The sequence below is a fragment of the Heterodontus francisci genome, chromosome 1 (genome assembly GCF_036365525.1).
Source record: "Heterodontus francisci isolate sHetFra1 chromosome 1, sHetFra1.hap1, whole genome shotgun sequence".
NCBI classification, from domain to species: domain Eukaryota; kingdom Metazoa; phylum Chordata; class Chondrichthyes; order Heterodontiformes; family Heterodontidae; genus Heterodontus; species Heterodontus francisci.
In genome coordinates this window covers 285365735-285487630 of record NC_090371.1, presented here as the reverse complement: position 1 = coordinate 285487630, position 121896 = coordinate 285365735, and the positions used below count along the sequence as shown (strand labels likewise).

At 43.3% G+C, this 121896-nt stretch overlaps 2 protein-coding genes across 9 annotated transcripts in view; one reads left to right on the top strand and one right to left on the bottom strand.

Moving 5' to 3' along the window:
* Nucleotides 1-1349: 1349 nt before the first annotated feature.
* On the top strand, nucleotides 1350-91207 carry manba (mannosidase, beta A, lysosomal). 3 transcript variants are annotated; one of them, XM_068047193.1, is made up of 18 exons: nucleotides 1350-1659; nucleotides 15093-15187; nucleotides 16401-16506; nucleotides 18731-18901; nucleotides 26234-26357; nucleotides 30976-31154; nucleotides 33595-33705; nucleotides 35078-35229; nucleotides 37699-37816; nucleotides 40484-40570; nucleotides 45615-45782; nucleotides 55155-55373; nucleotides 61031-61195; nucleotides 63804-63948; nucleotides 68743-68885; nucleotides 78110-78364; nucleotides 90193-90268; nucleotides 90441-90525. In XM_068047193.1, exons 1-17 carry the CDS (start codon nucleotides 1435-1437, stop codon nucleotides 90238-90240), a joined length of 2511 nt encoding a protein of 836 aa, XP_067903294.1. In that variant the 5' UTR covers nucleotides 1350-1434; the 3' UTR covers nucleotides 90241-90268; nucleotides 90441-90525. The 3 variants fall into 3 exon arrangements, with proteins under 3 accessions (XP_067903294.1, XP_067903284.1, XP_067903276.1); XM_068047183.1 differs by lacking the exon at nucleotides 90193-90268 and having other exon boundaries at nucleotides 63804-63891; nucleotides 90441-91207; XM_068047175.1 differs by lacking the exon at nucleotides 90193-90268 and having other exon boundaries at nucleotides 90441-91207.
* Nucleotides 91208-98178: 6971 nt separating this feature from the next.
* LOC137377480 (nuclear factor NF-kappa-B p105 subunit-like) overlaps nucleotides 98179-121896 on the bottom strand; it is a 113099-nt gene continuing 89381 nt past the window's right edge. For 5 of the 6 annotated variants that reach the window (XM_068047151.1, XM_068047116.1, XM_068047161.1 and 2 more), the window contains 11 exons: nucleotides 121825-121896; nucleotides 119659-119800; nucleotides 117428-117542; nucleotides 113919-114126; nucleotides 111704-111873; nucleotides 108959-109061; nucleotides 107861-107976; nucleotides 106558-106624; nucleotides 104048-104220; nucleotides 102963-103116; nucleotides 98179-99181 (listed from right to left, as the gene is read on the bottom strand). The exon at nucleotides 121825-121896 is cut by the window's right edge and continues 93 nt beyond it. In XM_068047151.1, the coding sequence (XP_067903252.1) occupies nucleotides 99048-99181; nucleotides 102963-103116; nucleotides 104048-104220; nucleotides 106558-106624; nucleotides 107861-107976; nucleotides 108959-109061; nucleotides 111704-111873; nucleotides 113919-114126; nucleotides 117428-117542; nucleotides 119659-119800; nucleotides 121825-121896 (1454 nt within the window). In that variant the 3' untranslated portion in view covers nucleotides 98179-99047. The remainder of the gene's footprint in view (nucleotides 99182-102962; nucleotides 103117-104047; nucleotides 104221-106557; nucleotides 106625-107860; nucleotides 107977-108958; nucleotides 109062-111703; nucleotides 111874-113918; nucleotides 114127-117427; nucleotides 117543-119658; nucleotides 119801-121824) is intronic. The other variant, XM_068047125.1, reaches the window with a different exon arrangement.

Genomic DNA, 121896 nt, shown 5'->3' with positions numbered 1-121896 from the left:
GGGCTCTTTCACCCCCCCCCCCCCCCCCCGGGCTCTTTCACCACCCCCCCCCCTGGGCTCTTTCACCCCCCCCCCCCCGGGCTCTTTCACCCCCCACCCCCCCCGGGCTCTTTCACCACCCCCCCCCCCGGGCTCTTTCACCACCCCCCCCCCCTGGGCTCTTTCACCCCCCCCCCCCGGGCTCTTTCACCCCCCCCCCCCCCGGGCTCTTTCACCCCCCACCCCCCCCGGGCTCTTTCACCACCCCCCCCCCCCCCCGGGGCTCTTTTCCCCCCCCCCCAGGCTCTTTCCCCCCCGGGCTCTTCTCCCCCCCCCCCCGGGCTCTTTCCCCCCCCGGGCTCTTTCACCCCCCCCCCCCGGGCTATTTCATCCCCCCCCGGGCTCTTTCACCACCCCCCCCGCCTGGGCTCTCACCCCCCCCCCCGCCCCGCCACGCCCGGGCTCTTTCACCCCCCCCCCCGGGCTCTTTCACACCCCCCCCCCCCCCGGCTCTTTCACACCCCCCCCGGGCTCTTTCACCCCCCCCCCCCCGGGCTCTTTCACCCCCCCCCCGGGCTCTTTCACCACCCACCCCCCCCCCCGGGCTCTTTCACCACCCCCCCCCCCCCCCCCCCCCCCCCGGGCTCTTTCACCACCCCCCCCCCCCCCCCCCCCCCGGGCTCTTTCACCACCCCCCCCCCCCCCCCCCCGGGCTCTTTCACCCCCCCCGGGCTCTTTCACCACCCCCCCCCCCCCCCCCCCGGGCTCTTTCACCACCCCCCGGGCTCTTTCACCATCCCCCCCCCCCCCCCCCCCCCGGGCTCTTTCACCACCCACCCCCCCCCGGGCTCTTTCACCACCCCCCCCCCCCCCCCCCGGGCTCTTTCACCACCCCCCCCCGGGCTCTTTCACCACCCACCCCCCCCCCGGGCTCTTTCACCACCCACCCCCCCCCCCGGGCTCTTTCACCACCCCCCCCCCGGGCTCTTTCACCACCCCCCCCCCCCGGGCTCTTTCACCACCCACCCCCCCCCCCCCCCCGGGGCTCTTTCACCACCCACCCCCCAGGGCTCTTTCACCACCCACCCCCCCCCCCCCCGGGGCTCTTTCACCACCCACCCCCCCCGGGCTCTTTCACCACCCACCCCCCCCGGGCTCTTTCACCACCCGGGCTCTTTCACCCCCCCCCCCCCCCCCCGGGCTCTTTCACCCCCCCCCCCCCCCCCGGGCTCTTTCACCCCCCCCCCCCCCCCCCGGGCTCTTTCACCACCCACCCCCCCCCCCCCCCCGGGCTCTTTCACCACCCCCCCCCCGGGCTCTTTCACCACCCCCCGGGCTCCGGGTGGGCAGTTTGTGCGCAGGCGCAGTTCCCGGCCCCGGCCAGTGTCACGGGGTCAGGGGTCAGGGGTTGCAGCCTAGCGGTCAAGGCGCCGTTTACCCGGCGGCTCTGAGGCGATGGCAGCGGCTCCACCTCCGGCCTTGTCCGTGACCCCGGGCTGGCTCTGCCCGCTCTTGCTGCTGGCCTATGTGCGGGGCGAGGCCCACCTCGGACCCCGGGCGGAAGTTCACAGTTTGCGGGGAAACAACTGGAGAATCTGCAACGGGAATGGCAGCGTCCGGGCGGCGGCCGCGGTGCCGGGGACCGTTCACAGCGCCCTGCTGACCGGGGGAGTCATCCAGGTGAGGCCGGGGGCTGCTGTGGCACGGCCCTCAGGCCTGACACAGGTTGGCAGGCTGTGACTACTGGGGTACCGCGAGGATCAGCGCTTAGGCCCCAACTGTTCACAATCTACATCAATGATCTGGCTGTGGGCATTAAATATAACATTTGCAGATGGCATCAAACTAATTGGCAGTGTGAGTTGTGAGGAGGATGTAAAGATGCTTCCGGGGGATTTGGAGAGGATAAATGAGTGAGGTTATCCACTTTGGTAGGAGAGACAGAAATAGAGTATTTCTGAAATGGTGAGATGCTGGGAAGTGTTTAATTTCAAAGGGATCCGGGCGTCCTTGTTCATGAGCCACTGAAAGCTGTCATGCTGGTACAACAAGCAATTAAAGCAAATGGTATGTTGGCCGTCATTACAAGAGGATTTGAGTATAGGAGTAAAGATGTCTTACTGCAATTATATAGAGCCTTGGTGAGACTGCACCTTAAACACCTGCTCAGGTATGCAACTGAAACCTGATCCGACCTGGGCCCCGAGTCCTTTGATTTTTTTTTTTCCCGTGCCCGACCCGACCACCGGATTATATCAAAGAGGTTATGCGCTACCTTGTCCAAGTGTTTTGATCCTCCATTCCGGCAACAGGCTATTCCTGCAGATACAGGCAGACTAGTGCGGAGTCTGGATGCACGTTTCCCGCCTTGACGTTCCAGCTGTTCAATTTTGAAGCTTACTTCCCTCCCCCCTCTCGAGCAAAAGGCAGCACTGTGTCCAATTCGGTCCGGCCCGACCCAAGCCGGAATGCCAGATCCGGAAGAGTGACCCGACCTGAACCCAACACCTGTCATTGGGTCTGGTCGGGTTTTGGTCAGGTAGCCATGCTCCACTGCAGCTGGAGTATTATGTGCAGTTTTGGTCTCCTTACAAAGGAAAGATATACTTGCCATAGAGGGAGTGCAACAAAGATTCACCAAACTAATTCCTGGAATGGAGGGATTGTCCTTTGAGGAATTATTAAATAGACTGGGCCTTCATTCTCTGGAGTTTAGAAGAATGAGATGTGATCTCATTCAAACATACAAAATTCTTACAGGGCTCGTCAGGGTTGGTGCAGGAAGGATGTTTCCCGTGGCTGGGGAGTCCAGAACCAGAGGACACAGTCTCAGAATAAGGGGCAGGGCATTTAGGACTGAGATAAGGAGCAATTTCTTCACTCAGAGTGTGGTGAATCTTTGAAATTCTCTGTCCCAGAGGGCTGTGGAGGCTCAATCATGGATTGTGTTCAAGACAGAGATCGATAGATTTCTACATATTAAAAACATCAAGGGATATGGGGATAGTACAGGAAGATGGGGTTGAAGTAGAAATTCAGCAATGATCTCATTAAATGGCGAAACGGGCTCGAAGGGCTGAATGGCCTTCTCTTGCTCCTATTTGTTATGTCCTTATGTTGAGTCAGTTACTTGAGGCTTAAGCCCCCCTGTAAGACTTGAGCGCAATCTAGGCTGATTTCTGAGTGCAGTACTGAAGTGCTGAGGTAAAAAGAACAGCACAGGAACAGGCCATTCGGCCCTCCAAGCCTGCGCCGATCATGATGCCTGTCTAAACTAAAAACTTCTGCACTTCCGGGGTCCGTATCCCTCTATTCCCATCCTAATCATGTATTTGTCAAGATGCCTCTTAAACGTTGCTATCGTACCTGCTTCCACCACCTCCCCTGGCAGCAAGTTCCAGGCATTTACCACCCTCTGTGTAAAAAAAACTTGCCTCGCACATCCCCTCTAAACTTTGCCCCTTGCACATCCCCTCTAAACTTTGCCCCTCGCACCTTAAACCTATGTCCCCTAGTAACTGACTCTTCCACCCTGGGAAAAAGCTTCTGACTATCCACTCTGTCCATGCCACTCATAACTTTGTAAGCCTCTATCATGTCGCCCCTCCACCTCCGTCGTTCCAGTGAAAACAATCAGAGTTTATCCAACCTCTCCTCATAGCTAATACCCTCCAGAACAGGCAACATCCTGGTAAACCTCTTCTGTACCCTCTCCAAAGCCTCCACATCCTTCTGGTAGTGTGGCAACCAGAATTGCACAATATTACAAGTGTGGCCTAACTAAGGTTCTGTACAGCTGCAGCATGACTTGCCAGTTTTTAATACTCTGTGCCCTGACCGATGAAGGCAAGCATGCCGTATGCCGCCTTGACTACCTTATCCACCTGCGTTGCCACATTCAGTGATCTGTGGACCTGTACGCTCAGATCTCTCTGCCTGTCAATACTCCTAAGGATTCTGCCATTTACTGTATACTTCCCACCTGTATTAGACCTTCCAAAATGCATTACCTCACATTTGTCCGGATTAAACTCCATCTGCCATTTCTCCACCCAAGTCTCCAACCGATCTATATCCTCTGACAATCCTTATCACTAACCGCAACTCCACTGACCTTTGTGTCGTCCGCAAACTTACTCAACAGACCAGCTACATTTTCCTCCAAATCATTTATATATACTACAAACAGCAAAGGTCCCAGCACTGATCCCTGCGGAACACCACTAGTCACAGCCCTCCATTCAGAAAAGCACCCTTCCACTGCTACCCTCTGTCTTCTATGACCGAGCCAGTTCTGTATCCATCTTGCCAGCTCACCTCTGATCCCGTGTGACTTCACCTTTTGTACCAGTCTGCCATGAGGGACCTTGTCAAAAGCTTTACTGAAGTCCATGTAGACAACATCCACTGCCCTTCCTTCATAAATCATCTTCGTCACTTTCTCAAAAAACTAGATAATGTTAGTGAGACACGACCTCCCCTTCACAAAACCATGCTGCCTCTCGCTAATAAGTCCATTTGTTTCCAAGTGGGAGTGAATACTGTCCCGAAGAATCCTCTCCAATAATTTCCCTACCACTGACGTAAGGCTCACCAGCCTGTAATTTCCTGGATTATCCTTGCCACCCTTCTTAAACAAAGGAACAAAATTGGCTATTCTTCAATCCTCTGGGACCTCACCTGTAGCCAATGAGGATACAAAGATTTCTGTCAAGGCCCCAGCAATTTCCTCCCTTTCCTCCCCCAGTATTCTGGGGTAGATCCCATCAGGCCCTGGGGACTTATCTACCTTAATGTTTTTCAAGGCACCCAACACCTCCTCCTCTTTGATGTCGACATGACCCAGACTATCTACACTCCCTTCCCTAGACTCATCATCCATCAAGTCCTTCTCTTTGGTGAATACTGATGCAAAGTACTCATTTAGTACCTCGCCCATTTCCTCTGGCTCCACACATAGATTCCCTTCTCTGTCCTTGAGTGGGCCAACCCTTTCCCTGGCTACCCTCTTGCTCTTTATATACGTATAAAAAGTCTTGGGATTCTCCTTAATCCTGTTTGCCAATGACTTTTCGTGACCCCTTTTAGCCCTCCTGACTCTTTGCTTAAGTTCCTTCCTACTTTCTTTATATTCCTCAAGGGCTTTGTCTGTTCCCAGCCGTCTAGCCCTTCCGAATGCTTCCTTTTTCTTTTTGACTAGGCTCACAATATCCCTCGTTATCCAAGGTTCCCGAAACTTGCCAAACTTATCCTTCATCCTAACAGGAACATGCCGGTCCTGGATACTAATCAACTGACGTTAGAAAGACTCCCACATGTCAGATATTGATTTACCCTCAAACAGCCGCCCCCAATCTAAATTCTTCAGTTCCTGCCTAATATTGTTATAATTGGCCTTTCCCCAATTTAGCACCTTCACCAATTTAGCACCTTCACCAATTTAGCACCTTCACCCGAGGACTTCTTTGGCCTCCTTATCTCGAGAGATATTGGGTAAGCACCTGGAGGTGGTCAGTGGTGTGTGGAGCAGCGCCTGGAGTGGCTATAAAGGCCAATTCTAGAGTGACAGGCTCTTCCACAGGTGCTGCAGAAAAATTTGTTTGTCGGGGCGATTACACAGTTGGCTCTCTCCTTGCGCTTCTGTCTTTTTTCCTGCCAACTGCTAAGTCTCTTTGACTCGCCACACTTTAGCCCCGCCTTTATCGCTGCCCGCCAGCTTTGGCGAACGCTGGCAACTGACTCCCACGACTTGTGATCAATGTCACAGGACTTCATGTCGCGTTTGCAGACGTCTTTAAAGCGGAGACATGGACGGCCGGTGGGTTTGATACCAGTGGTGAGCTCGCTGTACAATGTGTCTTTGGGGATCCTGCCATCTTCCATGCGGCTCACATGGCCAAGCCATCTCAAGCGCTGCTGATTCAGTAGTGTGTATAAGTTGGGGATGTTGGCTGCCTCGAGGACTTCTGTGTTGGAGATACGGTCCTGCCATCTGATGCCAAGTATTCTCTGGAGGCAGCGAAGATGGAATGAATTGAGACGTCGCTCTTGGCTGACATACGTTGTCCAGGCCTCGCTGCCATAGAGCAAGGTACTGAGGACACAGGCTTGATACAGACTTTTGTGTTCCGTGTCAGTGCGCCATTTTCCCACACTCTCTTGGCCAGTCTGGACATAGCAGTGGAAGCCTTTCCCATGCGCTTGTTGATTTCTGCATCTAGAGATGCATCAGGTTACTGGTGATAGTTGAGCCTAGGTAGGTGAACTCTTGAACCACTTCCAGAGCGTGGTCGCCAATATTGATGGATGGAGCATTTCTGACGTCCTGCCCCATGATGTTCGTTTTCTTGAGGCTGATGGTTAGGCCAAATTCATTGCAGGCAGCCGCAGACTCTGCAGACACTCTTCAGTGTGAGATGTTAAAGCAGCATCGTCAGCAAAGAGGAGTTCCCTGATGAGGACTTTCCGTACTTTGGACTTCGCTCTTAGACAGGCAAGGTTTAACAACCTGCCCCCTGATCTTGTGTGGAGGAAAATTCCTTCTTCTGAAGACTTGAACGCATGTGAGAGCAGCAGGGAGAAAAAAATTCCCAAAGAGTGTGGGTGCGAGAACACAGCCCTGTTTCACGCCCCTCAGGATAGGAAAGGGGTCTGATGAGGTGCCGCTATGTTGAATTGTGCCTTTCATATTGTCATGGAATGAGGTGATGATACTTAGTAGCTTTGGTGGACATCCAATCTTTTCTAGTAGTCTGAAGAGACCACGTCTGCTGACGAGGTCAAAGGTTTTGGACTACTCTTATCCTTATCCACAAGTACCTTGAAACTTATGGAATTATGGTCACTTCCCGAAATGCTCCCCTACTGAAACTTCGACCACCTGGCCGGGCTCATTCCCCAATACCAGGTCCAGTAGGGTCCCTTCCCTAGTTGGACTATCTACATATTGTTTCAAGAAGCCCTCCTGGATGCTCCTTACAAATTCTGCCACATCCAAGCCCCTAGCACTAAGTGAGTCCCAGTCAATATAGTTGAAGTAAAAATCACCCACAACAACCCTGTTGCTTTTACATCTTGCCAAAATCTGTCTACATATCTGCTCCTCTATCTCCCGCTGGCTGTTGGGAGGCCTGTAGTAAACCCCCAACATCGTGACTGTACCCTTCCTATTCCTGAGCTCTACCCATATTGCCTCGCTGCATGACCCCTCCGAGGTGTCCTCCCGCAGTACAGCTGTGATATCCTCCTTAATCAGCAATGCAACTCCCCACCCCTTTTACGTCCCCCTCTATCCCGCCTGAAGCATCTAAATCCCGGAACATTTAGCTGCCAATCCTGTCCTTCCCTCAACCAAGTACTTGTAATAGCAACAACATCATAGTTCCAAGTACTAATCCAAGCTCTAAGTTCATCTGCCTTACCTATTATACTTCTCGCATTGAAACAAATGCACTTCAGACCACCAGTCCCGCTGTGCTCAGCAACATCTCCCTGCGTGCTCTTCCTCTCAGTCTTACTGGCCTTATTCACTACTTTCCCCCTCAGTTATTTCACCTGCTGACCTACTGCTCTGGTTCCCATCCCCCTGCCACACTAGTTTAAACCTCCCGAGTGACGCTAGCAAACCTCTCAGCCAGGATATTTGTGCCCCTCCACAGGTCGTGCTGTGTTGTCTTTCGAAGACACTTTAAACCAAGGTTCCGTCGGCATTCTCAGGAGAATGTAAAAGATCCCATGGTCACTATTGGAAGAAGAGCAGGGGAGTTCTCTCTGGTATCCTGAGAAATATTTATCCCTCAACCAACATCTCTAAAAACAGATTATATGGTATTTATCACATACCTGTTTGTGAGAGCTTGCTATGCGCATACTGGCTGCTTTGCTCTACATTACAACAGTGACTACACTTCAAAAATAATTAATTTGCTGTAAAGTATTTGGGGACATCTTGAGAACGTGAAAGGTCCAAATAAGTGCAAGCTTGTTCTTCCTTTAAAGTTCATGTAATTGGTACATGATTCCACACCCTCTATCACAAGGATTAAATTTCACTCTCAAAATTTTCAGCATGTTGCCTGATTGTTAGATTAAACAAATGGTTGTGGACCCAAGTGCACATGGCACCTGAATACTTTGACAAATGATGGGAGGGCAGCAAGACATTGTGTGTGAAAAATGGCTTTATATGCTCCAGGTACTTTTCTGCAAGGGAGGTGATATAAAAGTTTAAAGGGAATTATGTGCAGCAATTTATTTTGCAAAGAAGTGGCCAGGCGGGTCAGTAACCAGAGGGCAGAGATTTAAGGTTATTGACAAAAGAATCAGGGCGAGATGAAGAGAATTTTATTTTACACAGAGAGTTAAGGTTAGGAATGCGCTGCTTGAGAGGGAAGTGAAAACAGATTCAGTAATAACTTTTAAAATATAATTGATAAATACTTGAAGGGAAACATTTGCAGGCCTACAGGGGAGTGGGACTAATTGGATAGCTCTTTCACAGAGCCAGCACAGACATGATGGACCAAATGGCCACCTGCACTGTAAACGAACATATGAATTAGGAGCAGGAGTAGGCCCATCGAGCCTGCTCCACCATTCAATAAGTTGAACATATTAATTCACATTTCCACCTACCCCTGATAACCTTTCACCCCCTTGCTTATCAAGAATCTATCTACCTCTGCCTTAAAAATATTCAAAGACTCTGCTTCCACCGCCTTTTGAGGAAGAGAATTCCAAAGACTCACGACCCTCTGAGAGAAAAAAATTCTCCACATCTCTGTCTTAAATGGGCGACCCCTTATTTTTAAACAGTGACCCCTAGTTCTAAATTCTCCCACAAGGGGAAACATCCTTTCCACATCCACCCTGTCAAGACCCCTCAGGATCTTATATGTTTCAATCAAGTCACCTGTTACTCTTCTAAATTCCAGCGGATACAAGCCTAGCCTGTTCAATCTTTCCTCGTAAGAAAGCCCGCCCATTCCAGGTATTAGTCTAGTAAACCTTCTCTGTACTGCCTCCAACGCATTTACATCCTTCCTTAAATAAGGAGACATCCTAGGGGTTACCATTGACCAGAAACTGAACTGGAGTAGCCATATAAATACCGTGGCTACAAGAGCAGGTCAGAGGCTAGGAATCCTGAGGCGAGTAACTCACCTCCTGACTCCCCAAAGCCTGACCACCATCTACAAGGCACAAGTCAGGAGTGTGATGGAATACTCTCCACTTGCCTGGATGGGTGCAGCTCCAACAACATTCAAGAAGCTCGACACCATCCAGGACAAAGCAGCCCACTTGATTGGCACCCCATCTACAAACATTCACTCCCTCCACCACCGACGCACAGTGGCAGCAGTGTGTACCATCTACAAGATGCACTGCAGCAATGCACCAAGGCTCCTTAGACAGCACCTTCCAAACCCGCGACCTCTACCAACTAGAAGGACAAGGGCAGCAAATACATGGGAACACCACCACCTGCAAGTTCCCCTCCAAGTCACACACCATCCTGACTTGGAACTATATCGCCGTTCGTTCACTGTCGCTGGGTCAAAATTCTGGAACTCCCTTCCTAACAGCACTGTGGGTGTACCTACCCCACATGGACTGCAGCGGTTCAAGAAGGCAGCTCACCACCACCTTCTCAAGGGCAGTTAGGGATGGGCAATAAATGCTCACCTAGTCAGCGACACCCACATCCCATGAATGAATAAAAAAAAAAGACCAGTACTGTACACAGTACGCCGGCTGTGTATAGCTGAAGCATAACCTCCCTACTTTTGTATTCAGTTCCTCTTGTGATTAACGATAACATTCTATTAGTTTTCCTAATTACGTGCTGTACTTCCATACTAACCTTTTGCAATTCATGCACTAGAACACCCAGATCCCTTTGCATCTCAGAGCTCTCACCATTTAGATAATATGCTTTTTTTATTCTTCCTGCCCAAATGGACAATTTTACACTTTCCCACATTATGCACCATTTTTCAGGTCTTTGCCTACTCACTTAAGCTATCTATATCCCTTTGTAGCCCCCTGTTGTCTTCTTCACAAGTTATTTTCCTACCTATCTTTGTGTCATCGGCAAATTTAGCAACCATATCTTCGGTCCCTTCATCTTAAGAGATTTATATAAATTGTAAAAAGTTGAGGCCCCAGCACTGATTCCTGTGGCACACCACTCATTACATCTTGCCAATCAGAAAATGACCTATTTATGCCTACTCTCTGTTTCCTGTTAGCTAGCCAATCTTCTATCCATGCCAATATGTTACCCCCTACACCATGAGCTGTTATTTTCTGTAATAATCTTTGATGTGACACCTTATCAAATGTATTCTGGAAATCTAAGTACAATATATCCACCGATTTCCCCTTTATCCGCAGCACATGTAACTCCCTCAAAGAACTCCAATAAATTGGTTAAACGTGATTTCCCTTTCACAAAACCATGTTGACTCTGCCTGATTACCTTGAAATTTTCTAAATGCCCTGCTCTAACGAATTTAATAATAGCTTCTAACATTTTCCCTAAGACAGATGTTAAACTAACTGGCCTGTAGTTTCCTGCTTTCTGTCTCCCTTTTTGGAAAAAGGAGTTACATTCGCTACTTTCCAATCTAATGGAACCTTCCCTGAATCTAGGGAATTTTGGAAAATTAAAACTAACACATCAACTATTTCACTAGCCACTTCTTTTAACATCCTATCATTCTATAAAGTGAAATGCATCCTTATACATTCATAGAATCGAAGTTTGAAAGCAAATTGCGGTTCTAGATTACTTTTCACCCGACTGGTGTTATGGTCCTTCCGTGCCTTTCGCTATACTGTTGGCTGCCTGCGAAATGGGGTAAACTAGATGTGTGTGAGAGTGCACCTGACTATCACAACCAACCTGCAAACGATGGCATCACAAGGTAGCAGTTCAGATTTAGTTTGGTTGAACTTGGAGCAGTAGTTTTATTTAACACATGGTGGATAGAGTTTTAAATTCCGGGTACTGCCTGTGTGGAGTTTGCAAGTTCTCCCTGTGTCTGCGTGGGTTTTCTCCGGGTGCTCCGGTTTCCTCCCACAAGCCAAAAGACTTGCAGATTGGTAGGTAAATTGGCCATTATAAATTGCCCCTAGTATAGGTAGGTGGTAGGGAAATATAGGGATAGGTGGGGATGTGGTAGGAATGTGGGATTAGTGTAGGATTAGTATAAATGGGCCACCGGCCGTCCATGTCTCCGTTATAAAGACGTCTGCAAACGCGACATGAAATCGTGTGACATTGATCACAAGTCGTGGGAGTCAGTTGCCAGCATTCGCCAGAGCTGGCGGGCAGCCATAAAGACAGGGCTAAATTGTGGCGAGTCGAAGAGACTTAGTAGTTGGCAGGAAAAAAGACAGAGGCGCAAGGGGAGAGCCAACTGTGCAACAGCCCCAACAAACAAATTTCTCTGCAGCACCTGTGGAAGAGCCTGTCACTCCAGAATTGGCCTTTATAGCCACTCCAGGCGCTGCTTCACAAACCACTGACCACCTCCAGGCGCGTATCCATTGTCTCTCGAGATAAGGAGGCCCAAAAGAAAGTATAAATGGGTGGTTGATGGTCGGCACAGACTCGGTGGGCCGAAGGGCCTGTTTCAGTGTTGTATCTCTAAAACTAAAAACCTCATCCCCTTTCCGCGGCACCTTCCCATGCAATCGCAGGAGGTGTAATGCCTGCCCTTCTACCTCCCCTCTCCTCACTATCCAAGGCCCCAAACACTCCTTTCAGGTGACGCAGCGATTTACTTGTACTTCTTTCAATTTAGTATACTCTATTCGCTGCTCACAATGCGGTCTCCTCTACATTGGGGAGACCAAACGCAGACTGGGTGACCGCTTTGCGGAATGCCTCTGCTCGATCCAAAAACATGACCCCGAGCTTCCTGTCACTTGCCATTTCAACACCACCCCCTGCCCTCATGCCCACATCTCTGTCCTGGGATTGCTGCAGTGTTTCAGTGAACATCAATGCAAGCTTGAGGAACAGCACCTCATTTTCCGATTAGGCACACTTCATCCTGCCGGACTGAACATTGAGTTCAATAATTTCAGAGCATGACTGCACCCCCTTTTTTCAGTTTTACTTTGTATTTTTTTTTTTATTTCTTTTTATTTCATTTTATTTTAGTTTGTTTCATCTTTGTTTTAACCATGTGCCTACCCGCTTTTTTTTTTCCTGTTTTGCTTTTGGCTTGGGTTTTCATTATTCTTTCATTTTACACCCTCTCTGCACTAACGCTTTGTATTTCACCACACCATTAACACACTCTTTGTCTTTGCCCCATGACCTCCTTGTCAGTTACTCTCTGTGACCCTCTGTCCTATCAACACCTTCCCATTTATTCTCTTTTGCCCCACCCCCATTTTATTTGCTTAAAACCTACTGTATTTCTAACCTTTGCCAGTTCTGATGAAAGGTCATTGACCTGAAACGTTAACTCTGCTTCTCTCTCCACAGATACTGCCAGACCAACTTGAATTTATAGATACCTTTAAAGTAATAAAACACCCAAAGACGCTTCACAGGAGTGTTATTCGACCAAATTTGATACAAAGCCACTTGAGATATTAGGGTAGGTGACCAAAAGCTTGGTCAAACAGGTTGGTTTTAGGGAGCATCTTAAAGGAGCAAAGAGGTGGAGAGGTTTAGGGAGCGAATTCCAGAAGCTTAGGGCTCAGACAGCTGAACTCACGGTCACCAGTGCTGGGGCAGTTAAAATCAGGAATGCTCATGAGGCCAGAATTAGAAGATTGCAGATATCTTGGAGCGTTGTAGGACTGGTGGAGATTATAGAGATAGGGAGGGGTGAGGCCATGGGGGGATTTGAAAACCAAGATGGACATTTTAACATCGGGGCATTGCTTAACCTGGATCCAACATAGGTCAGCGAGCACAGGATGGTGGGTGAACGGGACTTGGTGTGAGTTAGGACACAGGCAGCAGAGAGCTCAATGACCTCAAGTTTACAGATAGTAGAACATGGGAAGCTGGCCAGGAGTGCGTTGGAATAGTCAAGTGTAGACATAACAAAGACATGGATGAGCATTTCAGCAGCAGATCCGCAGAGGTATACTGGAGGTCAAAATAGGTGGTCTTGTTGATGGCACACATAAGTGGTGGAAGCTCATTTCAGGGTCAAGTATGAAAACAAGATTGCGAACAGTCTGGTTCAGCCTCAGACAGTTGCCAATTGAAGACATTGGCTTCGGTCTGCCCAATATTTAATTGGAGGACATTTCTGTTCATCCAGTACTGGATGTTGGATAAGCAGTATGACAGTTTAGAGACAGTGGAAAGGTTGAGAGAGTTGTTGAGGTAGGGCTGGGTGTCATCAGTGTGCATGTGGAAGCTGAAACTGTGTTTTTGGATTACGGCACCAAGGGGTGACATGAGAAATGGGGAGGCCAAGGATAGATCCTTGGGGGTCATCAGAGGTAACAGAGTGGGAAGAGAAGCCATTTCAGGTGATTCTCTGGCTATGATTAGATAAGAACGGAACCAGGTGAGAGCAGTCCCGTATAATAAAAGCAAAATACTGCGGATGCTGGAAATCTGAAATTAAAACAAAAAGTGCTGGAAATAACTCGTAGGTTTGGCAGCACCTGTGGAGAGAGAAGCAGAGTTAACATTTCAGAACTGCAGTCCCACCCCGCTGGACTACAGTGGAGAGGCGTTGGAGGAGGATGGTGTGCTCAACCATGTTAAAGATGACCTTCAGGTTGAGAAGGACGAGGAGGGATAGCTTGCCTTTAGGCACCTAGGATGCCAGTTGTGACTTTGATAAGAGCTGTTTTGGCATTGTGGCATAGGCAGAGACCAGATTGGTGGGATTCACACATGGAGCTCCGGGAAAGATGGGCACAAGTTTGGAAGGCGACAACATATTTAAGGACTTTGGAGAGGAAAGGGAGGTTGGAGATGGAGCGATTTGCAAGGTTGCAGGGGGACAGGGTTATTTTAGGAGAGGGGTGATGATGGCAGATTTGAAGGAGTGAGGAACAGACCCTGAGGATAGAGAACTGTTAACAAAATCAACTTATCTGAGAGCCAAGGAGGAAAGGTTGGGTGGTCAGCAGTTTAGTGGGAATACTGTTGAGAGAGCAGGTTGTGGGTCTTATGGACAAGATGAGCTTGGAGTGGGAATGCGGGGAGATAGGAGGGAAACTGGAAAATGATGAGATCAAAGCTAGGGCAGGAGTGAACCTTAGAGGAAATTTGGCCCGGTGACAAGGGGAAGTGATTTGATTCTAACACTCTTTGACTCTAAGTCGTATGGGAAGGCTTATTTATCCCTGCAATTTATGATCAGCTGTTTACCAGATAAAAGAAGAACATGATTTTAAAAAGGTCTATAGAAAAAGAAATGCCACTTAACTATTAATCATCAGTCAAGGTAACTTAATTAGGCTCCTTCAAAATTAGTTTTTAGCAATTATCTTTATCTTCTGGTATTGTAATTTCATTGTCCAGTCAACTGAATTTAAAAAAAAGTGACCTGAACAATTTCTTGGCAAGTTTAACATGTTTAAGCGGTTATGCATTGAGGATGCTAAACCTTGTTTCAAGTGGTTTCTGGTTTGCCTTAATTTTAGTACACAGTATGTTGCGTGTGAGAGGATGTTTTTGTTTCGAACTGAAGAATATCGCATGCATTTGTTGTCATTGTTTGGTGTTACAATATATGTGAAAATCACTGATAAATCCAATAGGGAATTCAGGAAAAACTCACTGGTGAGAATGTGGAACTCGCTACCACAGGTTGAGGTGAATAGTATAGATATATTTAAGAGGAAGCTAGATAAACTTGAGGCGTAAAGGATATGGTGATAGGTAAGATGAAGTAGGATGGGAGGAGCCTTATATGGAACATAAGCGCCAGCTTAGAACCATTGGGCCGAATGGCCTGTTTATGTGCTGTAAATTCTATGGAGGTATTTTTAATTGTCATTGTTTTCTTTGAATCCTTTTTTTTAAACAAACTTGCATTTGTGAAGAATAACCATTAGGAGACCAAAAGAGGTCTTAGGAAAGTATCTCATGTAAATCTAACTCTTGTTTTTAATTATAGGATCCGTACTATAGGTTTAATGATGATGCCTATAGATGGATAGCATTGGATAACTGGACATATAGTCGGACATTCACACTGCCATCTGATGTCAGGTTAGTACAAATGTTGCTAGAGGATTGTTGGGAGAGTGGTCTATGGGATTGAAAAGCTGCGTGTATTCTGCTCCCTATCCATTGGCAGTGGGATACGCCCTTTGAGTGGGAGAAGGGGTAAGCTGCCTCACTGGGACTCGACTCCATTGTCATGCCATCTCTTGGAACATTATGATCTGTTCATTTACAATTAAATTCTTGTACATAGCTCACATCTGCAGGTTGTTATACCCCAAAAGTCTACGTTAATTTTGTGAAGCTTGATGTTCTGAGCGTACCTAAGACTTTATGTGGAGTGGTTTCTGTAATGTTCTAACCCCTCCCTGACCTTTCTGCTCTTGGACCCCGATCCATCCGCTTTCCTCATTTCTTCATTGTCTTTGCTTTGTCAACCTGCTTGTATGACGCCCAACTTTGGATGAGCTCCAATTTACTCCAGTTAAACATTGGGAAGAGCTTTGAACCTGCCGCAAACTCCATTCCCCAGCCAGCGAGTCCATTAACTGCCCCAGACAGCGTCTCAAGCTGAAGCAGACTGTTTGGAACCTCAGAGTCTTATTCGACCCAGACCTGAGCTCCTTAAAATAGATGTGTTAATGCTGGTATTTTTTCTTCTTTGGCCTCCTTGTGTCGGGAGACAATGGGTAAGCTCCTGGAGGTGGTCAGTGCTTTGCGGAGCAGCGCCTGGAGTGGCTATAAAGGCCAATATTAGAGTGACAGACTCTTCCACAAGTGCTGCAGAAGAAATTGGTTGTCGGGGCTGTTACACAGTTGTGCTTCTGTCTTTTTTCCTGCCAACTGCTAAGTCTCTTCGACTCGCCGCACTTTAGCCCCGCCTTTATGGCTGCCCGCCAGCTCTGGCGATCACTGGCAACTGACTCCCATGACTTATGCTGGTATTTACACTGAGTAGAATCATAGAAATGAAAGCAAATAAGGAGGCCACTGTATATTTGCACTTTTGCAGATGCTGGTTCTCTATCTGATGCGATCGCTTCTAATCTCATTTCCCTGCCCTTTCCCCATGCTATTATTCAGATCCAGCATGAAATGCAGATGTGTGGGTGACATTTGATTTGCCAAACAAGCATCAAAAAATTGTGGAATTGTTTAATATGTTTGAAACCTGGTTCAAGTCGGGTGCAGACTTTCCTTTAATTCTGGAGCAAATAGGATTTTATTTTTTAATATCTGGATCATTTTCTTTTAACAGTAAATGGAAGAGAATAAATCTGGTTTGTGATGGACTGGACACTGTTGCAACAATCCTTATCAATAATATCACAGTTGGGACATCAAACAACATGTTTAGTCAATATGTGAGTTAAACCTTAAAAAACTCAGCTTGCTTATTTTCTGGCAGTAATTTAAAAATATTGTCTCTGATATATTGTTAGCATTCATGCATATTCTGTGTGGGCACTTTCCCTATTTCATACCTTAATAGAAGAAAAGTTTGAAAATCATGCCAGTCTGACTTTGTATTTTCTGACCATGTCTCTCTGATGTTTATCAAAGTGTTGTCCCAGTATATATATATATCTGGTGATCTGAGGATAGCCTTCATTCACAAAGAGCTCTCCAGAACCAAAATGTACTGTGGCTACAAGAGCGGGTAAGAGGCTGGGAATTCTGTGGTGACTATCCCACCTCCTGACTCCCCAAACCCTGTCAACCATCTACAAGGCACAAGTCAGGAGTGTGATGGAATACACTCCATTTGCCAGGATGGGTGCTGCTCCAACAACACTCAGGAAACTTGACACCATCCAGGACAAAGCAGCCCGCTTGATCAGCATCCCCCCACCATCTTCAACATTCACTCACTCCACCCACCAACGCACAGTGGGCAGCAGTGTGTACTACCTACAAGATGCACTGCAGCAACTCACCAAGACTACTTTGACAGCACCTTCCAAAACCGTGAACCCTTCCACCTAGAAGGACAAGGGCAGCAGATGCATGGGAACATGACCACCCGCAGGTTCCTCTCCAAGCCACACACCATCCTGACTTGGACAATTTTTTGCCGTTCCTTCACTGTCGCCGGATCAAAATCCAGGAACACTCTCCCTAACGACGCCTGATGGACTGCAGTAGTTCAAGAAGGCAGTTCACCACCACCTTCTCAAGATTAACTAGGCATGGGAAACAAATGCTAGCTTTGCCAGCAACACCCACATCCCATGAAACAAATAAAGGAAAGCACATCTCTTGACAGTTTGTACAGAATGTTGGCAGATTCGCATTGATGACTTCATATCTTTATTATCATCTCCCCATGCTTTGTGCAGTTCCCCAGCTGATATGGGGAATACCTATAATCAGCTGTCAGTTGGTGCACAAGAGCAGCTGGATTTCACTCATCCTGAATTTAAATTCCATCTTCCCCCATCCAGTGGAAAATAATTAAACTTTACTCAACATTTCTTTTGACAAGCTTCTCGATATTAAGCATGAGACGGAAGGGGTCTATATGTATATCAATTCCGATGAAGGGTCACTGACCCGAAACGTTAACTCTGCTTCTCTTTCCACAGATGCTGCCAGACCTGCTGAGTGATTCCAGCATTTCTTGTTTTTATTTCAGATTTCCAGCATCCGCAGTATTTTGCTTTTATTTTATGTATATCAATTCTGCTACCTCTTCCTCTAAAGCATTTAAAAATAATTGAATTTAAATTCCCCCGGCTGCCATGGTGGAATTTGAACTTGTGTCTCCAGAGCATTAGTCCAGGCCTCTGGCTCACTTGTCCCTTACCATACCGAAGGTGGTTCATTTTGGGGATGTTAAAAATCAGCCACGGTTACTGTCCCTGACTACTCTAGAGACCTCCTTCTGGAGGTTTGCATACGTGGGTGTCAGGTGAAGATCTCAGGTTTGCTGTAACACTATCCCAGATCAACAGTGGCTGTCCAGGTTCTCAATGAGAGTCACTGGGGCAAAGCACCATAACGCTACTGTCACAATTGGACCTGAAGTAACAGGATCTCTGCTTCTCTTTCTCATATAGTTTCTTGCTTTGCTAACATTTAGTTTAGTTTAGAGATACAGCACTGAAACAGGCCCTTCGGCCCACCGAGTCTGTGCCGACCATCAACCACCCATTTATACTAATCCTACACTAATTCCATATTCCTACCACATCCCCACCTGTCCCTACATTTCCCTACCACCTACCTATACTAGGGGCAATTGCTAATGACCAATTTACCTATCAACCTGCAAGTCTTTGGCATGTGGGAGGAAACCGGAGCACCCGGAGGAAACCCACGCAGACACAGGGAGAAGTTGCAAATTCCACACAGGCAGTACACAGAATTGAACCCGGGTCGCTGGAGCTGTGAGGCTGCGGTGCTAACCACTGCGTCACTGTGCCGCAGTGTCAGTAATTTAAAGAGAATAATTTGTATATATTGCTGACAAAAATATCTGCCTTTTTAAAAAATAAAACTGTAATGCCTGGTCTGTTTGTGAAATGTCAGCTGTAACATTCAGACATTGTCACAAGTCTTTGATTTTCCTGTTTTTAATCATTTAAGACTTTTGATTCTACTGACGTGATCAAAGAAAGAAACTTGATCGAGGTCCGCTTTTTATCTGCAGTCTCGTATGCAGCACAGCAGAGTGCTCGACATAGCAAGTACCCAGTACCTCCTGAATGTCCTCCATTTCGGCAAAGAGGAGAATGTCATGTCAACTTCATCAGAAAGGTATGCCAGAAAAAACTGTCAACTGAGAGCTTTTTATTTTTGGCCTGAATGTTGTGGTAGTAGTGACGGTGAAACTATCAGCATTCATCATCGTTACTCCTCTGAAACTGACAGCAACTCCTGGAGTCTGCACATGCTCAGTTAAATGCAAAAATCCAGATGTTGCTGTCAATGATTCTACACTTCCTTATAGGATGTGCTGTTGAAGTCCCCACGGACTGCAATCAATTAGAGATCACTGAACTGACGAGATTTTGCCCTTTTGCAGTTCGCTGTAAAACCCTTGAAAGGTTGCACCTTGTTGAATGAGGTGTAACTGGGATTTTAAGTGTACTAAGTTCATAATTACTGCTGAAAAACCTTTCAGGCCTCGGGAAACCAATTTTCTATTTGTGTAATGCCAAATTTCTCTGTTATGATAAATTCTATAATTTTTTTTTAAAGTTTGTTATTTCAGCTTCTACCTTAATCTAATGTGTATGTCCCAATTATTTATTTCACTCTTTGTAAAATTAAATTAAAAATGAAGGATAATCAGTGTATTTTACTTCCTGGTTTGCTGTCTGTGAGAATAATTCAGTGTGATTGGCTGCTTATCCTGCTTGATGGCCATCAGGAAAGGGAAAATCCACAGAGATCAGTAGGTCTTTGTGAGCAGCTTTCTTCATGGTCAGCAGTGACCGCTGTTACTTCACTGCTGACCATGAAATCCAGGCCATTGTGTTTTAGGTTTCCGGAGTTTTCATTTCAAAACTAAACAAAAATCTCTATGCCAGACAGGTTTTTGTTCCACGTTTGTGTTGTGTGGCATTATCTGATCTTTTCCTCCAAATCCTTTACAGTCCCTTCTCCAATACCCACATATATATGGAAGTTTATAAATTAGTGATATGTAATTCCTTTCTTATGCAGATTGAACCTTGATGGAAGGTTAGTTATAAAAATACACTTTTGTACAGTTTTTAATGTTGGGAGGAATATGAGAGAAGGTAAGAGGAGTAAAAGAGGTATTTTCCTGAGCTGTTGTTGCTGTAGCATGGAGTATGGTTTAGATGTACTTCTTTCAGTACCTCTTGGTACCCCTGTGCTTGCTGACTGACATTGACTTCTGGTCCAGCAACACCTTGATTTTAAAATACTTGTCCTTGTTTTCAAATCCCTCCATGGCTCTACCCCTCCTATATCTGTAATCTCCTCTAGACCGACAACCCCACCCCCCCACCAAACCCCAACCAAGATATCTGTTCTCCAATTCTGGGCTCTGGTGCATCCCCGATTTTAGACGTTGCACCATGATGACCATGCCTTCAGCTGGCTGGGCCCTAAAATCTGGAATTCCCTCCTGAAACCTCCCTGCCTCTCTCAGTCTCTCTCCTCTTTTAAGTCACTCTTTAAAACTTATTTAAAATCATAGAATGGTTACAGCACAGAAAGAGGCCATTTCACCTGTTGAGTCTGTGCCGGCTCTCTGCAAGAGCAATTTAGCTAGTCCCACTCTCTTTCCCCATAACCCTGTAATCTGTTTTCCCTGTAGGTACTTCTTTGACCAAGCTTTTGGTCATCTGTCCCAATATCTCCTTTTGTGGCTCGTTGTCAAGTTTGTGAAGCACCTTGAGATATTTTGCTACATAAATGCTATACAGTGCAAGTTGTTGTTGTCTGGATTGATTGTATCAAGTTTCATAATAAGCATTTTGAGAACGGTTTCTGAATGTTGAGGTTAAAATTTCCTTTGCAATTGAGTGGCTGTTAAAGACTGTTTGCCTGCTTGATCAGATATAATTGGCTAAGCAAAGGCACTTACCACGTCTATGAATTCTTGGTACAGCTTTGTGGTATCAGATGCTTGGAACATATAATACACACTTCCTGGAAATGCAGCACTTTACTTTTAGCGTCACTTTTTCAGTCATGTTTTGACGGGTTCAAAATAATACATATGCGAAGATACACTGTATTGTAGGTAAAGAACAAATCAAAAAAGGCAAGAAAACTACCAGTAAAAACTTAAGGAAACAACTAACCATAATGATCAGTTAGGATGCTCAATAAAAGAAAACTGGAAAATCAACCAATTTGCTCAAGACGTTATTTGTGTTTTTTCCTGCCTGCCTTTTTTGTAGCTGACTATGGGCTAAAAGCAAAACAGTAGAATTAATTTTAATGGGACAAAAATTATGGGCTGGCAAGTACAGAATTGGACTATTGCATGATTTCTAATATAACAAAATATTGGAGTAGATTTTGCTGGAGCTGGGCATCTCATGGTGTGCCCCACTGGGATAAAGTTTTTCCCACATCCTTCAACTCAAATAATTTTTGTCCTGTACCTTGCTAGAGATGCGAGCTGATAATGGCGCAGCAAAGGCAACAGCGCGTCTAGGACCCTAGTGATCGATGGAACCAACAGTCTATCTCAATTTAAATTTAATTTTTTTTTAAATCTCTAAGAATTTGCCACCTACAGGAATGAAACTCCACTGTTCAAATATTTCCCTTTCTGGGCCCGAGAGATTGATTGGTATTTCACCAACAATTTTCACATTACAAGGGTGCTTATTCTGTTACCTACAAGCCTTACCTTTCTGTGGTGAGTGTAATCTATTTAATGTGCAAATCTAGCAAATTCTTAAAGTAATGGGAAGACGAAGGGTGAGATGCATTGGTGCGAAACGAATGGTGGAACGGCGTAAATTGACCAACAAGTTCTGGTGAATAACATCTCACAGCATATCTCTTAATCTCCTAAACATGCTGGCTGATCTGTGCATTAATAATGCATCATTAACATGCCATTATTTTCCCAGGATTTTCGGCCATTGTGTATTTCAGAAAGGCACGATTAAGATTATCTTTAACATTGTTTTTGTATTTTTGAGTAGCTTCATTAAATATTTTATATGAAGTACTTTACCTCTCTCAAAAGGCTAGGCTTGGAGTTGATTTTTGATTAACAAGTATTACAGCGTTAACTTCAGAGCAATGGTATAGTCTGAGTATATGTAGAATTGTCCATCGTGCATTAGTAGGATTCTGTTGGGGTGAATGACATGCTGGCTCAAAACCGGAGGAAATCAATCTCCTTACTAGATAGTTTATGAATTGTTAGATTTTGAGTTCAGAGAGATAGCATACATCACAAACCATGTGAGGGACTGTGAGATTATGTCTTTCCTCATCTTGATTTGAGTTGTTTTCCCAGAGTAAATGAATTTGCGAACTTTTCTAGCAAACACAAAGGCATTGATCATCATCAGCTGTGATTTGTTGATAGAAAATGTGCACATTCTAATTAATGCTGGCTGTATGAGAGGGCATAGAAGGGTCTTTCGCATAATTTGTGCCTTAATACTACATTTGCCACCTTTATGTGTGCATAAACTTGGCAAAAACAGTGCAAATGCAAAGGCTATTTTAATCTAAGCTAATGGTCTAGAGTACAGCATGTGGGGTGGGGAGAAGGATATCTGACAGTTAGAGTGGCAGGATAGGCAAAGATGGTGGTGGGACATTCCCCTGGACCTACTATCAATCTCTTCCTCCCTCTCCAGCTCCCATACTGTCTCCTTGACTTAAGAACCTTCTCCACCTGCTTCCAGATCCTGTCTCACAGTCTCAATCGACTTCAGTACTGCTCAATGCTACAACATTCTGGAATTCTTTCCCCTCCCCCACCATTTTCCCAGATGACAGGAACCTCTCTCCCAATGTCTTTAAAAAAAATTCTTATATGGGATGTGAGCGTCGCTGGCAAGGCCAGCATTTATTGCTCGTCCCTAATTGCCCTTGAGAATATGGTGGTGATCTGTCGCCTTGAACCGCTGCAGTCCATGTGGGGTAGGTACACCCACAGTGCTGTTAGGAAGGGAGTTCCAATTTTTTGACCCACCGACTGTAAAGGAACGGCGATATATTTCCAAGGCAGGATAGCGTGGGACTTGGAGAGCAACTTGCATGTGGTGGTGTTTCGATGTGTATGCTGCCCTTGTCCTTCTAAATGGTAGAGGCCAAGGGTTTGGAAGGCGCTGTCGAAGGAGGCTTGGCGAGTTGCTGCACTGCATCTTGAAGGTACACACTGCTGCCACTGTGTACCGGTGGTGGAGGGAGTGAATGTTGAAGGTGGTGGGTGGGTTGCTGATCAAGCAGACTGCTTTGTCCTGGATGGTGTTGAACTTCCTGAGTGTTGTTGGAGCTGCACTCATCCAGGCAAGTGGCGACTATTCCATCACACTCCTGACTTGTGCCTTGTAGATGGTAGACAGGCTTTGGGGAGTCAGGAGATGAGTTACTCGCCGCAGAACTACCAGTCTCTGACCTGCTCTTGTAGCCATGGTATTTATGTGGCTGGTCCAGTTAAGTTTATGGTCAATGGTAACCCCCAGAATGCTGTTGGTGGGGGATCTAGCGATGGTAATGCAGTTGAATGTCAAAGGGAGATGGTCAGATTCTCTCTTGTTGGAAATGGTCATTCCCTTGCGTGAATGTCATTCAAGAGGAAGTTAGATAAACACATGAGGGAGAATGGAATAGAAGGATATGTTGATGGAGGTGAGATGCAGTAGGGTGGGTGGATGCTCATGTGGAGTATGCACACTAACGTAGAAGAGTTAGGCTGAATGTCATGTTTCTGTGTAACTATGTAACTATATCTACCTCCAAACTGGAGTGAGTCAGAGGTTCAGGACTGGAATGGCAGCGGGAAGGTTTGGTCTCGTGGGCAAGCAGAAAGTGGAACAGGAAACTGAAGGAATGGCTTCCCTTTTGGTGACTAAGAAATCCAAGACATCATTGTATTTACATGAGATCAAGAAGAATGTTTTAAAGGGAAAATCAGTCTGAATTTATCTTTGCCTTTAAGGTCTTGGAGTAGTGGATAGTTTTGATTGAAGAGAGAGAGAGCAAGGTTCAGTTGATATTGATGTGGTCAAACCAGACCGGTTCATAGATTATGAAGCCAGTTGTGTTTCAGGTATACTCAAGCTTGCACCTAAGACATTGAAAATGTTTAAATTAGAAAACTTCAAAGGGATCGGTTAGTAAGGTGGAATTAATCAAATAACTTTGACAGAGATCCAGCCCGAGCACAATGAACCAAACGACCCCTATTCTGAATTCTAAAGTTAAATGATTCTGTTTTAAACCATTTTTAAAAATAATGTGCCTGTTATTTCAGTTGGAGACCTAAACCAAAGGTAATGAACTTTTCAAATATATTTGGCAACATTAAATAACTTGGGATGGGGGGATTGCCCTATGAGGAGAGATTGAGTAGACTAGGCCCGATGTCATATTTTGTTTCATAATGCTCCTGTGAAGCGGCTTTGGGACGTTTATTAAGTATTTTGCTATGTAAATATAGTTGTTGGTGTATATTTCCTGGAGTTTAGAAGAATGAGTGGTGATTTCATTGAAACATATCAAATTCTTAAGGGGCTTGACAGGGTAAATGCTGAGAGGATGTTTGCCCTAGAGTCGAGAACTAGGGGGTCACACTCTCAAGATAAGGGGTCAGCCATTTAGAAGTGAGATGAGGAGAAATTGCTTCACTCAGAGGATTGTGAACCTCTCTACCCCAGAGGGCTGTGTATGCTCAGTCATTGAGTATATTCAAGACTGAGACTGATAGATTTTTGGATACTAAGGGAATCAAGGGTATAGTACAGGAAGGCATAGCTGAGGTAGAAGATCAGCCATGATTTTAATGAGTGATTTTGCGGTATGAGGGGCTGAATGGCCTACTCCTCCTATTTCTTGTGTCCTTATGTAATAGTTTGCTTCATTTTTGTACATAACAATAAGCTACTAAAGGAGCAGGAACTTGAAAACTTTAAATCCTGCTTACTGTGCGTCTTGCATCTCACCCCAGACCCTTCACAATTCTAAGCAGTCTTTACACATCAAAGATGTTTGATGGGTGGTGACTACTGAACAGGGCAAGGCTGATGATTCTATTTATAGAGGCATAACTGGAAGTGCTTATAAGGGTCTTGGGAATTCTCTTACAGCTAGGTATAGAGGCTCTAAGCTTCTTGGAAAATTCCAGTCGTATTTCTGTGTGGAAAGCAATATGATCCCTAATATGCAGTCATAGGGCAACTATGGAATGAGTTTCATTCCCTGTCACTAGTTTAAAGTTGTTTAGTGTTTGCTGTTGGAGCTAACATAGGACCACATCTCCCACTTGTATGTGAAAGAATGTACGTTTATATAACGTCTCATCAAGTCTCTCAGAAACATCCCAAGGAAATTTGCGTGCAATTCGTTGGTTTGAAGTCCAGTCACAATTGTTATATAGGCGAAACCCAGTAGCCAGTTTGCATATTTTCACAAACACAGAGGAATCTGACTAGTTAATCTAGTTTTGGTGATGGAGGAAAGGATATCAGCCAGGGCACAGAGAATGCCCTGCACTTCTTCAGATAGTGCCATAAGATCTTCTCTATCCACCAGAAGACGCAGTATTCAAAAGACAGCACCTCCGACAAAGCAACACTCCGCTCAGTGCTGCACTGAAGTGTCAACCTAGATTACATACTCAAGACCTGGATTCAGCCTTCATCTCACAGCTGCCTTCTGACTCAGAACCTGTTAACATTTGAGGCAAGCGGCACCAATGGGTAAATCTTGTGCTTGTGTTGCCCGGTCAATACCTCCCCCGACCCTGGCCCCTGGCTCAGACAGCTCCCCGACAGTTTTATCAGGGAGCAGTCCCCCCGCCCCCCTCCACCCCCCCAACTCCGAACCCGGGCTTGTAATTGTCACTTTGTCCCAGCCTGTCAGTGAATGGGCAGTTGCTTTTAGTTCATATTCTCCTCCTGAAGGGTGGCCTGGTTGTGTGTGGGTTTTTGAGGGCTGTGGATGGGGGGTGGTTCGGTGCACCAAATGACTCTCTAAGAATGGCACCCAGACTGCCTGGTACCTCCAGTTCCCAGCGGAGGCTAAACATTACGTTCTATGGATTGGGGTAATTCAGTGTTGTCCTATAGAAATTACTGAACAGTACCAGGTGTGGTTGCAGTGACACCATTTTAGCAACAGGCACTAATTTACCCAATGCATGTAAATGTACATTTGCTTACTTACTGAATGGTGGGAAATATTTGAGAGTGAAGCAGTTGCTATAATCAAAAACACTCGCACACTCAGTTTTTCATCTTACCATTTTACGATAAGCACACAAAACGTTTAAAGTACAAATAGCTTGTTTCTGTGCTGTAGACGCTTGTGTAATTCACATGCACCGAACGAATATGATTATTAAGATCACAGTCAATAAATGCAATAAGGTTAATTCCCTTGATTTTTGTAACATCCTTATGCATTAAATTTTAGGAGCAGTGCTCTTTCAGTTGGGACTGGGGTCCATCCTTTCCTACACAGGGCATTTGGAAGGATATAAGGATTGAGATGTATGACATCTGCCACCTGACATATCTCACAGCAACCACTATTTATGGTATGAGCATTGCTATTTTGTTATGAAGTCTGAACACATTTTATTTTACTTGTGTTTAGTATCATTTAAAGAGTCTTTATATTTTTCTATCGTTCTTAAAGTTTGATGGAAATCATTTTTTTCCCCTGGATAAAACTTGCCTTTTCATGATTATTTAATTGTCTTTTAGAAATATTTTAGATGTTGAAATCTGCAAGTTAGTTAATGGAATCTGCTTGTTGAGTGCTTTATGAGCCCTAACGTTGAATAAGTCTTTAACTCATTGCCAACTGTTGGTTATTGTTTAGTGTAATGTGCAGAAACAGCAAATCTTTCCACTTTTTCTTTATTGTGTGTGGTACAAATAGCACAATGGAGGTCAAATAGCAATAAAACTGACATTTCATTTTCAAGTTCGTGACTTTTAGGCAGTAAAAGGACGTGGAGCCGAGGTGGGTGGACGGAATAAAAATACTGATCAGCCATGATCTCGTTGAATGGCAGAACAGGCTTGAGGGGCTGCAAGGCCTCCTCATGTTCCTGTCTATTTAAAATTCATTGTGTATATAATTTATTTCTTGACAATTAAAGATTCAATAACGTAACAGTGTTTACAGAAACAACAACTTGCATTTATATAGTGTCTTTAGAGTGATCAAGCATTCCAAGCCGCTGTACAGGAGCATTAGTTGGACAGAATTTATCAACTGAGCCACATAAAGGGATATTAGGAGAGATGACCAAAAGCTTGGTCCAAGAGAGAGGTTTTAAGGAACGTCTTAAAGAAGGAGGGAGAGGAGGAGAGGTTTAGGGCAAGAATTCCGGAGCTTGGGGTCTCGACAATGGAAGGCACAGCCTTAGATAATTATATGCACTTAGGATAAAAATTTAATTCTGATATACAGTTTTTAAGTTTTTAAAAAGTAAGTTACAAAAGGGAAAGTTGCCAAAAAAGACTAAATGAAACCTGTGTGTAAATATCAATTTCAGTGAGTTTGCTTTTATAAATGAGAAATGAAATGTTACTGTCTAGGAGGCATCTGGTGGGATCTGGTATTGGCAGATTAGAGGCACAATCCGCACAATTTCCTGATGTGTACTTCAGGTGGGCAAAGCATCTGTCAGTGGTGTGCGCCCGTAAATTAGCCTTTGTGCTCACAACATACTGTATACTAACAATGTACTGCGCGAGTATTAAGCACACTGGCAAGGCTGAGAGGTGCTGTGTCTGAAGGGATTAATACAGAGTACGGGCTGACTGTGGCTCTGCAGGGATGCAAGCACGGATTAGTTAGTGGTTTGTGGTGGGGTTGTACTGTTTTATTGCTGCTCTTTTATGGATGGCTGTTGAGTCTTTCTCCCATCCGTGTTTCACGAGTCGGCCAAAGGTAGTAGCTGCTTTCTCCATGCGTGTATTGAGCTCTGCACCAATAGACAGATTGTCTGTCACCGAGGACCCAAGGTAGCAGAATTTGGGCACCACTTCCAGTGGGTTGTTATTTAGTGTGATATGGGGTGGAGATGCATGGGATAACACCAAGCTGACCCTTAGGACTAAGCTGATGGTTTATAAGGCCTGTGTTCTCAGCACCTTGTTGTATGGCTGTGAAACACGGGCGACTTGCAACTACCAGGAAAAAGTTCAATCATTTCCATCTTCGCTGTCTGCTGCACATTATATCCTGGCAGGACAAAATCACAAATGCAGCAGTGCTGTTGTAGGCAGAGATCCCAAGTGTGTCGGCAGTAATCAAACAGAGGTGGCTTCGGTGGATTGGAGCTTCTGTATAGTGAGGTAGCTGGAGCCAGGCGACCAGTGGGGTGCCCAAGCATGCTTGCAAGTGTGACATGAAAGCCCTAAATGTCAACTGTTGCACCTGGGAGTCACTAGCTGATGAAAGAGAGAAATGGTGATACATCCTGTGGACTGATGTGTACTACCACGATGACCAGTTGCTGCAGCAGCTGCCAACATCAAAAACAACAACTCACAGCGTCACTTGGCAGCTTCACGTGCAACACTTGTGGCAGAACCTGCCTCTCAAAGATTGGCCTTCACAGCCATCAGCAAAGGTGTATCAAGAGAAGACAGCCCGCCTAAATGATTGTTTGCTGCATGTCATGTTTAACCAATTTATTGGAGTTCTTTGAAGAAGTAATGTGCTGTGGATAAAGGGGAACTGGTGGATGTATTGTACTTAGATTTCCAGAAGGCATTTGATAAGGTGCCACATCAAAGGTTATTGTAGAAAATAAAAGCTCATGGTATTGGCATGGATAGAAGATTGGCTAGCTAATAGGAAACTGAGAGTAGGCATAAATAGATCATTTTCTGATTAGCAAGATGTAACGAGTGGTGTGCCACAGGGACCTGTGTTGGGGCCTCAACTTTTTGCAATTTATATAAACGACTTGGATGAACGGACCGAAGGTATAGTTGCTAAATTTGCTAATGACACAAAGATAGGAAAGTAAATTGTGGAGAGGTCATAAGGAGGCTACAAAGGGATTATAGTTAGGTTAAGTGAGTGGGCAAAGATCTGGCAAATGGAATATAATGTGGGAAAATGTGAAATTGTCCACTTTGACAGGAAGAATAAAAAAGATGCTTATTATCTAAATAATGAGAGATTGCTGAGCTCTAAGATGCAGAGGGATCTGGGCGTCCTAGTGCAATCACAAAAGGTTAGAATGCAGGTTCAGCAAGTAATTAGGAAAGCTAATAGAATGTTATAATTTATTGCGAGGGGAATTGCATACAAAAGTAGAGAGGTTATGCTTCAGTTATACAGGGCATTGGTGAGACCACATCTGGAGTACTGTGTACGCTATTGGTCTCCTTATTAAAGGAAGGATGTAAATGTGTTGGAAGTAATTCAGAGAAGGTTCACTAGACTAATACCTGGAATGAATGGGTTGTCTTATGAGGGAAGGTTGGACAGGCTAGGCTTGTATTCACTGGAGTTTAAAAGAGTAAGCTGCAACTTGATTGAAACATATAAGATCCTGAGGAGTCTTGACAGGACGGATGTGGAAAGGATCTTTCCCCTTGTGGGAGAATCTAGAACTACGGGGTTACTGTTTAAAAATAAGGGGTCACCCATTTAAGACAGAGATGAGGAGAAGTTTTTTCTCTGAGGGTCGTTAGTCTTTGGAATTCTCTTTCTCAAAAGGCAGTGGAAGTAGAGTCTTTAAATAATTTCCTGGCAGAGGTAGATAGATTCTTGTTAAGCAAGGGGGCGAAAGGGATAGGTGGGAATGTGGAGTTGAGGTTACAATCAGATCAGCCATGGTTTTGTTGAATGGCAGAGCAGGCTCAAGTGGCCTACTGCTGCTCCTAATTCGTATGTGTCCATCATCCTTCATAGATGGAAGGATGCCAACCCATGAGTCTTTCTAAGGATGATTGTGCAGGTTAGATCTCTGGGCAGCACAGGTTGCCTGCCATTTTCCCAGTTTCAGGTGGAGGTTATACACGGGTGTTTGCATAATTTTGCAATGACTCCAGACCAGTTTACAGTGCTTTTTACTGCTCTACTGACTACATTAAGAGCCATAACTTAATATCGAGCATGACCTCTTACCTAACCAAGTGGGAAAGTGAAGTGGCTGAGTTCCAAACTAGTGCCATTTTGATTGTAGTATGTTTCACTCACAACATTGTATGTCCAGAGGAGTGAACAAAATTTAAACATTGAAAGTCCTGTCACACTACTTTTTCTCATTTCAAATGAAAGTTGTAAATGACAGCGCTGTGCCTTCTAGCGGGTGTGAATTATCTGTGAACCCAGCACTGGTAGTTTTGAGAAAGCTACAGTAACCAGCTAGTTAGTACCAACAATATGTGCTCTGCCGATTGACACTTGAACTAGGGCATATGTTGTAATTTAAATGCTGAGGCTGTGTTTGCAACCAGTACTTTTAAACAGTCAGACATTGAAGCTAAGCAGAGTGTGAGCTGTTCTGATGCTGGAGTCAACTGGCTGACATAGAAGAATGTTCAAGAAGCTGAGATCAGTGGGGTTAGACCCTATATACATTTCAAAACATGACCTACCAATGCACCAGATGTGAAATCCATGGGATTTAATGAGCTATAATTCAGTCAGTTGATACTATTTGCTTTTATATGCCAAGAACATAGAGGGAGACAATCTTCCAAGTAAAATCAATTTGTCTAACCTCTTCATTCATTTGCTGATCTTGCAGTTATGCCTTCTGGTACTGACTGATCACCTACAGAAAGAATTTTTCACTGTCTTATCAAAACCATTACATTTTGAGCACCTTCAGATGTGTCTATAATTTAAAATACTGAATATGCAGCATACTTGCATAGTCCAACTGCTTCATTGGTTCATTTATAATTAAAGGTTGTCAGTTATACAAGTTTTATCTGTTGTGCAATATTTCTGCATCAGAAAACTTAGAGGGCAGTGAAAACTGAGCCTTACAGTCTCTGATCTAAAGGGATGTGCCTCACCCATGGGGAGCCCGACACATCCAGTGAAATGGAAAAGGTGTTCAAAAGATGAATTAGAACAAGGGCATCATCATGAATATTCAAATACCATTGAATTATTGGTAAGTTGATAGAACTCTTGTTCCTAACGTAAAGAGTATTTCTTTTCATCTGTAGATGAGAAAGCACAGAAGTGGTCTGTGGAAGCAGAGACTTTTTATCGTGTTGTTTTCTCTAAGCCAATTGAAGGTGAGCTGACACTTAACATTCCATCTTTACGGACACGACAAACTTACAAAATAGTTCTTGAGGACAGAGAAGATATCAGAAGTAAAGTCAGAATGGACATTAATCAGGTGAGATGTCTTTTTATTATTAGATGTGTGACTCTTAGAAAAGTAAACCTTTCTGTTAAATGACATAACCATCATTGATAAGCCTCTGAATGATTGGTTATAGGATGATGGAGCTTGGAAATTGTGAGTTTGCATGGCCCTATCCGTCATGAATTATTTTCCATCCAATGCGGCTTAAAAGAAGGCAAAAAAAATAATTCAAATAAAGAAAATGATTTCCTTATTACTTCACCCTGCATATACAAATTGGACATTCCTGTCATCCCACAACTGGCGGATTCCGAGAGAATTCTGTCCTCTATACTGATGTTTTTTCCTTGTAGTTTTCTCCCTTCCATTCTTGAAGGTGGTGTCAGAGCAATCTCTATTATACACTTTTCTTTCTTTCTTTCTTTCTTTCTTTTGGGCCTCCTTATCTCGAGAGACAATGGATACGCGCCTGGAGGTGGTCAGTGGTTTGTGAAGCAGCGCCTGGAGTGGCTATAAAGGCCAATTCTGGAGTGACAGGCTCTTCCACAGGTGCTGCAGAGAAATTTGTTTGTTGGGGCTGTTGCACAGTTGGCTCTCCCCTTGCGCCTCTGTCTTTTTTCCTGCCAACTACTAAGTCTCTTCGACTCGCCACAATTTAGCCCTGTCTTTATGGCTGCCCGCCAGCTTACTAAAACCTTTTATGGTTGACTATATTCTTGCTCCAAGATATTTAGCCTTGACTGAAGAACTTATTAGATGTTGGACTTGTAGCAGAACTCTGAACGTTTTGGAGTATTCCCACTATATTCCTTAGTCACTGGATTAGTGATGTTTCCACTAAAACACTAATAGGGTTGACACATCTTTCAAAGTGGATTACAGTGCACCGACCATTAGTCCAGCACATTATGGATGTTGCTGATAACTTCCATTGATGCTGTAAGGTTGCACATATGGCATTGATGTCTCTTAATCATCCTTAATTTGAAGGTGAGCTCTACCAGTTAAGTCACTGGGTCTGAGACAGTGGTGATTCTGGTATTTCCATATTCAGTGAGTGGCCATTTATGGAAATGCAGGCTGATTCTGTCTCCATGTTGATGCCCGGTACAGTAATGGTTGTTGCTCTAGTGTCTTCTGGTGGCTTTTGTGATGCAACTGTGATCTGGAATCTGGACTATTTAAGTTGTTTCGCAGAGAGGACACAAGGGTACACATTATGCAGTATATGGCAGTCTGTGGCATTGCTCGTTATGCCTGTACTGCAAGGTCACAAAAATGATCCAAACTGTTCTTTGTGCAGACTGCAATAATTACTGCCTTGAAGAAAATAAGATGTTGGGAAAGAAACTGAAGAGACCAGCAATTCCATGCATTTTCTTTTTTGCGTGGTTTTGATACTTCAGTCTCTAGTAGTCAACCGCCTATGGCACTGTGCAGCTGACTATTAATATAGCCCTTGCCTTGATTTGTTTTCTCCCTGGCCTGCTATGTTATGCAGCTTTTGAAAGGAGTAGCCTGGCCAAGCAGGACCTCCTGCAGTTGGAACATTCTAGAGAATCATTTCAAGCTCTGAAACTCTCCAAAATCAAGAGTTGTTCATCTGGGAAGGTGTGGGGAAGAGGGGGTTTTGCTTGACCATCCAAACATGGTCCAGTTTCTGTGAGAGTTTGTGTTGGTAGCGAGGCTGCCTTGGATAACTTGCACCTGCTCAGAGGGGCATCCCTAGACTAGGATGTTGCAACAAAGTCTTATTTATTACTGTCAGTCACTGATTTTTCACACGGTAACCGATCACTGAACATAATAATTTCTTTACATAAAGGTGAATTTACATCTATAGTACTCCTTCCTGATAGGAGCACAATTCCTACAATTGTTTGCCATTTAGAATTATACATGGACACAGAGAAAATGTTTCCACTTGGGGGGAGTTCAATTCTAGAGGGCCAAAAATATAGAATAGTTTAATAAATCCAATAGGGAATTAAGGAGAAACTTCTGTACCCAGAGAGTGATGAGAATGTGGAACTCACTACCACATGGAGTGCTTGGAATGAATAGCATAGATGCATTTAAGGTGAAGCTAAGTAAGTACATGAGGGAGAAAGGAATAGAAGGATATGTTGATGGGATCAAATGAAGAGGGATGGGAGGAGGCTCATGTGGGGCATAAACACTGGCATAGACTAGTAGGGCCGAATGACCTGTTTCTGTGCTATACTCTGTGATGCAGGTCGTGCTCTAGATCCCAGTTATATACCCTTGGTTCTTGAAGCTTTGTACCAGGAGTACTCGAGATAAACATTTACCCCATCATTCCTTCTCTGCATTGTTGTTGAAATGTTTGCTTAATTGTGATTTTAGTAAGTGTTAGATTTATGTTGTGATGTTGTGCATTAATCTTCGCACAGAACTACTGTATAAACACTGGAAACAATAGGCCACTTATTGCGACTTTATTTTGCAGGATGCTTCTGTTGATCTTTGGTGGCCCAGTGGTCACGGCAATCAGACTGGTTACAACATGACTGTTACTTTCACAATCAGTGGAGAATACCACATTGAAAAGTCTATTATGGTCAGTCTATTTTAAGTTTATTTTAAAAATCCACATTATCAACTGGGTGACCCGTTGTGGAAAGTTGCAAACTTTCTAATCAGTGTTTTTTCCCCCCCAGGGTGAAAACCATTTTAAGATTCCATTTTTGGTCACTGATAATTATTCTTTAAAAGAAAATTTGTTTCAACTTTTTAATTCCCTTGCCTTCAAGAAGACAAGGAAACAATTCCCATTTGTTGGGCGGCACAGTGGCGCAGTGGTTAGTGGCGCAGTGGTTAGCACCGCAGCCTCACAGCTCCAGCGACCCGGGTTCAATTCTGGGTACTGCCTGTGTGGAGTTTGCAAGTTCTCCCTGTGTCTGCGTGGGTTTCCTCCGGGTGCTCCGGTTTCCTCCCACATGCCAAAGACTTGCTGGTTGATAGGTAAATTAGCTGTTATAAATTGTCACTAGTATAGGTAGGTGGTAGGGAAATATAGGGACAGGTGGGGATGTGGTAGGAATATGGAATTAGTGTAGGATTAGTATAACATGGGTGGTTGATGGTCGGCACAGACTCGGTGGGCCGAAGGGCCTGTTTCAGTGCTGTATCTCTAAACTAAACTAATTAATGTTGTCTTACCTCAGCTGAGAGAGTTAGAGTCTAAGAGTTAAACTAGGCATCAATAATTTGCTTCATACAGGGGTCGGCAGCATAGTGATTATGTTTCTGGACTAGCAATCCAGGAGGATGGATTAATGATGCAGAGACATGAGTTCAAATCCCACAACAGCAGCTGGAGAATTTAAATTCAATTAATTAAATAAATCTAGAGTGAAAAGCTAGTATCAGTAATAGTGTCCTTGAAACCACCAGCTATTGTTGTCCAAATCCATCTGGTCCTTTAGAGAAGGAAATCTCCCATTCTTACCCAGTCTGGCTGACTTGTGACTCCAGACCCACAGCAATGAGGTTGACTCTTAAGTGCCTTCTGAAATGGCCTAGCAAGCTATTCAGTTGTATTTAAGATAGCAGCTCATCACCATCTTCTCAAGGGCATTTAGGGATGGGCAATAAATGCTGGCCTTGCCTGCGACGCCCACATCCTATGGTAAAGGAGTGTGCTTTAATGGCTACTTGCTTACAATTTTTACCATCAAGGGGGTCAACTTCTAACAGTCCTCTTTGTGAATAAGTAGAGTACAATCATATTCCAGTGACTTGTGGCTAGGATTTAAATTTTAACTCTCCGGAGGTTCAGGATCCTTTATTGTATCTGATGGGCATATAAAACATCAATCTTGAAATCATAAGATATATAATATATATTCATTCTAATACTTTGATTATAGGTTATATTATTCCTCTTACCCTAGCAGTTCCAAATTTTTGCAAACTCACATTTTCAATAGGTCTATTTCAGAACAGTGGAGCTGATACAAGAGCCAGTACCAGGGTCTCCTGGACTAAGCTTTTACTTTAAGATAAATGGCCTTCCAATATTCCTCAAGGGTTCAAACTGGATTCCTGCAGACGCCTTTCTGGACAGAGTAACAGTTGATGTGTAAGTTTTGAAAGTTTCACGATGTACATTAACTGTAGTGGCTGCATCTAATTTGTGTATCGCAAAGTCAATACACAAGGTAATTAAGTCCAGAAAGCTGTAACATAAACTTTTATTACCACACGTTGAATTAGAATTGTGAAGGTGTTGCAGGACTGCTTTCTGACATTTCTGATCTGTATTTGATCACAATAAGAACATAAGAAATTGGAGCAGGAGTAGGCCATTCAGCCCCTCGAGCCTGCTCCCCGCCATTCAATAAGATCATCACTGATCTGATTGTGGCCTCAACTCCACTTTCCTGCCTGTGCCCCATAATCCTTGACTCCCTTGTAGATCAAAAATCTGTCAAACTCAACCTTGAACAGATTCAATTACTCAATGACTCAGCCTCCACTGCTCCCTGAGGAAGAGAATTCCAAAGATTACCAGTCCTCTGAGAGAAGAAATTCATCCTCATCTCCGACTTAAATGGAAAACCCTTTATTTTTAAACTGTGCCCCCAGTTCTAGATTATTACATGAAGGGAAACATCCTCTCAGCATCTACCCTGTCAATCCTCCTCAGAATCTTATACGTTTCAATAAGATCACCTCTTGTTCTTCTAAACTTCAATGAGTACAGGCCCAACCAGCTCAGCCTTTCCTCATAAGACAAGTCCTTTATCCCAAGAATCAGCCTGGTGAACCTTCTCTGAACTGCTTCCAGTGCAAGTATATCCCTCCTTAAGGAGACCAAAATGGTACACAATACTCCAGGTGTAGTCTCGCCAATGCCCTGTACAGTTGTAGCAAAACTTCCCTACTTTTGTATGCCATCCCCCTTGCAATAAATGCCAACATTCCATTTGCCTTCGTTATTACTTGCTGCACCTGCATGCTAACTTTTTGCGATTCCTGTACAAGGACACCCAGATCCCTCTGTACTGTAGCATTCTGCAGTCTCTCTCCATGTAAATAATATGCTTTTCTATTCTTTCCACCTAAGTGTACCCTCAAATTTTCCCACATTATACTCCATCTGCCAAATTTTTGCCCGCTCACTTAACCTATCTATATCCCTTTGCAGACACTTTGTGCCCTCACAATTTGCTTTCCTACCTATCTTTGTATCATCAGCAAATTTGACTACAATACACTCAGTCCCTTCATCCAAGTCATTAATGCAGATCATAAATAGTTGAGGCTCCAGCACTGATCCCAGTGGCACTTCACTAGTTACAGTTTGCCAACCTGAAAATGTATTCAAACTCTTTGTTTCCTGTTAGTTAGCCAATTCTCTATCCATTGTAATATATTACCCTCAATACCATGAGCTCTTATCTTGTGTAGTAACCTTTTATTTGGGACCTTATTGAATGCCTTTTGGAAATCCAAATACATTACATCTACTGGTTCCCCTTTATTTACCCTGCTTGTTAAATCCTCAAATAATTCTAATAAATTTGTCAAACCATTTCCTTTTCGTTAAACAACGTTGGCTCTGTCTGATTGTATTATGATATTCTAAATGTCCTATTACTACTTCCTTAATATTGGATTTTAGCATTTTCTCAATGACTGATATTGTGCTAACTGTCCTATAGTTTCCTGCTTTCTGTCTCCTCCTTTTCTTGAATAGAGGTGTTACATTTGCAGTTTTCCAATCCGCTGGGACCTTTCCAGAAGCTAGGGAGTTTTGGAAAGTTGCAACCAGTGCATCCACAATCTCTGCAGCTACGTCTTTTAAGACCCTAGAATGCAGGTCCCATTAGTTTTCGTAGTACTTTTTTCTCCAGTGATAATTGTGTTAAGTTCCTCCCTCCCTTTTGCCTCTTGATTTTCTGCTATTCTTGGGATGCTGTTTGTGTCTTCTATTGTGGAGACATATACAAAATATTTGTTCAAAGTCTCTGCCATTTTCTTATTTCTCATTATTAATTTCCCAGTCTTATCCTCTAAGGGACCAATGCTTACTTTAGCTACTCTTTTCCTTTTTATATACTTGTAGAAGCTTTTACTGTCTTTTTATATTGCTTGCTAGTTTACTCTCATACTCTAATTTCTCCCTCTTTTTGGCCATCCTTTGCTGGTTTCTAAACTGTTCCTAATCTTCTGGCCTACCACTAATCTCTTCAGCATTGTATGCCTTTTCTTTCAATTTGAAGCCATCCTTAACTTCCTTAGTTAGTCACGGATGGTGCATTCTTCTCATAGAGCCTTTCTTTCTCAATGGTGTTTGCCACAGATGAAGTACCTCATCACCACCAGTTCTTGGAAACTTTACTGTTGGAGTATCATTGTGTTCGATGTTGAGGATTTAATGACCAGGCAGTAACAATAGATCATGCAGAAATCTAAACTTGCAGAATTATTCATGATAGCTGATGTTAAGAATCTAGTATTTTTTTTTCTTAGATTTGCACCACAGTTCTATTTATGGTCCATCACTTACCACTCGCTAATACTTTCTTTCTTGTGTAATTAACAGATTGCAAAACTTGTTGCAGTCAACAGTTGATGCCAATATGAATGCGTTAAGGGTATGGGGCGGAGGAGTGTATGAACAAGATGAATTTTATAATCTGTGTGATGAATTGGGGATTATGGTAAGAAATTAAAAAGCAGAAAGCTGATGGGTTTTGTTTATATATAAAATCCTCGCAACAATCTCCAGGCAACAACTCACTAGAATCATACAGCCCACCGTGCCTGTGCCAGTTCTTTGAAAGAGCTATCCAATTAGTCCCACTCCCCTCTCTTTCCCCATAACCATGCAAATATTTCCTTTTCAAGAAATTATCCAATTCCCTTTTTGAAAGTTACTATTGAATCTGTTTCCACTTCCCTTTCAGGCAGTGCATTACAAATCATCATTTCCTGCTGCTTAAAAAAAAATCTCATCTCCCCACTGCAGTTTTTGCCAATTGTCTTAAAAATCATTTAAGCAGTTCTCCACTCACCATGGTTTGAGAGCTGCTTGGTGGGAACTCTCATTCTACTAGAACAACAACGGTGTCATAACTTAGGTTAAACTTGATCTGTAAGGCAACAGCGTAGAGCAATCCTGTCACTTTTGGCAAATATTATATGGAAAAGGGCCGTTTGACCCAAACAGTCTGTCTTGGTGTTTGTTTTCCACAAGAGCAGCATTAGTAAATCCAAGTGTCTGACTTAATCTCATCCCTTAATTCCCCCACCCCCATTTTTTTCAACCACCAGTCTAACCTTAAATGCTGACCGAGTATCTGCTTCAGACATAAATTCCAATAGTGTATCTTAAATCTTTTTTTCAAAAGGTTTCTCTTTGTCTCTGTCCTGAATGTCTTCCATTTTAGCTTAAATGTCCTCTTGTACTAGACCCCTCAATCACTAAAGGCAGTCTCTCTCTATCCACCCTTCTTACTTTTAAACATCTCTGTCAAACTGCCTTGTAATCGCTGAAGTTCAGCACCAATTTTACAAGTCTTTGCAGCTGTATTTCCTCAATCATTTCCCCACTTGCAGCTGTATCTAGAAATTCACCATTGCATCTTGACTTTTATATTCTATACTTCTTGCCGTAAAACTCAGTAATCCATCAGCTTTACTTATCCACGAGGGGAGTTTCATGTCTTTTGAGCCAGAACCTCACTCAGCCATCCCCCATTCAACGCATCATTCTTACTTTTATTTTACCAAAATGTACCACCTTGCATTTACTGGCATTGAATTACATCTGCCACTTTTTGCCCTTTCCACCATCCTGCCAATACCCCATGTAACTTCCTTTGGTTTTCAGAATGAGTTCCTCTTGCTCCTATTTTAATACCATCTACAAACCTGGGTGCCACTACTTCTAGCCCTGTTTCCAGGCCATTACTATACACATTGAGCAGCAGTAGTCCCAGAGCAGACCCTCATGGGACACCATTGCCCATTTCCAAACATTCTGAGAAACTGCCCTCAACTCCTCTCTCTTTAATCCCTTCCAACCAATTTTTAATCCAATTAGCTCCCTTTCTATCTTCTAATACCATAGCCCTTAAGTCTTCTCCTATAGTTTGCAATCTGGTCGATTGTCAGAGCTATTCCGAAAGTCCATGTGCATCATACTCACTACATTTCCCATATTCACCATAACTCTCAACTCCTCAAACAGCTCACTCAGGTTTATCAAGCACTGTCTCACTGAAACATATAAAATTCTTAGAGGGCTTGATAGGTTAGATGCTGAGAGGCATGATTTTACTGAATGGTGGAGCAGGAGTGAGGGGCTGTGTTTCTACTCCCACTCCTATTTCTTATGTCTTCCTTTATAGGATTATTCATGCCAGCCTTGCTCAATTGTCAGCATTCTCCCTCTGAGACTGTAAGGCGTGGGTTTAAGTTCCATTTCAAGACTTGAGCACAGTATCCAAACTGACAAGCAAGTGCAATAGCTAGGGAGCACTAAATCCCAGACATGTTCCTCTTCAAATGAGGTCTGCTTCTTCAGTTGGTTCAGGAAGGTATTAAAAGATCACCTGGCATTTCAAAGAGCCAGCAAAGGCACGATTTGCTGAATGGCCTCCTTCAGTGCTGTAAGTTTTTATGATTCAATGGTTCGTTATTTGAGGAAGAGCAGTGGAAGTTCTTCTGATCTAGCCAATATTTCTCCCTGAACAACCAACATCAAAAAGGAATTAACCAGTCACTCATCTTATTGGTGCCTGTGGGATCATGCTGTGCAACAGTGCCTACTCTCATAAAAGCATCTGCACTTCAAAATAATTTATGTTTGAGAAATTTCTGAGAGATATCAGATCCTATGTAAGTGGAAATCTTTCCATTCTCAAGAGGTTGAATTTATAAAGCAGGCTATAAAATCAGATTACAAATCACCCATTTCTAATTTTGAACTTTTGGGACATTTCTGCTGTGTATGAAGGATATGCAAATCAGGAAGATTGATTCATTACCTTTGATGCGATCTTTCCTCGTTCTTTAATTGAAGCTTATGATCCACTAATTCTCTTTTATCTGGGATGTTTTGAACTAATAATGAATATTAATGCTCCTCCTAGCAAACTATTAATAGGTGTTTTATATTTGCCCATTACCTAACCATTATGTAATACTCCCAGTGCTACATCCTCGGCAAAGCGACTGCAAAATTGTTGATTTAGTGACAAAATTGTGTTACTGCAACGCATTAATGGAGCTGTGTTTGACCACAAAAGATGATAAAGATGAACATTTATCAGTAGTTGGCTACTTGCTAATTGAATACCTTCTTGCATGTCCTCATTTTTCAGATTTGGCAAGATTTCATGTTTGCCTGTGCTCTTTATCCGACTGACCAAAGCTTTGTGAATTCAGTGAAGGCAGAAATTACTCATCAGGTAGGTAGATTCAAATTGAGATGAGAAATCCATTATCATTCTAATTTAATGCATTTTTAAAAGCATGCAATGATTTTAGTGTACTTCTAGGTTTTACTACAGTGTATAACGTTCACAGAGCTTAGTGAGGAGAAAGCCGCTTTACCATGTACCAAATATAGTGATGGACAGGTTGAAGGAAGTAACCGAGGGCCACAGAAAACAAAGCAATTTGTTAATAGGGTGAAGTTTATGTAATGTGTGAACATTGCCTGAACCCTTAAATTATTTTAGCATCTTCAGCTTCTTTTCAACTCTAATTTTGATAATACAATAAATTCCATAAGCTTTAAGAACTTGATACAATCTCCCAATATATTAATCACTCTTATATAGTCTCAGAGCTTTGGTTTATAAACCAATGCATGCTGGGGCAACATTTGCACGAGGGATTGATTTTCAGAGTATGCACTGCCATTGGAGAGGGTGATTTCCCAAATGTGCGTGCAGTGGCCGACTAATTGATCTTCTAAATTCTATACTTCTCTTTGATTCCATTTATTATTATATGACGACCTGTTTAGTTGCTATTTCATGTATTATCGCACTTATGATCCACAAATTGAGCTCATAGCTCAGGCGAGGGCTGGGAAGATGTGTTTGGTATGGGCATCATGCTGGAGGTGGCAGAAATGGCAGAGGATGAGCTGCTGAATACAGAGGCTGGTGTGGTGGAAGGTGAGGACAAGGGGAACCCTCTCATCGTTGTGGGAGGGAGGGGAAAGAGTGAGAGCAGAAGTGCGGGAAATGGAATGGACATGGTCGAGGGCCTTGTCAACCATGTTAGGGGGAAGTCCTTGGTTGAGGCTTTACTGCCTCCCTTCTATACATTAAATCACTCATCATATAATAGGAACAAGATCTCACTGTTTCCCAAACCAGTCTCCTAACAACCCTCATGCAGTCCCCATGCAATGAACCCATAAACATAAGGTAACCATAGAAGAAGAAACGTATCCCGACATAGATGTACAATGACTGTTATGCAAACTGCTGACGATAACAACTTTGAATTTAAAGACCTATTCTCCTGAAAAGCTTATGAGACATACTTTTCGTAGAATAAAGTCTCTCTATACCCGGCCTGTAGACATGGTTTTTACTTCACTGTAATCTTAGCGTGTTTTTCAACTCCCCTATCCTCTCCATCACAAGGATCACTTCCTTTCACCTCTCTGAAATTGCCCACCTCAGCCCATCACGAAATCTTTATTTGTGCCTTTTTTTCCCTCCAGGCTATTATTCCATTGCTCTCCTATCCAGTTTCTCATCCTTCACCCTCCATAAATTTCAGCTCATCCAAAGCTGCGCTGCCCGTATCCTATCCCACACCAAGTCTGACTAATCCATCACCTCATCCTCACTGACCCACATTAACTCAGAGTCATCCAGCACTTCAAACTTAAAATTATCTCTTCTCCGCTGGTCCAGTCTCTTCCCACCTACATCCGTGACTCTTCTGACGCCCTACGTCATTTTGACAATTTCCAGTTTCCTGGTCCCAACCGCCTCCTCTTCACTATGGACGTCCAATCGCTCTACACCTCCATCCCCCACCAGGATGGTTTGAGGGCTCTCTGCTTCTTCCTGGAACAGAGGCCCAAACCAGTCCCCATCCACCACCACCCTCCTCCGCCTGGCTGAACTTGTTCTCACATTGAACAACTTCTCCTTCAACTCCATGCACTTCCTTCAAGTAAAAGGTGTCGCTATGGGTACCCACATGGGTCCTAGTTATGCTTGTCTTTTTGTGGGATATGTCGAGCATTCTTTGTTCCAGTCCTACTCAGGCCCCCTCCCCCAACTCTTTTTCCGGTACATTGATGACTGTATCGGTGCCGTTTCCTGCTCCCGCCCCGAACTGGAAAACTTTATCAACTTTGCTTCCAATTTCCACCCTTCTCTCACCTTTACATGGTCCATCTCTGACACTTCCCTTCCCTTCCTCGACTTCTCTGTCTCCATCTCTGGGAATAGGTTGTCTACTAATATCCATTATAAGCCCACCGACTCCCACAGCTATCTCGACTACACTTCTTTGCACCCTACCTCCTGTAAGGACTCCATTCCATTCTCCCAGTTTCTCAGTCTCCGACGCATCTGCTCTGATAATGCTACCTTCTATGACGGTGCTTCTGATATGACCTCCTTTTTCCTCAACCGAGGATTTCCCCCCACTGTGGTTGACAGGGCCCTCAACCGTGTCCGACCCATTCCCCGCACCTCTACCCTCACCCCTTCCCCTCCCTCCCAGAACCGTGACAGGGTTCCCCTTGTCCTCACTTTTCACCCCACCAGCCTCCATATCCAAAGGATCATCCTCCGCCATTTCCGCCACCTCCAGCTTGATGCCACTACCAGTCGCATCTTCCCCTCCCTTCCCCTGTCAGCATTCCGAAGGGATCGTTCCCTCCACAACACCCTGGTCCACTCCTCCATTACCCCCACCACCTTGTCCCCGTCCCAGGGCACCTTCCCCTGCAATCGCAGGAGGTGTAATACCTGCCCATTTACCTCCTCTCTCCTCACTATCCCAGGCCCCAAACACTCCTTTCAGGTGAAGCAGCGATTTACTTGTACTTCTTTCAATGTAGTATACTGTATTCGCTGCTCACAGTGTGGTCTCCTGTACATTGGGGAGACGAAGCGCAGACTGGGTGACTGCTTTGCGGAACATCTCCGCTCAGTCCGCAAGCAGGACCCTGAGCTTCCGGTTGCTTGCCATTTCAACACTCCCCCCTGCTCTCATGCTCACATCTCTGTCCTGGGATTGCTGCAGTGTTCCAGTGAACATCAACGCAAGCTCGAGGAACAGCATCTCATTTACCGATTAGGCACACTACAGCCTGCCGGACTGAACATTGAGTTCAATAATTTCAGAGCATGACAGCCCCCCATTTTACTTTCATTTTTAGTTATTTTTTCTTCCTTTTTTTTAACATTCTTTTTTACATTTTTTACAATCTTTTTTTTGCATTTATTTCATTTCATCTTTGTTTGTTCAGTTTGCTTACCCACTGTTTTTTTCAGATTTGCACTTGCTGTTCAATATTCAGTGTATTTACACCTAATCTGTACTAATGCTTTGCCTTTCAACACACCATTAACATATTGTTTGCCTTTGCTCCGTGACCTTTTGGTCAGCTATGTGGCCTGGTCCAATCTAGACCTCCTTTGTTATCTCTTGCCCCACCCCCACCTCACTTGCTTATAACCTGTGACTTTTCTAATATTTGTCAGTTCCGATGAAGGGTCACTGACCTGAAACGTTAACTCTGCTTCTCTTTCCACAGATGCTGCCAGAACTGCTGAGTGATTCCAGCATTTCTTGTTTTTATTTCAGATTTCCAGCATCCGCAGTATTTTGCTTTTATTAAAATTATCACTATTGTGTTTAATTTCTCCTCCCTATCTCTTCACGAGATATCTCTGTAACTTCCTCCAGTACCCCTTAAGCGCTCTCTTTCTCTGTCTTCAGCGATGGGGGCATAGCCCTCTCCCTTTGCCCCACCAATATCGGCTGTGTTATTTTACTTTGTCCACATCCTCTGGAATTCCCTCCCTAAACCCCACCACCTCTTTCTCCTCTGACATCCTTGTAACCCACCTCTGACGTAGCTTTTGGTCACCAACCCCCACCCCCACCCCCGCCCCCATCTCTTTCTTGGCTTGGCATCCAGTTATTTTCCTTTATGCTTCAGTGAAATGCTATGTGAGATTCTTCTATGTTAAAGGCACCCCTTTGTGTTTGTGTTACGTATGTTGCCAAGGAAATTCTGTGTCTAAATGACTGATGTGTTCTGCCAACTGAAAAGTAAAAATAGACTTAACGATACATTTTATGAATGTGTATCTCCAGTGCAGAATCCTTCCTGCACGGAATGCATAACTGGAAATCATGGAGTGACAATCTTGGGGAGCACGCCCATGATTAATCCATACCATTGAAGGAGCAAATCTGCTTCAACAGCAGTTGCAAAGTGTATTGCTGTGCATTGACATGTGATTCTTGAGTTTTAAATATGGTATAAGCTACACTGTGTGTTCTTATTTATTGTGGCACATGGCAGTATGGTCAGTGTTTTAGTACTGTACAGGTTTCCATCTTACTGATAGCATCTCTTGATCCATCTGCTTAAATTGTGACCTAATATGTTTCGACAGTTTATATTAGCTTCCTCTGCCAAGTGTCAGTGGTATTTTGATTTTGTATCACTTTATCAGCTTTCTCACCATTACCTCTTGAAGTTAGTCTGGGTTCATTTCCATGGGTGTCAGCAGCCCTCGGGTATAACTTCAGCCATTATTCAATAAATGCCAGCAGACACTTGGACTGTAGAACATCAGAGCCACCCTATACCTTCACCCAACTTCCAACAGGAATCACAGGAGCAGAAGCTATGGCCAATTTCTTCTCCACATTTTATTTAAAAGAGTTGGTAATTCTTTTTATTGTAGTTCTTAATTTCATCTGTGCCCTTTACATTCTTTGCCTGCACTAGTTTGCTTGTTATACCGATTCTAAATTCTGCTTCTTTCCACCTTGTTGGTATTATTTGTTCCCCCAAAACCTTTGCCCTTGGTTCAGATTAAACAGATATGTCCATCTTAAATTCTTCATGAACATACTGAGGCTAAAGTTTGTGTTACTTTGAAAATCGTCAAGCAAAGGCCATCTTTCAGAAGACCACTATCTTCAATAATGGTTTAGTCTTTTATTGCAGCCATGATTATTCCATTCATACATTGCAATGCGCTTCTCTAACATAAGATTCAATAATCTCTTCACTCCTCTGCAGGGACCGTGCTTTGCCTTCCGACTAAATATCTGAAGCCACCAAGAATGGATCTTCCAGTTAGTTGAATGTTCTTGTTGGTCTTTACCCTTGCAATCATTTCTTTGTATCTGCTACATTTGCAGTCCAGTAATTCTTTCAGGCATCAGTCTTCATAAATGTCTTTAGCTAAATGGGTTTAAGTAAGTTTTGCTTATTTTTGTCTTCAGATCCGCCGTCTAAAATCTCATCCGTCCATCATAATCTGGAGTGGAAACAATGAAAATGAGGCTGCACTTGCGTTAAACTGGTTCCATATTCCATCATCAAATGCCACGCTGTACTTGAGTGACTATGTGCAACTCTATGTTAATAATATTAGAGAAATAGTACTTGAGGTAAGCAACCAGTTTAGGTATGAAATAAAAAGAGCAAAATACTGCGGATGCTGGAACTCTGAAATAAGAACAGTAAGTGCTGGAAATACTTAGCAGGTCTGGCATTATCTGTGGAGAGAGAAACAGAGTTAATGTTTCAGGTCTGTGTTCTGATGAAGGGTCACAGACCTGAAACGTTAACTCTCTTTCTCTCTCCGCATATGCTGCCAGACCTGCTCGGTATGAAATAAGTTTGGACAAAAACTAATTTCCAACATGCTTAGCATTGTCTGGAAACTTGACAATTGTTTAAAAAAAAAGCAATGACGTCTGTAGATTCATTATTACATAGAATTTACAGCCCTGAATAGGCCATTTGGTCCAACAGGTTCATGCTGGTCTTAATGCTTCACACACATCTCCTCCCTACTTCATCTAACGCCATCAACATATCCTCTATTCCTTTCTCCCTCGTGTTTATCTTGCTTTCCCTTAAATGCATCTGTGCTAGATGTAACCGATCATATAATCTATAAAACACATTTCTGAAGATCGGAAAATAAGAGGGAGAAGTGGTGTGTCGATGAAGACTTTTATATTTAACAGTTTAAGAAAGCATGTTGTTTTCTGGATAATATGTTCAGAATGTTTTAGGCATAGACATGAGGGTAGATGTTATGAATTTGCAATGTCACCAGAACACATCAGGAATTGGGTGAGTAGGTGAGTGGAGTTGCCTCTCCCAGAAATTTCTGTCCATTAAGTGCAAAATAGCAAAATCTATCCTATAGTGTTTAAACTGACTTGTATGCCTTGTTTATTTAAACTCAGTCAAAGAGCATCTTAAGGAAGACGTGTGGAGAAGGTTTAGGGAGGGAATTCTGGAGCTTCAGGCCTTGGCAACTGAAGGCAAGGCCACCAATAGTGGAGTAAATAAAGTTAGGGGTGTGCAGAAGGCCAGAATTGGAGGATCATTGAGATCTCAGAGGGTTGTAGGATTGGAGGAGGTTACAGAAATAACAGTCTAACATGCTTTTCTCATGGTGAGACTATTCTCTACTAATGCAGAACTTTTCACAGTCATTTGACCTTTTTCCTGTTTTTTGCTGCTCCCAATTTTCTTTGCTGCCAATCCAGATGCTCGGTGTTATATTTTCTTTGTGTTTTCTGCTCCCCAATCCAGCTCCCTGTATCCCCTCCTCGCTGTTCCTCTCCCAGCTTGCCATTGATTACATATTGCTGCTCATGTCTAATTTCATTCCTTACTTTTCTCTTCACCAGACCATTAATTATGGCTGCATGGAACGTCAATGTTTTTCAAATGTCTTCTGCCTTCAGATGCCCACAAGTCAGCACGGATTGTCCAAGGAGCAGTGGCTCAGATCGAAAACTAAGTATTAGAAAGAAGTTTACTTCCATGATTAGCACTGACAATTTCACTGTAGCCAGCTGGGTTTTTGATGAATTAGTGCATGACACAGAAGTTACAAGCAGAAACAAATTAGTTGTTGCTGCTTAAGAATCCGCCAGACTATAAAAGCAACAGCGGAACCATTCAACTCCAAACTGTGAACCTAATTCAGAAAAATGAAACTCAACAGAATTGAGCAGGCAACTTGAGAATGAATGGAGAGAGTTCCACTTTGTTATAAAGATTTTAATGTAATATCTTGTTTCACAGCTGTTGGGATCTGTTTATAAGCAGGCGTCTGAAATTTCAGCTAACTTTATTTGTATTATTGGTTGGTTTCACTAGAATGGATTGGATGTATCTGGACTTCCTTAGCCATTCAGTGTTTTTAACAATATGTGTAACATCTTACATTTCGGAATGAAAGCTATCACTGCCCCTCTATTATTAACTCACCACGCTAGTTCCTCCCTATGCATTTAAGGGGAATCTAGGTAAGTACATGAGGGAGAAAGGAATAGAAGGTTATGCTGATAGAATTAGCTATATTGTAGGGTGGGAGGAGCCTCATGTGAAGCATCAACACCAGTTGGGCTGAATGGCCTGTTTTTGTGCTGAACATTCTATGTAATTCTTTTTAATAAATGTAAAATAATGCAGCACCATTATTTTAGTAAACTTTGGTTACTTTAATTCAACGCTTGCCAAAAGTACTTTAACCCAGTGTATTCTAGAATGAATCTTATGCTATGCAATTTTCTATATGCCAACCGGCATATTAACATGAAGCACCTTTGGGAATCAAAGCAAAACAAGTATTATTCAGGAAAGCAGGTTATTACTTTATCCAGTTACCTGAATGAATACACACAATAAAAGCAAGCATCACTAAACGGCATTCAGTTTGTAATGTGATTGTGATATTGCAGCAATGTGGAGAGTTTAGTGTTGATTTGATAGTCTATTTGTTGTGTTAGTAAGAAATGTGTATACCTTGGGCTGTTGTACGTTCTTGAGAATTAAGAAATGTTCCAAAAATAGACACTGATTCTGTTACAGTCACGAGTTTGGGGGGAAAAAAAGCATGATGTAATAATACCCGGTGCTTTGGGTGGTCAGATCAGATGTCTGTACTGATTTATAAATAGAGTTCACTGGGAACTGGATTGTCAGAGGAAATCAACCCACAAGTCCAATGTATTATCTTTCTGAAAATCAAATAGTGTGAACTATTTAGAAACTGTTTCCTTATGGAACAAAAGACTTTGTTGTTCCTTTTTGTCTGTTAAAGTTTCATCCCCATGCCTCATTGAACTCATTAGAATCCTGTCCCTGCAAACAGGTTCTAATTGATCCTGACTTCATCACTCAGTGCTGGTGGTGGCTCATTGCCCATAGAGTAAACTTTTAATTGTAGAATCATGGAATGGTTAGAGCACAAAAAGAGGCCATTCAGCCTGTCTTGTCCATGCTGCCTCTCTGTAAAAGCTACTGAGCTAATCCCACTTTCCTGCCTTTTCCCCGTAGCCCTTCAAATGTTTTCTATAATTATCCAATTCTGTTTTGAAAGCCATGGTTGAATCTGCCTCCACCACACTCTCAGGCAGTGTGGTCCAGATCCTAACCACTCACAGTGTAATAAAAAAAATTCCTCATGTTGAGTTTGGTTCTTTTGCCATTCACCTTAAGTTGGTGTCCTCTGGGTTCTCAACCCTTCCATCAGTAGGACCAGTTACTGCTTATCTGTTCAGACCCCTCATAATTTTGGTTACTTATCAAATCTCCTCTCAATCTTCTCTTTAATAAGAACAGTCCCAGCTTCACAAATCTGACCTTGTAATTCAAGTCTCTTTTCCCCAGAACCATTCTCATAGATCTTTTCTGTATCCTTTCCAGTGCCTTCACATCCTTCCTAAAATGTAGTGCCCGGAATTGGACACAATACTCCAGTTGAGGCCGAACCAGTTCACCTGGACAGCACCTTCCAAACCTGCAACCTCTACCACCTAGAAGGATAAGGGCAGCAGTTGCAAGGGAACACCAGCACCTGCAAGTTCCCCTCCAAGCCACACACCATCTGACTTGGAACTATATCGCCGTTCCTTCACTGTCACTAGGTCAAAATTCTGGAACTCCCTTCCTAACAGCACTATGGGTGTACCTACATCCCATTGGACTGCAGCATTTCAAGAAGGTAGCTCACCACCACCTTCTCAAGAGCAATTAGGGATGGACAATAAATGCTAGCCTAGCCAGCAAAGCCCACATCACATGAACAAATAAAAAAAAAACTACCTTGATTTTGTACTCTATGCCTCCATTTATAAAGGACAAGATCTCATGTGCCTTATTCACTGCTTTCTCAACCTGCCCTGCTACCTTCAACGATTTCTGCACATATACCCCCTCTGCTCCTGCACCCACTTTGGACTTGTACCCTTTATATTGCCTCTCCTCGTTCCTACCAAAATGCATCAGTTCACACTTCTGTGCATAAAATTTCATCTGCCACATGTCTGCCCATTCCACCAGCTTGTCTATGTCCTCTTGAAGTCTATTGCTATCGTCCTCACAGTTCACAATACTTCCAAGTTTTGTCATCTGCAAATTTTAAAATTGTGCCTTGCACACCCAAGTCTAGGTCATTAATATAGATCATGAAAAGCAGTGGTCCTAATACCGACCCCTGGGAACCCCACTGTATATCTTCCTCCAGTCTGAAAAAGAACCTTAAAGTTAGTATTCTCACTTCGAATATACACTACAGCACAAAATGAAGTAAAACTCATGATTTTTATAGCAATTTAATCTCCATGACACTACTTTAGATCATCAGTCTCATGCAGGTTAATTTTTTAAAAAAGCACAAGCGAGCATTGAGAACTTGCATAGTCCTGTGATCACTGTGTAAATGTAGTTTGAGTCAGCATTAAACTTGTACAAGAATACTGGCTTTTATAAATATCTGATTATAAATGTACTTTTCCATTTGTGTTATTACTGGGAGTGATGAACCGGTTTCATGTAAAGTTGATGTAATCAACTTTGTTCCATCCTTCCTATGTCTCTGCACTGAGTACTGCTTGAGTGCACAGTGTCAAGAAGGGAGTTTGGCAAGTGAGGGAGTTTGGTGAAGAGGAGAACTATAAATTAAGAAAAATAAATTTAATTTAATTAACACAATATAGATGGCAGGATAGGTGATATGTTGTGGCTGCAGGATGTGGGAGCTCCTGGATGCCATGGCAACCATGTCTGTCGTAAGTGTCTGCAGCTTGAGGAGCTTCGGCTTACAGTAGATGAGCTGGAGGCTGAGCTGTAGACATTGCGATGCATCAGTGGGGGTGAAAGATACCTGGACATTTTGTCCCAGAAGGCAGTCACACCCCTTAGGTTAGGGTCATCTGATTTGGTCAGAGACAGAAAGATGAGACTGCGAGTCAGGCAGGTAAAGGGATTGAGAAGGTGGGAGTGGTGCACCCTCAGCCCTTGCAATTGAACAACAAGTTCGAGCTTATTGTAGCTTGTATGGACAAGAGCGAGGGCTATAGTGTAGATGAGAAGACTGACCATGGCACCGTGGTACAGAAAGCCATTCAAGCGGGGGAATCAAAAAGGAAAGTTGTGGTAGTAGGGGATAGTATAGCGAGGGGGATTGACACTGTTCTGCAGCAAAGAGCGAAAGTCCAGAAGGCTGTGTTGCCTGCTCAGTGCCAGGGTTCAGGACATCTGCTCAGGCCTGGAGAGGGACGTACAGTGGAAGGGGAAGGATCCACTCATGCTCCATGTAGGTACCAATGACATAAGCAGGACAAGGAAAGAGGTTCTGCACAGTCAGTATGAGGAGCTAGGCACCAAATTAAGAAGCAGAACCTCAGAGGTAATAATTATTACCTGAGCCATGTGCAAATTGGAATTGGGCAAATAAGATTAAATAAATGAATGCGTGGCTCAAAGACTCGTATAGTAGAAGTGGGTTCCAGTTCGTGGGGCACTGGCACTACTATTGGGGAAAGTGGTGGCTGTACCGTTTGGACGGTCTACACCTGAATTGTCCTGGGGGCAAGGGATCAAATTTGGGAAGATGCCGTAAATCAAAGAGTAGAGGCTAGGCAGGAGAGGAAGGTATTACAATGGGAAAAGATAAACAGACCATAACAGCAAGGGACAGTGAGAACAAATCTAAGAGTAAGTCAGCAGATAAGACTAGAGGTTACAAAAACAATAAAAGGACAAAACTAAAGGCTCTGTATCTGAATGCATGTGGCGTTTAAAACAAAACAGATGAACTGATAGTGCAAATAGAAATAAATAAGTACATCTGATAGCATAGGAGCAGGAGTAGGCCATGCAGCCCATTGAGCTTGCTCCATCATTCAAGACGATCGTGGCTGATCATCCACTTCCATGCCTTTTTCCCACACTATCTCCATATCCCTTTATGTCATTGGTACTTCGAAATCTGTCAATCTCTGCTTTAAACATACTCAATGTCTGAGCTTCCATAGCCCTCTGGGGTAGAGAATTCCACAGATTCACACCCTCTGAGTAAAGAAATTTCTCCTCATCTCGGTTCTAAATGGCTTCCTCCTTATTTTGAAATTGTGTCCCCTAGTTCTATACTCCTCAACCAGGGGAAACATCTTTCCTGCATCTACCTTGTCTATCCCTTTAAGTATTTTGTAGATTTCAATGAGATCACACCTCATCCTTTGAAACTCTAGCAAATACAGGCCCAGTTTCCCCAATCTCTCTTAATAGGACAGTCCCGCCATCCTGGTACAAAACTAGTGAACCTTTGTTGCACTCCCTCTATGGCAATAATATCCTTCCTAAAACTGCACACAGTACTCCAGGTGTGGTCTAACCAAGGTTCTATACAATTGAAGCAAGACTTCACTACTCCTGTACTCAAATCCTCGCGATAAAGGCGAACACACCATTAGCCTTCCTAATTGCTTGCTGCACCTGCTTGTTAGCTTTCAGTGGCTTATTGACAAGGACACCCAGGTCTCTTTGTGCATCTACCTCTTAATCTTTTAAACTCTATGGAACCTGTCTCAATTTAACACTTTTAGTCCTGGTATCATTCTAGTGAATCTGCACTCCACACCCTCCACAGCTAATATATCCTTTCTGATGTACAGTGCCAAGAACTGAATACAGTTACTCCAGGTTAGGTCTAGCCCGTGCTTTATATAACATAGAAACAATTGAAAATAGGAGCAGGAGTAGGCCATTCGGCCCTTCGAGCCTGCACTGCCATTCAATATGATCATGGCTGATCGTCCAAACTCAGTACCCTGTTCCTGCTTTCGCCCCGTATCCCTTGATTCTTTTAGCCCTAAGAACTATATCTAACTCTTTCTTGAATATATTTAATGATTTTGCCTCAACTGCTTTCTGTGGTAGAGAATTCCATAGGTTCACCACTTTCTGGGTGAATAAATCCCTCCTTATCTCAGTCCTAAATGGCCTACCCCTTATCCTTAGATTGTGACCCCTGGTCCTGGACTCCCCTGCTATCAGGAACATCCTTCCTGCATCTAGTCTGTCCAGTCCGGTTAGAATTTTTTAGGTTTCTATGAGATCCCCTCATTCTTCTAAACTCCAGCAAATACAAGCTTAATCAGCCCAATCTCTCTTCATACATCAGTCCTGCCATCCCAGGAATCAGTTTGGTGAACCTTTGCTGCACTCCCTCCATAGCAAGAACATCCTGGCTCAGATAAGGAGACCAAAACTGCACACAATACTCCAGATGTTTTATCACCAAGGCCTTGTATAATTGCAGCAAGACATCCTTGCTCCTGTACTCGAATCCTCTCGCTATGAAGGCCAACATACCATTTGCCTTCTTAACTGTCTGCTGCATCTGCAAGCTTACTTTCAGCAACTGGTGCACAAGGACACCCAGGTCTCGCTGCACCTCTCCCTTTCCCAATCTATCGCTGTTCAGATAATCTGCCTTTCTGTTTTTTCCACCAAAGTGTATCACCTCACATTTATCCACATTATACTGCATCTGCCATGTATTCTCACTCACTCAACCTGGCTAAATCACACTGGAGCTTCTCTGCATCCTCCTCACAACTCACACTCCCACCCAGCTTTGTGTCATCTGCAAACTTGGATATATTACATTTAATTCCCTCATCTATAATCATTAATATATATTGTGAAAGCTGGGGTCCTAGCACTGATCTCTGCGGTACCCCGCTAGTCACTGCCTGCCACTTGGAAAAAGACACGTTTATTCCTACTCTTTGTTTCCTGTCTGCCAACCAGTTCTCTATCCATGTCAGTACCTTACCCCCAATCCCATGTGCTTTAATTTTGCACGCTAATCTCTTATGTGAGACCTTATTCATAGCCTTCTGAAAGTCCAAATACACTACATCCACTGGTTCTCCCTTATCTATTATACTAGTTACATCCTCAAAAAATTGCAGTAGATTTATCAAGCATGATTTCCCTTTCGTGAATACATATTGACTTTGTCCAATCATGTCATTTTTTTCCAAGTGCTCTGCTATTACATCTTTTATAATGGACTCTAGCATTTCCCCACTACTGATGTCAGGCTAACCAGTCTATAATTCCCTGTTTTCTCTCTGCCTCCTTTTTTAAATAGTGGGGTTATGTTAGCTACCCTCCAATCCGTTGGAACTGTTCCAGAGTCTATAGAATTTTGAAAAATGACCAGCAATACATCTACTATTTCAGGGGCCACTTCCTTAAGTACTCTGGGATGTAGATTATCAGGCCCTGGGGATTTATCGGCCTTCAATCCCATCAATTTCCCTAACACCATTTCCCTTCAAATACTGATTTCATACAGTTCCTCCTTCTCACTAGAACCTATGTTCCCCAACATTTTTGGGAGGTAATTTGTGTCCTCTGTGAAGATAGAACCAAAGTATGTATTTAATTGGTCTGCCATTTCTTTGTTCCCCATTATAAGTTCCCCCATTTCTGACTGTAAGGGACCCACATTTGTCTTCACTAATCTTTTTCCCTTCACATATCTATAGAAGCTTTTGCAGTCAGTTTTGCATATTTGTAACTGTAGCATATCATATGCAACACTTCAAGAGATGGATATGCCTTTTTAAGGACTCTTTAGCAGCCTTTTCTAAAATCTAAACTGATTTTACACAGATGATTTCACGACCTGGAGCACTTCTTTGCTTTTCTAAAGCAGAGCTGAAGGACCCAGAGTCCAGTGACTGAATGACATGGTGGGTTAGTTCACTGCTAACTCACATCTGTGACCTGGCTTTAATCCAGCCCAGGCTGATTCAGTGAGAAAATCTCTTGTGTACCTGCTGTGAGGGTCCTATTTGAAATAAATTTTAGTTGGTCTCTGTTGTTTCTAGTGGCTTTAGGTGCATTTCACAAAGCTGCCCATGATTCAGCACAAATGGGCAGTGTCTCTCTGGGACACAATAAGGGATTCTTCTAAGAAAATCAAGCAAAACACCTCACCTTATTTGTAAAGACATCAGTGTTGTATCAACAGGTGGTCATTGTCAGTGTATTGTTAGCAAAACTTGAATTTTCTGGGGGTTAGATGTTACTGGAGGTGCAGTACAATCTTTTCCTAAGTGTGCATCTTGCCAGCTTTATGCAGCAGCCTGTTTGTTGCTGAATAAGGAACTGAGTTTGCCCATAGAAGACAATATAAGCCATTTAATTATATTCAGTATTTTTGTAAAAGCAAAATATTGCAGACACCGAAAATCTGAAATTAAAACAGAAAATGTTGCAAATACTCAGCAGACCAGGCAGCATCTGTGGCGAGCAAGTTCTTACGATAGGTCATGACCTGAAACATTATCTCTCTCTATCTCTCTCTCTCTTCACAGATGCTGCCTGACCTGCTGTGTGTTTCCAGCATTTCCTGTTTTTATTTCTGTATTTTTATGAGTACAGACTTCATCCGAGCAACTGCTTGACTAATATTTAAAATCTATTCCCAGGAGGACAGGAGTCGTCCTTATATTGCTTCAAGTCCCACTAATGGAGAGGAATCCATTCAGGAGAAATGGGTTGCCAAGAATCCTTATGATGTCCATTATGGTGATGTTCACTATTATGATTACAAAGCAGACTGCTGGGACTGGACACATTTTCCGAAGACAAGATTTGCATCTGAATACGGCTTCCAGTCTTGGCCATCCTTCTCTGCTTTAGAAAGGGTCAGTAATACTGTTTCTATTTCTTTAATTTCAGCAGCTAGAAGTTGTTGTTTGGAATTGTGAGACAAGTAAACAAATTACCTGAGTGCCTGTTCCTTTTGACTAATTAAAATAATTTCATTAAATCATGTTCGTCGCGCAGCGTATTCCAGTCATACACATGATCATCTGATCTGAGTGTGCATCTCTTGCTTTGCAGAAACTGTTAAAAAGATTTCAATAAGTCACAGTTGTTTTGAATGTTGAAATTGTTCTGGGTGACTGCTGATTTGGAAATTTACCAAAAGAAGCACTCTTATGGTTTCAGTCGCATAAGCTGTTAGTTAGATGTCTAAAATTAGCTTCACTGGTGAAGGGCAGTAATTCAATGCTATATGTGTAGTCACCTTTGTCCTATTACATACAGAAATAGTAACTCTTATTTGTTTTGCAACTTGTGTTAACGTCACTTTTTCTGTGCATGAACAAGGAGATGGTGTAGCAATGTAATGAGAGTCTTGTGAAATTTGTGAGCAATATTTCTTGTGTTACTGTCACCTGGCCTCTCAAATTGAACATTTCTTTGTGTCAGTGGACTATGTTACACTGTAACTGTAAGGGTCAATTTCATCTTTAGTGCTTCTGGTGCAGAGGCTTTCCAAAAGAATACTCCATATTGTGAATTAGAGGGCACAATTTCTGCCTTGGGAACCCTTGAAGATTAAAAGTTAGCAAAGAACCATACAGAAGGAGGCTATTCAGCCCATTGTGCTTGTGCCAGATCTTTGAAAGAGCTATCCAATTAGTCCTACTCTCCCCTACTCTCTTCCCATACCCCTGCAAATTTTTCATTTTCAAGTATATATCAAATTCCCTTTTGAAAGTTACTATTGAATCTGCTTCCACCGCCCTTTCAGCAGGGTATTCCATTTAAGCATGTAGTTCAGCCAGATATGATTAAGATTTTAACTGAGTGGCAAGTGAAAGAAATTTAAATGGTGCGTTCGGTAACTGCAATTGTCTCTTTAAGATGTATTGGCTAGATATATAGTCGCATTGGCTAGATCGGGGTCGGCAACCTTTTTTCCCCTGAAGTGTCTTTTTAATAAATTTTGCCGAAAATAAAAACTATTGGGAGCTGCAAGACAAAACTTTGGCATTTCTAAACCAAATACTTGACAAATTGCCAGTGCCTCTGGTAGAATTTATCATTTGCATGTATAATAAATAAAATACAGTTTTGAATTTGTGTGTCAATAGGGAAAAAAAGAGATTAAAATAGACCTAACTCTGAATTGTCATGTTTTTTGAATTAAGACAATTTATCAGCTATTGATTCTCGTGATTTAAAAAAGCTTCTAATAGCGCATTCAGAATAATTTAACAGCTACATTAGAAACAATTTTGCAACCATTAAACCTGTTCCTTGAATCAAAGGCATTATCTATAACCATGGTGTAGCTATAGCACTCACAGGTTTATTTAGAGCACGATGATTTTCGTTAAAATAGTCAATTGAAACTGTACAGTGCAGAAAATTGATTAGCCTTTTACCCCACAAAAAAAAATCTCTTAATTTTCTTGACTTAATTTTTTTGGGGTTTTTTTCATGTTCATGTGATCCAACTGGAAAAGGTTGGGAGCTGCAAATGAGATGTTAAAGAGCTGCAGGTTGCAGACCCCTGGGCTAGTTCACAGAATCACATAATTGTTACAGTGCAGAAGGAGGCCATTCGGCCCATCGTGTCCACACTGGCTCTCTGAAAGAGCAATTCCCTCAGTCCCATTTCCTTGCCTTCTCCCCATAACCCTGTGCATTCTTCCTTTTCATATAACTGTCTAATTCCCTTCTGAATGCTTCAATTGAACCTGCCTCCACCACTTTCTCAGTGCATTCCAGACCTTAACCATTCGCTGCGTGAAAAAGTTGTTCCCCATGTCACTTTTGCTTCTCTTAACAAATACGTTAAATCTGTGCCCTCTCATTCTCCATCCTTTCACGAGTGGGAACAGTTTCTCTGTATCATAATCATGGGTGATTTTAATATGCATATAGACTGGATTAATCAAATTGGCAAAGGTAGCCTCGAGGGAGAGTAATGTATTAGAGATTATTTTTTGGAGCAATAGGTTGTGGAACCAACCAGGGAGCAGGCTATTCTAGATTTGGTATTGTGTAATGAGGTGAGATTAATTAATGATCTCATTGTTAAGGATCCTGTAGGGAAGAGTGATCATTGCAATCTAGAATTTCAAATTCAGTTTGAGGGCGAGAAACTGGAGACCCACACTCGCGTTCTGGAGTTAAACAAAGATAATTACATAGGCATGAGGACAGATTTGGCCCTAATGGACTGGGCAGGAAGACTTAAAGGTAGGACAGTTGATGAGCAATGGCAGATGTTTAAGGAGATATTCAATTCCTCCCAACTAAAATATATTCCAGAGAGGAAGAAAGATTCCAAGAGGAGGAAAAAACATCCATGGCTAAGCAAGGAAGTTAAGGATAACATAAAGACAAAAGCTAAGGCATACCATATTGCCAAGGCCAGTGGCAGGCTGGAAGATTGGGAAACTTTTAAAGATCAACAAAGGGTTACTAAAAAAGTAATAAAAAGAGCAAAGGTAAATTATGAAAGAAAACTAGAGCAAAATATAAAAACAGATAGAAAAAGCTTCTATAAGTATATAAAAGGTAAGAGAGTAGCTAAAGTGAATGTTGATCCCTTGGAGGATGAGACTGGGGGGTTAATAGAGGGGAACACAGAAATGGTGGAGACACTAAATCAGTATTTTGCCTCAGTTTTCACAGTGGAGGACACTAGTACCATCCGAATAGTAACAGGTAATGCAGAGGTTATAGAAAGAGAGGAACTTGGAAAAATCATCATCACTAGGGAAAAAGTACTAAGCAAATTATTGGGATTGAAGGCAGACAAGTCCCCAGGGCCTGATGGCCTACATCCTAGGTCTTAAAGGAAGTGGCGGCAGAGATAGTGGAGCCATTGGTTATAATATTCCAAAATTCCCTGGATGCGGGAAAGGTTCCAGTGGATTGGAAAAATGCTAATATAACGCCCTTATTCAAAAAGGGAGGGAGGCAGAAAGTAAGAAACTATAGACCAGTTAGTTTAACCTCTGTTGTTGGGAAATTGTTAGAATCCATTATTAAGGAAGTAATAACAGGACATTTAGAAAGTCAAAACGCAATCCATCAGAGTCAGCATGGTTTTATGAAGGGTAAATCGTGTTTTGACTAATTTGCTAGAGTTCTTCAAAGCTGTGACAAGCAAAGTGGATAATGGGGATCCTGTAGATGTAGTATATCTGGACTTCCAGAAAGCATTTGATAAAGTGCCGCACAAAAGGTTAATACACAAGGTAAGATCACATGAGGTTAGGGGCAAATTATTAGCTTGGATAGAGGATTGGCTAACCAACAGAAAACAAAGTCGAGATAAATGGGTTGTTTTCTGGTTGGCAAGATGTAACTAGTGGGGTGCCACAGGGTTCTGTCCTTGGGCCCCAACTATTTACAGTCTGTATTAATGACATGGATACAGGGATAGAAGGTACTATAGCCAAATTTGTAGATGACTCTAAAATAGGTGGGATAGTAAGTTGTAATAAAGAAATAAGAAATTTACAAATGGATATGGATAGGTTAGGTGAATGGGCCAAAATTTGGCAGATGGAGTTTAACATAGATAAGTGTGAGGTTATCCATTTTGGTCGGAAGAATAGAAAGGCAAATTGTTATCTAAATGGGGAGAAACTTCAGAGTGCTTCGGTGCAGAGGGATCTGGGTGTCCTTGTGCATGAATCGCAGAAAGCTAGTATGCAGGTACAGCAGGTAATAAGGAAGGCAAATGGAATTTTGGCATTTATTGCTAAAGGAATAGAATATAAAAGTAGGGAAGTGTTGCTGCAACTGTACAAGGCATTAGTGAGACCGCACCTGGAGTATTGCGTACAGTTTTGTTCCCCTTACTTGAGGAGCGATGTAGTTGCATTGGAGGCAGTTCAGAGGAGGTTCACTAGATTGATTCCAGAGATGAGGGGTTTGTCTTATGAAGAGAGATTGAGCAGTTTAGGCCTTTACTCTCTAGCGTTTAGAAGAATGAGAGGAGATCTAATTGAGGTATGGAAGATGATTAAGGGGATTGACAAAGTAGACGTAGAGAGGATGTTTCCTCTGGTGGGGCAATCTAGAACGAGAGATCATAGTTTTAAGATAAGGGGTAGCAGATTTAAAACAGAGATGAGGAGAAATTACTTCTCTCAAAGGGTCATGAGTCTGTGGAATTCACTTCCCCAGAGTGCGGTGGATGCCGGGACATTGAGTAAATTTGAGCAGGAGATAGACAGATTGTTAATTAGTAATGGGTTTCAACCCATTATGGGTTATGGAGAACGGGCAGGAGAGTGGAGTTGAGGCTGAGATGAGATCAGCCATGATCGTATTGAATGGCGGGGCAGGCTCAAGGGGCTGAATTGCCTACTCCTGCTCCTAGTCCTTATGTTCTAGCTACTCTGTCCAGACCCCTCATGAAATCACCTATGAAATCACCTCTCAGCCTTCTCTTCTCCAAGGAAAACAGCAGTCGTAATTTCTCCAGTCTATCTTCATAGCTGAAATTCCTCATCCCTGGAGCCATTCTCATGAATATCTTCTGTACTCTCTCCCGCGCCCTCATGTCTTTCCTCAAGTGCAGCGCCCAGAATTGGACACAATACTCCAGCTGAGGCCGAACTAGTGTCTTGTGCAAGTTCAACATAACTTCCTTGCTCTTGTACTCTATGCCTCTATTAATAAAGCCCAGGATACTGTGTACTTTATTAACTGCTCTCTCAACCTGCCCTGCCATATTTAATGACTTATTTGTTGCCTTTTTATTGAACACTGAATTTGGGACAATTGTCTGAATTGGATCGTGGAAGAGAACCCTGAGCTGTGTTTTTTAAAAATCCTCTCCAGTTTTCTCCATTCCCTTCTCTCCTGAAAACGTTTACTCCTGCACTTGTTTGGTCTTTAGTACTTTGCCTAAGTAGACTGGGAGACTTGACAGTGCTGGTTGAAGGCTGCTGACTGTGATGATCACCACAACTGATCCTGATCTCAATTGGTATATATACACACGCACTTACAAACTTAAATACAGCGACAACTTGCATTCATATGGTATATGGTACCTTCAATGTAGTAAAACTTGGGGATCGTTGGTTAGTGATTTAAAAAAAGTTGGCCAATAGAAATGCTGTGGTTCAACCACTGCCCTGGTTTAAATCAGCACGGATTGAAGATTCAATCTGAGAATTACTCAATTGCTCTGGTTCAGAGATAGGGATTTAACATCAGAACCATAGGTGATGCCCCTTCGATAGTTTAACCCTTTGAGGAGCGGTGAGCCAAAATGCCAGCTCATTTCTGTCCATAAGGTTCTTTTGATGCTATACAGTTGGAATACAGCTAAAAATCTTCACACTTTTCCTTTTATTAGAAGGGCATCTGTCAAAAAGGAGAAATGGCTTTGTCGCAAATTATATTCCAAGAGCTGCACTATATCCTTTTGTGAAGATGGAGTGGTCATGAGATTGATCTGAATATTTTAAGGGAATGTTGTGTCTGAGAGGAAAATGAAATGTTTCTAAAGTTTCTGCTTTTTTTAATTAACTAGGTTTCTTCTCCTGAAGACTGGTATTACAATAGTTCTTTCATCAATCATCGACAGCACCTGATCACTGGCAACAAGAAATTGCTGTACCAAGCTCAGATTCACTTTAACCTTTCTCATGCAGAGAATCCCCTGCAGAACTTTAAAGATACACTTTACCTTACTCAGGTAGTGACCTAATCAATTGTACTGCTACCATATTGTACTGTATCAGAATAATTTAATATTTGGAACTCATGATAATATAGAAACTCAGTGCCAACACACATCTTATTTCTCTTCTCAGGATCGTAAGTGATTATTGGTCATCAGATAGTAGGTTATGTACTTATAAATATCTGTTTAATTGGACAAATAAAAATAGCTGAAGCATTTGCATCAATCTTCAGCAGGAAGTGCCGAGTGGATGATCCATCTTGGCCTCCTCCTGAGGTCCTCAGCATCACAGGTGCCAGTCTTCAGCCAATCCAATTCGCGCCACGTGATATCAAGAAACAGCTGAAGACACTGGATACTGCAAAAGCTGTGGGCCCTGACAACATCTGGCAACAGTACTGAAGCCTTGTGCTCCAGAACTAGCTGCGCCCGAAGCCAGCTGTTCCAGTACAGCTACAACACTGGCATCTACCAGCAATGTGGAAAATTGTCGAGCTATGTCTTGTGCACAGAAGCAGGACAAATCCAACCAGGCCAATTACTGCCCCATCAGTCTACTCTCGATCATCAACAAAGTGATGGAAGGGGTCGTCGACAGTGCTATTAACTGGCACTTGCCCAGGAATAACCTGCTCACTGACGCTCAGTTTGTGTTCTGCCAGGGCCACTCAGCTTCTGACCTCATTACAGCCTTTGTTCAAACATGGATAGAAGAGCTGAAACTCAAGGTGAGGTGAGAGTGACTGCCTTGACAGCAAGGCAGCATTTGACCGAGCATGGCATCAAAGGAGCCCTAACAAAACTGGAGTTCAGTGGGAATCAGGGGCAAAACTCTCTGTTGGTTGAAGTCATACCTAGCACAAAGGAAGTTGGTTGTGGTTGTTGGAGGTCGATCATCTCAGTCCCAGGACATCACTGCAAGAGTTCCTCAGGGTAATGTGCTAGGCCCAACTATCTTCAGCTGCTTCATCAATGACCTTCCCTCCATCATAAGGTCAGAAATGAGGATGTTTGCTGATGATTGCACAATGATCAGCACCATTTGTTACTGAAACAGCCCATGTCCAGATGCAGCAAGACCTGGACAACATCCAGGCTTGGGCTGATGTGTGGTACGAATGTTACTTGCCACTTAAGTGCCAGACAATGACCATCTCAAACAAGAGAGAATCTCCCCTTGACATTCAATGGCATTGCTGAATACCATCGCTGAATCCCCCACTATCAACATTCTGGGGGGTTACCATTGACCAGAAACTGAACTAGACCAGCCACATAAATGCTGTGGCTACAAGAGCAGGTCAGAGGCTGGGAATTCGCTGGCAAGTAACTCACCTGCTGTCAGCCCAATGCCTGTCCAACCTCTACAAGACAAGAGTGTGATGGAATACTCTCCACTTGCCTGGATGGGTGCAGCTCCAACAACACTCAAAAAGCTCATCATCATCCAGGACAAAGCAGCCCACTTGATTGGCACCCCATCCACCGCCTTCCACATTCTCTCCCTCCACCACCGACGCACAGTGGCAGCAGTGTGTACCATCTACAAGATGCACTGCATCAACTCACCAAAGCTTCTTCAACAGCAACTTCCAAACCTGTGACCTCTACCACCTAGAAGGACAAGGGCAGTAGATGCACAGGAACACCACCACCTGCAAGTTCACCTCCAAGTCACACACCATCCTGACTTGGAACTATATCGCTGTTCTTTCACTGTTGCTGGGTAAAAAATCCTGGAACTTCCTTCCTAACAGCACTGTGGGTGTACCTACCCCACATGGATTGCAGCGGTTCAAGAAGGCAGCTCACCACCATCTTCTCAAGGGCAATTAGGGATGGGCAATAAATGCTGGCCTAGCCAGCGACGCCCACATCCCACGAACAAATAAACAAAAAACTCAGTAGAAGTTGGTTCAAAGACCTAATCAGATTAAGAAAGAAGAGGCTCGAAGTGAATGTACTGGTAGAATTATCAACCAAGCCTTCCAGATCCCTATATTTCTCTAAGGATTTGAAATGATTAGTGAAGTTTATTTGTTAATTTGGCGAGGTAAAGCATGTCTACCTCCCAACTAGAAGGCTGTAAGTTTCAGTCCCCGGGTTTGTGTATGCTGTCCATTCTCAGCTAGGCTATCAGATCAGTACTAGACTATAATGGGAATGCTTCATTGCAGGATTGGCACTCTGATAGAGGTGTTTTGTACAACTCACTGGTGACCAATTAGAAAGTAGAATTGTACATGTTTATTGATCTCTAGCAGCCAGGTCAGCGCATTCCCACTGTGGAAGGGAGTGTGGAGGAAAAGGAATCAGGACCTTGAATTGTTTTCCTGTGGTTGAAAAAAGAACAAAATAATGTTGACGAAAATCTAATAGAATTTTTAATGGGAGATGACAGTATTTTTGTGGGTACAAATGAAATTGATGATTTAAAAGCAATGCATAACTTTAAAAATTTCCCAGTTTTTATTTTGAACCTTTGAAGACATTGGATAAGTTTGAGAGCAATGCAGCAGGGTACAGATTGAGGCCATTTCGAATCAAATCTTATTTTGATTGGTGATGTGTACACATCATAAACGTGTCTTCCTTCATGTTATGTATATGTAATAAACAGGTGATGCAAGCACAATGTGTAAAAACACAAACTGAATTCTACCGTCGCAGCCAAAGTGAGATCATCGATGGCCAAGGTTTGACAATGGGTGCGTTATACTGGCAGCTTAATGACATCTGGCAGGCTCCCTCCTGGGCTTCCATTGGTATGCATTTTCTAAAAACAAAAGTCACCTTTTGTACCTTTTGACCGCTCCTTCTGGCTGAAAACCTTTCTCCTACAAACAAATAATCTGTGATTTAAAAAAAAATCTGTTGAATGTTTTGATACCTGCGCATTAGGTCAACAGGATATAAATGGTCTTAAAACTTACTCATTAAAGATGAAGTACCAAGATCGATACTCTGAGATTCTATTGGTGAGGAAGACTTGCATTTATATAGTGCCTTCACAACCTCAGGATGTCCTAAAGTGCTTTACAGCCAATTAAGTACTTTTTGAAGTGTAGTTACTATTGTAATGTAGGAAACACAGCAGCCAATTTATGCACAGCAAACTCCTACAAACAGCAGTAATGACCAGATAATCTGTTTCAGTGGTGTTGGTTGAAGAATAAATATTGGGCAGGACACTGGGGATAACTCCCCCCTCTTCATCCACTGGCGCTGTGTGCAAGATCTTTTCTGTCCACCTGATAGGACATGCAGTTTATTATCTCACTGAAAAGACGGCACCTCTAACAATGCAGCACTTCCTCAGTACTGCACTGAAGTGTCAGTCTAGATTTTGTGTTTAAGCCTTTGAAGTCTTTGAGACTTGAACCCACAACCTTCTGACTTCATAGTCAAGAGCATTCCCACTGAGCCAGGGCTGACACCTGTGTACCTTGTCCGCTGGGGGTGCATATCTGAAAATTGCAGGCACGTTGATTTGCAATTGTACAGTATATATGGTTAAGGTACCTTCCTGTCAGCACGCACTCAGAACATTGAGGCTACTGTCTGAACATTGTTCAATAAAAACAGAAGCACTGTCTGTCATATTACACATTTATATTAATGCAAAGTGGCTTTGGATTGATGCAAACTGAGTCTATAACATCACCTTAAATTGAATTTAAGCAAATAATGTGAGACATTCTCCAAGAGATAACTTCACACCACTTCAGCGTGACATTGATGGAAATATAAATGTAACTATAGCATGAAGTCAAGTTTGAAATGATTTTTCTCCGTTTGAGTTTAGACTGAAAACCTTGAGGTTGTAAGAATAAACTTGTCTGCAGCTATCTGAGAGAAAATTACGCCACTGAAGACAACAAAAAAATGTTACTGGTGGAATATTTCAAAATGTATTCTTGGGTTTGGAATGTTGCAGATGTTCCAGTTTTAAGCCCTAAAATTAGACAATTAAAATTTTCTTTATTTGTACCATCATAAGGATGCAAAGAACAAATGCAGGCAGGAGTGTCCACTGTTTTAGAAAGATGAGAGATAGAAACCCAGTGATTAGTAGATCAGTTAGCCTAATATCTGTTGTTGGGAAATTACTCGAGTCTTTCGTTAAAGATAGACTGACTGAACACCTTGAAATTTTTCAGCTGATTTGAGAGAATCAGCATGGATTTGTAAAGAATAGGTCATGTCAGACAAACCTGATTGAATTTTTTGAAGAGTTGTCTAAAGTATTGGACAAGAGAATGTCTATGGATGTTATTTATATGGATTTCCAGAAGATTTTATAATGTTCCTCATAAAAGATTGTTGGATAAAGTTGAAGCTCATGGAATTGAAGGAAAATTGTTGACCTGGTCAGGAAATTGGCTGAGTGGCAAGAGACAAGATAGGGACAGGTACTCTAATTGACAGGATGTGAATAGTGGTGTCCTGCAAAGATCTGTGTCAGAGCCTCAAATATTCACATATTTATTAATGACTTAAATGATGGGATAGGAAGCCACATATCCAGATTTGCCTGCGACACAAAGATAGGCAGCATTATAAGTAGTGTAGATGGAAGTATAAAATTACAAGGAGAAATTGATAGATTAAGGGAATGGGCAAAAGTAGCACATGGATTTCATGCAAATGTGAGGTCATCCACTTTGAACCATAAAAGGATAATGCAGGGTACTTTGTAAATGATGAAAAGCTAGAAACAGTGGAGGTCCAAAGAGACTTGGGGTGCCAGGTACACTGATCATTAAAATGTCATGATTTGGTACAGAAAATAATCAAAGAGGCTGATAGAATGCTGGCCTTTATATCTAGAGGATTAGAATACAAAGACATAGAAGTCATGCTTAAGCTATACAAAGCCCTGGTTAGGTCGCACCTGGAGTTACTGTGAGCAATTCCGGGCCCCACATCTTGGTTTGCATCCTTCCATCTATGAAAGATGATGGACACACAGCAAACAATCCATTTCAGTGGGGTGTCTTCTCTTGGTGCTGATGCTGTGAAGGCCAATCCTCGAGAGGCAGGTTCTGCCACAAGTGCTGCATGTGAAGCTGCCAAGTGACATGATGAGTTGTTGTTTTTGACGTTGGCGCCTGTTGCCAAGCTGCTGTAGCAACTGGTCGTCATGGTAGTGCACATCAGTCCACAGGATGTGTCGCCATTTCCTTCTTTTGCCAACTAGTGACTCCCAAGTGCGATAGTTGACATTTAGGGTCTTCATGTCAATTTCCAAGCATCCTTGAAGCAGAGCTTTGGATGCCCCACTGGTCGTCTGGCCCCAGCTACCTCACCATACAGAGTGTCCTTGGGTATGCAACCCCTTCAATCCTGTGGACGTGTCTGATCCACAGAAGCCGCCTCTTTTTGATTAGTGCCAGCACATTTGGGAGCTCTGCCTTTGAGAGGACTGCATCATTTGTGATTTTGTCCTTCCAGAATATACCCATAATGTGCTATAGACAGCAAAGATGGAAATTATTGAGTTCTGTTGAAGGGTCACTGATCTGAAACGTTAAGAACAAAGAAAATTACAGCACAGGAACAGGCCCTTCGGCCCTCCAAGCCTGCGCCGATCGCTCCACAGATGCTGCCAGACCTACTGAGTATTTACAGCATTTATTCATAGAGAGATACAGTACTGAAACAGGCCCTTCGGCCCACCAAGTCTGTGCTGACCATCAACCACCCATTTATACTAATCCTACATTAATCCCATATATTGCCTACCACATCCCCACAATTCTCCTACCACCTACCTACACTAGAGGCAATTTACAATCACCAATTTACCTATCAACCTGCAAGTCTTTGGCTGTGGGAGGAAACTGGAGTACCCGGCGGAAACCCACGCGGTCACAGGGAGAACTTGCAAACTCCACACAGGCAGTACCCAGAACTGAACCCGGGTCGCTGGAGCTGTGAGGCTGCGGTGCTAGCCACTGTGCCGCCCTGAAAACTATCTTGAGTTTCCTGCTCCAATCTGTTTACTTTAGTCGTTCCCTCATTCAGTTGCTGGATCCTGGTTTCTGGTGTATCTGAATTCCAGATCATAGGGTCATAGAGAGATTCAACACTGAAACAGGCCCTTCAGCCCACCGAGTCTGTGCCGACCATCAACCACCCATTTATACTAATCCTACATAATCCCATTTCCCCTACCACATCCCCACCTTCCCTCAATTCTCCTACCACCTACCTACACTGAGGGCAATTTACAATGGTCACAGGGAGAACTTGCAAACTCCGCACAGGCAGTACCCAGAACCAAACCCGGGTCGCTGGAGCTGTGAGGCTGCGGTGCTAACCACTGCGCCACCCTGTTATACCTAATCATTTTCTGGTCTCTGTCTCTTGAAGAATGAAACAAGTAACCATCTCTTGTGAAGAATCTTGCAGCAAGAAAATGTTTGTGTTTGTTGTGGTTTCTAATGGACCTTGGATTTTAATCTTGAATGCATAGACACCAGAGCTGGTGTCTTTGAGATGTTATGATACAAGGGTTTATTGTAAAACATAGCACAATAGTAACTGCTCAAAGCATCTTGCTGAAAGCAAATTGGCTTTTACCATTACAGTTAGTCTAAAAAGTAATTAATTGGATGTGGATTGCTTTGAGATGGCATCAGAGATATACCAAGTTGCTATATAAATGCAGAATATTCCTCAAGTGAGCTTATGCATCTCTGGTGTGTTCTATCTTTAAGTAAATAACAGAACTTCGATAACAGACAAATTGTCATTCCTAATCAGAACTTCCTGCTTTCAAGTTTGAGAAAGTTCCATTTTTCTTCACGAAGTAAAGCAATTCTCATTTCTTCATGCCACCCAGATGCTGTGTCTTTCTATCTCAAAGGAACCCTTTTAACTTTTCTGAACCTCTCCTCTAATATCTGTCCTGCTGAGCACCTACCAGCAAGGGTGACTGGATAGCTATCGGGATGGGTAATTCCACCTAACTTTCTCTCTTATAGCACAGAGTCAGGAGGTCACTCAGGTGAGGTTCTGTAGCCCAGCACAAACAGGGTATCAACTTGGGACCTCCCTTTGTCAGTTGGACACAGTAACACATGGACTTTTCCAATGAAACTATTGGGTTTGCGGCGAGATCTAGCTCGGCTCCAAGCTTATATCCCTCCACAAAAATACACGGCACCCATTCTCAAAATTCCTGACTATTTCTATCATTGATGATGTGATCTTTGTAACTTCACATATAGCACTTCAGGATTCCAGGGTTCCTGTACTGCATAAGCCTATGGAGAATCCCAGGCTCACTCATGTCATTCTAGCACTTTCAACAAGTCTTCCTGTATTACCGGTAACTGCCAGCGTCAAGCACACAAACTGTTTGTTTGTACTTGATCCAGTTATCCCTCTTTGTTGTGCTACCATATGTTTGTCAAAAAGATTTAGCAGTATTTCTGTTAACTGTTTTTTCTTGAAGGCTAGGATTTAAAGGCAAACCAAAAGAAATGCAAATATACCTTTAGTTGACGTTGCTGTAGCAATTGAAGATGTCCCTTTCTTTTTGTTCTCCTCAGAATACGGTGGTAAATGGAAGATGCTTCATTACTTTGCACAGAATTTCTTCGCTCCTGTTTTGCCAGTAGCATTTGAGGACCATGGAACACTGTTGATCTATGGAATTTCTGATTTGCCTACAGACCTTAAACTCATTCTTCAGGTATATATTATAAATGCTCCATTCAAGGCATGAGGCACGAGAGAAGGTGCAAAAAAGATTTACTAGGATGATACCAGAACTGAGAATTTATAACTATGAGGAAAGATTGAACAGGCTGGGGCTCTTTTCTCGAGAAAAGAGAAGACAGGAATGGCCCTTTTTAAAATTTGTTTATGCAATGTGAGCTTCGCTGGCACACCCAGCATTTATTGTCCATCCCTGATTGCCGTTGAGAAGGTGGTGGTGAGCTGCCTTCTTGAATATCTGCAGTCAATCTGGTGTGGGTACACACACAGTGCTGTTCAGGAGGGAGTACCAGGATTTTGACCCAGCGAAAGATAGTGATTTGGATGTGGGGATTAAATATATTTCCAAGTTTGCAGATGACACAAAACTAGGTGGAAGTGTGAGTTGTGAGGAGGATGTAAAAACGCTTCAAGGGGATTTGGAGAGGTTAAATGAGTGAGCAACAATTTGACAGATGGAACACAATGTGGGGAAATGTGAGGTTATCCACTTTGATAGGAAAAACAGCAATACAAAGTATTTCTTAAATGGTGAGAGGCTGGGAAGTGTTGAATTTCAAAGGGATTTTAGGTGTCTTTGTTCATGAGTCACTGTAAGCTAACATGCAGGTACAGCAAGCAGTTAAGAAAGCAATTGGTATTTTGGCCTTCATTACAAGAGGATTTGAGTATAGGAGTAAAGATGTTTTACTGCAATTATATAGAGCCTTGGTGAGACTGCACCTGGAGTATTGTGTGTAGTTTTGGTCTCCTTACCTATGGAAAGATATACTTGCCATAGAGGGAGTGCAATGCAGCTTCACCAAACTAATTCCTGGGATGGAGGGATTGTCCTATGAGGAAATATTAAATAGAGTGGGCCTTTATTCTCCGGAGTTTAGAAGAATGAGAGGTGATCTCATTCAAACTTACAAAATTCTTACAGGGCTGATGCAGGAAGGAGGTTCCCCTGGCTGGGTAGCCTAGAACTAGAGGACACAGTCTCAGAATAAGGGAGACGAGGAGGAATTTCTTCACTCAGAGTGTGGTGAATCTTTGGAATTCTCTGCCCCAGAGGGCTGTGAAGGCTCAAAGGAACATGAAAGCAATTGGCATGTTAGATTTCTACATAAGGGTGGAGTGGCGCAGTGGTTAGCATCGCAGCCTCACAGCTCCAGGGACCCGGGTTCAATTCTGGGTACTGCCTGTGCGGAGTTTGCAAGTTCTCCCTGTGTCTGCGTGGGTTTTCTCCAGGTGCTCCGGTTTCCTCCCACAGGTGATAGGTAAATTGGTCATTGTAAATTGCCCCTAGTGTAGGTAGGTGGTAGGGAATATGGGATTACTGTAGGGTTAGTATAAATGGGTGGTTGTTGGTCGGCACAGACTCGGTGGGCCGAAGGGCCTGTTTCAGTGCTGTATCTCTAAATAAATAAAAATAAATATTAAAAACATCAAGGGATACAGGGATAGTGCAGGAAAATGGTGCTGAAGTAGAAGATCAGCCATGATCTTATTGAATGGTGGAGTGGTCTTGAAGGGCTGAATGGCCTACTCCTCCTATTTCCTACGTTTTTATGTAGGAATGGCGATATCGTTCCAAGTCAGGATGGTGCATGGCTTGAAGGGAAACTTGCAGGTGTTGTTGTTCCTATGCACCTGCTGCCCTTGTCCTTCTAGGTGGTAGAGGTTGTGGGTTTGGAAGGTGCTGTTGAGGGAGTCTTGGCGAATTTCTGTAGTGCATCTTGTACATGGTACACCCTGCTGCTACTGAGCGCTGGTGGTGGATTATTTCTAGTTATGTGGGCTGTTTTGTCCTGGGTGGTATTGAGCTTCTTGAGTGTTTCGAGCTGCACTCATCCAGGCAAGTGGAGAGTATTCCATCACACTCCTGACTTGTGCCTTGTAGATGGTGGACAGGCTTTGGGAAGTCTGAATGTGAGTTACCTGCCACAGAATTCCCAGCCTCTGACCTGCTCTTGTAACCACAATATTTATATGGCTGGTCAATGGTAACCCCCAGGATATTGATGGTGGGCATTCAGCGATGGTAATGCTGTTGAATAGAACCATAGAAAAGTTATGGCCATCGTCTCTGCGCCAGCTGAAAAAACTAGCTGCCCAATCTAATCCCACCTTCTAGCACCTGGTCTGTAGCCTTGCAGGTTACAGCACCTCAGGTGCATGTCTGGGTACCTTTTAAATGAGTTGAGGGTTTCTGCCTCCACCACCGATCCGGGCAGTGAATTCCAGACAGCCACCACCCTCTGGATGAAAAAGTTTTTCCTCATGTCCCCTCTAATCCTTAAATCTGTGCGCCGTGGTAATTGATCTCTCCGCTAGGGGAACCAGGTCTTTCCTGTCTATTCTATCTAGGCCCCTTATAATTTTGTACACCTCAATTAAGTCACCCCTCAGCCGCCTCTGCTTGAAGGAAAACAACCCTAGCCTGTCCAATCTTTCCACACAACTGCAACATCCAAGTCCTGGCAATATTCTTGTAAATCTCAACTGTACTCTCTCCAGATAAATTATGTCCTTCCTCTAATGTGGTGACCAGAACTGTACACAATACTCCAACTGTGTCCTGACCAGTGTTTTATACAGTTCCAGCATTACATTCCTGCTTATGTATTCTATACCTCAGCCAATACGGGAAAGCACTCCATATGCCTTCTTCACTTTATTTACCTGTCCTGCCACCTTCAGGGACCAGTGGACATCCACTCCAAGGTCTCTCACTACTCCTACCCCTCTCAAAATCCTACTGTTTATTGTGTATTCCCTTGCTTTGTTTGCCCTCCCCAAATGCATTCCGGATTGAATTCCATTTGCCGCTTTTCCGCCCACTCAACCAAACCATTGATATCATTCTGGAGTCTACAGCTATCCTCTTCACTATCAACTACACGGCCAATTTTTGTGTCTTCAGCAAATTTCCCAATCATGCCTCCCACATTTAAGTCCAGATCATTAATATATACCACAAACAGCAAGGGACCCAACACTGAGCCCTGTAGAATGCCACTGGAAACTGCCTTCCATTTGCAAAAACATCTGTCAACTACTATCCCTTGTTTCCTGTTACTGAGCCACTTTTGGATCCAACTCACCACATTCCCCTGTATCCCATGGGCTTTCATTTTTCTGACCAGTCTGCCATGTGGGAACTTGTCAAATGCCTTACCAAAATCCATGTAGACCACATCCACTGCACTACCCTCATCAATCCTCCTTGTTACTTCCTCAAAAAAATTCAATGTCAAAGGGAGATGGTTAGATTCTCTCTTGTTGGAGATGGTCATTTCCTAGCACTTGTGTGGTGCAAATGTTGCTTGCCATTTATCAGTCGAAGCGTGAATCTTGTCCACGTCTTGCTCCACGTGGGCACGGACTACTTCAGTATATGAGGAGTCGTGAATGGTACTGAACACTGCAATCATTAGCTAACCTCCCCACTTATGACCTGATAGAGGTGTTTAAGGTTATGATAGGGTTTAATAGGGTGGACGTAGAAATATTTCCACTTGTGTGAGAGACCAAAACCAGGGGCCGTAAATATAAGGTAGTTACAAATAAATCCAAAAGGGAATTCAGGAGAAATTTATTTACCCAGAGCTTGGTGAGAATGTGGAACCTGCTATTACAGGGTGTAATTAAGGTGAAAATGATGAATGCGTTGTGAAGCTGGATAAGTACACGAGAGAGAAAGGAATAGAAGGATATGTTAATGGGGTTAAATGAAGAGGTGTGGGAGGCGGTTTGTGGGGAGCATAAACACCGACATAGACCAGTTGAGCTGAATGGCCTGTTTCTGTGCTGTAAATACGTTGTAAAGATATGAATGAGTTGGACCAGGCTAAGCCATCAGTTGTCATCGTTGTGGTTCTGTACCCAATGATACCAGTAGCTTGTCCAGCAGTTTAATTGCTGGTCTCCAAATGCAAGAATTCACCCTTTCAGTCTGTATAGTGAGTTTTTGAGAAATTCTTTCATGTGATGTATCGGGATAAATTGAAACTGGCAGGACTGCTTTTCAGGGGATTGGGCAACTTAAATAAATTGGTTAAAGGAAATGTTCTTGATATATATCAACTCTTAACAATTTTACAATCAGACATTTGACATGTCAGAAATAAGAACTGCCCCCTTCAGGAAAGAAAGACTTGCCCTTTATAAGCACCATTCATGACCTTGGGACATCCCAAAAAGCTTTACAGCCAATGAAATACTTTTGAAGTGTAGACACTACTGTAATATAGCAAATGCGGCAGCCAATTTGCATGCAGCAAGATCCCACGAACAGCAAAGAGATATTAACCAGATAATCTGTTTTTTTAGTGAAGTTGGTTGATGGATAAATATTGGTCCCTGGACATTGGGGAGAACTCCCTCCAGTCATCTTTGACGGGACCTTGGTTTAACGCCTCATCTGAAAGACAAAGTAACTTTCTATATGAGAAAAATAGTGAGGTGCAGCCTCCATTTTGACTACGGAGTTAAAAACTGTTGTAAATATCGAAACCATGGGCAACATACCACTTCTGTTATGGCCTATACATACGAGAAGAAACTGGTTAACAAAATTGAAGCTAATAGTATAGGAGAGTCTGTGTCCAATTAGGTAAAAAAAAGTTGGCTTAAGGACAGAAAACAGCAAGTCGTGATAAATGGTTGTTTTTCAGACGACTAGAGGATGGTAGACATTGATGTTCTGCAAGGGTCAGTGCTTTTTTGACATATGTAAATGACTTGGATCTTGGAATACAGAGTAAAATTTCAAAATTTGCCGATGATGCCAAACTTGGAGGAGTGGCAAACAGTGAAGGTGAAACCAATCAACTGCAACAGGACATAGATAGGCTAGTAGAAGGGGCAGACTAGTGGCAGATGGAATTTAATACAGAGAAGTGCGAGGTGATACATTTTGGCAGAAGGGATAGGGAGAGGCAATCTAGACATATTGGTACAGTTCTAAAGAGTGTACAGGGACAGAGGGACCTGGGGGTTCACATGCGTATATTTTGAAAGGTGGCAGGACATATTGAGAGAGTGGTTAGAAAAGCATATGGGATCTTGGGCTTCATAAATAGAGACATTGAGTACAAAAGCAGGGAAGTTATGTTGAACGTTTATAAAGCTCTGGTTGTGCCCCAACTGGAGTATTGCATTCAGTTCTGGTTGTCACATTTTAGGAAGGATGTGAGGGTCCTTGAGAGGGGGCAGGGGAGATTTACCAGAATGGTTCCAGGGATGAGGGATTTTAGCTACAAGGTCAGGTTGAAGAAGCTGGAGGTGTTCTCCTTGGTGCAAAGAGGATTGAAGGGAGATTTGATAGAGGTGTACAAGATCATGAGAGGTTTAGATAAGGTAGACAAAGAAAAGCTATTCCCATTAGCTGATCGTACAAGGACAAGGGGACACAGATTTAAGAGTTTGGGGGAAAAAATGCAGGGGGGATGTGAAGAAGAACTTTTTGCACAGCGAGTGATTATGACCTGGAACTTGCTGCCTACAAGGATGGTGGAAGCGGAGACGAATGATTTGAAAAGGAAATTGGATGGGCACTTGAGAGAAATAAACTTGCAGGGCTGTGGGGATAGAGTGGGGAAATGAGACATACTGGATTGTTCTACAGAGAGCCAGCATGAACTTGATGGGCCGATTGGCCACCTTCTGTGCTGTTATGATTCTATGTAGCAATGTATTACTGGTTAAGGAGAATATCACTACTGTACTGCGGGAGGACACCTCGGAGGACTCATGCAGCAAGGCAATATGGGTAGGAATAGGAAGCGTGCAGTCACAATGTTGGGGGTTTACTACAGGCCTCCCAACAGCCAGCGGGAGATAGAGGAGCAGATATGTAGACAGATTTTGGCAAGATGTAAAAGCAACAGGGTTGTTGTGGGTGATTTTTACTTCCCCTCTATTGACTGGGACTCACTTAGTGCTAGGGGCTTGGATGGGGCAGGATTTGTAAGGAGCATCCAGGAGGATCTTGAAACAATATGTAGATAGTCCAACTAGGGATGAGGCCGAACTGGATCTGGTATTAGGGAATGAGCCCGGCCAGGTGGTCAAAGTTTCAGTAGGGAAGCATTTCGGGAACAGTGATCATAAGTTTTAAGGTACTTGTGGATAAGGATAAGAGTAGTCCTTGGGTGAAGGTGCTAAATTGGGGGAAGGCTAATTATAACAATATCAGGCAGGAACTGAAGAATTTAGATTGGGGGCGGCTGTTTGAGGGTAAATCAACACCTGACATGTGGGAGTCTTTCAAACGTCAGTTGATTAGAATCCAGGACCAGCACGTTCCTGTGAGGATGAAGGATAAGTTTGGCAAGTTTCGGGAACCTTGGATAACGAGGGATATTGTGAGCCTAGTCAAAAAGAAAAAGGAAACATTCGTAAGGGCTAGACGGCTGGGAACAGACAAAGCCCTTGAGGAATATAAAGAAAGTAGGAAGGAACTTAAACAACGAGTCAGGAGGGCTAGCTAAAAGGAGTCATGAAAAGTCATTGGCAAACAGGATTAAGGAGAATCCCAAGGCTTTTTATACGTATATAAAGAGCAAGAGGGTAACCAGGGAAAAGGTTGGCCCACTCAAGGACAGAGGAGGGAATCTATGCATGGAGCCAGAGGAAATGGGTGAGGTACTAAATGAGTACTTTGCATCAGTATTTACCGAAGAGAAGGACTTGGTGGATGATGAGTCTAGGGAAGGGAGTGTAGATAGTCTGGGTCATGTCGATATCAAAGAGGAGGAGGTGTTGGGCATCTTGTAAAACATTAAGGTAGATAAGTCCCCAGGGCCTGATGGGAACTACCCCAGAATACTGAGGGAGGCAAGGGAGGAAATTGCTGGGGCCTTGACAGAAATATTTGTATCCTCATTGGCTACAGGTGAGGTCCCAGAGGACTGGAGAATAACCAATGTTGTTCCTTTGTTTAAGAAGAGTAGCAAGGATAATCCAGGAAATTACAGGCTGCTGAGCCTTACGTCAGTGGTAGGGAAATTATTGGAGAGATTCTTCAGGACAGGATTTACTCCCATTTGGAAACAAATGGACTTATTAGTAAGAGGCAGCATGATTTTATGAAGGGGAGGTTGTGTCTCACTAACTTGATCCAGTTTTTTGAGGAAGTGACGAAGATGAGTGATGAAGGAAGGGCAGTGGATGTTGTCTGCATGGACTTCAGTAAAGCCTTTGACAAGGTCCCTCATGGCAGACTGGTACAAAAGGTGAAGTCACACGGGATCAGAGGTGAACTGGCAAGATGGATACAGAACTGGCTCGGTCATAGAAGACAGAGGGTAGCAGTGGAAGGGTGCTTTTCTGAATGGAGGGATGTGACTAGTGGTGTTCCGCAGGGATCAGTGCTGGGACCTTTGCTATTTGTAGTATATATAAATGATTTGGAGGAAAATGTAGCTGGTCTGATGAGTAAGTTTGTGGATGACACAAAGGTCGGTGGAGTTGTGGATAGTGATGAGGATTGTCAGAGGATACAGCAGGATATAGATCTGTTGGAGACTTGGGCGGAGAAATGGCAGATGGAGTTTAATCCAGACAAACATGAGGTAATGCAATTTGGAAGGTCTAATACAGGTGCGATGTATACAGTAAATGGCAGAACCCTTAGGAGTATTGACAGGCAGAGAGATCTGGGCATACAGGTCCACAGATCACTGAAAGTGGCAATGCAGGTGGATAAGGTAGTCAAGAAGGCATACGGCATGCTTGCCTTCATCGGTCGGGGCATAGAGTATAAAAATTAGCAAGTCATGCTGCAGCTGTACAGAACCTTAGTTAGGCCACACTTGGAATATTGTGTACAATTCTGGTCGCCACACTACCAGAAGGATGTAGAGGCTTTGGAGAGGGTACAGAAGAGGATGTTGCCTGGTCTGGAGGGTATTAGCTATGAGGAGAGGTTGGACAATGTTGCCTGGTCTGGAGGGTATTAGCTATGAGGAGAGGTTGGATAAACTCGGATTGTTTTCACTGGAACGACGGAGGTGGAGGAGCGACCTGATAGAGGTTTACAAAGTTATGAGTGGCATGGACAGAGTGGATAGTCAGAAGCTTTTTCCCAGGGTGGAAGAGTCAGTTAATAGGGGAGATACGTTTAGGGTGCGAGGGGCGATGTTTAGAAGGGATGTGCGAGGCAAGTTCTTTACACAGAGGGTGGTGAGTGCCTGGAACTTGCTGCCAGGGGAGGTGGTGGAAGCAGGTACGATAGCGACGTTTAAGAGGCATCTTGACAAATACATGAATAGGATGGGAATAGAGGGATACGGACCCCGGAAGTGCAGAAAGTTTTAGTTTAGACAGGCATCAAGATTGGCGCAGGCTTGGAGGGCCGAATGGCCTGTTCCTGTGCTGTACTGTTCTTTGTTCTTTGTATTGGGAAACTTCCCCCATGTGGGATATTGAAAAACTCCTGATATCTGATTCCTGCAGCAACCTTTTGTGTGAGAAAGTTGGCTTGAACTGTATTTTAACCCCACTTGTTAAAGATGAATTAGGTTGTCACTTGGGTGACTTGCATCTGATTATTTTGCTTTAGCCTGTTCAATATCCGAAAAAGATTGCTGGTTCATCGACTTGTGTTGCTCAATACACTTGACTGGTATGAATCCAGTGCAGCTGAAGCAGAGTTTTTGAAAGATGATCGGGTGGCCAGTTTTGAACCACTTGATTGCTTTGAAGTCAAGTGATCAGCCAAACTTAACTAAATTCAAGTTCTCAATGGAAGGAGGGTCATGTGGGACATAAGCTCGAACACAGACTCGTTGGGCTGAATGACCTATTTCTTAACTGTATATTCTATGTAATACAAAAAAACCCAGCAATTCAAATGTAAACATAATGCGAGTTTGGAACTCAACTGGGTTCATGATCAGGGAAATACGCAAAGCTGTCTGCAGTGACATAAAGATTACTACTATTGCTTATCCAATCTCTCTAACAAACCCAGTTGATCTTTTTAACAACAGCCTCAGACTGAATGTTATTTTAAACTGACGTAAGCAAATCTACACATTTGTAGCAGTCGCTATTTATCAGAACAGGCTATTTTTCTTTTGGAAGATATCTTGAGGTTTTATAGTGTTTAAAACTTAAAATTATGGTATAGTTTTATGTACTAGATGGATTACATTGCATGAGCTTTAGATATGACTTTATTGAATTCTTAATATTTTTGTTTTGTAGATTAAGGTTTACCAATGGAGTCTGATGGAACCAGTGTGTGTTTATACCACTGGGTTCTTTATCCTTAAGGCAAGGAGTTCAGCCCCTGTGTACAAGGAAGTCACTGATGATCTGCTGAGACAATGTGGTTGCAGCAGATATAACTGCGTCGTAACATTTTACCTTGAAGGTAATGGCCAGCAGATCGGACCTATAAACTATTACTTCTTGTCTTCTTTAAAGGATGCCCAGATGCTGAGAAAACCACAAATTAATGTAAGTAAACATATTATGTCACTGTCTCCATACAGCCTCCGAAAATAGTTAAATCGTGATTTAAATTGATTAAATTATGACCTGCCTTAATGCCATCTCAAAGTCAAGGCTATGTTGCCTGTGTTTAACCATCCATAAGTTGGACTTGTGATTTATCGATATACACTTCTTCGGTTTGCAAAATGTAGCTTAAATAATCTTGTGCTTTCTTGAATTGTTATATAATGTGCAAACATTCTTGGACTGAATTTCCGTTTTGTTGAATAGTTCTACAATTTTAAAATCACGGGTCTTGAAAATATGGAATTGTTTCAGGTGGTCATCAGAACAGTGGGTTTAAGCTGTTTTCCAGTGTAGGGAATTTAACTAACAGTGCTGTAGTGAGGGGTTGGTATTATGCTTTTATTGGATTGAATATTTTTGTAAGAGATATGCTCACTTGATGCCTGCAGGGTGATTCTACTCCTCCAGTTCGGTTACTGTGCTTCATAAAATGCAAACCACTGTTGATCTTACTCATCCAGTCTCAGTGTGCAGTTGGGATGTGCTGCTCTGGACTGGGGAATAGGAGGAAATTAACTGGGGGCATTGCTTTGAGTTTTGAAACCTGCCCATGCTGTTTCCCAGTTATTGATGGTAAATAGTTGTTTTTCTGACTGGAGGATGGTAGACAGTGGTGCTCCCCAAGGGGCAGTGCTAGGACCACTGCCTTTTTTGATATATATAAATGACTTGGATCTTGGAATACAGAGTAGAATTTCAACATTTGCTGATGATACCAAACATGGAGGTGTGGCAAACGGTGAGGATGATGTGAACTGCCTGCAACGGGTCATAGTTAGGCTAGCAGAATGGGCAGACAGGTGGCAGATGGAATTTAATACAGACAAGTGATGCATTTTGGCAGAAAGAATAGGGGGAGAGGCAATGTAAACGTAATGGCACAGTTCTAGAGAGTGTGCAGGAACAGAGGGACCTGGGGGTGCATGTGCATTGACCTTAGAAGGTGGCAGGACATATTGAGAGAGTGGTTAGTAAAGCATGTGGGATCTTGGGCTTCATAAATAGAGGCATAGAGTACAAAAGCAGGGAAGTTATTCTGAACCTTTATAAAGCTCTGGTTAGACCACTACCAGAGTATTGTGTCCACTACCACTACCAGAATATTGTGTCACCACGCTTTAGGAAGGATGTGATTTACCAGAATGGTTCCAGGGAAGGGGAATTTTAGTTACAAGGTTAGGTTGGAAAAACTGGGGTTGTTCTCCTTCGAGCAAAGAAGATTGAGGGGCGATTTGAACAAGATGTGAACAAGATTATGACGGGCTTAAATATGTTAGACAAGGAGAAACTGTTCCCATTAACTGATGGTACAAGGATAAGGGGACACAGATTGAAAGTTTTGGGCAAGAGATGCAGAAAAAATGTGAGGAAAATCTTTTTTGGAACTCGCTACCCACAAGGGACATGGAAGCAGAAACAATCAATGACTTCAAAAGGAAATTGGATGGGCACTTGAAATAAATTAACTTGCGTGGCCATGTTCAACTCCAGAAAGCTTGTTGTCGAAGGATAATGCAGGAGCCTATATTTACTCAGTTTCACATTTATTGTACAGAGTAAAAGGATTACAAACATGTAGCTTTCACACAAATCCCTCTCCCAGACCTAGTGAGTGTCTGCTTTTAAGTGCTCAACTTAAACCCCAATTAACTCCCTTCACCTGCATATAATCACACAATTAACTTATAATCACACAATTAACAGGCTACAGAGATAGAGCGGGGTAGTGGGACTGACTGGATTGCTGCGCGTAGAGCCATCATGGCTTCGATGGGCCGAATAGCCTCCTCTTATGCCGTAAATGGCTCATGCTGCATTCCAAAATTGCACAACTTGTAAGAGTATGAGGTGCACACCAGGGAGCGACCTCTGCCCATCCAACACAATCAGCGGGGGGTCTGCACCACTTCTGTAGCCATCCTGACTTCAGTGTAATTGGTAAGCAGCCAGTAGGATTGATGTGCAGCATCTCTCCACCATTGTCCAGCTGGGTGGGACTGCAACCACCTGGTTCCAATCTTATCTATTTAATGGTAACTAGAGAATCACTTGCAGTGGCTTCTCTTCCTGCATCTGCTCTTGCACCATTACCTCTGGTGTCCATTTCTATTTCTCATTTAAATGCTGCTCCTTGGCGATAACACAGGTACGCGTGCTCGATTTGGCTTCCAGCAGAGCCAATCAGCTCCTGACCTCATTACAGCCTTGGTCCAAACTTGGCAAAAAAGCTGAACTTGAGGTGAGGTGATATCAAGGCAGCATTTGATTGAGTGTGACATTAAGGAGCAAAACTGGAGTCAATGGGAATCGGGGAAAACTCTCCACTGTTTGGAGTCATACATAGCGCAAAGGAAGATGGTTGTGGTTGTTGGAGGTCAATCATCTCAGCTGCAGGACATCAGTGCGGGAGTTCCTCAGGGTGGTGTCCCAGGCCCAACCATCTTCAGCTGCTTCATCAATGACCTTCCCTCTATCATAATGTCAGAAGTGGGCATGTTCGCTGGTTGATTGTGCAATGTTCACCATTCGTGACTCCTCAGATACTGAAGCAGTCCAAGTCCATATGCAGCAAGACCTGGACAATATTTAGGTTTGATATAACAAGAGATAAAAACAAAAAGTTCTGGAAATACTCAGCAGGTCTGGTAGCATCTGTGGAGAGATAAGCAGAATTCACATTTCAGGTCTGTGACCTTTTATCAGAACTGGCAAAGGTTAGAAATGTAACAGTTTTAAGCATGTGAAGCGGGGGTGGGGGGGAAGAGAACAAAAGAGGTGTGTGATAGAACAGAAGGTCGGAGAGATTAACTGGCAAGGTAATGGGGCAAAGGCAAAAAGAGTGTGCTAATGGTGTGGTGAAAGACAAAGTATTAGTGCAGAGTGTCAAAGACAGAATAATGAACAGCCCTAGCCAAAAGCACAAGCATGAAAAACCCAGTTTAAGGCAGGCACATGGTTAAAAAATAATAAAATAAAATAATAAAAAATTCATGCTCTGAAATTATTGAACTCAATGTTGTCTGGAAGGCTGTAGAGTGCCTAATCGGAAAATGAGGTGCTGTTCCTCGAGCTTGCGTTGATGTTCATTTAGGCTTGGGCTGATGAGTTGCAAAGAACAAAGAACAAAGATAATTACAGCACAGGAACAGGCCCTTCGGCCCTCCAAGCCTGCGCCGATCCAGATCCTCTCTCTAAACATGTCGCCTATTTTCGAAGGTTCTGTTTCTCTTTTCTTCCTGCCCATTCATGTATCTGTCTAGATACATCTTAAAAGACTCCATCGTGCCCGCATCTACCACCTCCGCTGGCAATGCGTTCCAGGTGCCCACCACCCTCTGCGTAAAGAACTTTCCACGCATATCCCCCCTAAACTTTTCCCCTTTCACTTTGAACTCGTGTCCTCTAGTAATTGAAACCCCCACTCTGGGAAAAAGCCTCTTGCTATCCACCCTGTCTATACCTCTCATGATTTTGTACACCTCAATCAGGTCCCCCCTCAACCTCCGTCTTTCTAATGAAAATAATCCTAATCTGCTCAACCTCTCTTCATAGCTAGCGCCCTCCATACCAGGCAACATCCTGGTGAACCTCCTCTGCGCCCTCTCCAAAGCATCCACATCCTTTTGGTAATGTGGCGACCAGAACTGTACGCAGTATTCCAAATGTGGCCGAACCAAAGTCCTATACAACTGTAACATGACCTGCCAACTCTTGTACTCAATGCCCTGTCCGATGAAGGAAAGCATGCCGTATGCCTTCTTGACCACTCTATTTACCTGCGTTGCCACCTTCAGGGAACAGTGGACCTGAACACCCAAATCTCTCTGGACATCAATTTTCCCCAGGACTTTTCCATTTACTGTATAGTTCACTCTTGAATTGGATCTTCCAAAATGCATCACCTCGCATTTGCCCTGATTGAACTCCATCTGCCATTTCTCTGCCCAACTCTCCAATCTATCTATATTCTGCTGTATTCTCTGACAGTCCCCTTCACTATCTGCTACTCCACCAATCTTAGTGTCGTCTGCAAACTTGCTAATCAGTCCACCTATACTTTCCTCCAAATCATTAATGTATATCACAAACAACAGTGGTCCCAGCACGGATCCCTGTGGAACACCACTGGTCACACGTCTCCATTTTGAGAAACTCCCTTCTACTGCTACTCTCTGTCTCCTGTTGCCCAGCCAGTTCTTTATCCATCTAGCTAGTACACCTTGGACCCCAAGCGCCTTCACTTTCTCCATCAGCCTGCCATGGGGAACCTTATCAAACGCCTTACTGAAGTCCATGTATATGACATCGACAGCCCTTCCCTCATCAATCAACTTTGTCACTTCCTCAAAGAATTCTATTAAGTTGGTAAGACATGACCTTCCCTGCACAAAACCATGTTGCCTATCACTGATGAGCCCATTTTCTTCCAAATGGGAATAGATCCTATCCCTCAGTATCTTCTCCAGCAGCTTCCCTACCACTGACGTCAGGCTCACCGGTCTATAATTACCTGGATTATCCCTGCTACCCTTCTTAAACAAGGGGACAACATTAGCAATTCTCCAGTCCTCCGGGACCTCACCCGTGTTTAAGGATGCTGCAAAGATATCTGTTAAGGCCCCAGCTATTTCCTCTCTCGCTTCCCTCAGTAACCTGGGATAGATCCCATCCGGACCTGGGGACTTGTCCACCTTAATGCCCTTTAGAATACCCAACACTTCCTCCCTCCTTATGCCGACTTGACCTAGAGTAATCAAACATCTGTTCCTAACCTCAACATCCGTCATGTCCCTCTCCTCGGTGAATACCGATGCAAAGTACTCGTTTAGAATCTCACCCATTTTCTCTGAGTCCAAGCATAACATTCCTCCTTTGTCCTTGAGTGGACCAATCCTTTCTCTAGTTACCCTCTTTCTCCTTATATATGAATAAAAGGCTTTGGGATTTTCCTTAACCCTGTTTGCTAAAGATATTTCATGACCCCTTTTAGCCCTCTTAATTCCTCGTTTCAGATTGGTCCTACATTCCCGATATTCTTTCAAAGCTTCGTCTTTCATCAGCCGCCTAGACCTTATGTATGCTTCCTTTTTCCTCTTAGCTAGTCTCACAATTTCACCTGTCATCCATGGTTCCCTAATCTTGCCATTTCTATCCCTCATTTTCACAGGAACATGTCTCTCCTGCACGCTAATCAACCTCTCTTTAAAAGCCTCCCACATATCACATGTGGATTTACCTTCAAACAGCTGCTCCCAATCTACATTTCCCAGCTCCTGCCGAATTTTGGTATAGTTGGCCTTCCCCCAATTTAGCACTCTTCCTTTAGGACCACTCTCGTCTTTGTCCATGAGTATTTTAAAGCTTACGGAATTGTGATCACTATTCCCAAAGTAGTCCCCTACTGAAACTTCAACAACCTGGCCGGGCTCATTCCCCAACACCAGGTCCAGTATGGCCCCTTCCCGAGTTGGACTATTTACATACTGCTCTAGAAAACCCTCCTGGATGCTCCTTACAAATTCTGCTCCATCTGGACCTCTAACATTAAGCGAATCCCAGTCAATGTTGGGAAAATTAAAATCTCCTATCACCACCACCCTGTTGCTCCTACATCTTTCCATAATCTGTTTACATATTTGTACCTCTATCTCACGCTCGCTGTTGGGAGGCCTGTAGTACAGCCCCAACATTGTTACCGCACCCTTCCTATTTCTGAGTTCTGTCCATATTGCCTCACTGCTCGAGTCCTCCATAGTGCCCTCCTTCAGCACAGCTGTGATATCCTCTTTGACCAGTAATGCAACTCCTCCACCCCTTTTACCTCCCTCTCTATCCCGCCTGAAGCATCGATATCCTGGGATATTTAGTTGCCAATCATGCCCTTCCCTCAACCAAGTCTCAGTAATAGCAATAACATCATACTCCCAGGTACTAATCCAAGCCCTAAGTTCATCTGCCTTACCAACTACACTTCTTGCATTAAAACAAATGCACCTCAGACCACCAGTCCCTTTATATTCATCATCTGCTCCCTGCCTGCTCTTCCCCTTAGTCACACTGACTTCATTATCTAGTTCCTTACAGGCTTTTGTTACTACCTCCTTACTGTCAACTGACCTCAATTGGTTCCCATTCCCCTGCCACATTAGTTTAAACCCTCCCCAACAGCGTTAGCAAAAGCACCTCCAAGGACATTGGTTCCAGTCCGGCCCAGGTGTAGACCGTCCAATTTGCAAGTTACATTCGCGCCACACAAGTGCCAGACAATGACCATCTCCAACAAGAGAGAATCCAACCATCGCCCCCTGAAATTCTGTGACATTACCATCGCTGAATCCTCCACTATCAACATCCTGGGGGTTACCATTGACCCGAATCTTAACTGGACCAGCTATATAAATACTATGGCTACAAGAGCAGGTCAGAAGCTGGAAGTTCTGTGGCGAGTAACTCATCTCCTGACTCCCCAAAGCCTTTCCATCATCTACAAGGCACAAGTTAGGAGTGTGATGGAATACTCTCCACTTGCCTGGATGGGTACAGCTCCAACAACACTCAAAAAGCTCAACACTATCCAGGACAAAGCAGCCTGCTTGATTGACACCCCATCCACCACCTTAAACATTCACTCCCTTCACCACCGATGCACAGTGGCAGCAGTGTGCACCATCTACAAGATGCACTGCAACAACTCACCAAGGCTCCTTCAACAGCAGCTTCCATACCCGCGACCTCTGTCACCTAGAACGGCAAGGACAGCAAGCACATTGGAACACCACCACTTGCAAGCTCCCCTCCAAGCCACACACCATCCTGAATTACATAGAACATAGAACAGTACAGCACAGTACAGGCCCTTCGGCCCACAATGTTGTGCCGAACCTTTAACCTACTCTATGCTTTCTTTTCTCTTATAAGACCCTTTCTTCATAAACAGAACTCTCACTTTGTTACCACGATGCTGCTGCTACATTAGATGCTTATTTGGCCAACTGGTTATTGTTATGAAGATGGAAATTTCTCTGTCTTCTCAGTAAATTACCTCGAAAACCAGGATCTTAATATTATAGTTTATGCAAACAACTGAATAATATCTCTATCTCTTGCCAGTGCTGGAATAGTAAGGTCTGCCATTTGCTGGGTTCCAGATGGACTTACCTTAGGCAAAAAGGTTCTGATCATCAAATACATGCTACGGACATTAAGGTTCATGGTAAAGTCCCAGTCTTTGTCTTCACAATCCAGAATTGTGCCATGATGGACAAAGCCTGAACAGTTGAAACTATATCGCCGTTCCTTCACTGTCACTGGGTCAAAATCCTGGAACTCCCTTTCTGATACCACTATGGGTGTACCTACAACACATGGACTGCAGCGGTTCAAGAAGGCGGCTCACCATCACCTTCTCATGGGCAGTTAATGCTGGACTTGCCAGCGACGTTCACATACTGTGAAAGAATCAAAACACACCCACAACACCCAGCTTGACCTCACCACTACCTCAGGAAGCCTCCACTGTCTCTAAATTGTCAGATTGTTTATCTGATATCCAGTACTGGATGAGCAGCAACTTCCTCCAACTAAATACTGGCAAGAGAGAAGCTATTGCCTTCAGGCCCTGCTCCAAACTCAGCTCCCTCACCACTGACCTCATCCCGCTCCCTGGCAGCTGAGGCTGAACCAGATTATTCGCAACCTTGGTGTCATATTTGACCCAGAGATGAGCTTTGACCATGCGTCCACGTCATCGCTAAGACTGCCCATTTCCACCTCCGTAATATCGCCCGACTTTGCCCTGCCTCAGCTGAGCTGCTGCTGAACCCTCATCCATGCCTTTGTTATCTATTCTAGACCACTTTCCCACATTCTGCTCTCTGTAAAGCTGAAGTCATCCAAAGCTCTGCTTCCCATATCCTAACTTGCACCAAGTTAAAGGCCTGCTACTCGACCCGGACCCGACAACGTGTCAGGTTTGGGTCGGGTAAGGTCGCGCGTCTGGGTCCGGCATTCGTGGTCGGGTCGGGCTGGATCGGACATGCTCTACCACCAGCTCAGGTAAGTGACTTTAATATTAATTTACTTTTTGGACTTTAAAGGTGGTTTTTCTACAGTTACTTTAAGCTTGTGCAGGTAAAGAACAAAGTGAAAAACGGAAGGTAGGTTAACTGATGGTCGGGTCGGGCACGGGAAAAAATGGAAGGACTCGGGCTGGGTTGGGGTCGGATGGGGGTTCTGTCGGGCTCAGCTCAGGCCTCATTTGCAGACCTGAGCAGGCCTTTACACCAAGTCCTGTTCACCCATATCCTAATATCTCCTTATGTGGTTTAGTGTCACATTTTTTTGACGCTTCTCCTGTGAAGCATCTTGGGATATTTTACTGCGTTAAAAGCACTATATGAATGCAAGTTGTTATTGTTTGTGGATTGGGAGGGTTCTAGAGGATCAATCTAGGTCCTGACTCTCTGAAAGAACATAAAGGTGCAGATTTTAGCGGCCCAGCCTTTAAAACTGTGGATTTTACACAAGTGCAGGGTCCTTGGCTTTATAGAGTACAGAAGCAAGGAAGTTATGCTATACCTTTGTAAGTCACTGGTTAGGCCCCAGGTCGGTTATTGTGGCCAATTCTGGGTACCACACTTTAGGAAAGATGTTAAGGCCTTGGAGAGGGTGTGGAAGAGATGTACTAGAATGGGACTAGGGGTAAAGGACTTCAGTTACATGGAGAAACTAGAGAAGCTGGGAATATTCTCCTTAGAGCAGAGAAGGTTAAGGAGAGATTTGATAGATGTGTTCAAAATCATGAATGGTTTTGGTAGGGTAATTTAAGGAGAAACTGTTTCCACTGGCAGGAGGGTTGGTAACCAGAGGACACAGATTTAAGATAATGGGCCAAAGAACCAGAAGCGGCTTGACAATTATTTTTTGCATAGCGAGTTATGATCTGGAATGCAGTGCCTGAAAGGGTGATGGAAGTAGATTCAGCAATAACGTTCAAAAGAGAAAGGGATAAATCATTGAATTGCAGGACCAAGGGAGAAAGAGCAGGGGAATGGGACTAATTGGCTAGCTTGGTGCAGGCACGATGGGCTGAATGGCCTCAATCTGTATGATTCTGTAATGCTTGTAGATGATTCTTTTCAGGCAGCAATCTCTATTTTCACATGTCATGCAAGGTCTGAATCCCTAAAGAAAGCCAGTTTTAGATTACCCTTACGGATTTGTTGAGGTTTGACTGCTTCTTTAGCTCTTGAACGTGGAATTCACCCTTTTGGCAACCTATTCTTGTGGCTGGTGTACTAGAACTTTGTGAATAGTAACAGGATGTAGCCATTAGCTCTGTACAATGTGTCTTTGACTCTTTGCAGGAAGAACCAAGCACTTTAGAGGGTACAGCAGCATAGTGGTTATGTTCCTGGACTAGTAATCCAGAGGCCTAGACTAATGCTGCAGACATGACTTTAAATCCCACCACAGCAGCTGGGGAATTTAAATTTAATTAAATAAATCTACAATAAAAGCTAGTATCAGTAATGGTGATCATTAAACTACCGAATTTTTGTTTTAAAAATAAACAATCTCGTTCACAAACATCCTCCGGGGAAGGAAATCTTTCATCCTTACCGGGTCTGACTTATACGTGACTCCAGATCCACAGCAATGTGGTTGACTCTTTACAGCCCTGAAACGTTAACTCTGTTTCTCTCTCCACAGATGCTGCCAGACCTGCTGAGTATTCCTAGCATCTCTGTTTTTATTTCAGATTTCCAGTATGCACAGTATTTTGCTTTTGTGTTTGTATGGTTGACTCTGAAATGACCTAACAAACCACTCAGTTGTATTCAAGAACATATGAACATACAGTCATACAAATTAGGAGCAGGAGTAGGCCAATCGGCCCCTCAGGCCCGCTCCGCCATTTGATAAGATCATGGCCAATCAGATTGTGGCCTCAACTCTACTTTCCTGTCTATCCCTGAGACCCTTTAACTCCCTTGTCAATCAAGAATCTTATCTAACTCAGCCTTAAAAATATTCAATGATCCTGCCTCCATTGCTGTCTGGGGAGAATTCCGCAGCCTAATGACCCTCTAAAAGGAAGAAATTCTCCTCGTCTCAATCTTAAATAGGAGATCCCTTATTTTTAAACTGTGTCCCCAGGTTCTAGTCTCTCTCATGAGGGGAAACATCCTGTCAGCATCCCCTCAAGATCTTGTATGTTTCAATAAGATCAGCTCTCATTCTTCTAAACTCCAATGAATACAGGCCCAACCTGTCCAACCTTTCCTCATAAGATAACCCTTCATCCCAGGAATCAGTCGAGTGAACCTTCTCTGAACTGCTATTGCAATTATATCCTTGCTTAATTAAGGAGACTCCAGGTATCACCAATGCCCTGTATAACTGGAGCAAAACATCTCTATTTTTATATTCCATTCCCCTTGCAATAAACGACAACATTCCATTCACCTTCCTAATCACTTGCTGTACCTGCATACTAACTTTTTGTGATTCCTGTATCAGCACACCCAGATCCCTCTGTACTGCAGAGTTCTGCAATCTCTCACCATTTAAATAATATACTGCTTTTCTATTCTTCCTGCCAAAGTGGACAAGTTCACATTTTCCCACATTATACTCCATCTGCCAAATTTTTGCTCACTCACTTAACCTATCAATATTCCTTTGCAGACTTCTTGCATCCTCCTCACAACTTTCGTACCTGTCTTTGTGTTATCAGCAAACTTAGCAACCATACATTCGGTCCCCTAATCCAAGTCATTGATATAGATTGTAAATAGTTGAGGCCCCAGCACTGATCCCTGTGGCACTTGACTAATTACAGTTTTCCAACCTGAAAATGACCCATTTATCCCTACTCTGCTTCCTGTTAGCTAACCAATCCTCTATCCATTCTAATATGTTGCCCCCTACACCATAAGCTCTTATCTTGTGCAGTAACCTATGATTTGGCACATTATCGAATGCCTTTTGGAAATCCAAGTACACCACATCTACAGGTTCCCCTTTATCCACCTTGCTTGCTACTTCCTCAAAGAACTCTAATATATTAGTCAAACGTGATTTCCCTTTCACAAAACCATGTTGACTCTGCCTGTTTACATTAAGATATACCAAGTACCCTGCTATTACCTCCCTCCACCACCTTCTTGAGGGCAATTGGGAATGGGCAATAAATGCCCACCATGCCAGTGACACCCACATCCTGTGAATGGATTAAAATAAAACCTGACCAATAAATCTGCTTTTCTCCAATCTGACATTCTCCATTTCTCATCAGTTAACATCTGCCCGAGTTTCCCAGTGCTATTCCAGCTGTTTAATTGACACTGAATTGCAGTTGCCGCTTTGTTCCTTGGCTTTCTGGGTGGGCATTAAAGCAGACTTGAGCACAGCAAAGGATATCAGAAAAATCGTGTGAAGCACCATTCTTTATAACCCTCAAAAACCTAACAACATTTAGTCAACTCCCTCAATAACACCAACAAAAATTTCTGGAATTGCTAGACCGTATGACTTAATCCTGAAGCCTTATGATGTCAGGAAGCACTTCTTCGCAGAGTAGTGGAAATCTGGAACTCTTCCCCACCCCCCAAAAAGCTCTTAAGGCTGGGGATTGATTGCAGATTTCAAAACTGAGATTGATAGATTTCTATCCTCACATTGTACTCTTGGTTTTCGGGCAAGTTGCCCAAATAAGGCAGCTTGTGAAATGACCGTCTTCATTTTTTTTTTGAGTTAACTAGGTAAATTTTACGAATACCTTGCGTCTGAGATTGCAGATTAGGAATTGACAGGTTCCATCAGTATTTCTCCATTTAGGTGAGTTTCAACACTGGGAGCGACTGTTATAAAATTTATCCCATCCTGTCAGATTAGAAACCCTTTTGGCAAAATGTATCTTAATGACAGCTAAGGGTATATTGTCTGAGGGATTCTTCCTACATGGTACAAAAAAACATGATTTATGTCAGTGTCCTGTTACTTTTTTTAGGCCACCATCAGTCAGCAAGGGGAAACGTACAGGATCACTCTGCGGACCTCCAGCATCGCCCCCTTTGTTTGGCTGGATGTAGGGAATGTCCCGGGAAGGTTTGGTGATAACGGCTTCCTCATGTTGGAGGAGACCAAGCTGACGACCTTTCACCCTTGGCGCCCGACCAGCATCTTGGAATTGAAGAAGTCGCTGTGCGTCCAGTCACTTCTAGGCGTTTATTGATAACTAATGTCCCATGAAGGTAGATTCTGTCTAATTACTGTAATCACCATCCTGTCTGTCTGTGTAAGTAATGTATTGAGGAGGACATAATTTTAAAAAATTGAATTGAAATTGACGAGTAGACAAATGGTGATGATTTCCTGCAGTTGTTTTCATTAAGAATTGGATGTATTTGTAACCAAAGAAAAATCAGGAAAGCAAAAGGTTTATTTTGTTTCCAGTTATGAAGCAACATTTCTTTTCAGTTTAGCTAAAGAAAGATGCAGTGTTTTCCTGCTGCACATTTTGTACTGACTTTTATATCATTGGTCAAAGTCCATCACAAAAATATTACTGAATGTTTTGTAGTTCTGTAACTGAAAGACTTTGATACATATAATCAGCTTCTTTGGACTCTCCACCTGCCTGGATGAGTGCATCTTCAACAAGACTCAAAGTTCAACACCATCCAGAACAAAGCAATCCACAGAACTCAAACTTCTTTTACATTGAGAACTAATTGTTAGAACAACAATATTTAAGTAAAAAATACTGAGAATCAAGTTGTTGTCTAACCTTAACAAATGTTTTACAAATATGGTTTTATTTCAAGGTTGCACTGATTAAATCAAGATTAAAAAGTACATTACTCTGTTAAAGGTTTAAATAGGCCCAATGAATTTAGTGTGACAAAATAATTTTCATCAGCTTTTATCATATTATACAGTCAAATAGTCATTCGGTAGTACAGAACTTGAGAATTGCTGAAAATAATGACGTTGTCAAAGCTTTACGTCTTGCACTCATCAGGACAATACGCAAGAATAACTAATATAAGGGAAAACAACAACTTATACTGCATGAGAAGAGAGTGCTGATTGGTTGGTAAGTGAACTCTGGTAGAGGCGTTGCCATGGAGAATGCACCAGTTTATGTTGACTGACAGTTAACTGCCAAGCTTTGTTTGAAATTTAAACCAGGCAGCTTGACTCGGATTGGTCAAGGCATTGCCCTGAGGAATGAAGCAGTGAATGGCTCACTTGTTTTGTTCAGCTGAAACAGGTGCAATGCTCTTTCTGTCTGCAAAGAACAGGAACCTGTGTATTAATATATGTAGCTTCCAGTACGCGCAAGTGCGCCACACTGCAAGCCCTACTGATAATCTTAAATTGGTTGTCAGCGTAATTCTTAGCACACTGTGGATTATTTAGCAAATGTTGTCCAATCGCGGAATCACATCCTACTCCTCCTAATTCGTATGTTTGTAACCTGCCTCCACCACAGCCTCCGGCAGTAAATTCTAGACCTTAACCACTTGCTGCGTGAAAAAGTTTTTCTTCATGTCGCTTTTGCTTCATTTGCCAATTACTTTAAATGTGTGCCCTCTCGTTCTCAATCCTTTCACGAATGGGAACAGTTTCTTTCTGTTCAGACCCCTCATGATTTTGAATACCGCTATCAAATCACCGCTCAGCCTACTCTTCTCCAATCTATCTTTATAATTGAAGTTCCTCATCCCTGGAACCATTCTTGTGAATCTTTTCTGCACTCTCTACAATGCCTTCACATCTTTACTTAAGTGCGGTGCCTAGAACTGGACACAGTACTCCAGCTGAGGCTGAACTAATGTGTTATACAAGTTCAACATAACCTCCTTGCTCTTGTACTCCATGCCCTGCTTAATAAAGCCTATGATACTGTATGTTTTATTAACCCCTCTCTCAACCTGCCCTGCCTCATTGGAGTGTAGAAGATTGAGATGATCTTATTGAAATGTATAAGATTCTGAGGGGGGCTTGACAGGTTAGATGCTGAGAGGATGCTTCCTCTTGAGGAATATAGAACTGGGTGCCCAGTTTCAAATTAAGGCGTCTCCCATTTAAGACAGAGATGAGGAGGAATTTCTTCTCAGAGTAGTTTAGTATTAGGAATTCTCTTCCCCAGAGACCAGTGGAGGCTGGGTCATTGAATATATTCAAGGCTGAGTTAGACAGATTTTTGATTGACCAGGGAGTCAAGGATTACGGGGGTGGGGGCAGGTAGGAAAGTGAAATTAAAGCCAGAATCAGATCAGCCATGATTTTATTGAATGGCGGAGCAGGCTGGAGGGGCTGCGTGGGCTACTCCTGCTCCGAATTCGTATGTCTCTCATTTTAATTCTCCATCTTGCTCCCGCTCCCACTTTGACCTCTCGGTCTTCAGCCTCTTACATTGTTTCAAAGAAGCTTAAGGAACAGAATTTCACCTTTCGATCAGGAACTTTATGTACTTCCAGCCTCAACACGGAGTTCAACAACTTCACATAACCACTGCTCCCTTTTTGTATGGAGATTGGGTAATGATTCTGCTGTTCATTTAGTCTCTCCTACCCTCCACCTTATCACAGACCTTCCCTTTCATTTCTCCCACCCCCCTGCTTTTGTACTTGCTTAAAACACTGCTACATCTCTAACATTTGCCAGTTCAGATGAAAGGTTACAGACCTGAAATTTAATTTTGTTTCTCACTCCACAGACATTGCCTGGCCTGCTGAGTATTTCGAGCATTTTCTGCTTTCAGGACTACTTGCTTACATTGGGAAGTTAATAAATTAGAAGGCCTTCTTGAACAGAGATCAGTGATGTCCTTTATCACAACGGTGAGCTGTTGGTGTCTATTTGATGGGGTGGGATTGTAGTGATGAACTGATGGCCACTCAAAACTGTCCAAATCAGATGTGTCAGCAAAATTTGTTTGTCATCCTCACCCAGTGTCAGATCATCTTCATTCTATCTGGAGCCCCAGTAAGGATATTGTTTCTGTAATTGTGTTGCATCTAGCTGCAATGTAAATTGTTCAGACGGGGGACCTGCTTGTGATCTATTGCCTCGGGCTAGCCGGGAAAAAGGTTTGCTATGTGCAGATTCCATCTTGCTCTGGGTTGCTAAATTCTTTCAATGTACTGCACATATATCATTTAATTGGTGGAGATATTGAATAAATGCAAAGATTGATGGCCCAAATGGTATTGCATTCTATATGTGTGCAAAAACATTTCTTTTAATCCTCTGATGGTGGTATTTATTTTTCCCCAGCTCTCCTCATCACTAAAATCCTTAATTTCCACTGCTCCAATATCCTCATTGTAATGGCATATAGTATTCCAACTGTGGCCCAACCAATGCTTTGTAGGTCCTCCCACCTTCTTACATTTATATTCAAAGCCTAGAATCCTATTTGCTTTTTCGCTCTACAAAGCTGCTTCTAAGGCAGCTGTGGCCTGGATATCTTCACTGTTCCTGAAAGTACAATACAGTACTTTGCCTGGTGCTTCCCTCTAGTGGGGATGTAAATCCATTGACCAGTTAGCATATATTTCCATTCACTTCTGGACAAAGAAGGAGGCGTATGTCAGGTATAGGCAGCTGGGATCGAGCAAGTCCCTCGAGGAGTATAGGGGAAGTAGGACTACACTTAAGTAGGAAATTAGGAGGGCGAAAAGGGGCCATGAGATTTCCCTGGCAGATAAGATAAAGGAAATTCCATCAGTATATTAAGAGTAAAAGGGTACCTAGGGAGAGATCAGTGTGGCAATCTATGTGTGGAGCCATGGGAAATGGGCGAGGTCTTAAATGAATATTTCTCATCCGTATTTACCGTGGAGATGGTCATGGAAGCTAGTGAGTTCAAGGGAGGGAACACCGATATCCTGGTGCATATTAACATTACAAAGGAGGTGGTGTTGGAGGTATTGAAGCACATTAAGGTGGATAAATCCCCAGGGCCTGACCAGGTGTATCCTAGGATGCTATGGGAAGCAAGGAAGGAGATTGCTGAGGCCCTGGTAGAGATTTTTGTATCATCGTTAGCCACAGGTGAGGTACCAGAAGACTGGAGGATAGCTAATGTTGTGCCTTTTTTTTTAAGAAGGGCAGCAGGGATAAACCAGGGAACTACAGGCTGATGAGCCATACATCAGTGGTGGGAAAGTTATTGGAAGGGATTCTGAGACACAGGATTTATACGCATCTGGAAAGGCATGGTCTGATTAGGGATAGTTAGCATAGCTTTATGCGTGGGAAACCATGTCTCACGAATTTGATTGAGTTTTTCGAGGAGGTGACCAAGAGGATTGACGAGGGCAGGGCGATGGACGTTGTCTACATGGATTTTAGCAAGGCCTTTGACAAGGTCCCGCATAGTAGGCTGGTCCAGAAGGTTCGAACACATGGGATCCAGGGTGAGCTAGCAAATTGGATACAAAATTGGCTTGGTGATAGAATTAGAACATTACAGCGCAGTACAGGCCCTCGATGTTGCGCCGACCTGTGAAACCATCTGACCTACACTATTCCATTTTCATCCATATGTCTATCCAATGACCACTTAAATGCCCTTAAAGTTGGCGAGTCTACTACTGTTGCAGGCAGGGCGTTCCACGCCCCTACTACTCTCTGAGTAAAGAAACTACCTCTGACATCTGTCCTATATCTATCACCCCTCAACTTAAAGCTATGTTCCCTCGTGTTTGCCATCACCATCCACCCCATCTAACCCACTGATTATCTTATATGTCTCTATTAAGTCACCTCTCCTCCTCCTTCTCTCCAACGAAAACAACCTCAAGTCCCTCAGCCTTTCCTCGTAAGACCTTCCCTCCATACCAGGCAACATCCTAGTAAATCTCCTCTGCACCCTTTCCATAGCTTCCACATCCTTCCTATAATGCGGTGACCAGAACTGTACGCAATCCTCCAGGTGCGGTCTCACCAGAGTCTTGTACAGCTGCAGCATGACCTCGTGGCTCCGAAACTCAATCCCCCTACTAATAAAAGCTAACACACCATATGCCCTATTAACCTGGGTAGTAACTTTCAGGGATTTATGTACCTGGACACCAAGATCTCTCCCCATTAGCCCAGTACTCTGCATTCCTGTTACTCCTTCCAAAGTGAATCACCTCACACTTTTCCGCATTAAACTCCATTTGCCATCTCTCAGCCCAGCTCTGCAGCCTGTCTATGTCCCTCTATACCCTACAACATCCTTCGGCACTATCCACAACTCCACCGACCTTAGTGTCATCCGCAAATTTACTAACCCACCCTTCTACACCCTCATCCAGGTCATTTATAAAAATGACAAACAGCAGTGGCCCCAAAACAGATCCTTGCGGTACACCACTAGTAACTAAACTCCAGGATGAACATTTGCCATCAACCACCACCCTCTGTCTTCTTTCAGCTAGCCAATTTCTGATCCAAAGCTCTAAATCACCTTCAACCCCATACTTCCGTATTTTCTGCAATAGCCTACCGTGGGGAACCTTATCAAACGCCTTACTGAAATCCATATGCACCACATCCACTGCTTTACCCTCATCCACCTGTTTGGTCACCTTCTCAAAAAACTCAATAAGGTTTGTGAGGCACGATGTACCCTTCACAAAACAGTGCTGACTATCGCTAATGAACTTATTCTTTTCAAGATGATTATAAATCATATCTCTCATAACCTTTTCCAACATTTTACCCATAACCGAAGTAAGGCTGACAGGTCTATAATTACCAGGGCTGTCTCTACTCCCCTTCTTGAACAAGGGGACAACATTTGCTATTCTCCAGTCGTCCGGCACTATTCCTGTCGACAATGACGACATAAAGATCAAGGACAAAGGCTCTGCAATCTCCTCCCTAGCTTCCCAGAGAATCCTAGGATAAATCCCATCTGGCCCAGGGGACTTATCTATTTTCACACTTTCCAAAATTGCTAACACCTCCTCCTTGTGAACCTCAATCCCATCTAGCCTAGTAGTCTGAATCGCAGTATTCTCCTCGACAACATTTTCTTTCTCTACTGTAAATACTGACGAAAAATATTCATTTAACGCTTCCCCTATCTCCTCTGATTCCACACACAACTTCCCACTACTATCCTTGATTGGCCCTAATCTAACTCTAGTCATTCTTTTATTCCTGATATACCTATAGAAAGCCTTAGGGTTTTCCTTGATCCTATCCGCCAATGACTTCTCGTGTCCTCTCCTTGCTCTTCTTAGCTCTCCCTTTAGATCCTTCCTGGCTAGCTTGTAACTCTCAAGCGCCCTAACATAAGCCTTCTTGACAAGCGCTTCAACTTCTTTAGTAAACCACGGCTCCCTCGCTCGACAGGTACATACGTTATCAAGGACTCGCAGTAGCTGCTCTATGAATAAGCTCCACATTTTGATAATTTCCTTTCCCCCAGTGGTATATACCTGCCCGAATTGTGATCAGTATCACCATAGGAGGCAGGTGACCAGTGGTGTGCCGTAGGGATCGGTGCTGGGCCCTCTGTTGTTTGTCATATATATTAATGACTTGGATGTGAATGTAAGGGGCATGATTAGTAAGTTTGCAGATGATACCAAAATTGGTGGTATAGCAGACAGTGAAGAAGGTTGTCTAAAGTTACAACAGGAAATAGATCAACTGGGAAAATGGGCAAGGGAGTGGCAAATGGAATTTAATGCAGACAAGTGTGAAGTGATGCATTTTTGGAAGTTAAACCAGGGCAGGGCCCTGGGGAGTGTTGTTGAGCAGAGAGACCTTGGGGTGCAAGTACATAGTTCCTCTGAAAGTGACAACACAGGCAGACAGGGTGGTGAAGGCGGTGTATGGCATGCTTGCCTTCATCGGCCGAGGCACTGAGTACAGTTCTGGTCGCCACACTACAGGAAACGTGATTAAGCTAGAGAGGGTGCAGAAAAGATTGACAAGGATGTTGCCTGGCTTGGATAGGCTGGGTCTGTTTTCCGTGGAGCGAAGGAGGCTGATAGGCTATCTACCCTGAGTTTGTTTCCCATGGTATGGGTGACTAAAACTAGAGGGGAGGAGGTTTAATGGGGATCAAAGGGGTAAATTTTTCACACAAAGAATAGTGGGTATCTGGAATGAGCTGCCAGAGGAGGCAGGAACAGTAGCGACATGGAATTAATGCAGGTGGGATTAGTATAGATAGGCATTATGGTCACCATGGACGCGGTGGGCCGAAGGGCCTGTTTCTATACTGTGTGACTATGACTTCCCTCCCAAGGTACTTAATGCTCACCTGTATTTGTCACCTGTTTCCTGATTTGTTTGTTATATCAATAACACTGACCAGATGGTGTGAAGTACAAGTACCTGACCTATTTTTCAGTGATGATTGGCCTAAGTTGCCCATCACCGATGTAAATACTCACATGGCCTCAGTCTCGCACCTTTTATATAAAACACAGGCTTATTTGGCCGACACTAAGCATTGAATTGACGATAAAGTGCTTGTATAAATGACTTATTAGAGGCAGCCAATTCTCAATTGACCATCCTATCATGCGCACCACATCTAGTTAATTTAGTGACTACATGGAACTAATGAATGTGTCACCAGTGGAACAAAGAATCCCTGGACCAGAGTGATTCAGCAGCATCAAATGTTTTCAGTGTTCCTGAAACTATTTTATTTTATTTATTTATGGGGAGTTCTAACTGATGTTTAAATCAATGATTCAACCAGGGAAATAAAACTACCACCAGTCAGTGCAAAATTGGTCCATTTTTATTGTTTAAAAAAAAAACTAACAATTTCAAACTACATTAAGCAAAAATAAAAAATCTGACTAATTTAGGCAACAGGAGCTGCTAGGACTATTTACAAATATTCATTTAAGAATGCATAAAAAGTTGATGAGCTGGATGTACAATCCAGGTTTTTGTTTAACACAAAAGATAAAATCACAATTCAGCTCATGGAGATTACAAGAGCAAAACCCAACAACTTGCTTCACTTTCTGCATTTGCAAAAATAAACAGCCATAAGGAAAGATTGCAAACAAAAATAAAACTCTGAAGCTTTATTTTGTAAAGACTTGCATTTATATAGTGCTTTACAGTCAGTGTAGTCACTGTTGGCATGTGGGAAACGTGACAGCCAATTTGCATAAAGCAAGATCCCACAAGCAGCAGTATGATTATGACCAGATAAATATTGGACAGGACACAGGAGAGAACCCCCCTGCTCTCTGAGTGCCATGGGATCTTTTATGTCCACCTGGGACATCAGACGGGGCCTTGGTTTAACGTCTCATCCGAAAGACGTCATCTCCAACAGTGCAGCACTTCCTTCGGACTGCACTGGGAGTGTCAGGCTGGATTTCTGTGCTCAATGTATTTTTTTAAAAATCAAATAAACCTGAGGGGAGCTTAAGAAATATTTAATTAGGTTTGAGAACTTGCATGATTAATTCCAAGTCCTGACCTGTTTAGTTTTTTAAATGATTATGCCTTCTGGCAGTATTTGAAGCTGGATGTTTCGAGAATTTTCAAAGATTCCAAACAGGTTGAAATCTGTTAACTGCATGTGCTTCAGTTGGTCCTGGTTAATCAGCTCCGTGTGCTGCACATGTCACAGTTCAAAAGAAGCCTGGTTGTTGCTGAAAGATTCTGACGACACGTGGCTTAATCGCCTAAATGATGTCTCAACTCCACTGTCACACGCACTGTCACACTGCTGGGATTTTGGTTCAATCTGAACATCTGCTTGAAAAGAATGAGAGGTTTAAATTCTTTATTAAGGACAGTGAAACAAGCTAATGCCCTTCATCATTCTGCTTTCCCCATTAAAGAACAGTCACCAAAGTCAATAAATTATTACAAAATACTTTTTTTTACACATTTAAAAAGCCAAACTGACCATAGTGACAATAGGTATTGATTTGGTAGAATGTGTGATTGAAATCCAGATTAATGTCAAGAGATGGACTACAAATATACGAATTTGGAGCGGGAGTAGGCCACTCAGCCCCTCAAGCCATTCAATAAGATCATGGCTGATCTGATCGCAATCTCAACTCCACATTCCCACCTACCCCCAATAACATTTCACCACCTTGCTTAACAAGAATCTATCTCCCTCTGCCTTAAAAATATTCAAAGACTCATGACCCTCAGAAAAAAAATTTCTCCTGATCTCTGTCTTAAATGGATTCATTTTTAAACAGTGACCCCTAGTTCTAGATTCTTCCACAAGAGGAAACATCCTTTCCACATCCACCCTGTCAGACACCTCAGGATGTTATATGTTTCAAAACGCCAGCGGATACAAGTCTAGCCTGTCCAACCTTTCCTCATAAGACAGCCCATCCATTCCAGGTATTAGTCCAGTAAACCTTCTCTGAACTGCTTCCAATGCATTTACATCCTTCCTTAAAAAAGGAGACCAATACTGTGTAAAGTACTCCAGATGTAGTCTCACCAATGCCCTGTATAGCTGAAGCATAACCTCCCTACTTTTGTATTCAATTCCGCTTGCGATTAACGATAACATTCTATTAGCTTTCCTAATTACGTGCTGTGCCTGCACACTAACCTTTTGTGATTCTGCATCTCAGAGCTCTGCAATCTCTCACCATTTAGACAATATGCTTTTTTATTCTTCCTGCCAAAATGGACAATTTCACATTTTCCAGATCTTTGTCCACTCACTTAACCTCTCTGTAATTCCTTTGTAACCTCATGTCCTCTTCACAACTTACTTTCCTACCTATCTTTGCGTCATCAGCAAATTTAGCAACCATACCTTCGGTCCCTTCATCCAAGTCATTTATATAAATTGTAAAAAGTTGAGGCCCCAGCACAGATCCCTGTGGGCACACTACTCGTTATATCTTGCCAACCAGAAAATGACCCATTTATGCTTACTCTCTGCTTCCTGTTAGCTAGCCAATCTTTTATCCATGCCAAAATGTCACCCCCTACACCCTGAGCTTTTATTTTCCGCAATAACTTTTGATGTGGCACCTTATCAAATGCCTTCTGAAAATCTAAGTACAGTACATCCACCGGTTCCCTTTTATCCACAGCACATGTAACTTGCTCAAAGATCATTTCCCTTTCACAAAACCATGTTGACTCTGCCTAATTACCTTGAGTTCTTCCAAGTGCCCTGCTATAACGTCTTTAATAATAGCTTCTTTTTCCCTAAGACCGATGTTAAGTTAACTGGCCTGTAGGTTCCTGCTTTGTCTCCCTCCCTTTTTGAATAAAGGAGTTACATTTGCTATTTTCCAATCTAATGGAACCTTCCCTGAATCTAGGGAATTTTGGAAAATTAAAACCAATGCATCAACTATCTCACTCGCCACTTCTAAGGATCCGAGGATGAAGTCCATCAGTACCACTTCCCTGGTGATTGTAATTTGCTTTAGTTCGTCCCTCCCTTCCATTTCCTGATTTACAACTATTTCTGGGATGTTACTTGTATCCTCAATGATAAAGACAGATACAAAATATCTGTTCAATTCATCTGCCATCTCCTTATTTTCCCTTATTAATTCCCCAGACTCACTTTGTTAACTCTTCTTTTTTAAATATCTATAGAAACTCTTACTATCTTTTTATATTTCTTGCCAGCTTTCTCTTGTACTCTAATTTTTCCCTCATCAATCTTTTAGTCGTTCTTTGCTGCTTTTTATATTCAGTCCCATCTTTGAGCAATTATATGCTTTTTCTTTCAGTTTGATACTATCTTTAACTTTTTTTTTAGTTAACCACGGATGGTGGGTCCTCCCCTTGGAACTTTTAAAAGAACAGTACAGCACAGGAACAGGCCATTCGGCCCTCCAAGCCTGCGCCGATCTTGATGCCTGCCTAAATTAACACCTTCTGCACTTCCGGGGCCCATATCCCTCTATTCCCCTCGATGTCTCTTAAAAGTCGCAATCGTATCTGCTTCCACCACCTCCCCTGGCAGCAAGTTCCAGGCACTCACCACCCTCTGTGTAATTTAAAAAAAAAAAAATTTCTCATTGGACTGTATCTATTGTGTGTTCTGACATTTGAGGGATATTTCAGAACGCACAATAGATACATTCCAATGAGAAAAAATCTTCTCTGTTAGTTCACTTTTGCTAGCTCTGCTTTCATCCCCTCATAATTACCCTTATTTAAAATTAAAATACTAGTCTGAGACAGTTGTATATTTGTTAATGCTGCTAATCTGAAACTCGATTATAACAATTTTATTGATTTTTAAAAATTTTTATGTGCATGAAATGCTGCAGTGATGAAAAGTGTTATGCACAGGGAACAAATTACTAAGAAATTATTGAGAATGAGCTGGAGAAGTTGCAGTGGTCGGTCTAGAGAAATAGCAGACAATTCTATAGAGCACTTAGCAAGATAATACTTCACTTCTGCTCATTTACTCAGCAAGGGAAAAACCTGTATAAATTGCAACGGCCAAGCATGAGGGGATTTTTAGGATGTTTTGCAAATTAAGAATATAAATTAAAAGGCAGACAGAGAACCATTAACCAGCTTGATGTATAAGTAGAATTTTTTTTAATATGCCAATTGAAGAAGTAACACTGAGGCACACCTTTCCCTGAATGACCCTTCAGTTTGGAATGGAATGAAATAACCATTTCTTTACCTTTTTGGTACTGAATCCAGTTTAGCCTGAAAGATTAAAAATACCTTCTGTCTGCTTAGTGTGATGTCCTTGTAAAATCAGTTTGAACCCAAGCCTCAGAGCACTCCTCTTTGAGAAAGGTAAAAGAGGATGATGGGTGAGAACATTGGAGATGGTGCAAGAAGGAACACTTTTACAAGGTGATAGTTGGGGTAAGGATTTACTCAGCATCAAATCCTGTGATTATTGATCACCTCATTAAAACAGATGATGGAAAGCTCAAAAGAGGTAGGTTTTAAGACATATCATAAAGGTGGAGAGGTTTCAGGGGAATTTCAGAACTTAGGGTGTAGGCAGTCAATGGCAGAGTGATTAAAATCGGGGATGCTCAAGACCAGAATTGGAGGAATACAGAGATCTTGGAGGGCTGGAAGAAGTTACAGAGATAGGAAGGGGCAAAGCCATTTAGAATATTTTCTTTAAGCCCTGGAATAAATTTTGTAATGTATGGACAACCTTGTCATTTATAGTTAAATTTTGGTGCATCTGATCATTAGTGGATAAGTGTTTTATTGTATAGAGAGAGGATGACTGGGAAGTATGAAAGAGCCATTAGCAAACTAAATGGCAACTGGGTTGATGAGAAAAGGTTAAATACTAGAATGAGCTGAAGGTGCCAAACACCTTTTACCTTCATGTCACCACTGCAGAATTTTTAATATTGGAAGAATTTCATGTGCGTAGGAATTTTTTAAAAATCCATAAGAAAATTGTTATAATCACGAGTTTTAGATTAGCAGCATTAAATATTCAGCTGTAGCCCATCTGTTGATATTCAGTAATACTCCAGAAGCGTTCAGATATTTCTGTAACCTCACAGCCTAATTAATAGAGATGGTTTGCTCTTACTGTTGTGCTGTTCAATGGGTGTTGATGAATTAAGTGCTTTGTCTGGCTGTGTGTTTGCTGAGTTGGCTATTGCTTTACGAAGTACAGCAATTGCTTTACTGTAGCCCATAGACTTCAGCGTTTCCAGAATCTCCATGACTGTGCCACCAGATACCTGCAATAAACAAAGGAATAGAAAAGGAAATACAGTGCAAAGGAGAAATCACAACTGAAAGAGGAACTGACAGTTGTGAATATTCTAATCAGCACTGCAAGTACAGTGTTGGTGTAAGGCGATTTCAACTTTGGTCTGATGCTGAGCGGGTGGTATAAACTTGGTGTCCCACCCCAATCCGAAGCAAAACGCTAGGGGGAAGCGTTCACTTCCAACAGTGCTGGAAAATTGACAGCAGCAGGTTGGCTACTGGTACACACCCACTTCCCATTGAACCCCTCTTCCTGCCAAACACCCTCCACCCCCCCAACCCTCTCCCCCACTGTACTCCCTCCACCCCACCGCCAAACTAAAGGCCAGCTACCCAACCCGAACCCGACATGTCGGGTCGGGCCGAGTCCAGGTCCGACAGGACACACACGGTAAGTGCTCTGCTGGTAAGTATTGAAATCAAAAAAAAACTTACCTGAACAGGGAGTCCAGGACAAAACTGAGTCTGCGCAGTGAGCGAGTGACGCCACTATGACATCATCACGCACACGCTGGAGGTTCAGAGTCGGAAGGTAAGTAAAGGGATGGTTGGGTCGGGTCGGGCTCGGGGCAAAATCGGAGGGACTCAGGCTCGGGTCCGCTGTGGTTCTTTTTCCCGACCTGAGCAGGCCTTTATGCTAAACTCACTCTGCCCCACCCACCACCAACAAGCTGATTTTCAATGGCAGCCAGTCCACTACCACTGAAAGTGGTGGATCTTGGTGTCACTCTGCAGGGGTGGGGGGGGTGGGATCTCATAGCTTCAGTTTGATGCTGAATGCTCAGTGCTTTGTCAAACCTGGCTTATAAAGCATGCAGCCCCCTGCCCCCATTTTTATCCCATGGATATCAACTCACATATAAACTAATATTTGTATAAGAGAGGATACATTCAGCTTACCTCATAGTTATCCAGCAAAGTTTTTGCTGGGGAATGGCTGAGTTTGAAGGCATTGATTAGAATCCCAAGACCCAATTTCTGTGCAAGAGTCATCCAGTTCAGACTTGGTTCAGGTACCTCTAACAGGTTACAGAGCTCCAGCCTTGCTTCGACATCCAGTTGTCCTAAATCACCTAGTAAACACAGACATGTCATTTCTCAGTGTAGAATCAGAATTACCCTGCCTGGTAAAGAAAGAAGGTTAAAGATTTGAACTTTATTTGGGTTCCTGAGGCACCATGGAACACAGCTATGCCTCACATGAAGGGAAAGTATTGGGAGTTTCTGCTCTGAACTGTACACAGTGAGAGTATCACACAGTTCATTCCCTTTTAATTTAGGATCATGTTGCTTTTTCTGGATCCTCTCCAATGCAGGCAAGTCATTTTTATAGTGTGGTGATCAGGACCTGACCAGTAAAGCCTCCCGAGACTTACACTCTACCATTCTAGAAGTACAGTTGGTAGACATGTTTCATTGTACTTCATTGGTTGTGAAGTGCTTTGGGACATCTTGAGGGTGTGAAAGGCACTAAAGAAATGCAAGTTCTTTCTTTATACATCCTAACATTGCATTTGTTTTTTTTAATTGCTTTATTACTGTAGATATTGAAAGTGACAAGTTACTTCCAGCTCACTAAGTCTCACTTGTTTTAATGCTGCTCCCTCCATTAATATTTGCATTATTTTTTCACCCATTGTGTTTCTCAGTCCATTTCATTTTGCATTTTCCTACTCAGTTTCAGAACTGATCTAAATTCTTTTGCAAATCTTTAACAGCATCACTGGTCCCTACCATTAAAGCTATTTTAGTGTCAATTTAATAACATATAAACCAGAAATTGATATATTAAATAATCTCTCGATTTCACATTTAGCATCGTAATTGAATTCTCAGCTTCTAAATATGAGGCACCAGATTATAGAATTCAGCAGCCGAGTAGTCAAAGTAGTCAGAGGATGCAGCAGGATATAGATCGGTTGGAGACTTGGGCGGAGAAATGGCAGATGGAGTTTAATTCGGACAAATGTGAGGTAATGCATTTTGGAAGGTCTAATGCAGGTGGGAAGTATACAGTAAATGGCAGGACCCTTAGAAGTATTGACAGGCAGAGAGATCTGGGCGTACAGGTCCATGGATCACTGAAAGTGGCAACGCAGGTGGATAAGGTAGTCAAGAAGGCATACGGCATGCTTGCCTTCATCGGTCGGGGCACAGAGTATAAAAATAGGCAGGTCATGCTGCAGCTGTACAGAATTTTAGTTAGGCCACACTTAGAATATTGCGTGCAATTCTGGTCACCACATTACCAGAGGGTACAGAAGAGGTTTACCAGGATGTTGCCTGGTCTGGAGGGCATTAGCTATGAGGAGAGGTTGGATAAACTTGGATTGTTTTCACTGGAATGACGGAGGTGGAGGGGCGACATGATAGAGGTTTACAAAGTTATGAGCAGCATGGACAGAGTGGATAGTCAGAAGCTTTTTCCCAGGGTGGAAGAGTCAGTTAATAGGGGACATAGGTTTAAGGTGAGAGGGGCAAAGTTTAGAGGGGATGTGCGAGGTAAGTTCTTTACACAGAGGGTGGTGAGTGCCTGGAACTTGCTGCCGGAGGAGGTGGTGGAAGCAGGTACGATAGCGATGTTTAAGAGGCATCTTGACAAATACATGAATAGGATGGGAATAGAGGGATACGGATCCCAGAAGTGCAGAAGGTTTTAGTTTAGGCAGGCATCAAGATCGGCACAGGCTTGGAGGGCCGAATGGCCTGTTCCTGTGCTGTACTGTTCTTTGACTGTACATCACGTCACCACATGCACCCCACAGAATCACAGAAAGTTTAAGGCACAGAAAGAGGCCACTTGGCCCATTGCGTCTGTACCGGCCAAAGAACGATCCACCTATTCGAATCGCAGCTTACGGCACTTGAGGTGCATATCCAGACTCCATTTGAATGAGTTGAGGGTCTCATGAAACAGAATAATTTTGGAAATGGTTAATATGGGTTTTTTTGTTCAAGGGATGTGGGCGCCGCTGGCAAGGCCAGCATTTAGTGCCCATCCCTAATTGCCCTTGAGAAGCTGAGTGGCTTGCTAGGCCATTTCAGAGGACATTTAATAGTCATCCACATTGCTGTGGGTCTGGAGTCACATGTAGGGCAGACCAAGTAAGGACAGCAGATTTCCTTCCAGAAAGGACATTAGTGAACCAGATGGGTTTTTACAACAATCGACAATGGTTTCATGGTCACCATTAGACTAGCTTATTAATTACAGATTTTTTTTTTTAGTTAATTGAATTCAAATTTCACCATCTTTTGTAGTGGGATTCAAACCCATGTCCCTCAGGCTTTAGCCTGGGCCTCTGGATTACTAGTCCAGTGACATTAGCACTACATCACCACCTCCCCATAATGTGAAGGAGTCACAAAGGTTAATGATATGCTTCACTGATGCAGTAACTAGTTATTACCTTGTGGGAAAGGAAGAACAGATGCAGCTTTTGGTTGATATGGTTTACCATTGAGGATATCAAATATCTAGAAAAGAAACGTAAATTGATAAATCAAATTGCTCACAAATAATGACAGCAGAACATTTTCTGATATCCAGAACTAGAGAACATAATAAATGAAAGAGTCGGCAGTTTGTCCCTTCAAGCCTGCTCCTCCATTAGTAAGATCATGGCTGAACTTCGACCTCAACTCCACCCTGTTCTATGGTTCCCTTAGTGCCCAAATATTTATCAGTCTTTGCCTTGAATATACTCAATGACAGCATCCACAGTTCTGAGGTACAGAATTCCAAAGATTCACAACCGACTGAGTGAAGAAATTCTCATCTTAGTCCTAAAATGGCCGACCCCTATATGTTGCAAAGAGATTGTCTCTTCTAATAAACTCTAGGAAATATAGGCCTAGTCTACTCAATTTCTCCTCATAAGACAATCCCCTCATCCCAGGAATCAATCTAGTGAACCTTTGTTGCACACAGTAGTCCAGGAGTGATCTCACCAAGGCTCTAGGATAATTACATTAAGATTTCTTCACTCTCATATGCCAATCTCTGTAACAAAAGTTAACATACCACTTTTGGTAATTGCTTGCTTTTACCTCCATATTAACTTAGTGATTTGTGTACAAGGACACCAGATCCCTCTGAATGGTAACATTTCCCAGTCTCTCGCTATTTAAAAAAAAAATCTACTTTTTCATTTTTCCTACCGAATTGGATAACTTCACACCATAGCCCACTCACTCAACCTTTCTATATATTCCTTTGTATTGTTAGCACATTTGGATACATTATACTCAGTCCCCTTGTCTGAGTTATTGATACAGATAGTAAATAGCTGGGTCCCCACTAATTACAGCATGCCAACCTGAAAATGACCAGTTTATTCCTACTCTCTTCTGTCCATTAACCAATCCTCAATCCATGCTAATATATTACCCCCAACCTTTAAGCCCTAAATTCTCTAATAAAGGTCAACGATTTAAGATAATTGGCAAGAAAAGCTAGATGAGAGAGATGAGGAGAGTTTGTTTTCAAAAATGCATTGAGTTAAGATCTGGAATGCACTGCCTGAAAGGGTTGTGGAAGCAGGTTCAATAGTAATTTTCAAAAGGGAATTGGATAAATGCTTAAAACAGAATCATTTGTAGGACTATGGTGAAAGTGCAAGGGAATGGGACATCCTGGGCATGTGAAAGGTGCTATAGAAATGAAAGTCTGCCATTCGTTGCCTTGCTTCAATCTGTCATGGGCACTCTTACCTCTTCTGAGGCTGCCATGTCCAACGGTGTGGTCCCATGAAAGATCCCCTCATCTTCAAGAGGCTCATCAGTTTTGTCGTCCAGTGGTTCATGGTTCTCTATCTGTGGGTCTGCACCTGAGAAAATTAGATTCCACAAAAATGGCACCAGATGAGAAAGTGACCAAACACTCTGACTATAATAGTCATTTGTAAAAATTAATTTTAAATTTTAAAATAGCTTTAAATTTATTTCATTGAAATACAAATATATAATTTCAAATAAATTATTTCACGTACAGGTTACCCTTAATGCTGAGCTGGTTATGGCAATGAGTAACTGAACCACACAATGCCAAATTACATAGGGTTTTGACAGAAAATAGGGAGAAACAATTTCCAGTGGCAAAAGGGTCGGTAACCAGAGGACACAGATTTAAGGCAATTGGCTAAAGAACCAGAGGGGGAGATGAGGGGATAAAATTGATGCAGTGAGTTGTGATCAGGAATGCGCTGCCTGAAAGGGCGGTGGAAGCAGATTCAATAGTAACTTTCAAAAGGGAATTGGATAAATACATGAAAAGGAAAAAGGTGCAGGACTACGGGGAAAGAGCGGGGGAGTATGGGACTGATGAAATAGCCCTTTCAAAGAGCTAGCACAGGCATGATGGGCTGCATCGCTTCCTTCTGTGCTGTATGATTCTATGTACTCCTCCTTTGTGCGTATATGTGCTCGTGTGCGTGTCTATGAGGGGACTGAGTTTTGGGTGTTGCGTAAGGATGTGTTAAGGCTCAGCTCTGACGTAGAACAAGTTCCCAATGCTCATGGTCACAACCCTCTGCCCAGTAAGCCTGTGCCCCAGATGCAGGAGGGTGGGCAGTACAGGTGGGATTATTTCTTGGCAATGATTCAATCAAACCCCAGGGCTCCAGGCTATACTTTCCATATGTATACTCACTTCATTTCCCAGGACAGCACACTGGGGATTTAGGTACAAAGTCCGTGTGATCCACAGCATTTCTCTGGCCAATGCTTTTAACATCAGCCTCAGAAGAACAACTGCCCAGTGAAGCCTCTCATTACACATCACTGTGATACACAAAACACCCTACTACATACCTGCTGCCATTAGTAGGGCACAAAGTTTGGTACAGCCTCTTCCTGCTGCTATGTGAAGTGCCGTAGATCCATCAAATGTGGTGGCATCAACCTCCGCACTGCCCTGAGGATCCAAACACATCACACAATAACACCATTGGATGCCTTTGCTATAATAACATTCCTCAACCAACATCACCAAAAATTGATTATCTGCCTAATACCATATTGTTGTTTGTGGGAGCTTGCTGTGCGCAAATTGACTGCAGTGTTTTCCTACTATACAGCGACCAGACTTCAAAAACTACTTCATTGTCTGTAAACCATTTTGGGATGCCCTGAGGCTGTGAAAAACACTATCTATTACAAACCCAGCACACTGGAGTGTGTCTGAATTCTTGTAGCAGCTATGAAGCGTAGACAACCTTCCCATTTTCACCCACATTACTGCAAAGGTCTATTGTACACAATGAAGTGCCACAAAAATCCCATTCTGAACAAATTACACCCTTACTAAGTCAACAGTAAGTTACATTATAAGAATTTACAAATAGCATCACCACAGAATTTTACAGTTTCAAGCATACCCTGAACTCTTGGAGGGTTAATTCAGTGAAGCTTTGCCGCCGTTACCAGTCTCATTAGACACAAGTAGGCGGCAGAAGTAAGAATGAAGATATTGCCCCAATTCTCCAATAGCACAGCTTCACTACAGCAGAAATTCACCACCTGAGGGAGCTCACTTCTATTAATGATTTCAACATCAAAGGTAACCAGGCATCAAAAACGTTTAATCAATAAAGTCTGCGATGAATATCGTTCATCAGCTGCAAATGATAAGCACAAGATGTTTCCCGTTAATTACTACCTTAATGTTGACCAGATTCTCAACTTACATGACCATAAGTACTCTGTGCCAAAACGATGCTGTGAATTTGCAGTGCTCTTTTAATTTAGACGAACGAGCACACGGTTGAAAGGAAACTGTTTCAAATCAGTAGATTCAGAATTGCATTATGAGTCACTTCCAACCCTGTCAGCTGTGGCTCAGTAAGAGGCACTCTCACCTCTCAGTCAGAAGGTCACGTGTTCAAATCCCACCCCAAACATTTGAGTGCAAATTCTAAGCTGACACATCCAACACAGTACCGAGGGAGTGCCGCATTGTCGGGAGGGTCAACACCGAGGGAGAGGGTCAGTACTGAGGGGAGGGAGTGCTGCACTGCTCGGAGAGTCAGTACTGAGGGAGAGGAACACGGTCAGGAGGGGTCAGTACTGAGGGAGAGGCGAACTGTCGGGAGCCTCAGTAGTGAGGGGGAGGCGAACTGCCGGGAGGGTCAGTACTGAGGGAGAGGCGCACTGCTCAGAGGGTCAGTACTGAGGGAGAGGCGCACCGCTCGGAGAGTCAGTACTGAGGGAGAGGCGAACTGTGGGGAGTCTCAGTAGTGAGGGGGAGGCGAACTGTGGCGAGCCTCAGTAGTGAAGGGGAGGCGCACTGTCGGGAGGGTCAGTACTGAGGGAGAGGCGCACTGCTCGGGGGGGGGCAGTCCTGAGGGAGAGGCGCACTGTCGGGAGTGTCAGTACGGAGGGAGAGGCGCACCGCTCGGAGTGTCAGTACGGAGGGAGAGGCGCACCGCTCGGAGTGTCAGTACGGAGGGAGAGGCGCACCGCTCGGAGTGTCAGTACGGAGGGAGAGGCGCACCGCTCGGAGTGTCAGTACGGAGGGAGAGGCGCACCGCTCGGAGTGTCAGTACGGAGGGAGAGGCGCACCGCTCGGAGTGTCAGTACGGAGGGAGAGGCGCACCGCTCGGAGTGTCAGTACGGAGGGAGAGGCGCACCGCTCGGAGTGTCAGTACGGAGGGAGAGGCGCACCGCTCGGAGTGTCAGTACTGAGGGAGAGGCGAACTGTGGGGAGCCTCAGTAGTGAGGGGGAGGCGAACTGCTTGGGGGGCCAGTCCTGAGGGAGAGACGCATTGTCGGGAGTGTCAGTACTGAGGGTGAGGCACACCGCTCGGAGTGTCAGGACTGAGGGAGAAGCGCACTGTCGGGGGGGGGTCAGTACTGAGGGAGAGGCGCACTGTCGGGAGGGTCAGTACTGAGGGAGAGGCGCACTGCTCGGAGGGTCAATACTGAGGGAGAGGCGCACTGCCGGGAGGGTCAGTACTGAGGGAGAGGCGCACTGCTCGGAGGGTCAGTACTGAGGGAGAGGCGCACTGCTCAGAGGGTCAGTACTGAGGGAGAGGCGAACTGTGGCGAGCCTCAGTAGTGAGGGGGAGGCGAACTGTCGGGAGGGTCAGTACTGAGGGAGTGGCGCACTTCTCGGGGGGGGGGGGGGGGCAGTCCTGAGGGAGAGACGCACTGTCGGGAGTGTCAGTACTGAGGGAGAGGCGCACTGTCGGGGGTGGTCAGTACGGAGGGAGAGGCGCACTGTCGGAGGGTCTTTCAGACGAAACGTTAAACTGAGGCCCTGTCTACCCTCTCCAGTGGATGTAAACAATCCCACAGCCACTGTTGTAGGAAAAGCAGGGAAGTTCTCCTCAGTGTCCTGGCCAATATTTATCCCTCAACCAACATCACTAATACAGATTATCGGCTCATTATCACATTTCTGTTTGTTGGAGCTTGCTGTATGCAAATTGGCTGCCACATTTCCTATGTTACAACACTTCAAAAGTACTTCATTGTCTATAAAGTGCTTTGGGATGTCGTGGTTGTGAAAGGCACTATCCGAATGCAAGTTCTTTCTTATGACCATGCCAAACTAACCTCCAGGAGAAGACTACCGGCCAAAGAGGTGTTTTCTTGCTCAATTGCGAGATGCAGTGCGGTCCGACCTGAGCGCTGTTCCGGAGCATCCACCTCTGCTCCCGCTGCAATCAGCTGCCTCAGGGATGAGAGACTATTCGCTAACACAGCCAGGTGTATGGTATTGAAGCCTGGAAATAATATGGCAGAAAATCAACACTTAAAGTAGTACCAAGTATAGATTTATTGCTGAAATAATAATTGCAGTTGTTACATTCCATAATTGTTAAAATAAATCAAGTGAATGGCCCTTGACCTGACCAATGGGATATCCAGCACTGCGAGAGAACATGCGCAATAGGAACTCTGGTATAAATGAATTCAGAAGTACAGACAACACCAGTTAACGAGTCAACTTTCAAAATGCTCAGTCACTTTTATCAACCAAAGAGTGAGAACCAATTATTCATTTGCATTAACATCCATTTCAAAGTTGCCAATTAAAGTGATTTAACAGGTCCATTTAATTCAGGCAGACTGACCAAAGTTACGCTAGAAAATCTTTTACCTTTCAGCAAGTTTGTGCCAATGTCTGTCAGCTTGTCCGAAGCCAAGTTACAGCTGTTTGTATTAAAGTTAGTAATGTCCTGATATACAGTCATTGGGACCTCAGCCAATCCATTCTTGCTCACCTACGTGATATTTTATTTTAAAGCATCTTTGTTTTTAAATTGATGTTTCAGCTCATCTTTTTCACAAGCTGCAGCCTGAATGCTAACTGTCTTCTCTCTGGAATTCGAATTGACATTGCTTTTAATTTTTAATGCTACCCCATTATACCAGCCATCCCATAAAACAAACACCCTCTATCCATGAGGGGGCTACTCTTAAACTTTCCATTACAGGCTAATATCTATCAGAAATATAAGAGCTGAGCATAAGTTGGATTCAGTGGGTAGCTCTCTCATTGCTGAGTCAGTAGATCATGGGCTCAAGGCCCTGTTGCAAGGTCAGTACTGAGAGAGCACTGCGCTGTCGGAGGGTCAGTACTGAAGGAGTGCTGCACCGTCAGAGGGTCAGTACTGAGGGAGTGCTGCACCGGAGGGTCAGTACTGAGGGAGTGCTGCACCGGAGGGTCAGTACTGAGGGAGTGCTGCACCGGAGGGTCAGTACTGAGGGAGCTCTGCATTGTCAGAGGGTCAGTACTGAGGGAGCACTGCTCTGTTGGAGGGTGTTACAGAGGGAGCACCGCAGTGTGGGAGGGTCAGTACTGAGGGAGTGCTGCCCTGTTGGACAGGCAGTACTGAGGGAGTGCTGCCCTGTTGGACAGGCAGTACTGAGGGAGTGCTGCAATGTCAGAGGGCCATTTCTCAGATGAGGCATTAAACCCAAGGCCCCACCTGTCTGTTCCAATTAACATAAAAGATCCCACGGCCACTATTCAATGAAAGGCTGGAAATTCTCTTGGTATCAGGGAGAATATTCCTCCTCAATATTGTATAGGAATGTGTCTCTAATGTAGCAGTTGTTTTTCAATCTGTGGCTTCCCATTTGGGAAGAGACAATTTCAACATCAGAAGATTTTCAGTTAGAACTACTCGCTGTTTTACATTAAAGAATAGAACATTCCAGCACAAAAACAGGCTATTTGGCCCATCAAGTCTGTACTGATGCGTTTTTCACATGAGCCACCTAGTCTAATCTCACTCTTTGGCTTGTTGCTGATATCTTCAATATTGAAGCCACTGACCGGTGGGTATAAAAGGCAACAGTGCCGCTAATTTGGCATTAAAGATTATTGGTGCAGAAATGGAAAAATGCTGCAGTAAGGTCTGCTTTTCTAAGTTTGGGGCTGGAGGATGTTGTTTGGGCAGATTAGAGGAAGCTTTACTCTGTAGCTTGCAGTGCAACTCCTGCAATTCCACTGGCTCAGCACAAAACCAAACCCTAATTCTGAGGGAGAAATTGTGCATCAGAATTAACACACACAAGATCACAATTCTCTGTAGTGTAAAATATAAAAATAAGCATTACCACAAAGATCAAAAAAATTTTAAGGAATCTTGCTAATTCTAATGAAACCTCCATTAGGAATTGGGTCTCAGATTATCTTCCTTTTCAATATTATAAACCCACCGTTCACTGACATATCTTCACTGCAGAAATCACAGAGGCCCATTGCACCCCCACCTGGCACTAGGGTTGATAATTTATTCTCAATCCTTGATCTACACACCTGCATTATTTGGCAGATGGAGGAGTTCCAGCACAGCCTTGTTCCTTTTGCTTAGCAGGACGCTGAGAATCTTCACATCTCCCTGTTCTGCGGCCAGGTGTAGAACCGAATTACTGTGGCAATCCAGGAGACCCACATCAGCTCCAGCCTGGAGCAGCAGTTCCACCACATCTGCCTGCCTTGTGATAACTGCCAAATGCAATGGAGTCTGAAAAGAAACATACTACTATTTGTGCACAGTTCTGATAGACCCATTGGTCAATATTAGATCAAACAAAAAGTTAGGGTAAGAACAGCTTCTTTGGATTGGAGCAGGGATGGAAATGGTGTACCCCAGGGTAAACTTAGATTCTGTTGTATAAGGAGCCCTAGTAAAACTGAAACCGATGGGAATCAGGGGAAAATTATCAACTGGTTGGAGTCATACCTAGCACAAAGGAAGATGGTTGTGGTTGTTGGAGGTCAATCATCTCAACCCCAGTACGGCACTACAGGAGTTCCTCAGGGTAGTGTCCTAGGCCCAACCATCTTCAGCTGCTTCATCAATGACCTTCCTTCAATCAAAGTCAAAAGTGGGGATGTTCACTGACAATTGCAAGGTGTTCAGAAAACATTCGCGACTCCTCAGATACTGAAGCAGTCTATGTTCACATACAGCAAGACCTGGACAACATTCAGGCTGATAGGTGGCAAGTGACATTCATGACAGACAAATGCCAGGGAATGACCATCTCCAACAAGAAAAAAATCTAACATTCAAAGGCATCACCATGGTCAGGAGTGTGATGGAATACTCTCCAATTGCCTGGATGGGTGCAGCTCCAACAACACTCCAGAAGCTCGATACCATCCAGGGCAAAGCAGCCTGTGTAATTAGCACCCAATCCACCACCTTAAACATTCACTCCCTCCACCACCGGCGCACAGTGGCAGCAGTGTGTACCATCTACAAGACGCACTGTAGCGACTTGACAAAGCTTCTTAGACAGCATCTTCCAAACCCGCGACCTCTACCACTCGAATGACAAGGGCAGCAGATGCATGGGAACACCACTACCTGCAAGTTCCCCTCCAAGTCACATACCATCTTGACTTGGAACTATATCGCCGTTCCTTCACTGTCGCTGGGTCAAAATCCTGGAACTCGCTTCCTAACAGCACTGTAGGAGTACCTACCCCATATGGACTGCAGTGATTCAAGAAGGCAGCTCATCACCACCTTCTCAAGGGCAATTAGGGATGGGCAATAAATACTGACCTGGCCAGTGACACCCACATCCCATGAACAAACAAATAAAAAATATAGACAATTTGTTCTTGCTACAAGTGAGCACTCTTGAAACTTGCTGATGACACCAAAGTAGGAGACTTGACAAACAGTGAGGACTGTAAAAGATGTCAGAATGATATCGACAGATTTCACTGAGTGTTGTCGGAATCTGGAACGATTGACCGGAAAAGCTGGTAGAAGCTGACTGCATAAATACTTTTAAGAGGGAGTTGGACAGGTTCTTAAGGAAGAATTTAGAGTTTATGGACAAAATGCAGGAGCGTGGGGCTAAGCATGACTGCTCCTTCAAAGAGCTGACACAGGCACAATGGGCCAAATGGCCTCCATTGTGCTGTACGTTATCATTCTATGAAATTAAGGGAATGGTCAGGCTGGTGGTTGGTGCAGATCAAGATGCGTCACAATACATTTTGGGAATGGTCGTATACACTCAATTGAAAGATGCTACAAAGGTTGAGGTTGAAATACAGGATACAATAACTAGGGGTGACTGGAATAGAGGAGCAATCCAGAGGTCATGAGTTCAAATTGCAGCATGGTTCAGTGCGAAACTGAATTAAATAAATTGAGTGACTTGTGGTTTTGTCTTAAGTGACGGCTGCTAGATTCTTGTAAAAACCCAACTGGGTCACTAACATGCTTCCCAGTGTGACCTCCCACTTTACCCAATCTGCCCATATCTATCTGCTGACTCTTCAATGCCCTTCGGTAACTATGGGTGGGCAATAAATACTGAGTTTTAGCTCAAGAACAAAAACTACAAAGTGAGTGTTCAGGTAGATAAAACTAGTAAAAATTCCAACAGCATTTTTGGTTTTATAAATAGGGGTACAGCACAAGAGTAAAGAAGTAATGATAACTAAACAATGTTTTATACAAAGTTAAGAGTACGGTACCCTATCATACAAAGGACTTTAAAGCCACAGAGAGCTTGAAGCATAGATTCACCAGGATGATGCCAATGATGGGAAATTATAGCTATGTGCCGAAACCTGGGAGACCAGGAATGGAGAAGGCCAAGAGTAGATCTGTTGGAGGTTTTTAAACTGATGTAAGCTTTAGTGAATAAGGATAAGTTTATTTCATCTATTTGATAAGTCAGTGAAAAAGGATCATCGATTTAAAATTCTGGCAAAGGAGAAAGGTTGGGAGGAATTTCTCTGTGCAGTGAATTGTTGGGAGCATAGAATCCTTTACCACACGGAGTGGTTGAGGTAGAGACCACTGCATCTTTTAAGGAAAATCTGGATATTTGATACAGGGCTATGGGGAGAGAGTTGGGAATTGGGATTAGTTTGGGATTGATACAGGGCTATGGGGAGAGAGCAGGGAAGTGGGATTAGTTTGGGATTGATACAGGGCTATGGGGAGAGAGCAGGGAAGTGGGATTAGTTTGGGATTGATACAGGACTGTGGGGGAATTGAACAGGCAATTTGATTAGTTTGGGATTGATACAGGGCTATGGGGAGAGAGCAGGGAAGTGGGATTAGTTTGAGATTGATACAGGACTATGGGGGAATCGAATGGGCGGTGCAATTAGTTTGGGATTGATACAGGGCTATGGGGGAATCAAATGGGCGGTGCAATTAGTTTGGGATTGATACAGGGCTATGGGGAGAGAGCAGGGAAGTGGGATTAGTTTGGGATTGATACAGGGCTATGGGGAGAGAGCAGGGAAGTGGGATTAGTTTGGGATTGATACAGGGCTATGGGGGAATCAAATGGGCGGTGCAATTAGTTTGGGATTGATACAGGGCTATGGGGAGAGAGCAGGGAAGTGGGATTAGTTTGGGATTGATACAGGGCTATGGGGGAATTGAATGGGCAGTGCGATTAGTTTGGGATTGATACAGGGCTGTGGGGGAATCGAATAGGCAGTGGGATTAGTTTGGGATTGATACAGGGCTCTGGGTCCCACTGGCGGATACTGTGTACCAAACACACGGCTGAATATTAAAGCAATTTATGTTTTTCAAAAGGGAGAAAACAAATATTTAAATACTGGTAGATTAATAACTCTGTTAAAATAGCAGAGAGAAAAATGTCAACAATAGGATTCAGCCAGTGTCTGCAACTCGTTTCAAGCCTCAAATCATTGGTCAGCTGTTTCGAGTTGGATTCTGTCAGCTGAAATAGCTACTGTAACCAAAAATACTGCGACACGGTTAATTAACAAAGCAGTGAAGGTTTCCTATCTCTACATCGAATAAAATGTACCTGATAAAGATCATTCCTCAGGTTGATGATATCTTGCCCGGGAAGGCTGACGATAACTTGTAAAAGATGTTGAACGACTACAGGTTGGAGATGAATAATTGCAAGATGTAAAGCCCTGTCATGTAGAACAAAGGCAGAGGAAAACTATTCAATGTGGTGCTCTTCAGATTTTGAATGTTATCGCTGCATATGTCAGACAATGCAGACAACGAATTTAACTCCTCGGGCAACTCAGTTTTACACCTCAGTTCAATTCCTTGTCTTTTCTCATCATCTTTTGGATTTGACTGCACAATGTTGATTTTAAAAATGTGGTCCTGGGGATTGTAGAATCATACAGCACAGAAGGAGACCATTTAGCCCATCAAGCCTGTGCCTTGCTCTTTGGCACAGCAATCTCATTAGTCCCACCACCCACCCTACCCTCTCCCACACCCGAGCTCTTTCCATATAAATATATCCATAATGTTTTGGGAAACAATCTATTTGTTCTCTCAGTGAATCTCTTCTGTTTTGAAACATAGCACCAGTTGCTCTCGACAAACTCAGAGAATTCCTTTCAATTTTCATATTTGATGGACTAAAAGAAATGATCTCACATAATCTGGGATAACAGCATTAACTGCCGTATCGATGCGAGTTTTTACGTACTTTTTGAAGAAAATCAATGATGTCCTTTTTAAAATCTCTTTCCCTGCTCGATTTCAATTATCTAATTCCAACAATTCCCTTTTTGTGGTTCTTGGTTTGCTGTTCAGAGTTGATTCTGTTCTACAATTTTCTGATGCATTAATCACGTTCACTCTCTACAAATCTTGTTGAATATTTGCTGCAATCCAATTAAATAGGAAATCTGAAAAATACTTTCAATATCTGAAGATACATGGATTAGTTTGAATTTTACAGCACAGAGACAGGCCATTCGGCCCAACTGCTCTATGCTAGTATTTCTGCTCCACACACGCCTCCTCCCACCTTACTTCATCTCACCCTATCAGCATCTCCTTCTATTCCTTTCTCCTTCACGTTTATCCAGCTTCCCTTATGTAGAATTATTGCTAGTTATCCATCACCATTGCCCAGTGTTTCCTCCACTCACAAGTCTGGCCTTTGATACCAGAGAATATTTTGGATTTCATAAATAAAACCACATACGACTATTCACCATCGAAGCCTTGCTTTTTGCAATTTTAATAAATCCTCTTTCACTTTCTATAATGTCTCCTGGTTCACACCATTCACTGACACACTTTAACGGTTGCTATTGTGTGAAAGAACCTCTGAATCTGGGTGAAGTTTGGTGCAACAGCAAAGACTGACGTCTTGGCCTATTAGTCATCTAGGTAGTGAAAGGAGATTTGAACACCAAGGATGTCCATGATATGTATTAAGTGCTAAAAGCTGTGATGCAGGAAATGTAATGTTTATGCAGCTTTCTCAATTTTCACTTCCCTTCTCATTCTGCAAGAAATGGAATTTGTGAAATTAACCTTTTGGAAAAAATTTGGCTTTGAAAGTGGTCTAATTATACAATATTCTGAGATGCTTTACTACAAGGTTTATAACTGTAACTACTTGAGAATTTGCTTACGTTGGTAAACAGTGACGGTACAATTTTAACCCTGACACCTCCCCCACCCCCATCATGGGAATGATGCGAGTGTAGGAGTTAAAATGAGGTCCAGGCAGGTTCAAGGCTCGATCCGGTGACCTGAACCCAAAATCAAGGCTGACACTGACAGCGCCAGTACTAAGGGAGTGCTGCACTTTCGGAGGTGCTCCTTTTGGATGAGACATTAAACTGAGACCCTAATGTAAAAGATTGCATGGCACTATTGCAAAGAAAAGCGGGGGAGTTCTCCCCAGTGTCCTGACCAATAATTATCCCTCAACAAACATCACAAAAACAGGTTATCTGCTCATTTATCACATTGCTGTTTGTGGGAGCTTGCCATCTGTAAATTGTGTGCTGCATTTCCTACATTACACCAGTGACTACACTTCAAAAGAATTTCATTGGCTGCAAAGTGCTTTGGGATGTCCTGAGTTTGAGAAAAGAGGCTTTTGTGGAGTATAAATATCAGCACAGACCAGCTGGGCTGAATGGCCTGTTTTTGTGCTGTAAAATTGTATATGGCATAACTGGAATCAATCATACAGGATCCACATGCCCTCTGCAGTCTGTAACATTGCTAAGATTCAAACTTCAGTCATGGTTTTGAACAACTTACGTATCTCCATTTTGGTCTTGAACGGCCGTAAGGTGGCGCTGAACAGCCAGCAACATCTTGGCATCCCCAGTTGTTGAATAGTCCAAGAGGGCACTCGCATGTCTCTCAGCAAGGGTCAGAGCTTTCTCTAGGAAGTATTGATCTGAACCCAAACAGTCACCACAAGTTCAGTCACAACTACTTTCAGTAACATTCAAGCATTGCATTGTTCAAATATTTTACACTCAATAGGAGAGAAACGGTTTCCACTGACACCAGGGTCATTTCCCAGAGGACATGGATTGAAGATTCTGTACTTAGAAATCATTTCTTTCTTTTCAGTTTGAAGACTTCCAGTTAAAATGCAACAATGAAAATGATCTCTAAAGACAGAAAGTGACAGAAAATAAAGTTCAGCACTGTTCAATGCCACTTCAGTACTTTATAAAAGTAAAATACTGTCGATGCTGGAGATCTGAAATAAAAACAGAAAATGCTGGAAATACTCAGCAGGTCTGGCAGCATCTGTGGAGAGAGAAACAGAGTCAACGTTTCAGGTTCGTGACCCTTCATCAGAACTTTGAAAAGTTAGAAATGTAATAGGTTTTAAGCAAGTGAAGGCGGGGGGAGGTGGAGAAGAAAAAAAGAGGAGGTTTGTGTTAGGGTGGAGGGCAAGGGAGATGAAATAGCAAAAGTTTTCAGGCTGCAAGGCCAAAGGGAGTGGTACTGGAACAAGTAAAGAAACAAAAGATGTGTCTAGAGGCAGTGTGAATGGCAGGATCCTGAGTAACGGCCGTCTGAAAGTAAAGTCAAGAAAAGAGAGAGAAACAAGAGAAAAAAAAACAAACAAGCGAAGAAAAAGGAAACAAAATAGGGGCCGAGGTTATGATCTAAAATTGTTAAACTCGATGTTGAGTCCAGAAGGCTGTAAAGTGTTCAGTTGAAAGATGAGGTGCTGTTCCTCGAGCTTGCCTTGAGCTTCAATGGAACACTGGAGCAGGCCAAGGACAGAAAGGTCAGAGTGGGAGCAAGGTGGTGAATTAAAATAACAGGCGACTGGAAGCTCGGGGTCACACTTGTAACTGAATGGAATTGTTCTGAAAAGTTGTACAGAATGTACAGGAGACCGCATTGTGAGCAGCGAACACAGTAAACTAAGTTGAAAGTGCAAGTAAATTGCTATTTCACTCTTCCCCTTTCACTTGCTCAAATCCTATTACACTGCTAGCTTTTCCCAGTTCTGATGAAAGGTCATAGACCTGAAACGTTACTCTGTTTCTCTCTCTACAGATGCTTCCAGATCTGCTGAGTATTTCCTGCACTTTTTAAAAAAATATTCATTCATGGGATGTGGGCGTCGCTGGCCAGGCCAGCATTTATTGCCCATCCCTAATTGCCCTTGAGAAGGTGGTGGTGAGCTGCCTTCTTGAACCGCTGCAGTCCATGTGGGGTAGGTACACCCACAGTGCTGTTAGGAAGAGAGTTCCAGGATTTTGACCCAGCGACAGTGAAGGAACCGTGATATAGTTCCAAGTCAAGATGGTGTGTGACTTGGAGGGGAACTTGCAGGTAGTGGTGTTCCCATGCATCTGCTGCCCTTGTCATTCGAGGTGGTAGAGGTCGCGGGTTTGGAAGATGCTGTCAAAGAAGCTTTGTCAAGTCGCTACAGTGCGTCTTGTAGATGGTACACACTGCTGCCACTGTGCGCCGGTGGGTGGAGGGAGTGAATGTTTAAGGTGGTGGATTGGGTGCTAATTACACAGGCTGCTTTGTTCTGGATGGTATCGAGCTTCTTGAATGCTGTTGGAGCTGCACCCATCCAGGCAATTGGAGAGTATTCCATCACACTCCTGGACTTGTACCTTGTAGATGGTGGACAGGCTCTGGGGAGTCAGAAAGTGAGTTACTCGCTGCAGAATTCCCAGCATTTGACCTGCTCCTGTAGCCACGGTGTTTATGTGGCTACTCCAGTTCAGTTTCTGATCAATGGCAACTCCCAGGATGTTGATAGTGGGAGATTCAGCGATGGCAATGTCATTGAAAGCCAAAGGGAGATGGTTAGATTCTCTCTTGCTTTTTCAGTTAAATTCAATCTTACAGAACTTATTTAATACAGATTACTCCAAATGAAAACACGATGAAAAAACAACTGTTTTGATTTCAGTCACTAAAACACAAGTAACTTACTTGCTTCTTGAATTTCTTCTCCCATTCCTGTGGGACTGGCAGCATCTGAACTACTTGGGATCTCCATGAATT

What these genes read in the sequence shown, in the direction of transcription:
- manba (XM_068047175.1), top strand. Translation starts at nt 1,435, where the DNA reads ATGGCAGCGGCTCCACCTCCGGCCTTGTCCGTGACCCCGGGCTGGCTC. An exon ending in TCAGAATGGACATTAATCAG is followed by an intron (nt 31,155 to 33,594) that starts GTGAGATGTCTT and finishes TTTATTTTGCAG; the next exon opens with GATGCTTCTGTTGATCTTTG. An exon ending in TGAGAAAACCACAAATTAAT is followed by an intron (nt 78,365 to 90,440) that starts GTAAGTAAACAT and finishes TACTTTTTTTAG; the next exon opens with GCCACCATCAGTCAGCAAGG.